Raw genomic sequence first — 102,435 nt, 5'->3', positions numbered from 1 at the left:
TGTGTGTGTGTGTGTGAGATCGGGGATTGAACTCAGGGCCGTTCTACCTCTGAGCTACACCCTCCAACCCTATTTTATTTTTTATTTTGAAACAGGGTCTCACTAAGTTGCTGAGGCTGGCCTCAAACCTTTGATCCTCCTGTCTCAACCTCCCAAATCGCGGGATTACAGGCATGCGCCACCCCACGCCCAGCCAGGATGAGCGTCAGGAACCGGAAGAGAGACAGGCTTCGGAGGCAGCCAGCCAGGGCCTCGTGCGGCCCCCTGGGTCTGCCCGTCACTGCCTGGGCCTTGTTGTTTGTGGCTGGGCCCTGGCCCACTGTGGTTGGCCCTCCCCAGGGAGGCAGCCTGTCCTCCAAGAGAGAAAAACCTCTGTGGTCTGGGCGCTCTCAAAAGGCAGGAAGTTGAATCATCAGCTCCGGTAACGTCTCCGCGGCCTGTGGGTCGGCAGGGCTTGGGGCTCCAGGCCCAGGGGGTTGGCTGTGGCTGGTTGCTGCTCTCTCTGAGCAGGAAAGACTTGGAGCGCAGCTTCTGAAGGAGCCGAGCTGTGGAGCCCTGTGGGGAGAGGGCCCGGACCACAGGTGGCCGGCTCTAGTCTCTGCTCTGTGGCCTCTGAGGACTCCCTGGCCCTCTGTGTTTCCTGACTTTGACTTCTAGCACAGAAATGCTGATTCCTGAAATCCCCTAGCATAAAGAGTGGTGGGCAGGCCGGGCGTGGGGCCACATGCCTGTCATCCCAGGACTGGAGAGGTCGAGACAGGGCGATGGCCGGTTCCTGGCCAGCCTCGGCAACCTAGCGAGACCAGGTTTAAAAATAAAAAATAAAATGAGGCTGGGAAATACCTCTGAGGTAAAGTCCCTGGGTTCAGTTCCCAGTACCCAAAACAGAAAGCGTGGTCAAAGCCAGAGTGCAGGTCTGGAGGCTCCTCCGTACCGGATGCTCAGATGCACATCGTTGCCTGCTGGTCCCCCCGGACCTGACCAGCCACCCAGCTAGGACTGAGACAAGTCTGGAGGCAGGGGATGGAGGAGAGGGCAGGAGGACCAGATTCAAGCCAGCTACCCACAAATACCAGTGCTAATCACGCCAGCGCTCCCTATGTGCTCGCCGGGATCTGACCCTCACAACTCTTGAAGGTAAGAATTATCATGGCTTCCATGTTATAAGTAAGTTAAATGAGGCCCAGAGAGGCCACATACCTTGCCCACGGTAACACAGCTACCAAACACCGAATACCGGCAACGCATGACCCCCGTGCTGGACCGTAGCTTTGGGGGCCTCAGGAAGCGCACAGGTAGCGGGTAGGCGGGGACAAGGGCTCCCTAGAGCCGCGCAGGGGAGGGTTGGGAGAAGATGCTTCTCATTCCTCTTGCTGCCCAAGGACACTGAGTGTCCCAAGTCTGGATTTGCTGGGCTTAGGGACCGCGCCCCAGACAGGAGGCCATGCCCGGCCGATCTCCAGATGGGCTCCAGGGCCTCCTCAGGACAGGGCACACGGCAGGATCCTGGTGCCCAGCGCAAGCAGACGTTGGCTTTTGAGCAGAGGTGACCAGCCCCCTCCTCCAGGGCATCAGGTGTCTGTACCTCCATCCCCACTTGGCGCGGGAGCCCTGCTCGCGCTCCACAGCGTGGGCCAAAGCCCCGTTGGCCTCCCTCCCCTCTGAGGGGACCATGGGGGCTCAGCCAGATATGAGCAGCTCAGCAGAGGGTGGGGCCAAGGGTCACCAGGTGCACCCCGGGGCGCGCTGCCGGCCTCGGTGGCAAGCCCGCAGGCTGGCCTCAGCGAGGCAGCTGGCAGGTGAGCCTAAGAGGAGGCCGAGCCAGCGGCCCGGGCCAGGAACTGGACCCCAGTAGAGGCTCAGGCCAAGCCTGGAGGAGTCCTGACCTCCGAGCAATGGGCTCAAAGCCAGGCTTAGCCAAACCCCTGGCTTCTCCCTACTCCTCTGGCGCGTGATAAAATCTCCGCAAAGCCCTTACTCGAGGAGCCTCTCTCCGTGTCTGCTCGTGGGCCCGCACTGGGACTGGTGAGGGCGGGTCTGCAGGCTGCGTCAGCCCGGGCAGTTGCGAGGGGCCAGGCCTGGACGGCGCTCCAGGATGGAGTAGGGGCTGGAAGTCAGGTCCAGGGCTGGAGGCCCGCCGCCCGATCCCTGCCGGGGACTGCCCTGGCCCCTTGGCCTCGCAGACGCTTGGCTCCCATGATCAGGCTATCTGGGGCCACCTGGAGCTAGACTTGATTACTGCCAACCCCAAATAGCTCCTTCTTAGACATGGCTGGCTCCCCCTCCTGCACCCGTCTTCTGGGTCCCTGGAGGTCTGGGGTGGGCACACCTCCCCAGGCTGCTCTCCAGCCCCTCGGGCAGGAAAGGAGGAGCACTCTGGGGCCTCCACCCCGGCACACCCCAGTGGGCACTCGCGGGGCCCAGAGCCGGCCAGGCCATCCCCCAGGGAGAGGGCAGGATGGGGCTGTCTGGGTGAGGGCCCTGCGTGTGAGCCCGCCCGCCGGCTGGGAGTTAGCGGTCTGGCCTCTCCCCGCTCCCTGGAGGCCCAGCTTTCTCAGTCCAAAGGCCGCCAACAGCCATGGATGCCAGTGCTCGGAGGAGCTGGAGGAGCCGTGCCGCCTGGAGGAACAGGGTGATCGAGGGTGGGCGGGAGAGGAAGAGGCAGAGGCCGCTGCACATGCAGGGCTGCCTGTTTCCCCTCACCCCGTGGCCTGCAGCCTCACAGTACAGCCCCATAGAATAGCTCCTCCTGGGCCTGGGTGACAGGTCTCCTGAAGGAGTGTATGTGTGTGAGTGTGTGTGTACGTATATACCCATGCATGCATCGGGGATTGAACAGGGGACTTCTATCTCTGAGCAACACCCCAGGCTTTTTTAAATTTATTTATTCATTTATTTATTTATTTATTTTTGCAGTAGTGGGGATGGAACCCACGGGCATTCTACCTTCAAGCTACATCCCCAGCCCATACATACATACATATGTGTGTGTGTGTGTGTGTGTGTGTGTGTGTGTGTGTGTGTGTGTGTGTGTTGGCACTAGGGGTGGAACCCAGAAGCTTTCTACCTCCGGGCTATAAGTAGCTGAGAGCCTCATTAAGTAGCTGAGGCTGGCTTTGAACCCGTGCGATCCTCCTGTCTCAGCCTCCCAAGCGCGGGGATGACAAGTGTGCGCCACCACGCCCGGCTTATTTTTTAAAATTTTGAAACAGGGTCTCACTGAGTTGCAAAGGGCTATAAACCGCGATCCTCCTGTCTCAGTCTCCCAAATGCTGGGATTACAAGCGTGTGCCACCACGCCCAGCTTTATTCATTTATTTATTAATTGTGGTACTGAGAATTGAACCCGGGGCATTCCATCTCTAAGCTACACCGCTCAGCCCTATTTTTTATGTTTTATTTTTAAATAGGGCCTCACTAAGTTATCTGGTGTTGTCCTCAAACCTGTGATCCTCCTGTCTCCGCCTCCCAAGGACCAGGAGGACAGGCACGCGCCGCCCACCACCCGGCTCTGTAGGACTTGCCGAGATGCCGCCAGGCTCCTGGCAGCAAGTCCCTGCCCACCACCGTCCTCCTGGCAGAGTCCCGGGGACAGGGGCAAGCACTGCTGAACTCACTAAAGGCGGGGTTTCTGCCACCGGAAGGCGGGTAAGGCAGAGGTTGGGTCAGGGTTCTTTGCTGCTCTCTCAAGGGGTGCAGGGGGCCAAGGGGCAGAGGGAGGCCCAGAGCAAGGAAGACCGCCCCTCGGTGGGGCTGCTCATGTCCAGTGCCCCCAAGACCCTGTCATGGGGGCACCCAAGCTCAGCTGAGGCTCCTGGCAGGGTTGCGGAGGGGTCCTGCTTCTAGCTGGGACACCGGAGGCTGGGAGAGGTTCTCCCCCGAAGGCTTTGGAGGGAGGTGGCCTCATCGGCGCCTTGATTTCAGACTTCCGACCCCCAGGACTTGAGAGCAAGCTTCCACTGCAAGCCGTCCTGTGTGTGACGCGTTGCTGCAGCAGTCCTGGAGCCCGAGCACGCAGGTGGCCCAGACGGCCCACCCCACCCTGCTTAAACAGGAGGTCTGCCACATTTGCTGGCCAGACGGACTCCCTGACCAGCACACAGGCTCCGAGGGCAGGGCCTGGCCTGCAGTCGGGGCGGGCACACAGTAGTGCTCCTTAAATGTGGAGGGAGGCTGGGGCCGAGGCCGGGGGCCGCCCGGCTGGGGACACAGCGGTCCTCAGAGCTCCTAGCATCGGTCCGCAGGCCGCCCTCCGCGCCGCCACAATCCAGGTCCCGCCCTGTGAGGCTCTGGAGAGCTTGGGGAAATTCCTATCCCTCCCTCTCAGCGGGGCCTTGGCCCTGGGGTCAGCCACAGCACCACTACTCGGGCCCCTCCGACAAGGGCTGTTGCGCCTGCGGCCCGATGACTCACGCGCGCCACCCCATCCCGCAGCCCCGGGCGGGACTTGGGACGGGGTTGTGCCAGCCGGCTCAGGCTAGGCTCTTGCGCATCCTGTTGCCCCAGCCCGGTCCCCAGGGACCTCGTGTACTCAGAGCTTCAGGACAAGAACCCTGGAAGCTGGGAGGCAGCTCTTGCTTGACAGATCTGACCGGCAAAAGGGAGCCCACTGAGAGCGAGTACCAGGTCCCTGGGGGGTGCTGGCGCCACCCAGCACGGAAGCGAAGGTGGCAGAGACCGGGGCCAACGGTGAGGCAAACCGGGAGAGCCGCGCCCTGCCGGCCCTTGGTGCATCCGCCGTGAGGGCGCAGCCGCAGCTCCGGGAGCACCCGCAGACCTTCTCTCCTCCCGACCCTCCAGCTCTAGTGCCCGACTCGGGTCTCTACCTACCCAGCTCTTCGGGTCTGACCGCGACCTGTGGGCCTGTCACCCGTCACCTGGCCGCGATTCTCCGCTCGTCCTAATCCTTTATCAGGTATCAGCAAGCCATTTATCAGTCATCCCTCCGTGGCTTTGACTTTTCTATATGATAATTGCATCATATATGGTAACCCCTCAGCATCTCATAAGCTCGTGTGTGTGTGTGTGTGTGTGTGTTTTGCTAGGGGCAGAATTTAGATCTTCATACGTGCTAGGCAAGCACTCTACCACTGAGACACATCCCCAGGCCTTAATGAACAGGCTTTTATGTCTCTCTGTAATAATAATAATAATAATAATAATAATAATAATAATAATAATAAAGTAGGAGGAGGAGGAGGAAGAGGAGGAGGAGAAGGGGTACTGGGGATTGAACCCGGGGACATTCGACCTCCCAGCTACACCCCCAGGCCTTTTTATTTTTTATTTTGAAGCAGGGTCTCATTAAATTGCGGGGCTGTCCTCGAAGTCGTGCGCCTCCTGTTTCAGCTTCCCAGGTGCTGGCGCACAGGCATACAGTTAGGGGCGTGCACCATCGCACCTGGCGGCTCAGCTGCGATCGGCCTGCGGCTCCGTTGCACTCTCCGAGGCGAGCTCTGCCGTCTCACAGGTCAGCTTCCTTTCCTGTCACTCAGTGACAGTTCACCGGGCTGCCCAGTGCCGCCCTGTCGTGGCTGCGCCCACAGGGGCTGCACCCCGGCATCCACAGACGGTCTCGTCATCACTCATCGCCACCAAAGCCGCTTTCGCCAGCCCATTGTCTACTGTGTCGCCCACATAGGGACCTTTGTGTGTGTGCGCGTGCACGCGTGTGTACTGAACTTGGGTGTTCTACCTCTGAGCTACACTCTCAGTCCTTTTTTTTTTTTTTTTGCAGTACTGGGGATGGAACCCAGGTGGATTCTACCTCCAAGCTACACCCCAGCCCTATTTTTTATTCCTTATTTTGAAAAAGGGTCTCACTGAGTTGCAGAGGGCCTCACTAAGTAATAGCTGAAGCTCTGTGAACCGCGATCCTCCTGTCTCAGCCTCCCAAATGCTGAGATTACAAGCGTGCCACCACGCCCGGCCCCAGCCTATTTTTGTTTTGAGACAGGGCGGCCCTAAGCGGCTGAGGTCTCACTGCGTTGCAGAGGCTGCCTCGAAGCTGCCCTCTTCCCATCTCCGCCTCCTAAGGCTGGGCTCACGGTGTGCGCCACCTCGCCCAGGGGACCGCTCTTCTGTAGACTTTCCGGCCGAGTGGAGGTGGCTCCTGTCTCTTTTGGTCACTGTACCGTGTGTGCATAGCAATGCCGACTCATTCCCACTTGATGTTGGTCCTAGATGAAGTGGGGGTAGCTGCTGGGCAGCGTCCTATCCATCAAAAAACAGAACCTGGCATGAAGTGGAAGTTACTCTTAGGTTGTCTGGGCAAATAGCACAGAAGATGGGCGCTCCTGAGAGGCGGCCCAGGCCTGGGTGGGCATCCGACACACGGTGGGCACACACGGCCCACGCGCCTGTGCACCCTGCCCCTTCCTCCGGCACCCCTCCTCGCACCACGGCAGGCACGTCAGGACTGAAGTCTCTACCTAAGAATGTCGCCTCCCCCTGGCTGTGACGTCGCCTGGGGTCAGGGTGGTGCCAGCCAGAGGACTGGCCACCCCACGGCAGGGGCCTCTCCTTGGGCTCCGTGGGCAGCTAGGGTCACAGCGGTGGGAGGCCCCCCGGCCCCACAGTCCCTCTGCCTTGCCACGGGCCAGCCGCCCTGCCAACCTCCTCACCACTGCAACACAGGCCTGTCTTTCTGCAGAACTTGCAGGTATTCTGCCTGGAGCAGGCCGAGCTGGAGGGCAGTCCCCAAAGAGCCCCCTTGTCTCCAAGCACACTGGGGTGCCAGCACACGGGATCGAGTCAAGTCCAGGGCTCTCCCTGGCCCCGGCTGCAGACCAAGCATCCTGCAGGCCCCTCGCCATCTCTAGACCTGTGGGTCCAGATGTCCAGTAGCCGCAGCACCCAGGACCACCCTGTCACAAGTACTTCACTGGGGCCCGGAGAGGGTCCCAAGATGGCCACCTTGCTGCGGGAGGCTTCCTAGGCCAGGACACCATTAATAAAACCCGGATTGGGGTACTGGCGTGTGACTCAATGGCGGAGCTCCTGTGTAGCAAGCATTAGACCCTGGGTTCCATCCCTGGCACAAAAGGGGGACTGCCATTTTAGTGTGTGTGTGTGTGTGTGTGTGTGTGTGTGTATGTATTTGGGTACTGAGGATTGAATCCAAGGGCATTCTACCTCCGAGCTACACCCCCATCCTATTTTTATTCTTTATTTTGATAGGGCCTCACTGAGTTGCAAAAGGCCTCACTAAGTAGCTGAGGCTGTCCAGGAACCCAGATCCTCCTGTTTCAGACTCCCAAGTACTGGGACCACAAGCGCGCCCACCACGCCCGGCTCCTATTTAAGTTTTTGAAGCAGGGTCTTACTGAGTTGCTGAGTGTCCTGCTGAGTGGCCGAGGCTGGCCTTGATCCTGTGATCCTCCTGTCTCAGCCTCCCAAGAACAAGAGTCCTCCTTTTAATTAGGTACAACCGTGGGACCTCCTCTTTACCTCTGGTGGCTCCTGATGGACGGACATTCCTCACAAAGGGCAGGTCCTTCCTGCGGAGGCCTCCAGGGCTTCACACACGCCATTCTGTACCCGCGCCACGGTGAGCCAGGCAGACGACACTCCTCTCTCTGGAACCCACAGGACATGTTTTTGTTTGTTTGTTTGTGGGATGGAACCCAGGGGCATTCGACCTCCCAGCTACACCCCCGCCCTATTTTTATTCTTTATTTTGATAGGGTCTCACTGAGTTGCAGAGGCCTCGCTGAGTTGCTGAGCCTGGCTGCGACCTTGGGATCCTACAGGAATGGATCATCACACCAGCTTCTCTCTTTTTGAGAACTCTCTTCAGGAGATGCATTACCGGCACACGGCGGGACCCCGTGCCCTGAGGGTCTCTTACCAGGCCCCATCTCTTGAAGGGTCCGTCACCCCCACATCAAAACATGTCCTATGAGCCGGGAATGGTGGCGCCCGCTTGTGATCCCAGCACTCGGAAGGCTGAGACAGGAGGATGGCGGTTCATGGCCAGCCTCAGCTACTTAGTGAGGCCCTCCGCAACTTAATGAGACCCTGTTTCAAAATAAAGAATAAAAAATAGGGTAGAGGGTGTAGCTTGGTAGCTCGGAGGTCAAATGCTCCTGGGTTCCATCCCCAGATCTACAAAAAAAAAAAAAAAAGAATAAAAAATTGGGAGGGGGTGTTCCATCCCCAGACCTACCAAAAAAAAATTTTTTTTTAAATAAAATCAGGCTGGGAGTAGAGCTTAGAGAGAATGTCCCTGGGTTCAATCTCAACACTCCAAACAAAACAAAAGTGAGGGTGTGTGTCTTCACAAAAGCTTGATCTAGACCTCAAATTGCTTCTGGCTGCCCCTCCTGCCCTCCTCCCAGCACTGGCCGTTGAACCTAGGATCTTACAGATGCCGGACACCTCCTCTCTCACGGAGCTACTGCCCCACCCTTTATTTATTTATTTTATTTATTTATTTATTTATTTATTTATTTATTTATTGGTGGTACTGGAGATGGAACCCTTCTACCTACGGGCTACACTCCCAGACCTATTTTATATTTTATTTGGAAACGGGGTCTCTTAAGCCAGCTGAGGCTGGCTTCGAACCTGCGCGATCCTCCTGTCTCCGCCTCCCAAGCACGGGGATTACAAGCGTTGCCCATCACACCCAGCTTATTCTTTATTTTGAGACAGGGTCTTGCTAGGCTAACCTCAAACGTTCCCGCCTCCCACCTCATCCTCCCCGGGGTAGCTGGGATTACGGGGTGCGCCCCCACCCAGCTGGCCTCCCACCTGGAGATGTGACTCCCCCTCCTACCACAGGGCCTCCACCCACCACTTAGGTCCTCACCAGAGCTGAGCTCACGCTGGGGCCCTGCACTCAAGCCTTCAACAGTGTAAGTTAAAGGAACCTCCTTTCTTCATAAAGGTATCTGGCCTGGGGTATTTTGGTATAGTAATGAAAGTCGGATAAATAATATACCATCTGCATGGCACAGGTCCATCTCCAGGGCTTTCTCAAGAAACTTTCTCCGCCATTTTAACTCCTAAAACAGCTTGTTCTACCTCAGCAACCGTACATATACTTAAAGACTTTTCTTCCTAATCTAGGACTATACCCTACCCTTTTGAAATTTTTGAAACAGGGTCTCACTAAATTGCTCAGTGTCTCGCTAAGTGGCTGAGGCTGGCCTCGAGCCTGTGATCCCTGCACATGCCGGACAAGTGCTCTGCCACTGACCTACACCCTCAGCCCTGTTTATTTTTTATTTTGAGACAAGGTCTTGCTAAGTTCTGCTTAAATCCCAAGCTCACCGTCCTGGTCCGTGGCGCATTGGTCCCGGAGTGTTTGTGAATGTGTGTCTAGGAAGGCCGCATTGCCTCCAGGAGATACATAAAAGGCGTCTTTGTAAGGCTGCCAGATGGGGGAGGTCTGCTCTGACTTATCAGAATCCGCGGGAAGGTGAGAGGTTATGCTTACACAGTTCAACTTGACGGTGAGCCAAGGCCTGGGGCTCTGGGTGGCGCTCCGACCGGGCTGGGCCCTCGGCGCGGAGTGGGCCGTCTCGCACTTTGCCTCGGTCGGGCAGGGCTTGGCTGGACTTCCTGGCCGCTGCGTTTCTGGGGAGGCATCTGCGGACCCCAGGGATCTAGCCGTCCAGCCTCCTGCCATCTGCGGTCCACGGGCAGCTCTGAAAGTCCAAGGAGGGACAGGTGTCCTGGCTGGCACATTTTCCCGTGTCTCCCGGGACTAGTCAGTACCATCTCTGAGCTGGCTGGCGAGGGCTCCAGAAGGGCCTCTCCTGAGCACGGTGGCACACCGAGTTGGAGCCACGTCCGGCTGCTGCCCGGGAGAGCGAACCACACACGGCTCGGGCAGCTTTGCCCTCGGCCCCGGGCCCAGCTGCAGTTTCTACCTGGAACCCAGGAGGCAGAGGCTGCTGGGTTTTGTTTGACCTCTCCTGAATGCCAAAATTAGGTGTTCTGCACAGGTCTTGGCACAAGTAGCCACTCAGGAAAATATACCAGACGGCCAATGGGACGTTCCCCCTCCCTTGAATGAGGCCCTGCATGCGGCCCAGCACGAGGGGAAGGGCTGGGCTCCAGAAACAGCGGACACGGAGGGTGTGTAAGCTAAACTCACCCGCACGTGCTTTAGCCAGGCTTCCCAGGGCCCCTTTATTTATTTATTTATCTTTCATACTGGGGATTGAAATTAGGGAATTCTATCTGAGCCACATCCCCAGCCCTTATTTGTTTTTAAATCTGTGTGTGTGTCCTTATTTGTTTTTAAATCTGTGTGTGTGTGTGTGTGTGTGTGTGTGTGTGTGTGTGTGAATTGAACCCAGGAGTGTTCTACCTCTGAGCTACACCCTCAGCCCTATATTTTTTTCTTTTTTGGGGGTACTGGGGATGGATCCCTGGGGCATTCTACCTTTGAGCTACACCCTTGCTCTATTTTTTATTCTTTATTTTGAAACAGAGTCTCACTGAGTTTCAAAGGGCCTCACTAAGTAGTAGCCGAGGCTGTCCTCGAACTGTGATCCTCCCGTCTCAGCCTTCCAAATATTGGAATTCCTATTTTTTATTCTTTATTTTGAAACAGGGTCTCACTGAGTTGCTGAGGGCCCCACTAAGTAGCTGAGGCTGGCTGAAAACCCAGATCCTCCTGTCTCAACCTCCCAAGTGCTGGGATTACAAGCATGCGCCAACATGCCCAGCTTATTTTTTATCTTGAAACAGGGTCTTGCTAAGTTGCTGAGGCTGGCCTCAAACCTGCAATCCAAGGCCTGAGATTCCAGGCATGGGCCACCACGCCTGGCTCCCAGTTTCCATTTCTTTCCTTCAGGTTCCCAAGAATTTTCCAGGAGCCCTAGGGTTGAGGGCAGGCATTTCGATTCCGTTTCCTAACCTGTAAACCCATGCTACTTCAAGTGTGGCCCGTGGGCCGGCAGCGTGAGCAGCAGCAGGGGGCTGGACAGGTGCAGTCGTGAGCCCCACCTGCACCTCCTGCATCGCTCTGTCCTCCCACTGGATCCCGCGACCCGTCATTGGACCAGTGAGTGGATGTCGCCCTGAGCCCACACGCGGCCTTCTGGCCTGGCTGAGCACATCTGGGCTTCTGCCCAGCTCCATGCAGCCGCATTATGGAGTCAGACATTCCCGGTCTCTCAGCCCTGGAAGACCGCCTGGCATGTAGCAGACACTCAGTTAATAGTCAACGCGTGAATGCTGAACAAATCTTGGGAGAGTGTTTCAATTAAATTGCTTAAGGTATGCTGGGCTTCTACTTCTGGACATCAATTGAAAAATCTTTAAAAGGCTTTTTTGTTCCCAAGAAGACCTCCTAGAAAAACAGGTATTGTCTAATAAGCAATATTTTGGGGGGGCGGGTCTGGGGATGGAACCCAGAGGCATTTGACCTCCGAGCTACACTCCCTGCCCTGTTTTTTTTTTTTTTTTTTAATTCTTTATTTGAAACAGGGTCTCACTAAGTTGCAGGGAGCCTCACTAAGTAGCTGAGGCTGTCCACAAACCACGATCCTCCGGTCTCAACCTCCCGAATGCTGGGATGACAAGCGTGCCCACCACGCCTGGCTGATGAGCAGGGTTTTGTGTGTGTGCACTGGGGATCGAAGCCGGGGCTCCTACCTCTGAGGCACACCTCCGGCTCTATTTTCCTTTTTTGTTTTTCCAGTTTGAAACAGGGTCTCACTAGTTTCTGGGACTGGCCTCTTGTCGCAGCTTCTCAAGTACGGGATCGCGGCGAGGGCTGCCACGGCTGGGTCTCAGGAACAGCCCCTGAGTGCCAGCAGCGCTTGGAACCATGTGCATCCTGCCTATTGGGAACCTGCGGGATAAGGCCCAGAGTTTTGCTTGTGTGTGTGTGTGTGTGTGTGTGTGTGTGTGTGTGTGGTGCTGGGGATGGAACCCAGGGGCTTTCTTCCTCCAGGCTACACTCCCAGACCTGTTTTATATCTTATTTGGAAACAGGTGTCATAAGTTACCGAGAGCCTCACTAAACTGCTGAGGCTGGCTTCGAACCTGTGCGATCCTCCTGACTCAGCCTCCCGAGTGCTGGGATTCCAAGCGTGCGCCAGCACGCCCGGCTAGAAATTTGCACTTTCAACAAGTACCTCAGGCACGTTGCCCTTTGAACATAATTGGGTTCCTCGTTTACAGGGAGGAAAGAGGCTAACCGACATGTGCAGTCGTAGAGCTGATGACTGGAGCTGATAAAAGAACTCACGCAGGACTGCTGGCTCAGGAATCCCGAGGGGGGTGTGTGCGTGCGTGCGTGTGCGTGCGTGTGTGTGTGTGTGTGGTACTGGGATTGAACTCAAGGGCATCCTACCTCCAAGCTACATCTCTCCCCGACTTTATTTTTATTTTGAAACAGGGTCTCACTCAGTTGCTGAGAGTACTGCTAAGTCGCTGAGGCCGGCCTTGAGCCTGCGATCCTCCTGTCTCAGCCTCCCAAGACTGGGAGCACAGGTGTGCACCATCACGCCTGGTAGAACCACAGTTCTAATCAGAGTGTGTATTATACTAGCGAAATCGATGTAGGGGCTCTATGTATTTAGCCAGATATGCGGCTTAATGTATATTTCATTTGTCAACAACGTTTCCTAGACTTGGCAGCCAGTCCGTGTGTTTTCTTTCTTCGAGTATCTGTAGCACTTTTCACCATGCTTAACACGGTGAAGATCCTAAACAAAAGTTGTTTAAGTTGAATTTCTGCAGCTAGGCAGATATACAGACGTCTCATTTTTATGACGGTCTTGGAGCAAGTTGCAGCAACTATAAAGTTTAACACTATTTATTTATTTTATTTTTGTACTGGGGATTGAAACCAGGGACACTTTACCTTCAAGCTCCCCCACCCACCAAGCCCTTGATATTTTGTATTTTCAAATAGGATTTTGCTACATTGCTGAGGCTGGCCTTGAACCTGCCATCCTCCTGTCTCGGCCTCCCAAATGCTGGGATTACAAGTGTGCACCACCACGCCCGGCCTCTTCCACCCCTCTTACCGTGCAGCACCTGAGGGCTCCATCCATGACTCTTTCTCCTATACTTGGTCCTTTGCTGATCTCACACAGCCCCACGCCTTTAAACAGTACCCATCTAGCCAGGCATGGTGGCGCAGCCTTGTAATACCTAGTACTTGGAGGCTGAAATGGGAAGATCGCAGGCTCAAGGCCAGCCTCAGCTACTTAGCGAGGCTCTCTGCAACCTAGTGAGACCCAGTTTCAAAATAAAATAATAAAGACGCCGGGCGTGGTGGCGCATGCTTGTAATCCCAGCATTTGGGAGGCTGAGTCCAGAGGATCGCGGTTCGCGGACAGCCTCAGCTACTTAGTGAGGCCCTCTGCAACTCTGTGAGACCCGGTTTCAAAATAAAGAATAAAAAAATAGGGCAGGGGCTGTAGCTCGGAGGTAGAATGCCCCTGGGTTCCTTCCCTAGACCCGCAAAAAAAAAAAAATAATAATAATAATAATAAAGCCAGGTGTGGTGGGGCATGCTTGTTATCCCAGTACTTAGGAGGCTGAGACAGGAGGATCGCAGTTCACGGACAGCCTCAGCTACTTAGTGAGGCCCTCCACAACTTACTGAGACCTTGTTTCAAAATAAAGAATAAAATAGGACAGAGGGTATAGCTCAGAGGTAGAATGTCCCTGGGCTCAATCCCCAGTACCCAAAATAAATAATGAATAAAGAAATAAATAAATGAATACCACTCATCTGCTGATAATTCTCGAGTAATAGCTCGCGTAGCCGAGTGGCAGCTGCCTCCGGGGTGGCAAAGAGGCGCCTCAAGGCTGGCGTGTCTCCTAGGCAGCCCCGGTGCTCCCGGACCTGCTCCTCCTGGCCCCTCAGGCAGCGGACGCTCGGTTAGTTGTCCTGGGGCTTCCTTCTCCCGCCCTCCACCAGCAAGTGTGTCAACACGCCTACCACCGGCCACGCTCAGCTGCCACCACCGGGCCCGGGCAAGAGCACTCACCGCCTGTCTACTATTGCATCTACCCACACTCTTCCCTCCTGCCTTGGCCCCTACCCCCGCGGTCTGTTCTTTTTTTGTGGGTACTAAGGATGGAACCTGGGGCATTCTACCTTCAAGCTCTACCCCCAAGCCTGAATTTTTATTCTTTTTTTATTTTTTGCGGGTCTGAGGATGGAACCCAGGGGCATTCAACCTCTGAGATACACCCCCAGCCCTATTTTTTATTCTTTAATTTGAAACAGGGTCTCACTAAGTTGTCGAGGGCCTCACTAAGTAGCTGAGGCTGTCCATGAACCGCGATCCTCAGGTCTCAGCCTCCCGAATGCTGGGACTACAAGCGTGTGCCACCCTGCCCGGCTCTGATTTTTTATTCTTTATTTTGAAATAGGGTCTCACCAAGTTGTAAAGGGCCTCACTAAGCAGCTGAGACTGGCCATGAACTGCGATCCTCCTGTCTCAGCCTCCCACATGCTGGGATTACAAGCATGTGCCCCCACACCCAGCCCCAGGCCTATTTTTTTTAAATTATTATTCTTTATTTTGAAACTGGGTCTCACAGAGTTGCAGAAAGCCTCATTAAGCAGCTGAGGCTGTCCGTGAACTTGTGATCCTCCTGTCTCAGCCTCCCAAATGCTGGGATTACAAGTGTGCACTACCACGCCCAGTTCAGTCTGTTCTTGATGGCCAGTGGCCTTCACACCAGGTGACCACCCCCCTGCTCAAATCACCCTGTGCCACCCTGCCCAAAGCCAGGTCCCCAGCACTGCCCGCTTGGCTTCTCCCGTGGACACAGCAGGCTCGCTCCTGCCTCTGGTGTGGGCCTGCTGGTGTGTGCAGAGACAGAGTGCTAGCCTTGTGTGTGTGCCATGGATTCTCAGGGAAGCCTGTGAGGCCATCGGCCTCCTGCGTGTGAGATCTTTACATCCTTAAAAGTTGTGTTGAGCTGGGCGTGGTGGGCACGCTTGTAATCCCAGTGTTCAGGAGGCTGAGACAGGAGGATCTCGGTTCTTGAACAGCCTCAGCTACTTAGTGAGGTCCTTTGCAACTCAGTGAGACCTTGTTTCAAAATAAAGAATAAAAAGTAGGACTGAGGGTGTAGCTCAGAAGATTGGCCCCTGGGTTTCATCCCACTACCAAAAGAAAGAAAGAAAGAAAAAGAAGTTGCTTAGCTGGCCGTGGTGCCATGTGCCTGTGATCCCAGCGTCTGGGAGGATAAGACAGAAGGATTGCAGGTTCGAGGTCAGCCTCAGCAACTTAGGGCAGCCTGTGAGCAATGTAGCAAGACCCTGTTTCAAAATAAAAAAATAAAATAGGTCTGGGAGTGTAGTTCAGAGGTAGAATGCCCTAGGTTCAATTTCCAGTACCACTAACACACACACACACACACACACACACACCTACAGTATATGCCCCCGTCCCTACTCAATTTTCCTCTACCATACTTACCTTTAAATATCTTTCTCATGTTTACACACATGATTTATTTTAACTGGTATACCTTCTACTAGAAAGTGAGTTCCATGAGATTAGGCATGTGAATGTTTCATTTGTCATGTGCCAAACAATGGCGCTTCCTCTCTTTCTCTCTCGTTTTTGGTGGCACTGGGGTTCCTGGAAGCCCTTCTACCTCCGGGCTACACTCCCAGACCTATTTTATACTTTTATTTGGGAACAGGGTCTCTTAAGCCAGCGCGGCTGGCTTCGAACCTGCGCGGTCCTCCTGTCTCCGCCCCCCAGGCGCGGGGATGACAAGCGTGCCCACCACGCCGGCTTTCTCTCTCTCTTTTGTAGTACGAGGATTGAACCTGGGGCATTCTACCTCTGATCTACACCTCCAGCCCTATTTTATTTTTTATTTGGAAACAGGGCCTAAGTAGTTGAGGCTATCTTCAAACCTTGCAATCCTCCTGTCTCAGCCTCCCAAATACTGGAATTACAGGCACATGCCACCATGCCTGGCTACAGGGACACATTTTTATTTTTTACTTTTTTGGTGGTACTGGGGGTGGAACCCAGAGGCTTTCTACCTCTGAGCTATACTCCCAGACCCATTTATATTTTATTTGGAAACAGGGTCTCACTGAGTTGCTGAGAGCCTCACTCAGTAGCTGAGGCTGGCTTGGAACCTGTGCGATCCTCCTGTCTCAGCCTCCCAAGCGCGGGGATGACAAGCGTGCCCACCACGCCCGGCTCAGGGACACATTTTTAGAATGGTGCCTGGCATACAGAAGTCACTCAATAAGTATTCCTTGAAAATGAATGCTTACATCTCCACAAACTGTTTCTTCTCATTTTTTCCTGCAAATAGTCAATGATTTGTGAGACTTTTAATAAAGGAGTTATAATTATCTTTATAGTTATCATTTTATTAACAATTGTAAGATTAAAACCAGGTATGGTGATACATTCCTGCAATCCCAATATTTGGGAGACCAAGACAGGAGGGTCTCAGGTTTGACCTCAGCAAGTCTTTTCTTTCTTACGTGTGTGTGTGTGTGTGTGTGTGTGTGTGTGTGTGTGTGTGTTACTGGGATTGAGCCTAGTACCATCCAGTACTGAGATTACAAACATGCACCCCCTACACCTGGCTAACCTCAGCAACTTTTGAGATCCTGTTTCAGAGTAAAAGAGAGAGCAGAGCAGGTATGGTGATTGCACCTGTAATCCCAGTACGTGGGAGGCTGGGACAGGAGGCTCGCAGGTTAGAAACCAGCCTCAATAACTGAGTGAGACTCTCGACATCCTAGACAGATCCTGTTTCAAGATAAAAATAAATACAATAAGGCTGGGGGGTATAGCTCACCCCCAGTGTTCTAACCAGAACACCCCAGATTCAATCCTTGGTAACACACATTAAATAAATAAATAATTAACTTTTTAAAAGTAGCCGAGAGTTTCAGGGTGCTGTGGGTTCTGAAGGGGCTTTGAGACGCAAGTAAGTGTTGTCCAAGAACACTATGGGGCCTGGGGCAGGGAACCACAGGAGGCAGAGGGCCACCCATAAAACCCTGTCTTTCTTGTGGAGAGCTGCTGCCCCTCTCCCGGCCCCAATGAAATCAATCCTAATTCCTTATTTCTGGCAGTGTGGTACAATGGAAGCCCCACAGGTCTCGAGGCCAGCTGGACTCGGGCCGTTCCGCCACCACCTCTGAGCTGCACCACTGTGGGCAAGCCCCCAGCTCTTTCTGCAGGGGTGGCTGGGGTCTCTGAGGACAGAATGGAGTGGCGCGGGGCCGCGGCACTGCCCTGCAGGCCACTGTGTAACCACTTGTCAAAGCAGTGACCACGCCACCTCAGGGGCTCCTGACGGCTGGGGAGGGGCTGGTCCTGTCCTCTTGGGCCCTCAGCCCCTGCCATGGGACCAAGCAGAGCGCTCCCTCACACCCGCCTCAGAAAGCGGTGGCCTTGTCAGGCCTGTCGTAGGCTCGAGACCAGTCTCAGCAACTTAGTGGGGCTCCCAGCAACTAGTGAGACCCTGCTTCCAAATAAAAATAGGGCTGGGTGTAGCTTGGGCGAAGAATGCCCCTGGGTTTAATCCCCTGTACAGAAGGAGAGGAGGAGAAGAGGGGGAGGAGGAGGAGGAGGAGGAGGAGGAGGAGGAGGAGGAGGAGGAGGAGAGCAATAACAAGAAGAGAAGGAAGAAGGTAAGAAAAAAAAAAGCATGGGTGCCCTGCTCCAACTCCAGCTGCCCTGCCGAGCGTGGCCTTGGCCGTGCAGCTGTGCACTCACGGTTCGGGACGCTCCTTCTCCTGGGCTTGCCCTGCCGCCCTGGGAGCTCCTGCACCGTCCCCACGAGGACAAGCTGAAGCGAGCACTGCGCAGCTCTCAAGTTGAGCGCTTTCAGGTGGGACTTTCGCCTCCCCCAGAAAAAGCAGGCACGAAGGCAGGGGTGCCAGCTCAGTGGCAGCGCTGCCATAGCGCGCGAGGCCCTGGATCGCAGCACCAAAAACAGCTCGAGAGGGGGCAGGCAAAGCCCTCCCGGCGCTGGGGTCTGGCCGGCCTCCCTGTCGCCCAGGCGCACGTTTGCATCCCCACAGAGGCCGGCCTGGGAATCTTCCCACCGCCCATCCTACGGCCGGGAGTGCAGAGCCCCTCACGGCGCAGGCTGGCGCTCCCGCCGCACCTGCTTTGGGCCCTGACCAGGCGGCCCAGCCAGGTCCAGCTCCCTGACCAGGCGGCCCAGCCAGGTCCAGCTCCCAGGCCGGCGGCCCAGCCAGGTCCAGCTCCCTGACCAGGCGGCCCAGCCAGGTCCAGCTCCCAGGCCGGCGGCCCCAGCTCGCACTTTGTGAATGAAAGCGGAGGACCGCGGTCCACAATGACTCCCTCTGAGCTCATATTTCTTCCTCGTTGCAAAAAGTGCTTATTTAGCAGCCGTCAGCTCACTCTTTGTTGTGCAGACAGTCCGCCCGGGCGGAGGATTTGCGCTGTTGTTATGAGTTTGTTGGTTATTCGATTTATTTCTCCTATAAGCAAATGTGTTCACAACATTCCATCGGGGAATCTTCTTAATTGTCACATAAATGTCATCTCGTGTGCACGGAATATTTATCTTTCCGGGGAGGGGGTGGCGGGGACAGGAAGGATGAGCCACCTTCAGTCCTGGAGAGGGCAGGGATGCTCAGCCCGCCACGTGCCTCCCGCACCGCCCGGAGGTGCGCGGGCGAGGCCGGCCCCGCGGGGCAGGCGGTGGGTGCTGGCCCGGCCCGCCCCGGCGGGGGCGCCCAGGAGGCGGACGGCGCCCGCGCCTCCCCGCCCGCCCGGCCGGCCGGCTCCCGCGGGCGAGAAGGTGAGCGCGGCGGGCGCGGCGGCCGGGTGGGTGTGGTCCTCCCGGCTCGGGAGCCGGCCCAGGCCCCGCCATCGCCGCCGCCAGCGAGCCGCCCGCAGCCGCCGCGGGAGCCCGGCGCCGCGCAAGGTCAGGGCGGGGCGCGGTGGGGAGGGGGCGCCGGCCGGCCGGCCTCGGCGCCGGGCGCTCGGGCGGGGGGCTCGGGGCGGCGGGGGCCGGCGCGGGGGGGACCCGCAGACCCGCGGGGCGCCGGCCGGAGCGCGGGACCCCCGCCCCCGCCCCCCGCCCCCCGCACGCCGCGGGCCGGGCGGCGCGAGGGTCCGGGCGGGGGGCGCCGGGCCGCGCCGGGCTCCAGGCTGCTGCGGGCGAGGAGCGTCTTTTTGACGCAGGGAGAAATGGCAAATTTTAAGTACGTCATTAATATGGCGCCAAAAGATTTTTTTAAGTGTAAGCTGGCTTTTCCTCCAGGTGGCGGGGCGGGCGGGGCGCGGGTGCGCGGCCGGCGGGTGCGAGCGTGGGCCCCGGCCCCGACCCCGGCCCCGGCCCCGGCCCCCGGCCCCGGCCCCGGCCCCGACCCCGGCCCCCGCGCCTCCTTCCTGGGGATCACACGCAAGTCTCGGCTTAGAAACAGAAGCACGCGCGGCCGGCGGCCGGGGGGTCGGGGACGCGGCGACCCCCGCCGCCCAGCCCGCGCCGCCGGTGCGGGGCCGCGCCCGCAACTTTTGCGAGGTGAGCGCGGGCTGCGGGCGCGGGTGCGGGCTGCGGGGCGGGCGCGGGGCGGGCGCGGGGCGGGCTGCGGGAGCCGGGCGAGGGCCGGTGCAGACCCGCGCCGCTCACGTGCAGCCTCGGGCGCGGGCTCGGCTCGGCTCGGCTCGGTCGCGCACGCCGGCGGGCGCGGGGGGGCAGTGGAAATGTACCGGCGGCCGGGCGGGGGCGCGGGCCGGGGGCGTGGCCTGTGCCCGCGCCGACTGCCGGTTCGCGCCCGCGCGGCTCCGACCCCGGCGGCCGGGCCTGCGGCGACCCCGGCCCGCGCCCCCGCCCGCCGCCCCCCGCGCCCGGCTCCTCCTCCGCCCCCGCGGCCCCGCGCCGGCGCCGGGCTGCGCTCCCGCGGGCCGCCGGCAGGGGCAGGCCGGAGGGGCCCTCGCCGCCGCACTCCGCCGCCGGCGCGGGGCTCGCGCGGGCCCGGGGCGGGCAGGGGTCTCCTGGCCTCGCCTCTGCGCCAGCACCCTGACTCCTCGTGTGCGGGGCGCAGAGGCCCAAAGTTTTTATCCGGGGCAGGACTGGCAGGGCCGTGAGTAGGGGGCGTCGCGGGGGCACCGGGCCTGGGGCTGCGGAGCGCCTTTGCGGCGAGGAGGACGATGCCCCCGGACACTGCCGTCGGCCCCCGGGGCCGGAGCCTGGCAGGCCCCTCCCGGCCCCTCCTCCCGGGCGGCTCCGTCCTCCTCGCCCTGGTCAAATTCCCAGTAGGACACTGGGCACCAGGGCCCGGCCGGGAGCTGCCCGCCGGGCCTGCCCGTTTCCTGGGCCCCGGGGTGTCGAGTGCGCCCCTACCCGGACTTCCTCTCGCGCCCCAGGGCCCCAGAGGAGCGCGCCCTCCCGCCGGTCCCGGCTCCCTCTGGCGGGTCGGGACTCGCAGAGCGACCTAGCAGGCCGAGGAGGAAGATAACAACAGAATAACTGTTAGGGGAAGCAGTGAGCCACCAGCCGACCCGGGCCGAGGGGGGCTTTCACGTTTAAGCGAGGCTATTTGCTTTTTAGGTCGCAGGCTGCGAAAACAGGCTTTGATCCGAAGTGGGCGAATAATTTACTGAGAAAGTTTGCATGGGAGAGGGAAAGAGAGGGGGGAGGATGTTTGTTTGATCTGGAGCCCTGTCAGTCGTCCCCAGAGCGGCTGGCTGTTGTTTGGAGTGGGAAGGCATTTGGCTCCCAGCACACGCCTCTCGGAGGGCAGTCCTGGTCCCAGCAGCGGGTCGTGGAGTGAATGTTGGTCTTGAGAGTGTTTGGCCAAGGGTCTCCCCAGCACTCTTGGAGATGAAGTGTCTAAGGACAGTTGTTTGGGCTCTGGATGCAGCATGTCTCCAGCCTGTGTTCCCACCCAGCACGCTTTAACTTTTCTTAAATTCCCTGGCAAAGCGGTCAGTAGCATGGATCCAAGAGGCGGTCAGAATCTCCACTGCATTCAGTGACAGGTGAGGTGAGGGGACTGCTGCTCCCAGACCCAGCGGCCCCGGGCCCAGACCCTGGCTCCTGCACCTCCGAGGGTGGGAAGCGATTGTAATAATGTGGTTGCTGCCCACAGGGGAATGGTTGGTCGTCTTGCGTTCGGGTCCCAGTGCAGAGACTTCCTTGTAGCAAGCAGGCAAGGCTGTTTGGGGACCTCCCAGGTGTGTGTGTGTGTGTGTGTGTGTGTGTGTGTGTGTGTGTGTGTGTAACCGGGGACACGGACATTCTACTTCTGAGTCACACCCCCTTGGCCCCCATTGAGCTCTTTTTATTATTTATTTATTTATTTTTACAGTACTGGGGATTAAACCCAGGAGCATTCTACCTCCAAGCTCCACCCACAGCCCTATTTTTTATTCTTTATTTTGAAACAGGTCTCACTACTTTGTAGAGGGCCTCACTAAGCAGCTGAGGCTCCTGTCTCAGCTTCCCAAGTGTTGGGATTACAAGTGTGCACCATGCTCAGCTGCTATTTTTTTTTTTTTTTTTTTTTTTTTTTGGTACTGGGGTTCCTGGAAGCCCTTCTACCTCTGGGCTACACTCCCAGACCTATTTTTACATTTTTATTTGGAAACAGGGTCTCCTAAGTCAGCGCGCGTGGCTGGCTTTGAACCTGCGTGATCCTCCTGCCTCTGCCTCCCAAGCATGGGATTTGCACCACCACTCCGGGCTCAGCTGCTATTTTTTATTTTGAAAGAGTGTTACTAAGTTGCTGAGGCTAGCCTTGAACCTGTGATCATCCTGTCCCTGGCCTCCTGAAGCACTGGGATGACAGGCTTGTACTGTCATGCCCAGCTCTACAGTTCCTGCTGGATGTGAGGGGCCAGGTCAGAGTTGGGGAGGGGAGAGTTCTGACTTGCCACGGCCCCCCATAAGGACCTGACCCTGTGGCGCACAAGCTTAGGATCGCAGGTCCCAGCCAAACACTCGCAGACCTGGGGAACGCTGTTCTTAGAGCCTGAGTTCTAGCGCTTCTCAGACAGGAATTCCAAACTCCTCGCCACTCTGAAATCGCAGGCCGTAGTATACTTTAGCTCTTTGGGGGTGGAGCACACCCTCTGGGGTCCAACAGCTTAGGGCTGAATCCTCACTAGGTACCACCGTCTGTGGTGATCACTGTGGGCCTCAGTTTCCTTCTCTGCCAGTGGGGTTCATAATAGTTGAGAACTGTATTAATAAAGATCACACCAGGGCCAGGGATGGAGCTGAGTGGTAGAGCACTTCCCTTGCAGGTGTAAGGCCCAGCCATCTGTCCCCAGCTCTGGTAAGAACCCAAAGCACAAGCCCCACACTGGGCACAGGTGAGCACTTGGTGGGCGCTGGCCCTTCTGACGTGCTCACCTGGGGAGGGCAGAGCAGCTTTGACCTCGCTCTCCCACTCGCAGGCCAGGTCACAGCCAGCTCCATCAGCAGGATCGCACACAAGCCGGCAGCCAGCCAGCTGAGGGGGCTGGCGGGCCAAGCCCCACCCTCTCTAGTAGAGTTGGTGAGGGCTTGTAATGCCAGCATTCGGGAGGCTGAGACCATAGGAATGTGGTTCGCAGCCAGCCTCAGCTACTTAGTGAGGCCCTCTGCAACTCAGTGAGACCCTGTTTCAAAATAAAGAATAAAACAATAGGGCAGGGGTGTAGCTCGGAGGTAGAATGGCCCTGGGTTCCATCCCCAGTGCCAAAAACAAAAAAGAGGCGGTGCAGTGAGGCGCAAGTGGACAGAGCCGCCGAGGTCTCTCTGGACCCCTCCTGTGCCCCAGAGCTGGCCTTGGGTGGGGGCCGAGTGCCGGGTGCCTGGTCCCCTGCCACACCTGACCACTCAGGTGAGTGGTGGTGGTGCTGGAAGGGCCCGGCCTCCCTGGGCTTGGAGGAGCGGCCCTCCACCCTGTGTGCACACAGTCATGTTTTGCAGCTGCAGTGACCATCCCCAAGAAGGCATTAAAGCTAATGAGAGATAGGAAAGCGCGGGGCCGCGACCCCGGTTTCAAGTGGCTTACAAGTGTGCGGTGCTTGTTTTCCCAAAGTCTAGCCCTCCCCACACAAGGAGGCTCTGAGGACAGGTTTCCAGCCGAAATATCATTAAATTGTATTAGCATCTTATTACGCTCACGCCGTAGCGGGCTGCCTCAGACAGGGAGAGTTTTTGTTTCTCTTTCAAAGATTGTGTCTGGAATGGTAAATTGCCTGCTTGAGAGCCCCTTCCCCCCCTTTTTTTAAGGAGGACGACCAAATCCTGCTGTGTGTGGTGGCAGGCAGGCCAGACCTGGTGGCCCCTGGGGAGGAGAGGCCAGAGGCCAGGTTGGGGTGTTTAACTACCCAGGGAGGGGCTGCAGTAGCAGGTCTGAAAGGCCCACTGTTCCTGGGTCAGCTGGCAGGGCGTTAATGGAGGCCCAGAGTGTTTATTTGAGTCTGTTTGCAGAGAGGTCTTTAAAGGGGGCTGGCATCGGCAGTGGTGTTCCGAGGCCAGCCTCAAGGCCCCCACGAAGACTGGTGGCCAGGACTGCCAAGGAAACATCTGCCACCAAATTGCTGCCCTATTACCAAGTTGACATGGTCCCCAGCCAGAAGCCCAACCAAATAAAGCCTCGTGGAAGACGTGTGAGGTCAAGACAGGCTGTGAAAACAGGCCGGGGTCTCGGCTGGGCGTCTGTTCCTGCGAGCCCCGGGCAGGCCGGCTGGGCTGTGTGGTCCCCACGCTTCTGGGTGAAGGGACAAGAGCGCATTTGATGCCCCTGTCCTGTTCTGTTCTAAGTGCATGCAGCGGTGGCTGGGCCCCTGCAGGGATCTAGACAGACCCTCTCTGAGCTCCCAGGGAGGAGGCAACAGAGAACCCGGTAACGGATCCAGGATTGGCGTGACAGGGTGACTCTAAGCCCAGACCCAAGGGATGAAGAATCAGATACCCACAGACCACATAGAACATTCCAGGCAGCGGCAGGGCCTGGACCCGGCCTTGAAGTCTTCTGTTGCTGGAGGAAATGAGAAGAGGCCTGTGGGGCTGTCAGGTGATGGGGAAGGGAATCGTGGTCAGCGCAAACTTGTCTGAGCGGGCAGGGGCCGGATCGTGTCGGTTCCTGTGGTCAGGGACTTGCGAGGCAGGAAGCCTTTGAGAGATTGTCAGTGGGAGCACGCAGTGAGCTGATTTATGCTTTTCTAGAGTGCTGCGGCTGCCTCGAGGATCCTGGATTAAGGGAGAGGGCCGGTGACCAAGGAATGGAGAGAGGGCCCTCCGGAGGGTCTGTGGGTGCTACTTCCCTAAGAGCACTCTGGGACACCCACAGAGCCAAGGACAGCTTCCTACCGTCTCCAGGCGGCAGGTGGGATGGGAGGCACAGAGGGGCTGGGCAAGCGGCAGGGACAGGCGAGCCCCTTCCCTAGAATCTCCCGTATGGACAGGGCTACAGAAACACTTGCCCCCGATTCTGGGGATTTCCCAGAGCAGCCCTTGTCTTGGGAGATCCTGGTGGGGAGGGAAATCCAGAGGCCAAGGTGAAGCCGGCATCTCCACCCCCGCCCACGTTTTCCCCCTTGGAGTTGAGCTGTGGTAAAGGACACCCCCCTCTTGTTGGGGGGTGTTGTGGGGCCAGGCGGCCTCATGGGGGAGGGACAGGCCTCATTTGGGGCTTCCTTAGCCACGGTGACTGGGGACTCGCTTGAAGGGCTGGGAAGCCTTTGGAGTGGACTTAGTTCAAAGGAAAGAAGCGCCTTCACACACAGGAGTAAGCCTTGTTACTCTTCCTAGTAAACCACCACAGGGTCTGCCGTCATGACGGCCTCCAGCGGCCGCGTGGCCTTAGGGGGATGGCTCCTGGGCCCCTTGGGTGACTCGCAGCCTGGTGGAGGTCTGTGCTGGCAGGCCCCATTGGCTCTGGGCAGTAGGCGCCGAGGGTGGAGCCGGGAGTCGAGTCCGTTCCGGGACTCCTTCCTGCCCAGGTCGCTGCCCACCCTGGCCCCGGCCGCCGTGCCGTACGGTGCTCTGGCCGCCGTGCCATGGCCGTTCACTGCTCTCATCTGGTCTCCCTGGCGGATTCTGGCCCACAGATATGTTTCCTTTGGCCCGCGCAACGTGTTTTAAAAATTCTGACTCAGTTGCCAACATTGTAAGTTCACGGGAGATTTATGTAAAAATCCAGATCCGGTTTACATCCTCGGAGGCAGGTCTTTGCCAAGGTGTCCCCAGTGTAGTGAGTGGTAGGGCTAGGATTTGAACACAGCACCCCTGAATCCACAGCTCGCTTTCCTCATGGGGTGGCGCTTGGACGCCGGGCCTTGCACAAGCTAAGCACTGCGCTCTGAGCCCCTGCTTGGAGGTGCCCTCTTGGCTGAGAATATAGTTCCTACCCAGGATCACGGGGATGTCGCGGGTGGCGGGTTGACGGCGCCTCTCCCCCACCCGCTGGTGACGGCCTGCTGGGCAGGGTGGGCACTGTGTGGACAGTGCTGGTGGCCAGCCCTTCTCACCCTCTTGCCCTCACACCCAGGGGTGCAGGAATCGCGGCACCTGTGTGGCCAGGCTGCCAGGAGGGCTGAGGTCAGCAGCCGGGTCCCTGAGTCAGGACACCAGCATGTGGCTGTGAGCGAGGTGCTTGCCTCTGAGGCTTGGCTTCCTCGCACTGACAGAGAGGCGGCCAGCATTTCCACCTGCACCCAGGGGCTTTTCTGGAGCTCGGGAGCATCCCCTCCCGCCCGCCACAGGGATGCCCCTGCCTCCCGGGCATCTGCGCGCACCGCCCGGCGTCCCGTCCCTCACCCTCTGGCCAGTGCCTTGCACAGTTGGAGTGGGGCAGCTGCAGCCCCACGCAGCCTTCCTGCGGGGCCCTGGGGTGGAGAGGCATTCCTTGCTGAGGTCAGTGTGAGGCAGAGGGTCATCCTGGTCCCCTCAGAGACCCCGGTAGTCACGCCCACCTCCCCAGCCAATGATCCCTGTCTCAGCCCAATGGCACCCCAGGGCTGGGCAGGATCATACCAGGGAAGTGGCCACGGTCAGAGAAAGCGGATAGGACCCCATCTGCACTGGGGAGGCTAAGTGGCCCACAGGCAGACAGGGTGGCGGGCCACTACTCTCCCTAAGGACAAGGCCCCTCCCTGTGCTCGGCTGTGGCCGTTCGGGACCAGCGGGGACATGGTGGGGAGCGCCCTGGGCCTTTGCTTGGGCTGGGGCCACAGACCGGCTGTGGGACCCTGAGTGGGGTGTCAGGCCATCAAGCACCGTCCCCCAGGGGGATGGGAGCTGGCCCTGCCGCCCAGAAGTCCGCAGGCTCAGCGGAAGGGTGGTGGGGAAAGGTTTCCAGCAGGCTGAGGGCTGAGGGCTCCGACCTGAGTCCAAAGTGCAGTTCAGTCAGTTCCCAGAGGGCACCGCGCAGAGCCCCGCCGTCAGGAACGCAGGTCCCCAGGACCCCGGGTGAAGGAGGGCTCGGTGTGAGGTCGGCTCGGGAGAGCCTGCCCCGCTTGACAGAAGGTTGGCTTGCTCTTTAATCTGAGGACCGCTGTCCTCAGTGAGGGGCCCAGCCCGCTGCCCCGCCCTGCTGGCCACCATTTTCAGGGTGGTCCCTGCCCTCCGCCAGCACTGTCCTGAAGGGCCAGGCCCTTTCCCTGGCCTCCTCACCCCACGGGCACTCGGCCGCGGTCTGCAGTGGCAAAGGCTCTCTGGGGCACCTGAGCTGCCTGGAGCAGACGGGGACTGGCAGGTTGTGGCCACTGTTCAGGTCGGGGCTGCTGACCCCCGACGTGCTCGCTGTCCCTTGGGCCGACTCTCAGGCTGGCTAGGGGAGGGTCTTGGGGAGGTGGGTGATGGCGGGGAGCTCCGGGAGCGAAGGGTCCCCAGCGTCCGTGCGTGACCACCTGCCCGCCCGCCTCTTGTTGCAGATGGAAGAGAAGAGGAGAAAGTACTCCGTCAGCAGCGACAACTCCGACACCAGTGACTGTGAGTCCTTCCACTTGGGCTTCCAGCTGCGGAGGGCACCGCGGCTGCCTGGGGCCCTGCGCCTTAGCGCCGCTGTCCCCGCTTCTGCCCTGGCCTTCCCGTCGCCTCTGGGGCCTTTTCAAAGCCTGTGCCTGGCAGAGACAAAGCCAGCGCTGCTCCCATTGCTCTGGTGCCTCCGTAGCGCCACTGCCCAGCTGGTGGGAGTGGTAAGAGGACGCATACCCATCACTGCAGGCAGGCAGCAGGTGCTCAGTGAATGTTGGGTGAAGAAGCCCAGCCTTCACTGGCCATTGGCAGGGCCTCAGGCTGACCTGTTTGTGGGGCGTCATGTGCAGGGGAAATGGGGTTTAGAGGGCCTCCTGAGAACGTTTGGAGCCGAGAAAGGAGGGAGGTTGGTGCGTGCCTCCGTCTGCGGCGTGAGGCCACCGGGCAGCTCGTCCCAGATGGCCCAGGAAGCCAGGCCTGCCCGTGTCTGTTGAAGTAAGGAGACGCAGCTACCTTGTAGCCGCCAGGAGGATCCCACCCGCAGCGCTTGCTTTGCGGGAGGCCCAGCCGAGGAAGAGGCCGTTCTGCCAGGGCGCCGGGCCTGCACTGCTAGACCTGTGCATTCATGCATGTGGTGAACGAGTGGGCTTAGTGGGCTCTGCCAGGCCCCTCCTAGTTCCAAAAGCGCCACAGTCCCCCAAGAGCCCACGGAGTGATGCCTTAGGATGGTCAGTCAGGTCCCAGCCCCTCCACCTCCAGGCCTCACTGGCCTTCGGGCCTGGCTCTGTGACAGGAGGTCACAGCATCGGGCCTTCCACGGTGCCACACACGGCGCCACACACCGCGCGACCTGGCTCAGTAGAAACCAGAGCCACGTCCTCTGCTTCTAACGTTACTGTAGGCAGAGGAGCCCTTGGAGAGGGCCGGCACTGGCCAGGAAGGGTGTCCTGTGGCTGCATCAGGGAGGGACTGGGCCAGCCCTGTCGCTGTGCCCAGCCGTGACCACTGCTCCGTTTTGGCCAAAGCCTCGGGTCTCCCCATGGCCTTTCTTCCAGTTTCTTTGACACATAGGACAGAGGTCACAGTGCTGTAGTGCTGTGGTCTAGCAAGAGCCCTGGATCCTAGCAGTACAAGCTAGTGTTTCTGAGGACTCGCTGTATGTGGGGCCTTCACTCACAGACATTATAGCATTCCGTCAACCCTTGGAAGACAGTTTACCTCTGCCCCTGTGTTAGCTTCACGGGACTGTAACAAAGCACGTGAGGTAATTAGCTTTTAAGACGGAAGGTTTATTACAGGAGCTTTCAGTTCTTGATTGACTGGCCCCAGTGACCTAAAGACCTACTGGGAGGCTCCATCTCTTTACAGGCTACGGCGCCTCTCACAGGTCCCACCCTGGGGACCTTGGCGTTTGCAGTGGTGACAAGCTGGTCAAGAGTCTGGGATAGGTTTCAAGCCTGGTGGCCTCTGAGTCCACGTCAGGGCAACACTCCCTCCTGTCCTCTCTCTGAGCACTCCCTGGGTGCCATCGCGGAGTGTCACGAAGCCTGTAACTTGGGACAGGCTGGAGAGAGGCGGGAAGGACATGACCAAGGCAGAGAGTCCCAGAGAGGGCCGTAAGGGGTCGCGGGACCTGGCAGCCACCAGAGAGGAGGGGGCCTTGTGCCCACTGCTCAGTGGAGAAGCCGAGCTCTGGGCAGGGACAGCTGGTGCCCGAGGTCCGGAAGGCAGAGCCCCCCGGCCCGCAGGGCCTCTCACTGCCTCTTCTCTCCACAGGCCCCGCCACGTCCACGCCGGCGGCGCGATGCTCCAAACTGCCCGGCAACATCAAGCCGGGCTGGCCCCGGCAGAACGAGAAGAAGCCCTCCGAGGTGGGTGGTGGTGCGGTGGGCGGGCGTGGCGAGGGGCCTTGGCCGGAGGAGCCTGGTCACTTCCCTGCCCCTCCTCCCGCGACCTCAAGCTGTCGGCGTTGATCTGCGAGGGGAGCTTTCTAGGATCTTAAACAGGATAATGACACGGGCCGATGTTTTAATAAAAGGCCCCACCAGCTGCTGCTGTATGAGAGGGGGCTATTTGCAGTTCTTCCCAAGCAAAGGGGACTTCGGTGGCTTAGGGCTGGGTGGTAGCAGGGGAAGGCAGGAGGATCTGGGGGGAGTGGTGTGTGTTCCTGGAGATTGAGCCCTGTGGGATGCTCCCTCTGAGCTGCATCCCAGCCATATTTTATTTTTTATTTTGAAATGGTTTCACTAAGTTGCCTAGGGCCTTGCAGAGTTGTTGAGGCTGGCTTCAAACCTGCACTCCTGTCTCAGCCTCCCAAGTGCTGGGGGATGGCAGGTGTGTGCCGCTGTGCGCTGCCGGATTGGGGGTATTTTGGAGCCGGGATGTGCTGTGTTGAGCTGGAGTCGGGCTCCTCAGGTCGTGCGAGGAGTTTCTTAGCCATTGGTTGACAAGTCCCTGCACGTCTGGCCTTCCTGGCTCTGCCGCAAGTAGAGATGTGTGTTGGCCTCAGCATCTGTGGCATCAAGTCCTGTTGCTGCAGCCCCCGAGAAGGCCCGCTGTGGGTCCCCACCGCCTTGGGTCTTCACTGTTGGTGCCACTGGGCACGGATGGGCAGGGAGAACCTTGCGAGGTGGGCACTTCAGACCTGGCTCTTCCCCCAGCCTTTGGTGCTGGGAATGGAACCCAAGGGTGTTCTACCACTGAGCTACACCACCAGCCCTTTTTATTTTATTTATTTATTTGTGGTACTGGGGTTCCTGGAAACCCTTCTACTTCCAGGCTGCACTCCCAGGCCTATTTTTATACTTTTTTATTTGGAAACAGGGTCTCTTAAGCCAGCGCAGTCGGCTTCGAACCTGCGCGATCCTCCTGTTTCCACCTCCCAAGCGCGGGGATTACAAGCTTGCACCACCACACCCGGCTTATTTTTTTATTTTGAAACAGGGTCTAAGTTACCATGTGTGGACCTCAAACCCAAATCCAAATCCTCCCAATTAACAAAGCCAGGTGTGGTGGAGCACACCTGTAATCTGAGGACTTGGGAAACTGAGACAAGACCTTCATAGGTTCGAGGCTAGCCTCAGCAAGGTAGGAGACCTTGTTGCAAAATAAAAATAAAATAGGGGTGAGGTTGTAGCTCAGAGTTAGAATGCCCCTGGGTTCCATCCCCAGCACCCCAGATGCACATTTGCAAAAAGCACTTTTTATCATTAACACTGGCCCTGGATTCTCGGGACTTCTGAGAGCGCGGTCTCAGCCCTCTGTCGTAGGGTAGAGGAGGCTGAGCTTCCACAGCCGGACCACGTGTTTGCGGCTGGAGACCCCAGGGCGGGGTGCCCAGGCGAGAAGGGCCTTGGCCTGGGTGGGGGAGGACGTCCTTCCCAGCCCATCCCCCTTGCCTCCTGCCCCTCCCTACAGGGGCTGTCCCCTGGGGGGTCTTCCGCAGTGGCTTGCATTTGAAAAAGTACCCCGCCTCCAGGAGCTGCCTGGCATAGAACTCTCCTTGGGAGGTGGGGTGAGATCTTCCTAGACCTGAGGCCCCATCCCCCACCCGTGTCCTTGTGAGGCCCACCCTGGTGGGGGTGGGTAAGGATGGGCGGAGTTGTCTCTGGGAGTGCTCTCAGTGAGGAGGTGGGTAGGTTAATGCAGTTTAGTGCCTGGGGGGACCCTGGCCTCTGGGGTGTGTGGTCTCCCCAGCTGGAGACCCAGGGCCCCAGCTGCTGCGGCTGAGTTAGGACTAGGACGGCTGAAGCCGCCTTCACCACCCTTTAGTCTGGGGAGGCAGGCGCCCTGAGGCCGATCGATTGGGTCAGGCGGGTAAGCCAGGTGAGCTGGGGAGCGCTCAGGGCTGGCTCTTTCCCCTGCAGGCAGGGTGAGCCCACGCCCTGCTCCTCTGCAGCCCAGGCGGCCGTCCCTGGGTGGGAGGAGGGCCAGTTCCTGGGGCCCGGCTGCCATCTACACCAGGATCTGGCACAGCTGGGGAGAAACAGGTGTCCCGCCAAGGCTGAGAAGAAGGCGATTTGCATGGGGCAGAAAATTCCCCTGCCTCTTGGGTTTCCCAGCCCAGAGCCTTTGTGCTGGGGCCTGGCTGCTTGGGCGGGCCCAGACCTGGAGCCTCTGCAGGGGGCGTGCAGCGACACCTCCCCCTCCAGCCCTTGGGCAGCAGGAGGCCGCCTGGCCAGGCCACGCCTCCACCCACAGCTGGCTGGAGCTCTCGAGGTCTCCTCTCCCCCAAGTGAGGAGGTTGAGCCATGGCCGGCATAAATCCCCAGTTATCGCGGGGCAGAGAAAGAGCCGTCAATGAAAGCTTCCAAGTCATTTGGCTCAGGAGAGGGCAGAGAGGAATGCGAGGACTTGGCTGCGAGCGCCTTTCCACTAAATTGCACTAAATCTGCTCGCTGGACTGCTCTTTTTTTCTTAATGGGCTGCGAGGGGAGGGCCTTTATGGGCTTCCCGGCGTGGGGCCGAGGGCTTTGGGCACGCTGGTAGAAAGCACAGTGCCCCTGGGGCAGCCATCGGGCTGGTCCCTGGTGGGAGGCTTGCAGAGCCCCGCGTGCTGCAGAGCCCCAGGGCCATGGCGCACTTGGGCTCCTCGCTAAGTGTGGACCGTGATGGGCAGGATTGGAGGCCGCCGTCTTAAACCCATCACTGGGTCGTGACTGGGGTTGGGCTTCACAAGACACACAGGGCACCCTGAGCTGCCATCAACGGTGCCCTTACCAGTGCTCCCTGGGTGCCCATCAGGGAGTCTCCTGAGCACCCTGTGAGGTACCCCAGGGCCGAAGAGTGCTGGCCGGGAGTCAGGACCCTGGACAGGGCTGTGATCTGAGGGCCCAGCATCCCCTCTGGCCTTACTCAGCCCCTGCCTCAGCCCAGGAAGCTGAGCTCAGGACTGAAACCTGCCCCTGACCCTGGGACAGGACCCCCTGGCCTCGTGAAAGGTGAGGTGAGCCGTGCCAGGGCTGCCTTCCTCTCTTTCCTCTGCTGCTTCTGGGGTCCCTACAAAGCTGAGATAGGAAGGAAGTGCAGGGTCGTGGCCCGAGGAGCTGGCTTTAGTGTGTAAGTTCTGCTAGCGGCTTGGGTCTCTGGCCTGGCCGCTCTTACAAAATAATAAAGTAGCCATTGACTCTTCAACCAGGTGAGATCCCGTTTCAGAATAGGGCTGGAGATGTAGAATGCTGCTGGGCTCCATTTCCAATACCAAAAAAGTAAACAATAGGGCTGAGAGTATAGCTTAGAGGTAGAATGTCCCTGCTCCCTGGGTTCAACCTCCAATATCACAAAAATAAATAGAGGATACCACCAACACTGGGCCTTACCGATCCCACCATGAGATAATCTGGGAGTGTGGCCCAGGCACCTGTACTTTGCCAACACGGCTGGGGGTCTGGGTTCCCGCCATCTGCCTTAGGTCATCGTTGCTGGCTTGAGGTTCCCTTCAGGAAGTTGGCTGAGTCTGTGACCTCAGCAGAGGCAGCCAGCGTGGGCACCCTGCCCTTCTTGTAGGTGCTAGGCGCTTGGGGGTTCTGCCCAGCCCGGCGAGGCCTGCAGCAGTGTTTGGGAAGAGGAAGCCAGCCTCAGTCTGTTGGAGGCTGTGTCTCCCTCAGGCCTGGGCAGAGAAGCTGCTGGAGGACAGGCCAGCAGGGGGCTCCCCGTAGGCCCCTGGAGAGGGAGGGCTGCGTGTTCAGGAAGTCAGCCTCCCCAGAAGTCATAGTGGGCAGAGACGTGCCAATGCTGAGATCCTCCAGCATTTGCGAATGCCCAAGAGGCCGAGCTTAGCGCCCCAGCCCATGCCCTGCCCGGCCGCGTCCTGGAAAGCTCAGGCCTTGCCACCGTGGGGCTCTGTGCGCCTTGGCAAGTGACCGTCATTGTAGACACTCCTGGGCCCTGCCACGGAACTTCTGCTCTGCAGATGTGACCATCCCTTCTGGGACCACCCTGAGGGGGAGCCCTGGCTGACCCCGGAGCAGGCAGGGTGGAAGTCGGGGTCCAGCTGTTGGGGCCCTGGTGACAAATTGGTATGTCCCTCTGGAGGGGATACGTGGGTTCTTTGCATGTCCCTCTAGGGCCTTGCCAGATGCCCAGCTCCTTGTCCTCAGGGACAGGGACTGGGGGAAAGGTGGCAGCAGCCTCAGCTGCCAGCGCAAGGGTGTCCCCAGACCCAGCGTCCTCCCGCACTTCTGATACAGATGTCCCTCCAAAATTGGCAGTGACTCCTGGCAAGACCCAGGCTATTTATTTATTTATTTATTTATTTATTTATTTATTTATTTTGGTACTGGGGCCCCAGGGACATTCTACTTGCCCAGCCATATTTTTTAATCTTTATTTATTTATTTATTTGGTTCTGGAGATGGGACTCAGGGATGTTGTACCTCCGAGCTACACCCCCAGCCCTATTTTTTTAGTCTTCTTTTAATTTTTGAAACAGGGTCTCACTAAGTTGAGAAGGGCCTTGCTAAGAAGCTGAGGTGCCCGAGAACTGTGATCCTCCATTCTCAGCCTCCCCATGCTTTCTTTTTATTTATTCATTTATTCATTTATTCATTTATTCTTGCAGTACTTGGGATTAAACCCAGAGGCATTCTGCCTCCAAGCCATACCCCCAGCCTGATATTTTATTCTTTATTTTCACTAAGTTACAGAGGGCCTCACTAAGCAGGTGAGGCGTCCAGCGAAGCTGCAGTCCTTTCTGTCTCAGCCTCCCCGTACTGGATTTATAGGCGTGTGCCTCCACGTTTTAAATCTGAGCCCTTCCACCCTGGGAGGAGGGGAAGGCAGAGCCTGGCTGGCTTGTATTGGGCTCAGAACCACAGGATAAAATAGGAGGCGTTCCGGGAAGGTTGGAGGTGTCACCCAGAGGTTTGGGACAACAGGTCCGTATTAAAACAGTGCTGGGTATGTTGCAGTGATGTGCAAGGTACTCCGAAACTTGGGAGAGAACTCGGGGGCCTCCCCAGGCAGGTGCTGCACCTCCGCGGCCTGACCTCCAGCCGCTGGGGGAGGGTGCCTCTGGGGGCAGCGCCTCTGCTCTGAGCCGGCCGCGTGGGGGCAGAAGCCACCTCAGCGGCTCGCAGCTGCGCCCGCTGGCTGGAAAGGACGCCCAGCCTCTGGGACTTGTCTTGCAAAAGAAATGTGTGTAATAAGTTCTCTTTAAGAGCAGGAGGTGCTGTTCTCCTCATGAAAATAAAAGAAAGCAAAGTTGAGTGGGGTTTTTCTTTTTCTTTTTAAGAATCTGACCAACTAGCCTAGTGGGAGCGTGAAACGGCACCGGCGTCTGCGCCCAGGGCCCTCCTCTGCCATTCCAGATCTGGTTTTAACTACAGGTCTGCTCTTGGCTCAGACGTTCTTTATCATGTTGCAGCCCAGAGAAGCTTATTTAAAAGATTGATATGTGGCTGGTTTGCAGAGAAGAGCTGCTGTGGTTAAGAACAGGACACCTCGGACCAGTGCTTTAACCTCTTTGAGTTTCAGTCTCTACATCTGAACGCCGAGGGCAGCACCAGTCGGGGAGACTGTACAAAAGGCACCCAGCAGCCGGGCATGGTGGCACACACCCGTAACCTCGACCTGGAAGACTGAGGCAGGAGGATGGCAGATTCTACCACTGAGCTACACCTCCAGCCCTTGTTTATCTTTTTTGTAGTTTTGAAACAAGGTCTCACTGAGTTGGTGAAGAGCTTGCTAAGTTGTTGAGGCTGATCCTCCTGTCTCAGCCTCCCAAGTCCTGGAATTAGGATTTCCCAAGTTGCCCGAGATGGCCCAGAATTTGCAGTCCTCCTGGCCCTCCGGAGTAGCTGGGATTGCAGGCGCCACCGTGTGTGCGTTACGCAGTGCCCCAGCTGGGCGCTGTATGGACGGTAGAGACGTGTAAGATATGTAGTGTCGGTCTTTGTGCAGCTTATTAGAGGAGATGGACATTAAGCAGAGTCACAGCCATGATCAGATCGTGACTGGGATGAGGGCCTGGGCCTTTCCTTCAACAACCCAGCTTCCTCTTGGTGCCTGTCAGTCAGGGCTCTGAGCAAAGGCAGCCGAGATCACTCAGGTTCCCAGATGAGGTGCCCAAGCAGCAGCCGCCGGCCACAGCGTCACGTGCTGACCCTCCACCCGCTGCCCGCCTGGCCACGAGGTGCAGCCACACGGGGAATCGCCTCTTGTCGTCACCAGCTTTTGGAGAGCACGGGGTCCATGACTACTTTCTTTTTTCTCTTTTCTCTTTTCCCTTTTTTTTTTTCTTTTTTTTTGTGGTACTTGGGGTGGAACCCAGGGGCATTCTACCGCCAAGCCACACCCCCCAGCCCTATATTTTTTTCTTTATTTTGAAACAGGGTCTCACTGAGTTGCAAAGGGCCTCACTAAATATCTGAGGCTGTCCGCAAACCACGATCCTCCCGTCTCAGCCTCCCAAGTGCTGGAATTACAAGCGTGCACCACCACGCCAGGCTCATGACTACTTTCTTACAGAGCCTGTTTTCAGTTCTTCTTGGGGAGATAGGCGTAGAAAGCTAGACTTGTGGATGGTGGAAGTCTTCCATCTTGGGAGAAACAGCTGCAGGCCAACCCAGATGTGTCCCGGGATATCCCTGCCTCTGGGCTGAGCCGGCCCTCAGCCTTTTCAAGCCTGTGCCAGCCTCCCTGGCACTCAGGCTAGTTATCCAATTAGTTTGTGGCCTTTAAACATCCTTCTTACTGTTGGGAGAAGTTACAATTAATATCTCCCAAGTAGCTCAACAGAACTTGGTTGCTAGGCAGCGGACCTTTAAAGACAATTTGTCGATTTCTGCCAAAAGAGAGAGGAGTAGTAAACATTCGCGCTCTAAGGAAACGGCCTGTTTTCCAGCTCCTTGCTCGCCTGCCACGGCACGAATCCCATTCACCAGTGTCCATTTTATTCTCTATTTAGTTCTCATAAATCATTCAGAGGAGTTTTAGGAGAATCATGAAGTCTTTTCCAAACCTAATCCCCGGCCATTCAAAACGAAGAGATGTTTAGGTTACAAATGGACTGACTGCCCTATAAGCGGTCAGGTTTTATATCAGTGCACAGAGACTGCCTTGGGAAGGTACCAGTGCCCAGCTGCTGTGCCATGGGGCAGACAGGTACCACAAGGGGACCTGGCTGATGTGTGGGGACATCTTGAGTCAGTCTGGCAGGCACAGTGGGGCACGCCTGGAATTGTAGTACTTGGGAGGCTGAGATGGGAGGATTGCAGGTTCGAGGACAGCCTCAGCAACTTAGTGAGGCCCTGTTTCAAAACAGAAAGTAAAACAGGGCTGGGGGTGTAGCTCAGGTAGAACACCCCCAAGGTTTCATCCCCAGAAACCCCCACACACATACACACTCTAGAGCTCGAGTCCGGCAACACGTTAGTACCAAGCCTGTGCGTACTGTTGGGCCCCACCACGGCCTCCCCAAGTGGCAGTCCTCGCTCTCCGCTGAGAAGGACACAGCAGGAGTCCAGGCCAGAGGCGGAGGCTTGGTCAAGGCTTCCTGGAGCAGGCACAGGCAGGACTGAGACTTAAAGGCCCCCTCAGGTGAGGGGGAAGGCCCCAGGCAGGGTCTTCTACCCGTGTGCGCAGTGCCTGGAGACCGCGGGGCTCACACCGCGCAGCGGGCCCTGGACTTCAGCTGCGAGCTCTGGAGAGGCATGCAGCTTGCCAAGGCGCTTCAGATTTGCAGGTTCCCCTTGGGGACGCCACCTGACTGGCTGCAGACTGGTTGTAGGGCACCGGGCCACAGCCCAGGGCCCAAGGGAGGCCAGGGGAGGCACCTGCTGGGGCCAGGGCACCTTTGGCCTGCACTCTTACCACTTCCGACCTGGAGACCTGGTGTGCCGTCACGAATCCCAGTTCTAGGTTTCTCAGCTCTGAATGAGAGTGGAGATAGTATCTACCGCCCAGAGTCAGTGTAGCGACTAATAAGTTAATTTTAAGAACAACTCTTAAGTCAGGCATGGTGGCGCATGCCTGTAGTCCCAGTACTTAGGTGGCTGGGACAGGAGGATCCCAGCTTTCAGGAACAGCTTCTGCAAGTTAGCAAGACCCTGTTTAAAAGTAAAATAGGGCAGGGCGTGGTGGGCACGCTTGTAATCCCCGCGCTTGGGAGGCGGAGACAGGAGGATCGCGCAGGTTCGAAGCCAGCCTCACTGGCTTAAGAGACCCTGTTTCCAAATAAAAAATATAAAATAGGTCTGGGAGTGTAGCCCAGAGGTAGAAGGGTTCCATTTCCAGTACCACCAATAGATAAATAGATAAATAGATAAAATAAAATAGGACTGGGCATGGCAGCACACACTTGTCATCCCAGCATTTGGGAGGCTGAAACGGAAGGATCATGGTTCGCAGAGACTCAGCTACTTACGAGGCCCTTTGCAACTCAGGGAGACCCTGTTTCAAAATAAAGAATAAAAAATCAGGCTGGGGGTGTAGCTCAGAGGTAGAATGCCCCTGGGTTCCATCCCCAATGCCACAATAAATAAATAAATAAATAAATAAATAAATAAATAAATAAAGTAAAACTAAAGTAGGGCTGGGGGTGTGGCTCTAGGTAGATGCCTCTGGGTTCAATTCTCAGTACCCTCCCTCCACAGAGGACAGTTCTGACACTCTTGGCCACTCCGTGGTCTCCGACAACTGGTGCCACACCGCTACCCTCCGTGGGCTTGTGAGGCTCCTCCCTGAAGGCCATTAGGGTGCAGTCACCTGTGCCCCAAGTGACCCAGGACAAAACTTGGGCCGCTCTTAGAACCAGACTCTTGTCTCTCCCAAGTCTCCCCGGCTCCAGGCCACTCTGGGGGCCCCTCACCGGGGCCCGGTCCTTTTGCGGGGCCCGTAGAGTAATAACTCAGCCCCTGTCCTGCTGGGCCTCACAGTCTCCAGCGGCCACAGCAGGGTGAGGCTCCCCCAGCAAGAGGGGGTTGCCGAAGGGAACCCCCACGGCGCCTGCGCCTGACACGAACTCTAGATGAGCTCTTACCGCTTGCTAATAAGATATGCAAATTATCAGGGCTGTGAAGTCTCAGCCACCTTCCATCTTCTGTTTAATTAGCATTTAATCGTAATCTGATTTTAATTTTTTTCACACTGGCACCCTAATTAAATGTTAGGGTGTTAGTCTTAACAATTAAATTATATTGGCAAATAGAGTCTTCGAGAAACTTGACCTTTTCCAAGCCGGGGCCTCTTGCTGGATGCCGCCGTTAATTAGATTCGGCGGGATGCTCGGAGGCCCGTGGGCGCTCCACTCACTCGGTTAGTCCTAAATTCCAGAGGCGCACGGGGCGGGTCCGCGGACGCTGGCTAGCAGGAGCTCGGGATGGGATGATGGGCGCAGCCTGCTGTACCCGGCACAGGGCAGCCCTGCCGACCTCAGGCAGGAGCGGGAGCTGGAGGTCTCCTGGCGTGCTCCTGGAAGGGGCTGCTCTGGTTCGCTTGTGTGAGTTCTTCCTTGGCGTGGTGCTCTGGGGAGGCGGCCCCCGGGTGCGGCGTCTCATGGGCCGCCCTCAGGGCCGGCCGCGGAGGCGGGAGGCATGGCCGGTGCCTGCTGGCAATGGCTTTGGAGATGGTTCTGGGTGAAGTGGCGCCAGACTGAACAGGGAGAGAAGCGGCTGCCCCCGAGTGAGCAGGGACCCGGGAGCCCGTCGGGGTAGCCTGGTGGCTGGCTCCACCGAGAGGGCTCCCCTCCGCCCCTCGCACTCCAACGGCTGTAGCGCAGGGTCCTGCCCAGTGGGGCGTGGGGTTCCGGCCCTCCAGGGACTTGGGGGGCCTGCCCCGCGGGAAGCCGCTCTCGAGGGGTTGGTACCTTATGCTCTTTTATACCTCCTTGCGCTCCCGGCTGCCGGTCTTTGTTTGTTTTGGTACTGGAGATTGAACCCAGAGCCGTTCTACCTCTCAGCCACACTCCCTGCCTTCTTTTATTTTGAAACAAGGTCTCACTAAGTTGCTGAGGCTGGCGTGGCACCTGTGCGCCTCCTGTCTCTGCCTCCCAAGGACTGGGGTTCCAAGCATGCGCCACGGCGCCCTGCTGGCCTGTGTCTTTCTGTAGGCCAGGCCAGGGCAAACTCAGCGCCTCAGCTCCCTGGACCGACGTGTGTGGCGTGCACAACGTGTGCGGTGTCCAGATGTGCTGTCCTTCGTGGCCTTGTGTCGGTCCCTCCGTCCTGTTCCTCAGTGAGCCTGCAGAAGGGCCGCTCGGGGCACAGTTCCTCCCCTCCTCCCCTCCCGGCCGAGAGCAGACGCCCAGGCAATCCGGACCAGTCCCCCCTCTCGCCCCTGGCAGGTGTTCCGGACAGACTTGATCACGGCCATGAAGATTCCGGACTCATACCAGCTCAGCCCGGAGGACTACTACATCCTGGCGGACCCGTGGCGACAGGAATGGGAGAAAGGCGTGCAGGTGCCGGCCGGGGCCGAGGCCATCCCAGAGCCCGTGGTGAGGTGAGCTAGGCGGCCGCTCCCGGGGAGGGGCCTGCAGTCTGGGTTCCGTCCGCCTGCCTGTCGCGTGCTCAGTTCTCTTGCCGAGCAGACCATTGAGTGCTCTAGAGGTGCGGCCGCTCAGCTGTGAGGCTCTGGGCCGGCATCACCCTGTCCATTGTGACCTTGGGGCGGAAGTGCAGTATCTGGGCCTCTGTTTCCTGGTCTTTGAAACGGGAATGGCACCCATGGTACCTGCCTCGAGTGGTCGTGGGGAGGGCGTAGGGAGACGAGGCCTGGCGCCGCGGGTATGAGAGCGGCCTCTAGGCTGCAGCCCCCGCCAGCTCCTCGCGGGAGACTGACGCAGTCCAGCAGAGGCAGGCTCCGGACCGTCACTGCCCCTGAGCCTGGGGTGCGGATGCCCGCCCTTCTCTCCTTCCTTTCTTCTTTGGTTTGGCCTTTCTCTGTAGGTCTTTCCTCTACTCGCCTAGGGCCATGCCCATCTCCCACTTAAACTCCATCTGTTTTTAGATAGTTTGTTTGTTTATTTATTTATTTATTTATTGGTGCTGGAGATTGAACCTAGGAACATTCTCTGAGCTACACACCAGCCCTATTTTTATTTTTTTATTTTGAAACAGGGCTTTTCTAAGTTTCAGGGAGCCTCACTGAATTGCTGAGGCTAGCACAAACCTGCCACCCTCCTGTCTCAGCCTCCCAAGGTCTGGGATGACAGGTGTCACGCCCGGCGGCGGCGGCAACAACAGCGGCTGAGCTGAGGATGCAACCCGGGGCACTCCACTCGAAGCCACGCCACCAGCCCTGTTTTTTCAAGTTGAAATGGGCTCACTGAGCTGCTGAGGTTGGCCTCCGGCCCATGCTCCTCCTGTCTCAGCCTCCCCAGGCTTCTTTTAATGAACTCTTACTCTTTTTCTTTTTTGCGGTACTAGGAATTGAACCCAGGGGCATTCTACATCTGAGCTACCTATCGTTTATTCTTTATTTTGAAACAGGATCTCACTAAGTTACAGAGAGCTTCCCTAAGTAGCTGAGGCTGGCAGTGAACCTGTGGTCCTCCTGTCTCAGCCTCCCAAGTACCAGGATTACAGGCGTGTCCACCACGCCCGGCTTGAGCTCTATGGGGAGAGTTGGCGGCCCCGCACGGTTGGTTCTCAGGAAGCAGCTGTCCCCAGCCCGAGGAGGCTGCTCTGCCAGTGCCCGTGCTGGAAGGAGTCCATGCCGGGCTTCACAACCTTCTGGTCTCGTGGAGCAGAGACACCCCTGGGTGCTCCTATTAGGACATGGCCCTGCCGTAGGCATCTTCCCTCCACTGCAGACTTCCAGGCCTTTTGCACCGTGGAGGCCCCTCAGGGCAGGGGCCTGGCCCTGGGCCCCTGCCCTCCACCTTGGGTTATCGGCCGCTCCTTTCTGGCCGGGCCTCCCCTTGCTGCTGCTGTGCACTATGCAGGCCAGGCTTGGGGCAAAGGTCACAGCTGTCCCCTCTCGACACTTGCCACCGCACCTGAGCCCTGGCACGGACACCAGGAGCCTGCCTCACGCCAGCCCTGTGCTGGCCAAGGGCTCCCGGCCGAGGTGGGCTTGGCCCTGTCTCACTCTGGGCACTGGACGTAGGGGTGGGCCCTGCGTCCTGCTGTGGCTCCAGAGGGCTGTAGTGGGGCTCTCTGAGAATCAGGGTTGCCCTGAGCCTTTCTGGGATGCCCGGCCCCACTGGGCGTGTGTGCCTGATGCCTGAGCCAGCTGGAGGCTGGATTGGCTATTCTCCACACCCCGCGCGGGGCCAGCGACATGGCTGAGACTCTGGCCACTTTCACACCCTCGCCGAGGCAGACTGAAATCCCCTCCTGGACCATCTGGGCTGGGTCCCTCCTCCATGAAGCCGGGCAACACCAGCGCCTGCCCCGAGGTGCGGTGGTGAGGACTAAAGGATAATACATACCCCACGTTGTCGCCACTGGCGCCAGGACCCAGGCAGCGGGAAGGAGCGGGCCACTGCTGGACCAAGAGGACTGTCCTTCTCCGGCCTGGCCCGGCAGCCTGTCCTCTGCACTTGGAGTCAATGTCAGGTGGTTCCAGAAACTTCCGCGAGCCTGGGTTATTAACTGCGGATGTCCCCGCACCAGGAGCGTGGCTGCAGACGGCCCATGCTGCGCGCTCTGTTGACTACCATGGCCTCCCGAGCCACATTCTCAGCTCACGTGTGGCTGTGCAGGGTGACCCAAGCCAGGCACTCCGGCCTGGCTGTGGTTGGAGAGGCTATGCCGGGGTGGGGAAGGGCATTTTCTTTTTTTCTTTTACTTTTTCTTTCTTTTTTTTTTGGGGGGGGTGGGGGGCTGTATTGGGGATTAGTAGCTGAGGTTGGCCTCGAACCTGGGATTCTCCTGTGTCAGCCTCCCAAGTACTGGGATTACAGGTGTGTGCCACCATGCCCTACTGGGAGGGGCGTTTCCTAGCCCAGCTCCCTGTGCCCCTCCTCTGGCCCTGGTTGTCTCCCACAGTCTCGAGCTCTGCGGCAGCCCCTCGCCTTGGCCCTAGGGTTTCTGCGTGAGCCGCAGACATTCGCCTGCTCATGTTTTAGTCTCACAGAGCGCGGCCCCCGTTTCACAGAGGAGGAAGTTGGGAAATTCTGGGGCATTTCCTGCAGGGCCCCTGGGGCCTGGTGGGCCAGGCCCAGACATCGCAGGCCCTGGGCTGCCCCTGAGTGAGGGATATCCCTCGGCCCTCCCCCACCTACGGTTCCAGTGCCCTCTGCTGCTCCCTCCCGGCCTGTGGTGCCAGTCTCTGGGCGAGGACCTGTGCTGCACCCTGGCATAGCATGGAGGGCCGAGCCCTTCCTCCCCAGTGGGTCTCAGCCCAGCTGTTCCCCTCCCAGCTGCTGCAGCTGTGTCTGTGGCTCCAGCTGTAAGGTCAGTCCACGCCTGGCAAGAGAACTCCCCCATTGTGAGCCAGGGAAAAGCTGTTGGCCCCGGACACGCCCCGGCTCCCGGAGGGAGGGCCGTGCTCAGCCCCAAAGGTCTGGCGGGCAGGCAGGTGTGGGTGGTGTTGTGCAGAGCGGCCAGACCCCGGCGCAGCGTATGCTTAGGGCACAAACAGAGCTGGATCGTGACAAAGTGACAGGCTGCGCTCGGAAAGGAGGTGGAATGCGAGTGGCAGCCCCTGGGGCGAGGCAGCGTGTTGACGGAATCGGGGTGAGTGCTGCTTACCCGGGGCTGCGGGCCCCTGGTCAGGGACCGGTGCCAGCCCTGCGCCACCTCGGGCCCTGCCCTCCTCCGCAGAGCCCGCGCTGAGTCATGGCCCCTGGCAGGCCTGCCTCCGACCCCAGGAGGCCTCCCGGGCAAGTGAGGGGCCTCTCGGCCTGGCAGGGCTGGCCAGATGGAGGCCAGGCTCCCTGGCGGTAACCATGACAACCGGCGGGGGTGGGAGCTGGCATTTTGGTAGGTGGTGTTTTTTTTCTTTCTTCTTTCTGGTGCTGAGGATCAAACCCAGCGCCCCTGCGCGTTAGGCAGGCCCACCTCAGAGCGACCCCCGGGCCTTTGCATTTTATCTTGGGACAAAGTCTCTTGAAGCTGCCGAGGCTGGTCTCAAACATGAGCTCCTTCCGCCTCAGCCTCCCAAGTATTTGGCATCTGGGCAAGTTGGCGTCTCACCACGCCTGGCTGAGAGCTGGTGTTTTGAATGGGCACCAGGATCCGAGAGGCTCTGGGTAGCTGAGCTGGGCGGATGCCGCCCCCTCTGAGGCAAGACTGCCCCTTAGGTTCCATTTCAGGAATAGAGAGGTGACATCCAGGGTCTACATACACACACACGCACACACACACTGCTCACCATGTGCCAGGTGCTTCTCTGAGCTCGCACACAGTGGTCCTTGGGGGTCCTCTCACTAGCCCTATAGACTAGGTACTGTTGTTGTTAGCCCGTAGAGGGAACATTTTGGTGGCGGGCTGGGCCATGTCTGCACCTGCAGCCAGGACCCCTGCAGGCTGCTCAGAGGCAGGGCCAGGGCCCCCAGGGAAGGGAGCTGGGGGCGCTCCTACTACCATAGCAGGTGTATCTTCGCGTACTGGGGATGCAGCCCCTGGTGTTGGGGGTCAGGCATGTAACACCAGTGAGATGCTTGCAGTCCCCGTGTACTGTACCCGGGGAGGGGCAGGCACGCGGGCAGTTCCGGTGGCAGTGGCCTTTTGTCTGGGACGCGTTGCCCTGGCTGAAGCCTTGGAACTGGCTAGGGCTCCTATTTCCGCAGGCTCAGCTCTCCGCAGGCTGTTGGGTCAGGGATTCTGAAGGTGTGTCCATCCCTGGCTCCTCCCCAGCCAGGAGGGTGATTTTATGTTGACGGACACAGAATGCAGCGGGCTCTGTCCCACTTATCCCCAAGTGGCTGGCACAGGGCATTGCCCAGGACAGCACTCCAGGCACCTCCTGCTGGCTCAGGCAGGACGCACCCACCCAGGGAGCTTTAGCTGCTGCGGCCCAGATGCCCTCGTGGGAGGGCCGTGGGGGTGCCAGGTGGCCAGGGTGGGTGTGTGCAGTGAGCCTGGGCAGTCTGCCCCAGAGCCCTCCGTGTCTCTGCAGGGTTGGCAAGTAGATGGAGGAGGTGGGCCCTGCGGGGCTTCAAAGCGTCACACCGCACACTCAGCCACCGGCAGCTCCGCCGCTCGGTCGCCCCTCCCTGGGGCCTCCCTGGGGCCTCCCTTCACGACACCCCTCTTGGTCCCCTAGGCTCCTCCCGCCGCCGGAAGGCCCCATGCCACAGGCGTACAGCCCTGCCCCGGGTGAGGGCTCGCAGCCTGAGTGGCCAGAGGGCAGCCGCTACGACCTGGACGAGATTGACGCCTGCTGGCTGGAGCTGATCAACGTGGAGCTCAGGGAGATGGGTAGGTAGCAGGGCGCCTGGACGCGCCCCCGGCGGAGAGGGCGGCTCCGTCCTCGGCCCAGCGCACTCACCAGCAGCCCGTAGGCAGCAGGGCGCCCGGACGTGCCCCGGCGGAGAGGGCAGCTCCGTCCTCGGCCCAGCGCGCTCACCACCAGCCCGCAGGGCAGCCGGGAGGATGGGTATAACTGCATCCTGGGCTTCTGCAGCCGGCAGGTGGGGCAGTATAGCATGGGGCCCGCGGGTTCCTGGGAGAGGTGTTGGGGTGCCAGCGCCGTAAGAATAAGCGAGTGCACCGGGGGCCTTGCTAATGCCCAGGAAGGACCAGCGTCCGAGGCCCCGCATAGCACGAGCAGCGGATCCTCCACGGAGCTGGCTGTGTCTCCAGGGTGCCCCGTGTCACGTACGCAGACACACCTGTACTGTGCGCACAGGCCCCCGTCTACAGTGAGACCCCATGCCCATTCGGTCCTCACAGCATGGAGCCCGGGCCCAAGGGAAGTGTGCTGTTCCCCAGGCGCACAGTGGCTGAGCAGACCCCGCAGAGCCCTGCCCTGGCTTCCTGCGCCGGCCTGTGACGCTGTGCCCCGCGCTTCTCTGCACAGAGAGGCCTGAGCTGGACGAGCTGACCTTAGAGCGGGTGCTGGAGGAGCTGGAGACTTTGTGCAACCAGAATATGACACGGGCCATCGAGACGCAGGAGGGGCTGGGCATTGAGTACGACGAGGACGTGGTCTGTGACGTCTGCCGCTCCCCCGAGGGCGAGGACGGCAACGAGATGGTCTTCTGCGACAAGTGCGACGTGTGTGTGCACCAGGTGGGCAGCGCCGCAGGCCGGGCCACCGCAGGGAGGGAGCGATGGCCGGCGCCTCGCAGTGCCAGGGACACGGGGCCCCCTGGCTCAGCCCTGCCAGCCAGGCTTGAGCAAATGCCACCGGCTTTGGTACTGGGAATTGAACCCTGAGGCATTCTGCCTCCAGCTGCACCCAGCCGGTTCTGTTTTTCTTTTTTTTTCTTTAGGTGGTAATGATGCCCAGGGGCATTCTAACACCAAACTACCTCCACAGCCCTACTTTATTGGATTTGAAACAGGATATCACTAGTTTGATGAGTCTTGCTACTTGCCCAGGCTGGACTCGAACCTGCAGTCCTCCCAAGTACTGGGGTTACAAGTGTGCGCCACCCTGCCTAGATCTGTTTTTCGTTTGGAAAGGGGGTTGCCACAAGTTGCTGAGGTCCTCACAGTTGTTGAAGCTGACCTCAAACCTGCGGTCCTCCTGTCCAGTCTCTCAAGGCCTGGGATCACAGGCTTGCGCTGCCGAGCAGAGGCTGAGCGAAGGCCTGTTAAAAGTCTTTCTGTCCTTTCCTCAGACCCCGCCCCTTGAGGACCACGCCCTCCCCATGGAGCCTCGGTGCCATACTGGCTGAGGGCCAAGCCTGGAGCCAGGCTGCTTGCTTTCAAAGCAGGGTTCAGTCCTTCACAAGTTGCAGAATTTGGGGCAAATTTATTCATCTCTCTTGGTCTCTCTTTTTCTTTAATTATAAGTAAAAGTGAAGCCAGGCGTGGTGGCGCACGCATGTAATCCCAGCATTCGGGAGGCTGAGACCGGAGGATCACGGTTCGCGGCCAGCCTCAGCTACTTAGTGAGGCCTCTGCAATTCAGTGAGAACGGGTTTCAAAATTAGGAATAAAAAATAGGACTGGGTTGTCACTTGGAAGTAGAATGCCCCTGGGCTCCATATCCAATATGCAAAAAAAAAGTGAAAGTGAGTTGAGCCAGGCGTGGTGGCACACGCTTGTAATCCCCGTGCTTAGGAGGCTGAGACAGGAGGATCACACGGGTTCGAAGCCAGCCTCAGCTAGTCAGTGAGGCTCTCGGCAACTTAGTGAGACCCTGTTTCCAAATAAAGTATAAAATAGGTCTGGGAGTGTAGCCTGGAGGTAGAAAGCCTCTGGGTTCCACCCCAGTACCACCACCAAAAAAAAGGGGGGGAAAGTGAGTTGTGGGGCAGGGCGTGCAGCTCACCGTTAGAGCGCTAGCAGAGCCTACCTGAGGCCCTGGGCTCCATCCCCAGCACTGGGGAGGCGAGGAAGTTGTTGAAAGGATTGATTGTTTATTAAAGTTATTTGCCGTGTACAGTGTATAAGCACTAGAAGTACTTGTTACCATTACTGGGATCCCGCTCTCTCTTCTCTTGGCCCCCGAGGCTCTCGGCCTTGGGCAGCCCGGAGCCTCATTTCCACATACCTGTCTGGGGCTGCTGCACCCACTCTGGCCCTGCTTTGAGGCCACCTGTGCCCACTGTGGCTGGACTAGACCCCGGGCACGCAGAGGCCGGGCTTGCTGGCTGGCAGGTGGGTAGGCGGTGCGTTCCTCTTGCATCCACATCCCTTACACCGGCAGCTGCTGGCGCCAGCACTCCTCAGCCCTAGGCATGAGCAGCAGGAGGCCCGCTACGGATTCCTACGTATAGAGAGTGAAAGCTCTGGCCCCCACGCCTAGGAAGTATAGAAGCAATTGTGTGTTCCACACTAGAGGGCATGCTTAAGGCCTCCCTCCCCCGGCGGCCCATGCTGGTTAGAGACCTCCAGCTAGAGGGGCTTCCCAGCAGAGCGCAGGCCTGAGCGCCAAAGAGGCCGGGAAATGTGCCTGGAAGAGCCGCCAGGTGCCTGTGCTGTGAACCCTCGGCAGTCCCCTCAAGGAGGCCGGCAGCTCGGGACTTTGGCAGCTGACTGCGGCCTGGGTGCAGATGGACAGTGCCTCTGACCCACGACCACCCCGCTTTCTCCCCAGGCCTGCTACGGGATCCTCAAGGTGCCTACGGGCAGCTGGCTGTGCCGGACATGCGCCCTGGGAGTCCAGCCCAAGTGCCTGCTCTGCCCCAAGCGAGGAGGGGCCTTGAAGCCTACCCGGAGTGGGACCAAGTGGGTGCACGTCAGCTGCGCCCTGTGGATCCCTGAGGTGGGCAGTAGTGGGGTGCGGCGGCCTGCAGCAGCTCAGCACTTGGGCCCGGGTGGAACTTGGGTAGATCCTAGCAGAACTCTGGGTAAGAAGGGGCTGGGAGGGCTCGAGGCATGTGACGGGAGGCTCTCGGGCGACAGGCCTCTGAGGGGCCGAGGCAGCAGCCCGTGGGGACTGCATGTGGGCACGCAGGGTCAGGGTAGGAACCTGGGGTCATGGGTCAAGGCCGCCACAGAAGTCAGGCACCCACCTCCAGGGGAAGCAGGCGTGGGTCTGTCGGACCCCAACGCACAGCGTCCCCCAGAGGCAGCCTGCATGCTTACAACAGGCTCTCTCTCCAGCCACCTGGGCTGCGGCTGCGATGGAGGGCTGGTCCCTGGCTGGTGCCCGCTGGGAAGGCCTGGGCAGCAGGCTGGGTCTACAGCATGAGCAGAGGCCCCAGGCTCCTGCAGGGCCACTGCTTTTTGTTAAAATACAGACATTCCCTTACGTTTCCATGTCAGCACGCAGCCCTTCCCTTCCTGGGTGCACAGACTAAAGGCCCCGCACTGCAGGCTTCTGGGAGGGCGGTCCTGTGTGTCAGCCAGTCACCGGCTCTCAGATCAGCAGCAGAAGGCTGGGATACCTCTTGATGTCCCCTGGGCTGGGCACAGCAGAGTCACCAATAAGGACCCACCACGGGAGCCCCTTGGTGAGAGGCCCTCATCCCACCCTGAGGATGAGTCCTCCCTCCTGGGCTGATGGCCAGTTGCGTCAGACGGGCAGGGTTTGGGGCCTGTCTCTGTAGGAGGGGCCTAGCAAAGCTACTTCCCCTGTGGCTAGAAGAGGCCTTGAGACCCCAGGAGGAGACGCCATGAGGCCTGTTCTCGGTGCCCAGGAAAAATAACAAAGAGAAATCACATTGTCACAAGAATTCTGCAGGTGCTATTTGGACAAAGGTCTGAGGCACAGAAGGGAAGGGGACCGAGTGCTCGTTTCTGTCTGTCAAGGCCTACACGGTGTCAGGCGTGCACAGTGGTCCAGCGCCCTCCACTCCACGGTCTGGGCCTCGCTGTGAGCGCATGTTGGCCCAGCTGCAGGGAGCTCCAGGGGGACCCGGAGATTGAGCAGTACCGAGGGAGGGAGTTGGGGTTTGGGGGCTCCGCCAGGGCTCTGGGTGCCCACTGCCTGGCTCTGACAGATATCCCCCACTTGGGGGTCCCTGGAGGCAGACTGGGAATGACGCAGGCCCCTGTGTCCTGCCCAGGTCAGCATTGGCTGCCCAGAGAAGATGGAGCCCATCACCAAGATCTCGCACATTCCAGCCAGCCGCTGGGCTCTGTCCTGCAGCCTCTGCAAGGAATGCACGGGCACCTGCATCCAGGTGTGTGGGGCTGGGGCCGCCTGGGAGGGGACGGGCTGAGGGAGCTGTGGCGCCGGGCTTTCCCTGAGAGCGGGCGTCTTGCAGCTTCACGGGTACATAGACTCGACCTGCGGGAGGGGCGGGGCTCCATGTCCTTCCACTGCGCCCCGGCAGGACAGCGGTGCCCAGAAGGTGGCGTGCACTAGAGCCCAGGAGGGCGTGGTGCACACTGGCCGGCCTGCTCCCTGGGCACGATGGAGGGCTGCAGTGGAGCTGGGGACTGGCCTTTCTAGCTGCTGGATTTTTGTTTGTACTCGGGATCGAACCCAGTGGTGTTCTACCCCTCACTACACCCCCATTTTTATATTTTTTTTACTTTTTGTGGTACTGAGGGTCGAACCCAGGGGTTTTCTATCTCTAGGCCACACTCCCAGACCTATTTTGTATTTTATTTGGAAACGGTCTCATTAAGTTACTGAGAGCCTCACTAAGCTGCTGAGGCTGGCTTCGAACCTGTGCGATTCTCCTGTCTCAGCCTCCTGAGTGCTGGGGTCACAGGCGTGCCCCACCACGCCTGGCTTGAGAGTCTCTGGGGGTGAGGGTCACCCTCTCATCTCTCCAGTTGTCCCTGCAAACACGACATGTGCGCTCGTTTGTAAGACCTTCGGAGAGGTGTGTGGGTGCAGCGCCAGTGGTTCCCAGCAGCTGGGCGCATTATTGCTGAACTGGCTGTGGTTGCCCGTGGTCCTCATCCCAGGCTGCGAGGGAGGCTCGGGCCTTGAGCTGCCTGGGCAGAAGGAAGGGGACTGCCCGCAGCCCCTCCTCCCAGGGGCCGCTCGCTCGGAGATCCCGCAGTCGCTAACGTGGCCGAGCAGAGGGGCGGTGACCTATCAGCAGGCAACCTTTTTTCTGAGGCCTTGTAATTCCAAAGTCAGTCTGTCCACAAAATGCAGCTTGTCTTCAGAGGGGCTGCACGGGCAGATTCCGACTGCCGGCTCCCCGGGTGCGTGGTGCGGACCCGCCACCCTGCCGGGCGCCCCAGCGCTCCTCACGGGCTGCTAGGAGCCCGTCCAGCATCCTGTGTCCTCTGTGGAGCCCTGGGGAGCCCGGTCCTTCCTGGCCCCGGCACCTCTCACGGCTGACTGCTCTCGCTCCTCCCGCCAGTGCTCCACGCCGGCCTGCGTCACCGCGTTCCACGTCACGTGCGCCTTCGACCACGGCCTGGAGATGCGGACGATCTTAGCCGACAACGACGAGGTCAAGTTCAAGTCCTTCTGCCAGGAGCACAGCGACGGGGGCCCGCGCTGCGAGCCCACCCCCGAGTCCGCGGAGCCCGGCCAGGCGGGCGAGGACGCGGAGAAGGTGACCCTGCGCAAGCAGCGCCTGCAGCAGCTGGAGGAGGACTTCTACGAGCTGGTGGAGCCGGCCGAGGTGGCCGAGCGGCTGGACCTGGCCGAGGCGCCGGTCGACTTCATCTACCAGTACTGGAAGCTGAAGAGGAAAGCCAACGCCAACCAGCCGCTGCTGGCGCCCAAGACGGACGAGGTGGACGACCTGGCCCAGCAGGAGCAGGACGTCCTGTACCGCCGCCTCAGGCTCTTCACTCACCTGCGCCAGGACCTGGAGCGGGTGAGTAGCGCCGGCCCGCGGCCACCGGACACGCAGCACTGCCGCCCTGAGCTCCGGCCTCCGGAACCGCCAGGGGCCCGGGGCTTCCGGGGCTTGCACAGCGTGGCAACTGGTACTTTACAGGGCGGCGGAGGGTCAGCCTCGCCTCCTGGAGCCCTCGAGCGGAGTTGGGGCAGGGACCCCGGCTTCCGACACCACCGTGGGCCCCACTGGTCGGAGCATGGGAGCTTCTGGCTAGCCTGAGGCAGAGGAGGGCTGGTGCTTCCCTGGCTGCCGCCATCCTGGGCGGGGCAGCACCGGGTAGACAGGTGTGGACGTGGCTCCCATGGGTGCCTGGCATGCAGAGATGCGGAGCAGTCATGGGGCCGGGTGCTGAGGCTCCGCAGAGGCTGCATAGGGTGAAGACGGAGGCTGGTGCGGCCGGGGGTCATGAGAGGCGGGCTGGCCAGCCATGGTGTGTGTGGCGCCGCGGAGACCGTTTACACAAGGACTGTTGGGGCCCTGGGACTTCCACACCCTCCCCGCGGAGTTACAGGACTGGCAAGGGAGAGTGGGCTGGTGTGAGCTGGAAACAGTCCAGGTGGAAGCCCCAGGAGCTGTGCGTGACCGGAGGCAGCTGCTTTTCTTTCTTTTCCCTCTTTATCTTTTCTTTCTTCTTTTCTTGTGGACCTGGTGATCGCTGTACCCACAGACACTCGCCTCCTTTTATTAATTTCTTTTTTTCTGCAGTATTAGGGATGGAACCCAGGGGCATTCTACCTCCGAGCTACACCCCCAGCCCTATTTTTTATTCTTTGTTATGGAACAGGGTCTCACTGAGTTGCAAAGGGCCTCACTAAGTAGCTGAGGCTGTCCTTGAACCGTGATCCTCTGGTCTCAGCCTCCCAAATCCTGGGTTTATAAGCACGCACCACTACGCCCAGCATCTAAATTTTGAAACAGGCTCAGCCAAGTTGCTGAGGCTGTCCTCAAACCTGTGGTCCTCTGGTCTTGGCCTCCCAAGCACCGGGCTTCCAGGCCTGCACCGCTGCTCACAGCTTGCTTTTCTCCACTCTGCCTCTGTGAGCAGGTGCGTAAAGTAGGGCAAGCCTCCGAGGAGAGGGTGTCCAGAGGGTGACAGTACCCACTTCCCGTTCCCTTTCTTCCTTCTCATCTCCCCACGGCCTGGGTGAGGGGAGTGACCCTCAGGGCCTGGAAGGTGCTCGCTGCCCGGCAGCTGCCAGCTGGCACCAAGTCAGAAGGAAGAGTGGGTGGGAAGGAATGATCACATGACCCCACGCCAGCCGGGGCAGAGGCCGAGACACCTGCCCTCAGCCCCCGCCTCCTGGGCGGCCAGCCTCTGCTCACGTGGCCAGGGTCATAAGGTCCAAGTCCTCCATAGCTGTCCCGAGGCCACCCCGAGTCCCTGCCCCAGGGTCTCCGGCGCTTGGCTCCGGCTGTCCCCGGCCTGCGCTGCGAGGCCAGCCCTTGCGTCTGGCCCTGGCCGGGCTGCTGGGGGACTGTCTCACCAAAAAGGAGACGGGAGGATGGTCCTCCAGCGTCCTGAGTAGGTGAAGGAGCCAGCTCAGGGAGGCCACACGGCTGCCTTCCCTCGGGAAGGGCTGGATACGCAGCTGAAGCATGGAGGCCGGGGTGGGACAGGGTGTCGGCTCATCTCTGTTCTGTCCGTTTCCCTGGTGGTGTTCCCCCTTCCTCCCCCGGCCCCGTGCCGGCTGGCACAGGAGCAGCAGGCCTGAGGCTGCTGGGCCGAGATGCCCCACACGGCTGGGCGGGCCCCAGGGTCCAGGGAGGCGGCTCTCAGGCGAGCGCCCCGGCCAGGCCCTCCAGGAAGCGGAGTCAGGCCAACTCTGCAGGCTGTGCAGCGCCCCCTCAGACACCTCGGCCACGCCTAGGTGACCCCAGCATAGGGGCAGCACTGAGCCCTCTGCCGCCGGGAGGCTTTCAGCAAAACCCAGTGCTGAGGTGGCCTGGCCAGCGGGCCCAGCCCCTGACCACGGCCCAGGAGCACTGAGTGCCCACCTGGGCCTGGGCACCGGCCAGCGCAGGCCAGGACAGCGGGGCGGTGCAGGCGAGGCTGCCCACGAGGCCGGGCTGGGTTGCTCTGGCCCCAGCACTCCCAGCTCTGTGCTGTCTTCATCTCATTCTCCACCTGAGTTTCAGTGTCCTGGATTCTACAACAGAAATAATAGCTAGGTGAGCAGGATCGGCGGCCTGCCTGGCATCTCAGTACTCAGGAGGCTGAGACAGGGGGATTGTAGGTTGGAGGCCAGCCTCAGCAACTTAGCAAGTCCTGTTTCAAAGTAAAGAATAAAGCATGGCGCTGGGGTGTAGTTCAGAGGGCGAATGCCCCTGGGTTCCATGTCTAATACCGCAAAATAAATAAAATTAAAGAAAAGGATGGGGTTGTAGCTAGGAGTTAGGGTGCCTGTGAATTCAATCCTCAGTACCAAAAAGATAAATAAAAAATAAATAAGCAGAGTATGGTGGTGTGTGCCTGTGATCCCAGGACTTGGGAGGCTGAGGTGAATTGTAGGTTCAAGGCCACCTCAGCAGCTAGTGAGGCCTTGTCTCAAAATTAAAAGCCAGGTGTGGTGGGCATGCTTGTGACCCCTGTACTTGAGAGGCTGAGACAGGAGGATCGCAGGTTCCCAGCCAGCCTCACCTACTTAGTGAGGTCCTCTGCAACTTAGACCCTGTTTCAAAAATAAAGATTTAAAAATAGGACTGGAAGTATATACGCAGAGGTAGAGTGCCCCTGGGTTCAATCCCTGGTACCACAATAAATAAAAATAAATAAAGTCAGGCGCAGCGACATATACTTGTAATCTCAGCACTTGGGAGGCTGAGACAGGAGGATCACACAAGTTCGAAGCCAGCCTCAGCTACTTAGTGAAGTCCTCTGCAACTCAGTGAGATCTTGTTTCAAAAATAAAGAGTAAGCCGGGCGTGGTGGCGCACGCTTGTAATCCCAGCATTCAGGAGGCTGAGACCGGAGGATCGTGGTTCGCAGACAGCCTCAGCTACTTAGTGAGGCCCTCTGATACTCAGTGAGACCCGGTTTCAAAATAAAGAATAAAAGCCGGGTGTGGTGGCGCACGCTTGTAATCCCCGTGCTTGGGAGTCAGAGACAGGAGGATCGCACTGGTTCGGAGCCAGCCTTGATGGCTTAAGAGACCCTGTTTCCACATAAAGTTAAAAAATAGTTCTGGGAGTATAGCCCAAAGGTAGGAACCCCAGTACCACCAATAAAAATAAATAAATAAATAAAAATAAAGAATAAAAAATAGGGCAGGGGTGTAGCTCGGAGGTTAAGTGCCCCTGGGTTCCATCCCCAGACCCGCAAAAAAAAAAAAAAAAAAAAAAAAGGAAAAAAGGAAAAAATAGGCCTGGAGGTGTAACTCAGAGATAGAATGCCCCTGGGTTCAATCTCTGGTACCACAATAAATAAATAAATAAAGCTGGGCGTGGTGGCGCACACTTGTAATCTCAGTACTTGGGAGACTGAAACAGGAGGATCACACAGGTTCGAAGCCAGCCTCAGCTACTTAGGGAGGCTCTCAGCAACTTAGTGAGACCCTGTTTCCAAAGAAAATATAAAATAGGTCTGAGAGTGTAGTTCAGAGAGAAGGCCCCTGGGTTCCACCCCCTGTACCGCAAAAATCAATGATGAATAAATAAATAAATAAATAAATAAATGAAATCTCAGCGGGAGGCCTCGGCCGCCGGGCAGTCAGGAGAGTGTGGCCGCAGCTGCCTCCTGGAGTTCACAAAAGAGAGCCCTGCAGTGCCCACCCTGGGCCCTCGGCCCTTCCCCCCAGCTCCTGACTTCTCCCACCATCGCGCCCCAGCGCCATCCTTGCTTGACCCCCTCTTCTCTCTTGCGCCCCTGGGCATGAGCCTGCTGCCCGTCCGGACCTGTGCCCATCCTGGCATAGCCTTCTGCAGCACAAGCCACCTGGCCCAAGGGCGTGGGGCCCCAGAGCGGTCCCTCGGGAGCCTGGCAGCCATACCCAGGGCCTCCCAGCTCTTGTGCAGCCTGACACTTCCCACTTCCTGCCAGCGCCCCATTGGCTCCCCACCTCGCTGCCCATTTGCCTTTCTCCAACTCCTCCCTGCAGTCACAGGTTCCTCCTGCTCCCTTGCCCCCAGCCGCCACAAGAGCCCAGAGCCCCCAATCACCCCTTCTACCTCCCCCTCGGCCTCATCCCGGGCTCCAAGCCTGCCCTTGGCCTTGACAGTTTTTCCTGGGGTTCTCCAGGGTCCACCTTAATGTCCTGGTCCCTGCTCCCCCTGCAGCTGCTCCTGGCCCCGGAGCCCATTGCCACCCTCTCCTCAGCGCACATTCCACAGCGTGCCCACACCAGGGCGCCCGCTCCAGCCCACATCTTCCTGAGCACCTGATCTGCAGCACCCACCCACCCCCGCCCCTCAGGCAGCTCATGCCTGGCACGCCTGCTTCCCGGCTCCATGAACGGCCACACACCTGGCTAGGAGCCATTCCTGCTCCTCGGCCCTCGTGGCCAGCCTTTCCCTGAGATGTGTTAATAAAATGCCATCAAAATATAAATTCTAGCCCAGCGCAGCGGTACAAGCCTGTAATTCTAGCGACTTTGGAGGTGAAGCCTGCACAGCTTAGCGAGACCTTGCTTCAAAAATAAAATAACGAGTTAAAAATGTAAAACTTTGCTGGGCGTGGTGGTGCACGCTTGTAATCCCAGCATTTGGGAGGCTGAGGCAGGAGGATCACGGTTCAGGGACAACTTTAGCTGCTTAGTGAGGCCCTTTGCAACTCACTGAGACCCTATTTCAAAATAAAGAATAAAAAATAGGGCAAAGGGTGTAACTCGGAGGTAGAATGCCCCTGGGTTCCATCCCTAGGACCGGGGAAAAAAAAGTAAAACCTTGTTGGGTGTGGTGATGCATGGGTCTAGTGGTACACACTTGTAATACTAGTATTTAGGAGGCTGACACCGGAGGATCCCAGGTGTGTGGCCAGCCTCAGCTACTTAGTGAGGCCCTCAGCAACTTAGCAAGACCCTGTTTCAAAATAAAAGATTAGAGCGGGGCGTGGTGGCACATGCTTATAATCCCTGTACTTGGGTGGCTGAGACAGGAGGATCGCACAGGTTCGAAGCCAGCCTCGGCTACTTAGTGAGACCCTGTTTCAATATAAAATAGGTCTGGGAGTATAGCCCGGAGGTAGAAAGCCTCTGGGTTCCACCCCCAGTACCACCAAAAAAAATAAAAAATAAAAATAAGAAATTAGAAAATCAGGCTGGAGGTGTAGTTTGGAGGTAGAATGCCCCTGGGTTCCATCTCCAGTACCGAAAAAAAAAAAAGTGTAAAACCTAGCCAGGTGCTGTGTTGTACACCTGTAATTCTAGTACTTGGGAGTCTGAGACAGGAAGCTGGTAGTATGTGTTAAATAATCCTAGTACTTAGAAGGCTGAGACGAGGATCACAGGTTCGTGGCCAGCCTCAGCAATTTATGAGGCCCTCTGCAACATAGTGAGACCCTGTTCTAAAATAAAGACTAAAGCTGGGCGTGGTGGCGCACAGTTGTCATCCCAGCATTCGGGAGGCTGAGGCTGGAGGATCGGGGTTCACAGCCATCCTCAGCTACTTAGGCCCTCCGCAACTCAGTGAGACCCTGTTTGAAAACAAAGAATAAAAAATAGGGCAGGGGGTGTAGCTCAGAGGTAGAATGCCCTGGGCTCTCTCTCCAGTGCCACCAGGAAATGAGGGGTTTGGGAGAGCTGGAGTGTAGTTCACCGACAGTGTCCCTGGGTTCGATCCCCAGTACCACCAAGGAAAGAAAGCCCAGTGCTGGGAGTGCGGCTCGGTGGTAGTGCACGTTGCTTCGCGCGTGCGGCGCCCTGGGTTTGATCCCAGCACTCGAAAAGAAAAGACCAGTCAAACTCGCGTCTCTTGCCAGGCCCTGCCCTGGTCACCGGGAGCTTTCTTACTCTTCTTCTTGAATAATTTGGGAGTTTTTGTTTGTTGCTGTTGTTAAATAAGAATGTTTTCACTCTACAGTGAGGGAAAGAAATGGCAACGCTAGGAGCCGTTAGTCTGGGTCAGCTTCTGAAGGGGTAGGAGCCCGCCCAGCAGCCTCGGGGCAGAGGAGGTCAGCTCGCCAGTGGTGCAGCGCTGCTAGTCACAAAGCCAGCGTGTGGGCACAGGCTGGGATCCCCGCACTTGGGAGGCAGAGACAGGAGGATCGCGCAGGTTCGAAGCCAGCCACACTGGCTTAAGAGACCCTGTTTCCAAATAAAATATAAAATAGGTCTGGGAGTGTAGCCCGGAGGTAGAAGGGCTTCCAGGAACCCCAGTACCACCAAAATAAATAAATAAATATCAAATAGAGCTGGGATGTATCTCGGAGTTAGAATGCCTCTGGGTTCAATCCCCAGTACCACATATGCAAAAAAAAAAAAAAGGGCAGGCTGGTTCCTTTTGGAGGCTCCAGGGAGGCTCTGCCTCACACCTTCTCCTACCTTCGGGTGGTCCAGAAACTCCTGTGGTTCCTTGTCTTGGGCAAACCGCACTGCAGACAGCCTCTGCCAACACTGAGAGTCTTCTGAATAAATATGCCGTGTCCCTCCCTGTGTCTACTGGCTGCTTTTTTGTTTTTGGTGGTACTGGGGTTCCTGGAAGCCCTTCTACCTCCGGGCTACACTCCCAGACCAATTTTATATTTTTATTTGGAAACAGGGTCTCTTAAGCCAGCGCAGCTGCTTTGAACCTGCATGATCCTCCTGTCTCCGCCTTCCAAGTGCAGGGATTACAAGCGTGCGCCACCACCCGGCTTCTAGTTGGTTTTTATAAGGACACCAGTCACGTAGGATTAAGGGCCCACCCCAATCCAGTGTGGCCCCATTTTTTGTGGTACTGGGGGTGGAACCCAGGGGCTTTTCTACCTCCGGGCTATACCCCAGCCCTATTTTATAATTTATTTGGAAACAGGGTCCCACTGAATTGCTGAGAGCCTCACTCAGTAGCTGAGGCTGGCTTCGAACCTGTGCGATCCTCCTGTCTCAGCCTCCCAAGCACAGGGATTACAAGTGTGGGCTACCACGCCTGGTGGTAGGCCCCATTTTAACTAGGTACAACCACAGAGACCTATGTTCTCTTCTCTTCTTTCTTTCTTTCTTTCTTTCTTTCTTTCTTTCTTTCTTTCTTTTTTTGTGGTGCTGGGGATTAAGCCAGGGGCATTCTACCTCTGAGCCACACCCCACCCCGATTTTATTCTTTAGTTGGAACAGGGTCTTGCTAGGTTGCAGAGGCTGGCTTCGTACCTGCGGTCCTGTCTCAGCCTCCCAAGTACCAGGATTACAGGTGTGCATTACCACGCCTGACGGAGACCCTATTTCTATACAAGGGCTCATTCTGAGAGTCCCAGGAGACATGAATTGGTTGGGGGGCGGCGTTCATCCCAGTGTAAGAGCCCTGGGAGGTCGTCAGGGCTGAGGGAAGGGTCTGGTTTGTGTTTCAGGGTCGCTGTGGGGTAGCAGTTGAGACTGATGGCTTCCAGTCTGTGTGAGAGTAAATGAGGGTGCAGGTCGGGAGCTGGAGGAAGGACAGACGGGCGACAACCGTGGGGCAGCTGTGGGAGCACGGGGAGAGGCCGTTGCGCCCCAGCGCCCTTGGCCTGGCCTGGCTCTGCTACGCCCTCACCGCGCTCCGTCCCGAGTGTGCTGAGCTGCTCCGTGGCCTAGTCCAGGCAGTCCTGCTTCCTCCTCTAGGTCTGGGTCTGGGTTGCCCAGTCCTAAGAGCAATCGGCCAGTGTCCATCTGCCTTGCGGTGCCAGGCCCTAAGAAAGGGGCCCTGCTGGCGTCCGTTACTATAAACGCAGGCTCCTACACAACGCCAGAGCACTGAGCGCAGCGGTTCTTAGGGGCTGGGGAGGAGGCTGGTGCTGAGGAGGCCCTGGGTGAGAGGAAGGTAGGCTGGGGAGGAGGCTGGTGCTGAGGAGACCCGGGGTTTGAGAGGAAGGTAGGCTGTGGCGCCGGTCGAGGCCCTGGCTGGGGGCGCCACACCTGCACACAGCGCCAGGAATCGGTGCCCGGCACATCCTGCCGAGGCTGGAGACGGCAGTGGCCTTCTTCTAGGATCTCCTTGGCAACGAGGCGCCAACAGAGAGGTCCGGTCACGGCCAGCTGGGGTCAGGGGAAGTGGTGGCCCTGCCGTGTAGTAAGGGTTCAGCACCAGGGGTCACCCCAGGTGGCTTAAGGATGGGGAGACTGAATTTGGCTTTGCAGACGTCGAAGCTGGCCCGATGGGGCTGGTCTCCTCTGGGCGGGCCCGGGTCCCAGGATTCCAGCCAAGCTGCTTTGGCCTCTGGAAGCTCCGTTCTGAGCTGAAGAGGACCCCAGACCAAGGGAGGGCCTACTCTCTACCCCAGGCAGCGTGGGAGCGGGCCGTCTGAGAGGGAGCCAGGCCGTGACATCGCCCAGCCACAGCCACGGGCGCTCCAGCCATGGAGCCCAGGGGTGGCCCCAGCCCCACAGGCTGAGCGGGAAGACCGTGGCTCGGGGGGCCAGAGAGGCCTCTGCACTCTGCTGAGGCGCTGTCCTCAGCTGAGCGCGGGGCAGCCTGGCCGGCCGCGGGGACCTGGCCCGGGACCCAGTGCTGCAGGTGGACATGGGCAGCCATAGGCCGGGCACCAGTGGCCTGGGACAGTGCGTCTGCTCAGAGCCCTTCTGCCCATCGCTCTATCTCCGTCGGAGCCACGTGTGCCTTGGGACAGGCGTTGGTGTCCGCCATGATTTCTGTCTTTGGTTTTCCTTGCTAGGACAGGCGGCAGAGAGCTTAGAGCCTTGGGGAGGGAGGGCAGCCATGTTGGTTAGCCAGCCAGGCTGCTCAAGGTGGGGCCAGAGGAGGAAGGCTGAGTTGCCAATCTAAGCTAACCGCTGCCCGATCGGGCTCCGCTGGGGGCCCCGAGCCGGACGCAGCCCCTCGTTCCAGATACCAGCAGCACAGGGCCAGCACAGGGCCAGCCCAGGACGCGTGGCCTGCAGTCAGCTTGCAGATATGCTGGCTTGCAGATGTGCCGGCAGGGTGGGTAGGCAGGCGGGCGTCCGTGGCAGCCTCTGCCCCTGGAGAGCCTCGTTCTCCGGCAGCCCGGCGCAGCTGCCCAGGGGTGAAGTGGGCAATCTCTCTTGTGTCTCCTCAGGTTAGAAACCTGTGCTACATGGTGACCAGGCGGGAGAGGACGAAACACAGTATCTGCAAGCTCCAGGAGCAGGTGTTCCACCTGCAGATGAAACTAATTGAACAGGATCTGTGTCGAGGTAGGCGCCTCTGCCCTCGCGAGCCGGGCGGGCCCCGAGGAGGTGTCTTCTGCGGTGGGCCCGAGCCCTCAGCCCTGCCCGTCTCCGCCATCCAGTCACTCGGGGCAGATGGGTGCCTGCCAAGGTCTTGGTTGCTTGGTAGATAAGTAGCAGAGTTTGGGTGCGGCCTGCCCTCAGGGGGCTGATGGTCCTGCTGGGCCACCCGGGTTGGGCTTGTGAACAGGCGCAGATCTGCAGTGCTGTGCTCCGGGCCGGGGCTGAGGCAGGACAGGCAGAAGCCACTGCGCCGCCCCACACCCCAGTGCGCCTGGGAGTTCATTGTGCAGAAGGCAGCTGCCGCAGAGACGGGCCAGGGCCTTCTGCACCCACGGGCGGGTTGGCCCTGGGCCAGCAGCGCTTGTTCTCTGTTGTTGTTGATTGAGCGACTGATTGATTTTTTTGTGGTACCGAGGATTGAACCGGGAGGCATTCCACCTCCAAGCTACACCCCCAGCCGTTTGTATTTTTGTTTTTGAAATAGGGTCCCGCTGGGTTGCTAAGTCTCGCTACATTTGCTGCGGCTGTCCTTGAACCTGTGACCCTCCTGTCAGAGCCTCCCGCGCTGTGGGCCAGCACGCCCAGCTGTGACTTTCTCACTCTCTTGCCATCACTGCTTGAGCAGATCGGGGTCAGAGGCCCCAGAAGCTCTTACCTTGGTTGGTCGTGGGCATTGTCAGGCCCTTCTTAGAGGGTGGGCGTGTGAAGAAGTGGAATGCTTAACCCCAAATCGCTCTAAACGTCACAGTTACAGGCTGTGGAAACAGCTGGACACAAAGATTTTGAGCCAAAGGCTACCACCGCCAGCTCAGCCTGAGCCCGGCGAGCGGAGGGGAGGACTGCTGGGCACCCTGGCAGCAAGTGCTGGGCACTGGGCACTCCCCATCCCGGCCAAAAGCCGAGCTGCCACGATCGTGCTTTGGGATCCATGCACACTCTGGCTCGAGATACTAACACTGCCGGGGCAGGGACTGGGCAGGGATGGTGATGGCCATGCTGAGCTCGGAGCCTCCTAGGCCCCAGCCTCCTTCTGTTGCAGTGATGAGCAGGCTTGGAGGCGGCCCCGGGAGCTCACCACCAGAGCAGGGAGAGCAGTGCGCTGGAGCTTGCAGCCCGGGCGGTGCGGGGTCAGAGGTGTCGGGTGGTGCTGGAGCGACATCTCAGGAGCCACACGCCCAGCCGCAGAAGCCCACCGTCCAGGAGGGTCTCCATGGCCATGGGGCGGCTGGGGACGTTTGGCAGCTCCGTGTCCCGAGCTGCAGTGGCAGGCGACTCTGTCCTCAGCATGCGGGCATCTGGACTGAAGGCCAGTTTGTCCCTGTCCAGAACGGGTCCCACTGTCACGATGGCCCCGGGCTGGGAAGTGGGCTGCGAGCCTGTCTGGCTTGATCTGAACCGGGAGAAGGAAGAGAGGAGGACACCATGCATTTGGAGGCCTAGAGGCCAGAGCATGTCCCGGCAGAGAAACTGGACAGATGCTGGCGTGTCTAGCCCAGGAAGACACCCAGAATAAGGCTGTGGGGTGGCCAGGGTGGGACATGCACGGGCTTGTGGCCAGGAGAAGGAGTCCAGGCCGTCCAAGGGCAGTGCGGAGCCCCTCTAAAGTAGCAGGCCTGGGTCCTATGTTAGCGAAGAGAGGGAGGCCCAGTCTGAACCAGCTGGAACTAGCGGGAGGGCAGGAGCCGCCTCCTTCGACTCTTGACCTGCTCCCTAGACCTGCGGATGATCCTGGACAGGAGGCCAGGTGTGCGGCCTGAACCTCCCAGCTCAGGTGCAGACAGGGCCCGAGGCGGAGGCGTTCTCTAGCGGGCTGACTGCAGTGTCAGGGCCGGACCCCACGCCTCTTGCGTGCTTTCTTTGCACCCTCGGGTCCATCTCCTTGGCCTGGAATCCCAGCCCCCACCTCCAGCCTTCCTTCCCACCAACCAGGACTCTCCCGAGGCCCGTCGGTTGTTTGGGTCACACCGAAGCTCGCGTTCCACATGAGCCTGTCCTCGGGACCCTGTGTCCACCCCGAGACCCCCAAGGGCAGCCATGGGCAGTTACCCCCCACTCACACCAGCTACGCCCTGACCTCCTGGGGGTGAGCACCGGCGGATGGAGACTCAGGCCTGGGCGCCACTCGGGGCCTTGATCCTGACCGAGGCCGCCTGGAGTGACAGACCTCTTCGTCTCCCCTGCTGCAGAGCGGTCTGGGAGGAGAGCCAAGGGCAAGAAGAGCGACTCCAAGAAGAAGGGCCGTGAAGACCCCGAGGGCAGCAGTCCCGAGAAGAAAGAGAAGGAGAAAGCGAAGGCGGGGCCCGACTCGGTCCTGGGGCAGCTGGGTGAGTGCGGCTGGCCGCACGGGCCAGCTGCAGAGTGAGGGACTGCGCCCAGGGTCACCACTGTCACCCCTCAGCCCCACTGCCACCCAAGACTCTGTCCGTGGGGATAGGGGATTGCCCGGCACCCTCGTCCCTGTCCCAGCTTGCCCACATCCCCGCAAATGGGCGCCTCCCTTGGCCCTGGCAAGCCGCTGCCTGCCAGAGCAGCCCTCCGGGGCCCGGACTTGGGCTCCCATCCCATGCTGTTACCCGCCGCACACCTCCTCCAGGGCTCTTTTTTTTTTTTTTTTTTCTTTTTTGTGTGTGTTACGGGGTGACTGACCTTAGGAGCATTGTACTTCTGGGCTACGTCCCCAGCCCCTTTTATTTTATTTTATTTTATTTTATTTTATTTTCTGCAGTACTGGAGATGGAACCCAGGGGCATTCTACCTCTGAGCTATTATACCCCCAGCCCTATTTTTTATTCTTTATTTTTTGAAACAGGGACTCACTGAGTTGCAAAGAGCCTCACTAAGTAGTAGCTGAGGCTGGCTGCGAACTGCCATCCTCCTGTCTCAGCCTCCCAATGCTGGGATTACAAAGTGTGTGCCACCATGCCAAACTTCCCTTTAGTTTTTGAGACAGGGTCTCAATAAGGTGCTAAGGCTAGCTGCAAACCTGCGATCCTAGCCGGGCGTGGTGGGCACGCTTGTAATCCCCGCACTTGGGAGGCTGAGACAGGAGGATCGCGCAGGTTCGAAGCCAGCCTCAGCTACTTAGTGAGGCTCTCAGCAACTTAGTGAGACCCTGTTTCCAAATAAAATATAAAATGGGTCTGGGAGTATAGCCCGGAAGTAGAAAGCCTCTGGGTTCCACCCCAGTACCACCAATTAAAAAAAAAAAAAAACAACCTGCGATCCTCCTGTCTCAGCCTTCCAAGTACTGGGATGACAAGTATGTCTGCCAGGCCTCCCCTTGGTATCTTTTATGCCCCTCAGTGTCAAGAAAGGGACAATTCAGTGTCTAAAGGGAGGTCCTGCGCACTCCTTGCTTACCCCTAAGCCTGGCCAGCCCCTGCCTGTGTCCAGGCGCTGGCTGCAGGCTCTGGGAGGGCGTGCACACAGCGCCCCCTGGCGGCCGAGGGCGCTCCTCCGCCTCCTGAGCTTGCAACCTGAGTGGCTCCTGCCCTTAGTCATACTAATTAGTCACACTCGAGCAAATACCTTTTGTGTGTGGTCACTCCACAAATTATGAAGCCGGTTCAAGGGGCCAGGACATCCTTCTGGGCAAGGGGATGACGTGGCCCCGCTCTTTGGTGGTGCCAGCTGGGGGCTGGACGGAGCGGGACCAGGTGCCCAGCTGTGCCTGGAGGCCAGCGAGGGTGTGGGAGGGCGGACGCACACCTACCAGTTTCTCACCTGTCGCTTCTCCCTTCCCAGGCCTCTCCACCTCGTTCCCCATCGACGGCACCTTCTTCAACAGCTGGCTGGCACAGTCTGTGCAGATCACGGCAGAGGACATGGCCAGGAGCGAGTGGTCACTCAACAACGGGCACCGTGAGGACCCTGTGCCCGGGCTGCTGTCGGAAGAGCTGCTGCAGGACGAGGAGACGCTGCTCAGCTTCATGCGGGACCCCTCGCTGCGGCCCGGGGACCCTGCCAGGAAGGCACGGGGCCGCACTCGCCTGCCGGCCAAGAAGCCACCGCCACCACCGGATGCCCGGGGTGGCCCGGACAGAGCCTCCAAGAAACCCTGGGGCCAGGACACCGGCAGCGGCCAGGGCGCACACGGGCCCCCCGCCAGGAAGCCCCCGCGGCGGACGTCTTCCCACTTGCCATCCAGCCCGACTGCTGGGGACTGCCCCGTCCCCGCAGCACCCAAGAGCTCCCCGCCGCTGGCTCCCGAGAGCCCGGGCGAGGCCTCCCCGATGGCCGCAGACACACACGCGCAAGTGCCTGGCACTGCAGTGAGCCCCAAGCCCTCGGGCCGGCTGCGGCCACCCCGGGAGAGCAAGGTCGCCCGGAGGCCGCCAGGGGCCAGGCCCGATGGCGGGACAGGACAGCCTTCCACCACCGCCGCTGCTGAGAGGCCCAAGGTCAGCCTCCACTTCGACACCGAGACCGATGGCTACTTCTCGGACGGAGAGATGAGCGACTCGGACGTCGAGGCCGAGGACAGCAGGGTGCAGCGGGGCTCCCGGGAGGCAGGGGCCGAGGAGGTGGTCCGCATGGGGGTCCTGGCCTCCTAACTCACCTGCCGGTTCTCAGCCCCGTCACAACTGCCGTTTCCAGTCTGCTGAGTGTCCCAGACCCGCGAGGCTCCACTCTGGTTTGTTTCTCCTAGAGAGAGTGTTTGAACTCCACACCGTCGTCCTCCCTCCGTGCTGGCCTAGGACTCAGGATCCCTCCCGTGACGCGGGCCGCAGGGACCGCCCCGGGCCCAGCCCGCTGCCACTGGGTGGCAGACGTCGTTTGGGCATTATTTCCTGGCAGGTGGGCCGCCCAGGGCGTGCCCCGCCTTGCCACCAATTGCACTGGGTCCCGGGGGTCCTGCTGCACCCCACTGGTCCCCATGAAGTGTCACACGCGATAGGTACCAGCCAGCCTGCTCACTGTCACAAGCACAACGGGTTTCCATGAGAGCACTGAGGGGCCCGGGCCAGGCTCCTGGCCGACCGCCCACCTGAGGCCCCGCCGCCACCCTGCCCTCCCGGGCTGCTCCGCCCCGGCCACGCCCAGCCCGCGCTGGGGGCTCCTCAGAATTCTTCCTGAGCTCTGCCGACTACTCAGGGGACTCCCAGCTGCCCTTGCGGGCACAGGGCTGCAGGGGAGGCCAGTCCTGGCGGCCGGGCGTGGAGCGCAGACTGCCCGCTGCAGAGGATGGCCCTCGGGCTCCAGCTTCCTTCCTCGGGCCAGCCGGGCCAGACCGTTTGCCTTTTTATGTTCCCTCGGCCCCTAGAAGACGAGCTGCTTCCTCGGTTTCCTTTTGGAAACCAGTCCTTCCAATAAGCAGTGGGGTCCCGGGGCCCAGGGTGGGCCGAGTTGGCCTGTTGGGGCCGGTTGGTGTCTTGTTGGACGTGCCCCCCTTCCTCTGTCCCTGGAGCCTTAAGCCCTGTTCCCGACCACGCCCCTGCTCCCCACTGCCCTGTCGCGCCCACCCCCAGGCCCTCTAAACCCCAGGTAGTTGCTCTGAAGAGTTTCAGTGGAGTGGCCCCAGGGTGTCAGCTCAGGGAACCAAAAAACATAAAAAGAAATTCTGTGAAGATGGGTTTTTTTTCTTCTTTTATGACTTCCTCCTGGGTGACTTCCGCCACTGGTAAAGCCAGAACTTCTCCACCAAGAACCTTGCAAAGAGTCCAGCGAATCCGTCGAATCACTCTGTGGATGCCAAAGAATATTTTGACCCTCAGCACAGTCTGAACCTGACAACTCGACACTGGGACTTTTCTTTTTAAATGGAGTTCTTCAGCAACAAAGTACAGAAGCACCGCCGCCGGCCGCCACGGAGCCGGGCCCGCTCTGCTCCGTGCCCGGGTGTTGGGCTTCAGCCCTGGGCTGGGCCACTGTGAGCGTCCCTCATCTCTGCGACCCGGGGGGATCCTGACTCAGACCAGCGCGGACACCGTCTTTACCATGTGGTCCCCTCCCCGTGTCCTGTGAAAGCGGGGCGGGGGCGACTTGACCTCCACCCCCACTCCAAAACATATCAAGGTACGACCGAGCAGTTGTCCTGACACTCACTCGGTCTCATGTGAATCTTAGCAAAACCAGAAACAAAGATACTGACTTCAGCGGACCGGACGCTTCGTCCAGTCCCGTGGACTCCGGGGCGTGGGGCGGCGAGGGGTGGCTGGGGGAGCGCCTCCACAGCACAGCATCCCCGCCCCGTGTTTACTGCCTTTGAGCACACCCCCTCCCTGCCCCGTCCTTCGGGGCACAACCTTCTCTGCTGGACTTGACCCTGCAGTGGGCAAAGGGAGGGGTGAGCTGAGAGAAACCAGGCCCACCCTTGCCTGGCCCTTCCGCCATCCTGGGCGGGGCCTGGGCTCCGGGAGCGTGCCCTGGGTGGTGGGGCCTGGGCTCACCTGGTCCTAGGCTCCAGCACCTCCTCTCTGTTGGCTCTTGTTTTGGACTGGCCCCTCGGTGGGGCCCAGGTGTCAGCCCCTGCTCCCAGGCTGGCCCTGGGCCGACTTGGGCAGCTGCCTCCACCCTTGGGATGTCCAGCAGGGTGAAGATGCGGGTCTCCCCACCCAAGGTCCCCTGGGCCGCCACCCACCCTCCACCGAGAGGCCTCTGGCCCTTGCCAGGCCAGGGGCGGACCTTTTGTTGACCACATCTGCCCACCTTCACTGCCCCCCGCGGGGGCGCAGAAGCTGCTCCGTAACCCATCCGGCCCCCCGCCCCGTCCTCGGCCGTCCAGGCTGCCCCCACCCCCGCTCATCACGTGACACAGGATAATGTGTGAAGAGAGTATTTTTATGTATCATAAATGTATTTTGGAACAGATAAGGAGAAGAAAGGTAGACTGCTCGTTGCCTGATGGAATGAGCCCTGGTTTCTTGACGGTTGGTGAATGTTTGAAATGGCCGGGCCTCTGCCTCCTGGGGGGAGACCCCAGGTTCCGGCGCAGGGCCATGGCTGTGTGTGCCCAGGCACGCCATCTGTGTCTCTGCGTACACACCGGGAGACTGGCGCCGGGCAGCTCCTAGAGTCTCGACTGCCCGGTCCTAACAGACGCGGGCAGCAGCCATGATGGCGCCTCTGTGCTCACTGCCAGACGTGGCCAGCTCGGCCGTGCCCCAGCCCTGCTGCGAGGCCCTGGCGCCCCGCTCCCGCATCCTCGGCCCAGCTGGCCACAGTGGCCAGAGAGCCAGGGCTGGAGCGGGGCCCTCGGTGGCTTGGATACTTCCTTCCGCTGTCCCCAGACGCACAGCCTGTGCTCCAGATCTTGGGGGCGGCACTGGGGGTGATATGAATGTCACAGGAGGAGACCCCTTCTGTCTTTGTTTCAAAGAAAGTGATGTGCCATTTGTTACTATACAAGAGAAATATTGAAAATATATTGAAAAGAGCAATTTTAAATTATTTTTGGCTTATGTTGCAATATTTATTTTCTTGTATTAGAAAAGATTCCTTTGTAGAGAAAAATGTATTTTTCATTACCGCAAAGACCTATCTCTCCGTTTTGTACATTGTCCACGTTCGCAGCCCTTAACGAGCAATAGAATGTACGGCCCCGTGGCCCCGCCCGCCGCGCCCGCATGCGCTGTGCTGCAGCTCAGCCCGGCCGCCCTCCCCTCACTCCGGCTCCGCCGTGTGTCCGAGCCCTCTGCACTCCTCGTGTGTTGGCAAACGCAGTTAATAAAACAGTGTTTTCTGTGCTGGCTGGTGTGAGGCTCCGCTGCATTGGGTGGGTGGGGCCGCGGGTCTGGTGGGCTCAGCGGGACTTGCTGTGACTCCTGAGGGACTCAGCGCTGGGCCATCGCGAGGCTACCAGGGCTCATGGGTCAAGGGCAGGACTCCCCATCACAGGGTGGTTCCTGGGAGTCAGAGGGAATGGGAATGCTTCCAAAGTCCCCTCTGGTGAGAACTGAGTCCAGCCTGCCTGCTGGTACACACCTGTCATCCCAGTACACTTGGGAGGCTGAGACAGGAGGATCACAGGTTCGAGGCCAGCCTCAGTAACTTAGTGAGACCCTGTTTCAAAACAAATATTTATAAAAGTGGTGGGAACAGCCAGGCGTGGTGGTGCATGTTTGTATCCCAGTACTTGGGAGGCTGAGACAGGAAGATCGCAGGTTCTCAGCCAGTCTCCACAACTTAGCAAGAACTTATTTTAAAAAAAAGCCAGGCGCGGTGGCGCATGCTTGTCATCCCCGCGCTTGGGAGGCGGAGACAGGAGGATCGTGCAGGTTCGAAGCCAGACACGCTGGCTTAAGAGACCCTGTTTCCAAATAAAAACCATAAAAGTAGGTCTGGGAGTGTAGCCCGGAGGTAGAAGGGTTCCATCCCCACTACCACCAAAAAGAGAAGAAGGAGGAAGAGGAGGAGGAGGAAACGGGTATGGTGGCACACACTTGTAATCCTAGCATTTGGGAGGCTGAGCCCGTAGGATTGCGGTTCACAGACGGCCTCAGCTAGTGAGGCCCTTTGAATAAAATAGGGCTAGGGTGTAGCTGGAGGTAGAATGTCCTGCCCTGGGTTTCACTTCCAGTACCATACAGACACAATCACACACAGATAGATGATAGATAGATAGATAGATAGATAGACAGACGGACGGATGGATGGATACTGAGGATGTAGCTCCAATACCAAAATAAATTAAATAAACAGAGCCGGGCGTGGTGGGCACGCTTGTCATCCCAACATTCAGGAGGCTGAGACTGGAGGATCGCGGTTCGTGGACAGCCTCAGCTACTTGGTGAGGCCCTCTGATACTCAGTGAGACCCGGTTTCAAAATAAAGAATAAAAAGTAGGGGAGGGGTGTAGCTCGGAGGTCGAATGCTCCTGGGTTCCACTCCCAGACCCACACACACAAAAAAAAATAGGCCGGGCGTGGTGGCGCACGCTTGTCATCCCAGCATTCGGGAGGCTGAGACAGGAGGATCGCGGTTTGAGGACAGCCTCAGCTACTTAGTGAGGTCCTCTGCAACTCAGTGAGACCCTGTTTCCAAATAAGGAATAATAATAATAATAATAAATAGGGCAGGGGGTGTGGCACAGAGGTCAAATGCCCCTGGGCTCCAGCCCCAGACCCGCAAAAATAAATATAAATAAATAAAATAATAAAAGGAATAGGGTGTGGCTCGGAGGTAGAATGCCCCTGGGTTCAATACCCCCCAGTACCACTAAGAATAAAATCTTAAAAATGCAGGACTGCAGCTGGGTGTGGTGGCTCACAACTGTGATCCTAGTGGTAATTGGGAGGCTGAGACAGGAGGATTGCAGGTTCAAGACCAGGCAAAGCTCGTGGCTTCTGTAGGCCCTAGGCACGGCTGTCTGCAAAAGAGGTTGAACTGGGACCCCCAGAATCCAGCTCCTGGGGCCCTTTGTCACGTAGACTGCCCCCCTTTCTCTCTGGGTCAGCAGAGGTCCCAGAGGTGCCTCGGACCCGAGGTTCTTTGGGTCTGTGTCACAGAAAGAAGCAAGCGGGGTGGAGCAAGCGCTCTGAGTGCCTGTGGTGGGCCTCCCTCGCCGTGGGCCCCTTGCTCCTGGGTGCAGGGACTGAGTTTTCTCCTGCACCGACTCGGGGCTCCTGGCCACTCACCTGGGTGTGGAAGGACCAGGGTTCCCGGCTGCGGTGCGAGCTGAGGGGGCCAGCCACCCCGCTAAGATGAGGGTTGGCAGTCCCACGGACCAGCTGGCATGGGCAGGCACCCTCCCTGGCCTCCCCCTCCTCCTACAGCATCCCAAAACAAGGCCCAGTGTGGGAGCCCTTGGCTACAGTGACCCAGGAGGACCATGCGGGAGCCTGCTCCAGGCCCTGAGCTCAGAGTGGACCCAGCTGCTGAAGGTGGCGGCAGGCCATGCTGCTCAGCTGCAATAGGATGGGCCCAGACGCGGTGCTGCATGCCTGACAACTATCGCGTGGAAGGCCAGCCTCAGCAACTTACTGAGACGCTCAGCAAACTAGGGGGACCCCACTTCAAAATAAAAGGGCCGGGGATATAGCATGGAGATAGAATGCCCTGGGTCTGATCTCCAACACCAAAACAAATAATAAATAAATAAATAAAATATTGTGAGTCACAGTTATTCTAGTAGCCACATTTAAAAATGTTAAAAAATAGCCGGGCGTGGAGGCGCACGCTTGTAATCCCCACGCTCGGGAGGCGGAGACAGGAGGATCACGCAGGTTCGCAGCCAGCCTCAGCTACTTAGTGAGGCTCTCAGCAACTTAGTGAGGCCCTGTTTCCAAATAAAACTGAAGATAGGTCTGGGAGTATAGCCCGGAGGTAGAAAGCCTCTGGGTTCCACCCCCAGTACCACCAAAAAAATAAAATAAAATAAAAAATAAATAAAAATAAAAATGTTAAAAATAAATAAGTAAATAAATAATAAGTAAATAAAATGAAGCCGGGTGTGGTGGCACACGCTTGTAATCCCAGCACTCTGTAGGCTGAGACAGGAGGCTCCTGGTTCACAGACAGCCTCAACTACTTAGTGAGGCCCTTTGCAACTCAGTGAGACCCTGTCTCAAAATAAAGAATCAAAAATAGGGCTAGGGCCTGGCGTAGTGGCACACGCTTGTAATCCCCACACTTGGGAGGCGGAGACAGGAGGATCACAGTTTCGAAGCCAGCGCGCTGGCTTAAGAGACCCTGTTTCCAATTTTTTTTTTTTTTTGGTGGTACTGGGGTTCCTGGAAGCCCTTCTACCTCCGGGCTACACTCCCAGACCTCTTTTTACATTTTATATCTGGAAACAGGGTCTCCTAAGCCAGCGTGGGCGGCTGGCTTCGAACCTGCGCGATCCTCCTGTCTCTGCCTCCCAAGCGTGGGGATTACAAGCGTGCGCCACTACGCCCGGCTCCAAATTTTAAAAGGTATAAAAATAGGTCTGGGAGTGTAGCCCGGAGGTAGAAGGGTTTCCAGGAACCCCAGTACCACCAAAAACAAACAAAAAAAAATAGGGCTAGGGGTATGGCTTGGAGATGGAATGCCCCTGGGTTCCATCCACAGTACCACAAAAACAAAACAAAACAAAAACAAAAACAAAAACCCAAATCATGCAGGATTCCACTTATAGTTCGGATGTTCTGTCCCCAAAGCCCCATGTGTTAGAGGTTCGGTCACAGCCTGAGGTGCTCTAGGGAGGAGGTGGGCTCTTTAAGAGGTGGAACTGGCGGAAGGAAGTTAGGTCATGGGGGTGTGCTCCTGAGAGGGATGTTGGGGCCCAGCCCCTTCCTGTCTCGAGCAAGCTGCGCTCCCACGTGCTCCCGCCACGAGGGTCTGTCTTTCTACAGGGTCCAAGCAGTGGAGCCAGCCGCCCCTGCCGAACCCTGACAACGTGAGCTCTCGCGTTACTTTTCTCCTTAGAATTTATTTCAAGTGTTCTGATAAATGGCGTACTTATTGGCCTTTTGAAACAGCTCTTAGTCTGCTGCCCAGCTACCTTCAATATCAAACTTCCCCCACTCTGTCCTGAGTTACCGGGATGGGGCGCGCGGTCGGGCCTCGCTCCTATGTGGTACTTACGGTAGTCGGCATCCTCGGGACCGAAGGTGAACAGCGATTTCCGGGAGCTGGAGGAGGAGGAGGCCAAGGGGCCTTGTTCCTTGGGAAGTGGTAGGATGCGGGGTGGTTCTGGGAACCTCCAACCATGTACATGTGGTTGACTTTATTGTACTGTACCTTGGAAATTGTTGAGTAAATTATTTATTTAAGTTTGTTTTCAATGCCAGGTGTGGTAGGCTGGGCGTGGTGGCGCACGCTTGTAATCCCCGCGCTTGGGAGGCTGAGACAGGAGGATCGCGCAAGTTCGAAGCCAGCCTCAGCTACTTAGTGTGGCTCTCAGCAACTTAGTGAGACCCTGTTTCCAAATAAAAATATAAAATAGGCCTTGGAGTGTAGCCCGGAGGTAGAAAAGCCCCTGTGTTCCATCCCCAGTACCAGGGGAAAAAAAATCAAGCTGGGCGTGGGGATGCACGCTTATAATCCCAGTACTTGGGAGGCTGAAATAGGAGGCTTGCAGGTTCACAACTAGCCTCAGCTACTTAGTGAGATCCTGTTTCAAAATAAAGAATAAAAATAGGGCTGGGGGTGTAGTTCAGAAGTAGAATGCCTCTGGGTTTAATCTCCAGTACCAAAGGGAAAAGAAAAAAAGAAAGAAAGAAAAAGGCCTGAGGGTATAACTCAGAGATAGAATGCCCTTAGGTTCAATTTTTAAAACACACAAAAAGTTTTTTAAGAATCAAACTCAGGACTTCATGCATGGCGTGCAAACGCTCTACCTCTGAGCTACACCCAGCCCTTTTAATTTTGAGACAGGCCCTCACTAAAGAGCGGAGGCTGGCCTGGATCCTGCGAGTCTCTTGTCTCAGCCTCCCAAGCCCTGGGATGACAGGCCCACTGCCAGGCCCTGCCCAGGTGAGCGCTTTTCAGGGCCTGCAACTGAGGCCAGCCGGGCTGCGGGAGCCTCCAGATGAGACTGGGGCAGAGGGAGAGGCGGGGCTCATCCACCGGCCGGGGCCTTGGCATCAGAACATGGATGCCACCATGTGACGGGCGCCGCGAGTGAGGGCTGCTGGCACATCGGCTTCGCGCTGGGTGGAGTCACAGGCTGACCTGGCGGGCCTGGGCTTGGGCACGTAGCTTGGGGCAGAGCTCGGGCAGAGCACTTGCCTAACAGGTGTGAGGCCCTGGGTGTGTGTTAGGAGTCTCACTGACACGGTGGCGAGAATGGCGGGTCACACTCAATGTCTCTCACGAATACTCGGTTTATTTGACAGTGCTCATAACACGCCCATCTTCTCTAACTAAGCCACTGGCCAGATAGCATTTGGTTGCCTGAGGCAGACGGGTCTCCGCGGGCAACCTGGGCTCAGGATGGCTGTCACAGCCGTCGTCGATGGCCGCGGTGCAGATGCTCCGTGTCCGGGGAGTCAGACGGGGACGAGCCCGGCTGTCATTTAGAGGAATCGTCCGGCAGCTGCCAGAGGGATGTTTCTTCTGGCCGGGCTAACTTCCAGCCTCTTCCACGGTTGGCTGGAGCCGCCGATCTAGCCCTTTGCTAGGTCTTATATCCCCTAATCTGATGTCACTAGTTGTGTCGGCTCATTGCTCGACCGCCATCTTGCTTTCTCAGCTGTGTCATCCTATGGACGTATGTCGGGGTGTGTGTCTGTTACTTCGTCCTTACCTTGTCTTCCAGTCGCCTCGGCCTGCGGATGCGCGCCGGGGAGCATGTCCATTCATCATCGTGGCCTGTCGGTTGCATCCTTCTTCTGCCCCATCTTCTTTGCATATCCGGCCAGTCCACTGTCCCTACGCTATACCTATATCCTGATTATTTCATATACTCAGAACATTTTTGACATATATTTTGTGTGCTCACAACAGTGTGATCCAGAGTACAACACACACACACACACACACACACACACACACACACAATGAAAAGAAAAGAAGGGAGCCGGGCGTGGTGGGCACGCTTGTCATCCCAGCATTCGGGAGGCTGAGGCCGGAGGATCGCGGTTCACGGTCTCAGCTACTTAGTGAGGCCTCTGCAACTCAGTGAGACCTGTTTCAAAATAAAGAATAAAAAATAGGGTGGGGGGTGTAGCTTGGAGGTAGAAGCCCCTGGGTTCCATCCCCAGTACTGAAGAAAAAAAGAAGTCTAGGGATAAGGGTGTATCTCAGAAGTAGAATGCTCCTGGGTTTAATCCCCAGTACCACTAAGTTAATTAATTCATTAATAATAAAATAGGGCTGGGGGTGTAGCTCAAAAGTAAAATGCTGCTGAGTTCAATTCAGCGCTACAAAAAGAGAAAGCAAGAGAGGGAGGGAGGGAGGGAGAGGGGAGAGAAAGGAAGCCGGCGAGGAGAGCCAGGCGCGGGGCGGCGGGTGGTGCTGGCCAGGCCCACGGGGCCTGCCAGGCTCGGGCGGCGGCCTGCAGCCTCTGGAAGGTCTGGGGCTGCGCTGTGCACCCATCCCTCCTCCCACCCCAGGTGGGTGCAGAGCTTCGCGTCCGTGGCTGGGCCCCCCACTCTGCCCCACTCCCCCAGCTGACGCCCAGCGGCACCTGGCCCTGGCTCAGAGAGTTCAGCCGGAGCGCAGCGTGGAGGAGGAGGTGGGGCGGGATTCATGGGGAACGGGGACCTGGTTCTTTGTGGGCTTGTTTCCTGGTTTGTAAAATGGGGCGAGAGCCCTGCCCGGCCCACCACGCGGGGTGACTGGGAGGCTTGCCGAGCCACCGCGGCATGGGGAGGGCGGACACGCTGACCAGGCAGGGTGGCCAGAGGCTTTGTTCCTGGCATCTGAACGGTCAGCCCGGTTGTTTACGAGCACTCGCAGGCTTCCCTGAGTTCAACCTGGACGAGCCATGGCGGTCTGAGGTCAGGGCTGTTCAGCCAGCTGCCTAGGTCCACAAACTCCAGCTGCCGGCACCCTCCCCGCGGCGTGGTCACCCCGCACCTGTAGATGGACACCCTCACCCCCCTCCCTTTCTGGAAGAAGCAGCGTTCCATCACTGGAGATCGGATGCCGCGGTCAACCTGAGGCCTGGAAGGAGAGCAAAGGGCCTCCAGGAGCGCGGGGGCCGGCTCGGCCAAAGCGGCCTTCGCGCAGCGCCAAGGGCTCCTCCAGGCTGCGGCCCGGGCCAGGCTCGGTGGGCTGGGTGAGACTGCTTCTTAGAGCAGAGTCCTGGGAGGCTCGGCAAAGAGGGCTGAAGGGAGGGCCTGGCCTCTACCACGTCCAGCCCAGCGGGCACGGGGGGGCCAGTGCTGGGGGTGCAGCGTGCCTCACACAGGCGCCAGGAATTGGAGAGGTGAGCCTTCGGGAGACCTCTTGCCCCTTGGGCCACTTCCGTCTAGTCAAGAAAGGGTATGGAGCTGGTCGTGGTGGAGGACACCAGTAATCCCCAGCACCTGGGAGGCTGAGACAGGAGGATCGTAGGCTGGAGGACAGCCTCAACAACTTAGGGAGGCCTTCTGCTACTTAGTGAGACCCTGTTTCAAAATAAAGAATAAAAAATAAGGCTAGCTGGGCCGCACTTGGGAGGCGGAGACAGGAGGATCACAGAGGTTCAAAGCCAGCCACGCTGGCTTAAGAGACCCTTGTTTCCAAATATAAAAAGCATAAAAATAGGTCTGGGAGTGTAGCCTGAAATAGAAGGATTTCCAGGAACCCCAGTACCACAAAAAAATAAAAAGGAAGAAAGTAAGGCTGGGGGTGTAGCTCGGAGGTAGAACGCCCCGGGGTCAGTCCTGATTAAAACAAAAACAAGAGGAAAAAGAAAGGGAGGGGAGGGGCTCGTGCAAGGCCTCATGTGCAGAGCCTCGGCGGGGAGAGGGCCTCCGACAGCTCTGTCCTCACCGTCCTGAGCCTCCCTGCCCCAGGAGTCGCCATGCGAATCCCAGGCCGGTCCTTCGCCGCGCGAGCCACAGCCGGACAGCTGAGTTGCAGCGCGTCCTTAAACTCGGCCGCCACGGGCTCAGATCACGTCCAGCCGGTTCCCCGGGCGGCCGCCAGCCTGCGCCCCGACAGCTGCGTCCGCTGCCACCCGGTTTCCCAAGGGCACGCCACGCCCAGCACACCTTCGCCGCATGGACGGACCCACGTGCGTTTCAGTTTGACTTCACTCCAGAATCTTCGCCGTGGCCATCCCCGCGCGTGGCTGTGCGCGGGCTTCACGGCCAGGCCGTGGGCCGGCCCGAGCTGGCCGTCCCGGCGGCCACCCGCCTGTCTCGTCTTAGAAAACGTGGGAGTCAGGGTGCACAAAGTATTTGTTGGACCAGGATGTAACAATGTGGAGAAAGAACTTGCCATGCCAAGTGAAAGACAGGTTGGAGACGGGGATGGGTCCTGACCCCGGCCTCCGCCGTAGCTTAGGCCGCAAGCGCTCTGGTCTTACCCTCCACTCCTGGCTACTTCTGGTGTTTCCTTTTTTCTTTTGGTACTGGGGATTGAACCCAAAGGCATTCTACCTTCAACTACACCCCTAGCCTATTTGGTTTGGGTTTTGAAACAGGATCTTGCCAAGAAGCTGAAGGTATCTCTAAGTCGCTGAGGCTAGCCTCGCACCTGAGATCCTCCAGTCTCAGCCTCCCAAGTACTGGGATTACAGGTGTGCGCCACCACGCCCGACTTGCCTCCTGCCAATGTTCTCAACTCGGTACATCTCAGGCACTGAGCCCCGCCAGCCCGCACATCGGTGTGACCTCTCCTGCCCCCACGCCTGTGTCTTGCTGGTCCCTCTGCCTGGGATGTCCTCTCCCTCCTCCCCGTGAGCAGTTTGTATTCTTCAAGACTCCGCTCTGGTGCCTTTTCTAGAAGCTTCCACAGTGTTTGAGAACCTTCTCCTTTTGCCGTACAGTGCCCTGGCAGATCCCTGCCCACTTCTCCTTATGCTGTGGGGCCCCACATGGCAGGCAGGTGTTCAGAAAATGCCTTCCCAGGGCCTGCCCAGGGGAGGCAGACAGAAGAGGCCAAGCACCAGGCTGAACCCAGCACCCAGCACCCACTCGAGCAGTGCCTAGGGTAAGGAGCGTTTTCCCTATGTAAGGTTCTGTGTGTGAGACAGAAAGGAGCTGAGTAGGGCCCTGCTGCCCGGTCTGCCCAGCCCCAGGACGCCACAAGGAATGGGGTGCCCAGAGGCTGCCCAGTCACTGGCGAATTGGGAAGGTCCAAGCACAGCTCATCCAAGGGGACAGCCGGACCGAGGCCTGGCAGGCCCAAGAGCCGCTCCGTAGCTTCCAGACTGCCAAAGGCCGCAGAGGCCTGAGGCTTCTGAGCCTGGCCCAAGTAGAAACCGGGCTCTCTGAGTAGCTTGTGCCCATGGTGGGCGCCTGCGAGCCATCTCCTCTGGAGGCACAGGTGGGGATCCCTGGATCCCAGCCTGGGCAACATAGCGACACCCCGTCTCAGAGCACAAGCAGAAACCCCAGGGCGAGGGGCCACGAATGCTTGTTGCTGGGTGATACCTCCGTCCTCTTAGGCTTCTGAGATGTCACTATTCCTGAAACTGTAAGACGGATTCCACTGACTTGCAAAGAAACTCTAGCTCAAGAAAGCAGTCCCTAAAATAAAATAAAGCAAGAAAACTCTTCAGTCTGTCTGTCTGTCTGTCTGTCTGGATACTGGGGTGAAGCGGGCCTCACCCATGCCGGGCATGCCCTCTGTCCCCAAGCCACACCCCCAGGCCCTTGGGTTCCTCTTTTCCATAATGACTCAAAACTAAATATCCACATTCCAAGCCCTCTTGAATGCTGGGATTACAAGTGTGGGCCACCACGCCCGGCTTTATTCTGTATTTTGAAACAGGGTCTCACTAAGTTGCAGAGGGCCTCACTAAGTAGCTGTGGCTGTCCGCGGACCGCGATCCTTGTCTCAGCCTCCCAAGTACTGGGATTAGCCCAGTTTAGATTGTATTTTGAAGTGTGGTCAAAGTCGCTGCAGCCAACCCCTGGCACTGGACATCCTCGCTACTTACGGTTCCACATGATGAGGGCCAGTCCATAGTGTCAGACCTGCACCCTCCGCGGGCTGCAGACCCCTCGCACTGGGATCTCTTGAGGCCGGGTGCGGAGTGGGACGTGTGCGGGCGTGGTTACGGGCTGGAAGCGTGGTCGTAACGGAACCCCGACCACGTCACACGGAGCCAGGAGCTTGTTCTCTTTTGTTGTTCAGAAGCGCTAACTTGAATTCCCAAGAGAAGAATGGAATGAGATGTGCTGTTACGCAGTTTTGGTAACTTGGTCCCAGTGAAGCGCACGTCTCAATTCCACTTATGGCAAAACCTCTAGTTTTGTTGTTTTTGTGGTCCTGGGGATGGAACCCAGGGGCCTTCTACCTCCAGGCTACACTCCCAGACCTATTTTATACTTTTTTATTTGGAAACAGGGTCTCTTAAGCCAGCGCGGCCGGCTCCGCCTCCCAAGCGCGGGGATGACAAGTGCGGCCACCACGCCCGGCTAGTCTTATTTTTTGAAACAGGGTCTCAGTGTGTTGCTGAGAGCCTCACTAAGCTGCTGAGGCTGACTTCCAACCTCCGACTGTCCCATCTCAGCCTCCCAAGTACTGAGATTACAAGCGCGCACCGACGCGCCCGGCTTCTAGTTCCTGATACTGACACAAACTCCTTTTATTCTCCATTAATTGCATTAAAGAATTCATATTTGCCAATCTTTATTCTATTCATGCTCTATGATTTCTTGAAGCATCGCCAACTTTTCACCTATGTCTAGAATGACCAAACAACACATTCTCCACAAGATAAGCAGGGATTTTAGAAGAATATCTAGTATTCTCAGTGAGCTTTGGTCAAATTTTACTTGGCAATAAATCCTCGTGAGGCTGGGAACGTAGCCTGAGAGTAGAGAACCAACCACACATACCAAGTACAGGGTTTCAGAAAATATAAATCCCCTGAAATAACTAAAAGTAAGTGTGTGTGTGTGTGTGTGTGTGTGTGTGTGTGGTAGTGGTGGTGGTGGTGGTGGTGGTGCTAGGGATGAAATCCAGGGGCATTTTACTTCTGAGCTACAACTCCAGCCCGATTTTTTATTCTTTATTTGGAAACAAGGTCTCACAAGGTTGTGGAGGGCTTCACTAAGTAGCTGAGGCTGGCCTCGAACCGGAGCCTCCTGTCTCAGCCTCCCAAGTACTGGGATTACAAGCGTGCGCCACCACGCCCAGCTCACGTTAATGTTTTACAGTGGTGGGCAGAGTGGATCCACGGCCCGTGTCCAGGGCAACACTCTGCAGGGCACACGCCCCGTGCACAGCCGCCTTGCCGCCTGCTCTGGAGCGGAGCTGGGGCTCTCCCAGCTGGACAGGTCCCCGCAGGCGCTCTGCCCAGGCGCAGGACGGGAAGCCGGCTGCTGCCAGCGCACGGTCACTTCTAGCCACTCAGGCCTGAGGTGCTGCCCACTGGGAAACGCCCGCCAGTGGGCTGGGACTTGGATCCCGTGCCTGAGGTGGAGTGATGGTTCCACCGCACGCCTTGCTCCTGTTGCGAGCCCAGCAGGCCTCTTCCTTTATTCCAGCTCAGGAGACAGTACGTCGTGTCCTATGGGCTCCTCTGGAGGCCTGAGGAAAGGCCCGCCTGAGGGCATTGGGCACAGAAGCCGCGGAGGCTGGGCTTGTGGGCAGGACGCCCGAGGCAGCAGGCCGCCGAGGGCGGAGAGCGGCTCCCATGCCCCTGGCCCGAGGTGGTGCCGAAGGCCGCTCACTACCAGCAAGTGCAAGGGCGGCGGCTCCGCCAGCCTCCAGCACCTCCTCAGGCGGCATGTGCTTCAGGGTCGCTGTCGATGGCGAGGGGACCGCGCCAGCTCTGCCTGGGCAGCGCGAGGGGAGCGCCGGCCCGCACGTGGACGGGCGCTCCGTGGCCTGGCGGCGTCCTCGAGCAGCTTGCTCGGTGAGAGGGAGGCCTGAAGCCTGACAATTAGCAATACAGTTTTGACACTTGCCACTCGTGTTACTCACAGTGGGAGTCTCAGACAAGAAGAGCTCTCTTAGGAAATTATAATGCTTAAAAACACGGCTAAGCAGCGCTAGCAAGTCTAACTGCGGCGCAGACCCTGTCAGAGCGAGCCTCACGCCTCCCTCAGCCTCAAACAAAAGCCTCTGTGCGGAGGGGTAAGAGCTGGGAGCAGCTGAGAAATGGAAACTTAGACGCGCGTCCACTTTCGTCCCACTGGGCTCTGAAATATGGCAAGGAGCCAGCAGAGCGGCAGGATGGTGGAGCCGTGCAGAGCGACCTCCCTTGCCTCGGACGCACAGCTCTCCACGCCACTGCCTGCGCCCGCCCGGGAGTGCGCTGAGGACGCTGCGAGGCCCACGGAGGGCCACCGGCAGCCGCTGGCGAGGCACAGGTCCCCGGCTGGGCGCCAATAAGACCGGGCGCTTCCGCAGTGGACCGCTGGGCTCCGCACCGCGCCGCAGGTGCCGAGGGCCTGGGGCGCAGGCCCCGTGCGTGGCCGTGCTGATGGAAGCGTCCATGGCTTGGAGGACGCCGCGATGGCGCTACCAGCTCCCACACTGCGTGGTAAACGCGAGAGCACGAAAGGGTATTAACCGCTGTTCTAAATACTCCAAAGGGACCTCCTTTCCCGACACCCCTCACATACGTAACATTAGGTAGGTACTCAGAATTCAGAGCACACGAGCTAGGTAAGACACAGTCAAATGAGACACTCACCCAGCAAGGACGCCAAACATTAGTCTGCTTTACTGCACGACGTTTGCATAAGAAAAAGTAGTTTTGAAAACTGTAAGGCATCATGCAATCCTTGATAAGCTAATAATTAACTGTACATTTAAGAGAGGTGGACATTTAATCTAAAATTTAAAAACTAGTTCCAAAAAGTACATAAAAATTTAACATGATGAGCTCTTAAATACGGTTTATAGTTGTAGATTCACATTGTTAGAAAGTGCTTCCAATGTAATGCTGCCAAGGTGCTCTAAGACACGGTGCCGGACGTCAGGCCAGACTGTAAACCTGCTCCCGGAGTTAGAAAGCCAGTGCCGGGGCAGTCGAACTTATCTGGATCAGTTTCCCATTCCACTCACACTAATCTGATATATTAATCATCTAAAAACAACTATCTTAAAACCAGCATAAGTCTATTGAATTCAGGCTCGCAGTGGAGCGGTGGCTCTGCACAAGCCTGGAGCGCCGCGCGGCGTCAGTCGATGTACTGCGCCATCCAGCGGAAGCCTTCCCCGTACCCCTGTCTTTTGAGCACGCTGCACATGAAGACCTCTAGAGGTCTGGCATTCAGCTCCTTCAGAGACACGCTGCCCTGGAAGAGAGGAGCGCCGCGAGCTGGAGCCTTCAAACCAGCCGCACTCCCCGCGGCCACTTAGGATTGGGATCTGGAACCCCGCAGGCAGGCGCTCGGGTGGGAGGCCCCGGAGCTGGAGGGGCTGGTAGCTGGCAGAACTTCTGGGGGTGGGGCCCAGTCGGGTGGGTGGGTCACTGGGCTGTGTTCTAAAGGGCAGCCCTGTCCCTGGACCCTTCCCCCCTGCCTGCCTCCCAGCAGCCCTGGTCCAAATAAAGAATTAAAAACAGGGCTGGGGGCCCCTGGGTTCCACCCCCGGTCACACACACACACACACACACACACACACACACACACACACACACACACACGATGCGTTTGTGTAGCTGGACACGGTCACTCAAAGACTTACACGCAGAAGTGGCCGCGCACTCTTCCTACCTTCCCCGTGGTCTGGCCGTATAAAGCAAACGCCTCCCGCAGCCTCTCTTCACTGATGGCCTCGGGCCTGTCGATCTTATTCCCGAGGATCAGGATGGGCACATTGGCGATGGTCTCGTCTGTCAGCAGTGACTGCAGAGAACACAGGCGGCTGCCGTGAGCCGCCCACGGCCGTCCTCTGCCCCGCTGACAGGCAGACCTGGGAGCACAGGGCTTCCGCGGGATGGAGGGGCGGGCCGGCCGCGGCGGGCCGTCGGGCCAGGAGAGCGCAGGCCGGGCTGACCAGCCTCCTGGAGGGCCGCGCTGTACAAGCAAGGTCAGGAGCCCGGCCGCAGAGCCGGCAGGCTTCCGTCAGATCCGGCCCGTCAGCTCGGAGGCCCCAGACCTAGTTAGTTCTGGCCTTGCCTGCTGCTCCCAAGCTGTGTGAGCACCCGACCCAGAGAGGAGAAGAGCGGAGGGGCAGGCGCCCGCTGTGTCTCAAGTGGCGACCGGGTGGCACGGATGCTCTTTCGGGGCTCGGGCCAACTCCTAAAGAGTCAAGCCCAGCCCCGTCCAGGAAGGCGGCAGGCGGCAGGCCAGCCGGCCCAGGAGCGGTGTTGGCCGGGCGCGGCCGCCTCCAGCCTGAGCCTGCACACCAGAGCGGCTGACACCGCACAGTCAGCTGCGAAACTCACGTCAAGCTCTTCTTTGGATTCTAAGAGCCTTTCGTGGTCTGCGCAGTCCACCAGAAACACGATGCCGTTGATAGCAGGAAGGTAGTTTTTCCACACCCTTCGGGCTAACAAAAAGAACCAGGAGTTAGCATTCTGTGCTGGTCACTCCGAGCCGATGGCTTGAAGAGCCAACAACGGACCAAGAGCCACCACCCCTGAGCGCTGCTGCCTCGCCAGCACTCCAGCGAGCCTGAGCCCGGCGGTGCCAGCATCCTTCCAGAACAACAAGAAAGTCCAGGCTTCCCTTGACTGTGGGCAGTTCAAATACTTTTACTCTTCCCCAACTTTCCCAGGTGACCAACAGAATTAATATTTTCTACAAGTGGACAATGATGTATGTTTTTGGAGATTTGCTACTAATTAAACCTAAAATACAGCTGGGTGTGCTGACACACACTTGTATCCCAATACTTGGGAGGCTGAGGTGGAGGATCACAGATTCAAGGACAGCCTTAGCAAGTAGTGAGATTCTCATCAACCTAGAGAGACCTTGTTTCAAGATAAAAAATAAAAATAAAAAACGGGTGGAGGTGTAGCTCAGAAGCAGAATACTCCTAGGTTCAATCCCCAGCACCACCAAAAAAAACCCCAAAAAAAAGCAGCAAAAAATTTTATATATATATATATATATATATATATATACACACACATATGTAAGTTCATGTGTGTATGCATATATGTATGTGTGTATACATGTACACACAGTATTAATTTTCTGACATCTAAAACCAGATGTGGTGACGCATGCTTGTAATCCCAGCATTTGGAAGGCAGAGACAGGAGGATCGCAAGTTTGCGGCGAGGCTCAGCTACTAAGTGAGGCCCTTTGCAACTCAGTGAGATGTTGTTTCAAAAATAAAGAATAAAAAATAGGGCTGAGGGTAGAGCTCAGAGGCAGAATGCCCTTGGGTCCAGTCCTGCAAAAATAAATAATAATAATGATAATGATTAATAATAATAATAAAGCCGGGCGTGGTGGCGCACGCTTGTAATCCCAGCATTCGGGAGGCTGAGACCAGAGGATCGCGGTTCGGGGACAGCCTCAGCTACTTAGTGAGGCCCTCCGCAACTCAGTGGAACCTGGTTTCAAAATAAAGAATAAAAAATAGGGCAGGGGGTGTAGCTCGGAGGTCAAATGCCCCTGGGTTCCACCCCCAGACCCACACACACACACACACACAAAAAAAAAATAATAATAATAATGACATCTCCATTCCACCAGGACTCTGCCAGTGGCAGATCTGAAGTCACTGAAAGAGGGTATTGGTCAATCAATAAAAACAAACTGCTTTACTCAGAACATAAGACAAGCTCAAATGTTAATTAACTAAAATCTATGAAACTTTAAAGGCAATTTCCCCCATGATAGTCTTTTTTATAAGTAGAAAACATTTGTGGGTAACCCAGGGGAAAATAACATTCTTCTGTGATTTATTTTTATTTTTTATTTTTTTGTGGTACTGGAGTTCCTGGAAGCCCTTCTACCTCCGGGCTACACTCCCAGACCTATTTTTACATTTTTATTTGGAAACAGGGTCTCCTAAGCCAGCGCGCGCACGGCTGGCTTCGAACCTGCGCGGTCCTCCTGTCTCTGCCTCCCAAGTGTGGGGATGACAAGCGTGCGCCACCACGCCCGGCTGATTTTTATAATCTATCTCGGTCTCAAACAAACATTAAATTCTAAATCTTGCTAACCTCCATATCCCAGAAGTTAATATATATACATACATACATATATATATATATATATATATATATATATATATATATATATATGTCAAACAACTATAAACTTGTACTAGTCACAAGTGACCAGACAGCTTCAGCTACTTAGTGAAGCCCTTTGCAACTCAGTGAGACCCTGTTTCAAAATAAAAAATAAGCAGGGCATGATGGCACATACTTGTAATCCCAGCATTTGGGAGGCTGAGACAGGAGGATGGCGGGTTGTGGACAGCCTCAACTACTTAGTGAGGCCCTTTGCAACTCAATGAGACCTGGTTTCAAAATAGAGAAATAAAAAATAGGGCTGGGGATACAGCTCAGAGGTAGAATGCCCCTGGGTTCCATGCTCAGTACTTCAAAAAAAAAAAGATAATTAAAAAAAATAGGGCTGGGGGTGTAGCTTGGGAGGTAGAATGCCCCTGGGTTCCAACCCCAGTACCACACACACAAAAATAAATAAATACATAGAAATAAAAATAAATGAGCCGGGCGTGGTGGCGCACGCTTGTAATCCCAGCATTCAGGAGGCTGAGACCAGAGGATCGCTGTTCGCAGACAGACTCAGCTACTTAGTGAGGCCCTTCGCAACTCAGTGAGACCCAGTTTCAAAATAAAGAATAAAAAAAAAATAGGGCAGGGGGTGTAGCTTGGAGGTCGAATACCCCTGGGTTCTATCACCACACTGGGCGTGGTAGCGCACGCTTGTAATCCCTGTGCTTGGAAGGGTGAGACAGGAGGATTGCATAGGTTCGAAGACAGCCGCAGCTACTTAGTGAGGCTCTGAGCAACTTCGTGAGACCCTGTTTCCAAATAAAATATAAAATAGGTCTGGGTGTGTAGCCTGAAGGTAGAAAGCCTCTGGGTTCCATCCCCAGCACCATAAAAAAAGTAATAATAAAAGAATAAAGCCAGGCATGGTGGCACATGCTTGTAATCCTAGCATTTGGGAAGCTGAGACAGGAGGATCACAGTTTGTGGACAACCTCAGTTACTACTTAATGAGGCTCTTTTGAAACCCTGTTTCAAAATAAAAATTAAAAAATAGGGCTGGGGGGTGTAGCTCGGAGGTAGAATGTCCCTGGGTTCCATCTCCAGTACTACAAAAAAAAAAAAAAAAAAAAAAAAATAGGGCTGGGGTGTAGATTGGAGGTAAAATGCTCCTGGGTTCTATCCCCAGTACTGGGGAAAAAAACTGGGGTGGAGGGTAGCTTGGAGACAGAAGGCCCCTAGGTTCAATTCCTAGTACCACTAAACAACACGTTCACGCTGACTGACAGTGACTGGTAGGCCATGGAGAGGGAACAGGAGCCGAGTGCCACTCAGTACTCGAGGATGAGGCGACTCAGCCAAGGAGCAAGCACCATGGAGATCGCCCTCTGCTTGTCCTGTCTGGGGTAACAATCCCCAGACTTAGTTCTCCTCCAGCCTTGCTTGAACAGAATGAGACCATACGCCGGGACACGATGGCTGTTTTTATAAGTTAGACCGTAAGAGGAAAGTGTCTTACCTTGAACATGTCCACCCAGATCAAAAGTTGTAAAAGTCATGCCGGCAATGGTCAGTTCTTCTGAAGCTAAACAAAGAAGTATTTTTATGATATAAAAATCAAAAGCCTGGCCGGGCGCGGTGGCGCACGCTTGTAATCCTCGCACTTGGGAGGCTGAAACAAGAGGATTGCGCAGGTTCAAAGCCAGCCTCAGCTACTTAAGTGAGGCTCTCAGCAACTTAGTGAGACCCTGTTTCCAAATAAAAATATAAAATAGGTCTGGGAGTATAGCCGGAGGTAGAAAGCCTCTGGGTTCCAACCCTAGTACCACAAAAAAAAAAAAAAAAAAAAAAAAAAAAAATCAAAAGCCCATTTAGAGTGTGCATTTAATGTTTGACTTACTTTAATTACAAATAAGATCAGGTCAAACATTTCGGAACTAGTAAAAGAACACCTGATTGTACTCAGATATACTCTAATTCAGACAACAGAACACAAATAACTTTTTTTTTTTTTTTGCGGGCCTGGGGATGGAACCCAGGGACATTCTACCTCTGAGCTACACCCCCTGCCCTATTTTTTATTCTTTATTTTGAAACAGGGTCTCATTGAGTCACAGAGGGCCTCACTAAGTAGCTGAGGCTGTCCGTGAACCGCGATCCTCCGGTCTCAGCCTCCCAAGCACTGGGATGACAAGCGTGCGCCACCACGCCCGGCTTCAGAACACAAATAACTTAGTCAACTCTGACATTCACGACCGACCACAAATACCACTTATTTTTCCTTTTCTAGTCTTCCTGCTGAAAATATTAATCTATTTAATATTAGGAATCCAAATGACTGCTCCAATGTAATAATTTTTCACGTCTTACTCTTTTTTGTTCGTCCTCGTGGCTATCTTTGCTGCTGCGTTGCTGCCGGGGACACACGCCAGGCCTCCGGGGGCTCTACCCCCAGATCATACGCACAAGGTCACAGCACGACTTCTATAAAGTGTGGCCACGCTCCGCAGCGTTTCTCCTGCTCCCTCTCTCTCCTGGACTTCAGGACAGGTTGCTCCGAGTCCTGGCGGTGTCCTCTTCCTTCCTGCCCGGTCCTCTCCGGCTCCATGCTTGCCCCTGCGCTGCCCTGCGGCGCGGGCACTAAGGCGCGCTCAGCCCTGTGGGGCGTCTGCACCTCTCCGGGCCCTGCCCGGCCTCCCGCTCTGGCTGCTCCTGCACTTTTCCTCCTGGTCACGGTCTCACTCTCCTGCTTCTTCACATCAGAGGCTGTGTATTCCTCTGAATTTTGTTCTGGCACAGCGTTCTTTAAGTTGCTAGGGGAATGCGGCACAGCCTTTACCATGGGGCCAATTTAGCCCTTACTAAGGCCCGGCCCTCTGGGTGCTCTACGGAATGGCCCGTGTGGTGGCCAGGTCTGCGTGCGCGCTAGTCAGAAGCTGGCTAACGGCACCCTGTACCTCCTCGGTCCTGGGACTCAGTTCCTCAACTGGCCCGCTAGATTTCACCCTCTGCACGCATGCTCTGCACGCATGCGCACACTGGAGTCCCTCCTCTCCAGCACCACGCTGCCAATTCCGGCCACCTCGGCCCCACCTGGCTGTGTCCTCAGCCCCAGGGACGGCGGGCTGTGTGTGGCCTCCTCCACTCGCGCTACGCCCTGAGAATTACCCCAAGCAAAAAGCCACAATAAAGAGCTGGAGGCGGAGACAGGAGGGTTGTGGTTCACGGCCAGCCTCAGCTACTTCATGAGGCCTGCCGCAACTCAGTGAGACCCTGTTTCAAAATAAAGAATAAAAAATAGAGCTGGGGGTAGAGCTCGGAGATAGTATGCCCCTGGGTTCCATCCCCAGTACGGTGTGCGTGCGCACACAAGTCGGTACGTAGAATATCAAGTGAGTTAAATGTTTAATGCAATCTGTATTCAAAATCACTAGCCATGATAAAAACATAACGGCCACGGCCCCCCTGTGCTCTGTAACCAGGCAGGGTGCCCCAGTGTATTCACTGACATGCAAACCACCACCCCGGGAAAGTCCCTCTTCTCCTTCCCGGCTCATCCCCACATCCCAGAAGCAACTGCGACCCGAGCAGAGTTCCACGAACCCAGAGGCGCTCTACCTCTGAGCTACACTCCCAGCCCAATCTTTTCATTCTTATCTTTTTGAGGCACTAGGGATAGAATTTAGCAGCAACTTAGCCAGACCCTGGTACAAATTTAAAAAAATAAAACAAATGGGCATGGCAGTGCATACCTACAATCTCAGTACATGGGAGTTTGAGACCAGGAGGGTCGCAGGTTCATGGCCAGCCTCAGCAACTTAGCGAGACCCTGTTTCATAACATAAAAAAAAACTTTAAAAAATAGGGTTAGGAAGCCGGGCGTGGTGGCACACACTTGTGATCCCAGGATTCGGGAGGCTGAGCCTGGAGGATCATGGTTTGTGGACAGCTTCAGCTACTTAGTGACGTTCTTTCCAACTCATTGAGACTGTTTCAAAATCAAGAATAAAAAATAGGGCTGGGGGTGTCGCTCAGAGGTAGAAGGCCCTGGGTTGCATCCCAAGTACCCCTCCCAAAATAGGGTTAGGGGTATAGTTCAGAGGTAGAAAACCCCTGGGTTCAACCCCTAGTACCAATAAATAAATAAAACAAAATTAAAAAATAAAGGGGGCTGGGGTATGGCCTGGGTTTAATTTCTTGTGCGATAAAAAATAGAAAATTTGCCGGGCGTGGTGGCGCGCACTTATAATCCCCACGCTTGGGAGGCGGAGACAGGAGGATTGTGCAGGTTCGAAGCCAGGCGCGCTGCCTTAAGAGACCCTGTTTCCAAATAAAATACAAGTCTGGGAGTGCAGCCCAGAGGTAGAAAGCCTCTGGGTTCCACCCCCAGTATCACCAAAAACAAACAAACAAACAGAAAGGGAAGGGTCTGGGAGTGGTAGAACCCTGAGTTTCATCTCCAGCGCGCGTGCGCGCATGCGCGCGCGCGCACACACACGCACACACGTTAGGTTTCTGTTTCTAAATAACTTTGTCACTTTAATGTTATTTTCTGAAACAGGATTCAGTATCTAAAACCTCCTATTTAGGATGGTATGTATTAACTAATTTACAAATTACTACTATTTTTCAGGTGGTTTTTCTAAAAGAAAAGAGCAATTTATTTACTGGCCCTGGGAACTGAACACAGAGCTATTCTGTCTCTGAGCTACACCCTTAGTCCTGTTTTGGTTTTTATTTTGTAACAAGGTTTTGCAAAATTACTGCATGTTGGCCTAGAATTTATTTATTTATTTATTTATTTATTTATTTATTTATTTATTTTGGTGCTACTGGGGTTCCTGGAAGCCCTTCTACCTCGAGGCTACACTCCCAGACCTATTTTTACATTTTCATTTTGGAAACAGGGTCTCCTAAGCCAGCGCACGGCTGGCTTTGAACCTGCGTGATCCTCCTGTCTCCGCCTCCCAAGCACGGGGATGACAAGCATGCGCCACCACGCCCGGCTTTATTTTTAATTTTTTTGTGGTACTGGAGATTAAACCCAGGGATATTTTACCTCCAAAGTACCCCAGCCCTGTTTTTTGTTCTTTATTTTGAAACAGGGTCTGAGTCGCAGAGGCCTCACTAAGCAGCTGAGGGCTGACACAGTGCAGATCCTCCGGTCTCAGCCTCCCGAATGCTGGGATCACAAGCGTGCGCCACCACGCCTGGCTATAATTTACTATGTTATTTTAGACACAGGTCAAACCCCCAAAACAGGACTTGGGGCAGCGCCTGGGCCGGCGCGGAGGGCGGCGCTCACTGGGGTGCAGCGTGGGCACGTGCTGCCCGAGCCTGTCGTCTTTCAGCATGTGCAGCAAGGTCGTCTTCCCCGCGTTGTCCAAGCCAAGGAACACCAGCTTGCCAGACTTCTTATACAGACCTGCAAGGAGAGCGCCGGGCTCAGTGGGGCGACACAGGGGCCTCGGAGACCCTGAGCCTGACCGCAGGGCGCTCACGGCTCTAAACTTACTTTTGTCTTAAAAGAGCTATTTTAAATCTACTTAGGATTTGGGACTTCAAGTAACTAAAATTCTACACTTGGTTTCAGTCAATAAAATACTTGTGTTGCTTAAATATATCTACAATACCAGCCGGGCGCGGTGGGCACGCCTGTCATCCCAGCACTCGGGAGGCTGAGGCCGGAGGATCGCGGTTCACGCACAGCCTCAGCTCCTTAGCGAGGCCCTCCGCGACTCAGTGAGACCCGGTTTCAAAATAAAGAATCCAAAATAGGGCGGGGGGTGGAGCTCGGAGGTCGAATGCCCCGGGTTCCATCCCCAGCGACTGAGTAGGACTGTCGCGTCCTTTCTGGCCTTATGAGGAGGCTCTGCTCCCACAGGAAGCGCACGTACGTGGCCAGGACTAAACGGGACAGCCAGAGACAGGAAGGGCCGCCATACCTAGAAGCTGCAGCACACTGCTGAGGCCGCTGTAAATCCAGTCAAATATGAAGGACATATCCAAATCCCGTGGCCTGGAACACAGAGGTCTGCATTCAGTGCTCAGCAGTACACACCCACGTAGCGCGGACACCAGCACTGCGTGAACAACCCTGCGACCGGGCGGGTGTGCCTGACCGGGCGGGTGTGCCTGGACTCCGAGGACTGGGGAGGCTGAGGAGGGCAGGTCCCAGGTTCAAGGACAGCCTCAGCAGCACAGGAAATACATAAGGAAATACATTAGGGCCGGGTTTGGCTCAAGAGGCAGAATGCCCTGTGGTTCAGTCCTTAGTACCACAAGTACACAGTCCAATACTGTTATCCAGGCCGATATAACTTGATATATACTGACGCATAAAAAGCCAAATGCCAGTAAAACATCAAGTAGAGACTAATTTTTGCCCATCAAAGTAGAAATATAAGCCGGGCGTGGTGGCGCACGATTGTCATCCAGCCTTCGGGAGGCTGAGACCTGGAGGATCGCGGTTCACGGACAGCCTCAGCTACTTAGTGAGGCCCTCCGCGACTTAATGAAACCCTGTTTCAAAATAAAGAATAAATAATAGGGCAGGGGGTGTAGCTCAGAGGTCGAATGCTCCTGGGTTCCATCTCCAGACCCACACACACACAAAAAAAAAAAGAAAGAAAAAAGAATGGCAATAGTAAGAGTAGAAAGGACCTGGCCGCGGCGCAGTGGCACAGTGTAAGGCGGCTGGCGGTATCTTGTTCTCTTCTGTGCGGGGAGGGGGGGCCGCGCTCGGTGCCAGGGCGCCTATGGCTGAACTGCACCTGCAGCACTTTGACCTGTTTTGAGGGGTCTCGGTGGACTGCCAAGGCTGGTCTTGCATCTGCACTCCTCTGCCCAGCCTCCTGGCTGCTGGCTTACAGGGCGCCGCCACTTCTGTTTTAGAACAAATCCTTTTGCGTGTGTGGCGCTGGGGATTGACCCAAGGGTGTCCTACCTCTGAGCTACGCTCCACCCTTTTGGACTTTGAAATAGGGCCTGAGTTACTGAGGCCCCTGCTAAGCTGCTGAGGCTGGCCTTAAACCTGTGACCCTCCTGTCCTCCCAGTCTCCCAACTACTGGGATTACAAGCATGCGCCACAATGCCCAGCAAGTACAAATCTTTTCAGAACCGACTTGGCAATGTATTTGTTGATACCATCTGACTCAGTAACTCTTCTATAAATTGTCCTAAACACAGAGAAGCTTTATGTATAAAATACAGGTCACTAGGGTTACTTAAGAACACACTTGAAGCTGGGCATGTGGCATTTTCCTGTAATCTCAGAAATTTGGGAGGCAGAGATGGGAAGACAGCAAATTCAAGGACAGCCTGGACAATAGAGTGAGGCCCTGTCTCAAAATAAAATTGTATTTTGTCTAGGCACAATGGTACACACCTATAATCCCAATACTTGAGAGGCTGACACAGGAGGATCACAGGTTCCAGGCTATCCTCGGCAATTTAGCAAAACCCTGTTAAAAAAAAAAAGAAGCTGGCGTGATGGCACACTTGTAATCCAGCATGTGGGAGGCTGAAACAGGAGGATTGTGGTTTGCGGACAGCCTTGGCTACTTAGTGAGGCCTTTTGCAACTCAGTGAGACCCTGTTTCAAAATAAAGAATGAAAAACAGGGCTGAGGGTGTAGCTCAGAGGCAAAATGCCCCTGGGTTCCATCCCCAGTACCACAAAAAAAATTAAATAAATAAAATAGGGCTGGAGGTGTAGCTCAGAGGTAGAATGCCTCTGTGTTTAATCCTCAGTAACACACACACACACACACACACACACACACACACACACACACACACGCTGGGTATGGTTGTACACGCTTGTAATCCCAATACTTGGGAGGCTGATATAAGATTGCAGGTTTGAAGCCAGCCTCATCAAGTTAGTAAGGCTCTTAGCAACTTAGTGAAATCCTGTTGCCAGTAAAATATAAAATAGGGTTGGAGGTATCATTCAGAGGTAGAATTCCCCTGGGTTCAATCCCTAGTACAATACATACATATATACATACATACGTAAGTAATACAATAGGGCTGGGAGTCTAGCTCAGAGATGGAATGCCTTTGGGTTGAACCTCTAATGCCCCACAAAAAAGTCTTAAATTATAGATAATAAACCAGGCATGGTGGCACATGCTTCTATGCTCAGTTCTTGGGAGGCTAAAACAGGAAGTACTTAATGAGGCCCTCCACAACTTAGTGAGACCCTGTTTCAAAATAAATTAAAAAATAGGACTGGAGGAGCCGGGCGTGGTGGCGCACGCTTGTAATCCCCACACTTGGGAGGGGGAGACAGGAGGATCGCACAGGTTCGAAGCCGGCCTCAGCTACTTAGGCTCTCAGCAACTTAGTGAGACCCTGTTTCTAAATAAAATATTAAAAAAAAAAAAAAGTCTGGGAGAATAACCCGGAGGTAGAAAGCCTCTGGGTTCCACCCTCAGTACCACAAAAAAAAAAAAAAAAAAAATAGGACTGGAGGTAGAACTTAGAGGTAGAATACCCCTGGGTTCAATCCCTAGTACTGCAAAAGAAATAAGTAAATAAATTATATGTAATATAGTTTCATTCCGCATATACTTAACATGTATGTTGATAACCTAATACATGTAATAGAGAAAAGCCTTTTTTTTTTGCAGTACTGGGGATGGAACCCAGGGGCATTCTACCTCTGAGCTACACCCTCAGCTCTACTTTTTTTAAATTTTATTTATTTATTTACCTATTGGTGGTACTGGGGTTCCTGGAAAACCCTTCTGCCTCCGGGCTACACTCCCAGACCTATTTTATATTTTTTTAAATTTGGAAATAGGGTCTCTTAAACCAGCGAGGCTGGCTTCGAACATGTGCGATCCTCCGGTCTCTACCTCCTGAGCGCGGGGATTACAAGCGTGTGCCACCATGCCCGGCCTACTCTTTATTTTTAAAACAAGGCCTCACTAAGTTGTGGAGAGCCTCACTAAGTAGCTGAGGCCGTCCGCGAACCGCGATCCTCCTGTCTCAGCCTCCCGAATGCTGGGATGACAAGGGTACACCACCACACCGGCTTATTCTTTATTTTCAAACTGAGGAATTGCAAAGGGCCTTTGAGTTTTATTTTGAAACACGGAGTTGCAGAGGGCCTCACCAAGTAGCTGAGGCTGTCCGCGAACCGCGATCCTCCTGTCTCAGCCTCCCGAATGCTGGGATTAAGTACAAGTACGTGCCACCACGCCCGGCTGAGGAAAAGCCTTTTAAGAGAAGAAAGATCACATATATAAAAATCTACCTTCTGGTCAAGTTCATTTTCTAGATAGAAACAAAATAACCCAGGCCTGAAACTTGGGCTAAGTCCAAAGAGTGTGAAGGCCTGTGCTATTCCCGACATGCCTCGGGCCAAGTGTGAGCCGCGCACTGCTTCTGACAATCTCCTCCCATCCGAGCGGGCTGGCGAGCTTGGCGCCGCGTCAGGACCGCCTCGGCGCCTGGTGTGGGAGGCAGGCCCGCTACCCAGAGGCTGAGGCAGGAGGCCGGCAAACCCAAGGCCAGCCGGGCCACTGGGCAAGACCCTGTCTCAATCTAAAGAGCCGGGAGCCTCCGCAACTCAGTGAGACTGTCTCAGAATAAAAGAGTAAAAAGGCAGCCGGGCGTGGTGGGCACGCTGGTCATCCCAGCACTCGGGAGGCTGAGACGGGAGGATCGCGGTTCAGACAGCCTCAGCTTCTTAGTGAGGCCCTCTGCAACTCAGTGAGACCCGGTTTCAAAATAAAGAATAAAAAATAGGGCAGGGGGTGTAGGTCGGAGGTCGAATACCACTGGGTTCTATCCCCAGACCTGCAAAAAAAAAAAATAATAATAATAATAATAAAAAGGGCTGACACTACAGCCCAGAGGTAGAACACACCTGAGTTCAATCCCCAGTACATTCCCCAGAAGAGTCTGAATTTGTTGAAATCGGTCTCTCCCTTGCACTGCTATGGTCAAAGCCAGGGCTTGCCCATGCCAGGCAATGCTTGCCATGCCAGGCAGGGCTTGCCCATGCCAGGCAGTGCTCAACCACTGAGCTACGCCTCCAGCTCTAAGTGCCTTTTCTTTTTTTTTTTTTGTGGAACTAGATATTACACCCAGGGCATTCTACCTCCAAGTGACAAGCCCAGCCCTTTTTGAATTCTTTGCTTTGAAGCAGGGTCTGAGTTGGGAAGGGCCTTACTAACCAGCGGAGGCTGGCGGAGGGCCTGGGATCCTCCTGCCTCAGCCTCCAAGTAGTGGGAGTCCAGGCACGTGCCACCTCGCTGGCTCCTAGTCACCATCTCACCCTCAAAACGTGTCTGTCCTACCCTGCCCGCTGCCTGAGTGCGGCTCGACCACAGCGCTACGGACTTGACGTGCCGCAGGCGGGGTGGCCCAGCTCCCCACTTGCTGGGGACAGCCTCAGCCACCATCACATCCCGTGCGCCATTTAGCACCACGCAAGGGTGAGAGCCAGCGGTGTCTGGCCGAGTGGTTACGACAGACTCCGCATCTGATCTGGGTCCGTGGCGCACACTGTAATTCCTGCCGTTCAGGAGGCCGAGGCAGGAGGCTCACAAGTTCAAGGCCAGCCTGAGCAACTTAGTGAGAACCTGTCGAAAGAAGGAGGGAAAGAGAGAAAAGGAAGGCAGGCAGGCAGAGACAGGCGGGCAGGGAGGGGCGAGCTCAGGAGCAGAGTCCCTGGGTTCAAGCCAGGCTAGCATCCAGGCCTTCCACCTGGCACCCGAGCCCCAACCGAGCTCAACACACAGTGCTCCCCACACAGTCTCCGCTGGGGAGCAGGCACCTGCCACTCACTGCAAGTGACCGTGCCTGGCCACCTGAGCCCCTGGCCGCACTCCCCGCCCACGTCAGGATGTCTTCCCGCCATCTCTGTGATCCTCCCGCCTCCCGGCAGCCGCGTGCTGGGAGAAACCAGTGCCCGCTTGAGATGTCCGACGCGGGGAAGTGGGGCCAGGTAACAGGAGGCTAGGGGAGCTGGAGACACAGTGACGAGACCGGGAGGAGAGGCGGAGACGCTGAACACCCTGCCGGAGGGCCCGCTCTGGTGCAGGAGCCGCCTGCCCTGGAGCACTGGTAGGGAGCACCTGCGGCCACACCAAGCAGGGCAGGACCTAGCCAGGATCCTAGGCCGCACGACCTTGAACAGACATCGAGAGGAGAAGACTAAGGAGTGGCAGCTGCTAGTGAGGACGGAGGCCGCTCACAGGCACAGCAAGTGGGGACCAAGGGAAGAAACTCCTGAAAGAGAGGCTAAAGATACAGAAAAACGCCGGGCGTGGCGGGCACGCTTGTAGTCCCGGCTTGTCAGCCAGCGTGTTCGGGAGGCTGAGACCGGAGGATCGCGGTTCGCGGACAGCCTCAGCTACTTAGTGAGGCCCTTTGCAACTCAGTGAGACCTTGTTTCAAAATAAAGAATAAAAAATAGGGCTGGGGGTGTAGCTCTGAGGTCAAATGCCCCTGGGTTCTATCCCCAGTACCAAAAAAAAAAAAAAGATACAAGAAAAAAATTAACCAACAGGAAGGGGCAAAGTCTGAACAGGCCTGCCAACAGGGCACCTCTCCTCCTGAGCACCAGGAAGGAGGGCGGAAGCCTGGCGTGGCCAGAACCTAACTCTAGAGAGCTGAAGGGTGGCGGCCGGGTGGTACCCCGTACTCCCAGCTCTTGGGAGGCTGAGATGGGAGGATCACAGGCTGGAGGCCGCCTCAGCAGCTTACTGAGACCCTCAGCAATGGAGCAAGACCCTTTCCAAATAAAAAATAACACAGGGTTGGGGACGATCCCGGAGGCAGAATGCCCCTGGGTTCCATGACCAGTCACTCACACACACACACACACACACACACACACACACACACACACTCTCTCTCTCTCTCTCTCTCTCTCTCTCTCAATAGGCATAGAGAGCATCAGCACAGCTCCTGAGCCAGGCAGGCGGTGCACGCTCGTAATCCCAGTGTATGAGAGGCTGAGAAGGAGGATCGCAGGTTTGAGGACAGCCTCGGCAAGTAGTCAGACTCCCAGCAACCTAGCAAGGCCCAGTTTCAAAACAAAAAATAAAACACAGCTCAGATGTAGCTCAGAGGTAGACTGCCCCGGCTCAATGGCAGAGACACACAAAGGGCAGCTCCAGTGCAGAGGGTGGAGTTCAAGGACGCCCACCCCCAGGGGAGACCGCTGAGGCTGGGTGGGAACTGAAGAGCAAACTCCACCTGTGAGCAGCGCGGCCCCGGGCCGATCTGCTCGAGGAACGCGGCGACTGCAGGGGCAGAAGCGGTGTCCCCGGCGATGCCAGGCATGGTGGCAAGTGCCTAGGATCCCAGGACTTGGGAGGTCGAGACAGGAGGATCTCAGGTTTGAGGCCAGCCTCACCAACTTAGCAAGACCCCACTCCCTTTCAAAATAAAAAATAAGCTGGGCGTGGTGGCGCACGCTTGTAATCCCCGCACTTGGGAGGCAGAGACAGGAGGATCGCGCTGGTTCGGAGCCAGCCTTGCTGGCTTAGGAGACCCTGTTTTCAAATAAAAAAATATAAAATAGGCCTGGGAGTGTAGCCTGGAGGTAGAAGGGCTTCCAGGAATCCCAGTACCACCAAAAAATAAATAAATAAAATAAATAAATAAATAAATAAATAAAAATAAAAGGGCTGCAGGTGTAAGTAGCTCAGGGATTCGTAGAATGTCCCTGGGTTCAACCCTCAGCACCAGTAAAAAAATTAAATACTGCCAGGCGTGGTGGGCACGTTTGTAATCCTCGCACTTGGGAGGTGGAGACAGGAGGATCGTGCAGGTTCGAAGCCAGCCGGGCTGGCATAAGAGACCCTGTTTCCAAATAAAAATAGGTCTGGGAGTGTAGCCCGGAGGTAGAAGGGCTTCCAGGAACCCCAGTACCACCAAAAAAAAAAAAAAAAAAATTAAATACTAAAAGTAAGTAACAGAAAGCGCTGGGATGTAGCTCGGTGGTGCGGTGCCCCTGGCTCCATTTCCAGTACTAAGAAAGTTCAAGCGAGTTGAGGCCTGGGTGTGGCGAGGACATGGGACCTGGACGCGAGGGCAGGCTGCCCACGTGCAGGGCGGCGCGGAGGCCAAGTCCTCCTGGAGCCGGCTCCGAGGAGGGAGCAGCGTGCGCCTGAAGGAAGAGGGGCTTGCGGTTGAGTGGTACCATCTGCTGAGTAACATCTGTCCCAAGAGAAATAATCTAAGGCACAGACTCTACTTCACACCACTAGAGGAGTTATACTCTAGAAAGCTGTGATTTCGTGTGTGTGTGTGTGTGTGTGTGTGTGTGTGTGTGTGTGTGTGGTGCTGGGGAGGAGCTCAGGAGCCTGCGACCTGCATTACACCCCAGCCCTGTTTTTTACTCTTTATTTTGAAACAGGGTCTCAACCAAGTTGCTAAGGACCTCACTAAATTGCTGAATCTGGCCTCAAACTGGTCATCCTCTAGTCTCAGCCTCCCAGGTACTGGAATTACAGGCGTGCACTTCCACACCTGGACTTAAAAGTTGTGATTTCTAGAAACCTTAACACTAGGAGTTGTTATGAATGGAATTAACTGCTTGTTGTTGTTGTTTTTAAACCGAATTAAAATCTTTCAAAGCTACACATCTCTTATATTTGATGTTGGCCTCTCCATCTAGTATTTCGGGTGGAATTCCTGCTGTGTCTTTACATTTGAGTAAGGTATGTGCATTTAACTGCCTTCCTAGCTTTCTTTATCCATGATGGCGTTCTCACCACATGGGTCTTGAAAAGCAGAAAAAATTGCTGTCAAAATAGTTCACTTGTAAGTAAGGAGCCTGAAATAACCTATAGTTTTGCATCTAATGCAGGCCCTGATGTACTTGTGTTTCTGTCAGGACCAATTATGAAGCTTAGTGCCCCTCTTTATCATGCCTCTTCCCTTATAGCGGTTGTGTTTAATGCCATTAAAAAGAAATAAAAGTTAAAAAGAGAATTAAAAATCCCCAACTACGTATCAAAGTTTCCCAGCCGGAGCAGACACCTGAGCCCTGAGAACAGGTTACACAACCCATGAGCACACTCCTAAGACAAGCAAAATGCAAAGGTCAGGAACAAGGAAACACATGTGCGTCAGCAGGTCTATTTATTGCACGAACACCAAACAGGGAAAGGCCCGGCGCGTTAACCCGAGCTACTCGAGTAGCGTGGAGCCGGCGCGAAGGTGGAGAAACAGCCTCTCAGCTTGCAAACAGCTTGGGAAAGCCTCACCCCACCCACCTGGGAGCCTCCGCTCAGCACCAGCCACTCCAGCGCTAGCCACACTGGCTTTCTTTTGAGGTCGTGGAAACATTCCAGAATTGTGGAGTGGGACGGTAGCACAACACTGTACTGTATAAAAACACTGACGTGAGCCTGGCATGGCGGCACACGCCTGGAACCCCAGTACTTGGGAGGCTGAGACAGGGAAAGCGCAGGCTGGAGGACAGCCTCCGCAAGTAGTGACACTCTCATCAACCCGGTGAGGCCCTGTTTCAAAATAAAACAAAAAAGGGCTGGGGTATACTTGAGGTAGAATGCCCCCGGGTCCAATCTCCAGTCGCTCCCCACACACTGAATTGGATACTTTGAAAGGGTAAACTTTATGGTGTGACAACCATAGCCCAATAAAGCTATTATAAAAAATCAAAAGGGCTAGGCATGGTGGCGCACGCTTGCGAGACCGAGATAGGACGAGCACAGGAGTTTCGGAGCCAGCCTCTGTGATTTAAGAGAGGCTCTCCGCAACCTAGTGAGACCTTGTTTCCAAATAAGAAATAAAATCGGGCTGGCACACAGGGGGTAGCTGAAGGTGGAATGCCCCTGGGTTCAATCCCCAAGACCAAATAAATAATAAAAGAAAAGCAAAATTTAAAAACTATGAATATTTTGTATTTACAAGTCATTTTTATGAGTAACGAAGCAGAACAGTTTAGACATGAACTTTTTCTTGGCAGTATTAGGGATTGAACCCAGGGACACGCAATTACTGAGCTATATCCCCAGCCCTTTTTACTTTTTAAGATGGGGGTGTGGAAGTCTCCATAAATTGCTCAGGCTAGCTTTTGTACTTGAAGTGCTCCTGCCCCAGCCTCCAAACCCCCTGGGCTAAGCTGGGCGTGGTGGCGCCCGCCTGTTATCCCTGCGCTCGGGAGGCTGAGACAGGAGGATCGCACAGGTTCGAAGCCAGCCTCAGCTACTGAGTGAGGCTCTCAGCAACTTAGTGAAATCCTGTTTCCAAATAAAGTATAAAAATAGGTCTGGGAATATAGCCTGAATATAGGTAGAAAAGCCCCTGAGTTCCACCCCTAGTACCACACACACAAAAAAAATCCCTAGGTTAACGGCCGAGTGCTAGGACTACAGGTGTGCACCCCGTTGCCGGCTTTCTTCCTGGGGCCGGGGAGCCAAGCAGGGCCTCAGCAGCTCAGGCGAGGCCTGTCAGCTACACTCAGGCAGCCATGTGTTGTTTTTAAATGCACATATGATGAAGAAATACAAGCACTTGTATTTCCTCCCAGTAGTACTCAGTCCAAGAGGCAAACGAGACATAAGCGGGTGATTGTAGAATTGATTCACATCCTCAGAATCGATAGCTCTGGGATGAACACGGTAGAGAACAAGTGAAATGCATGAACTATCTGTTCAAGAACAGAGTATTTGCATTTCTTCACTGTGGTGCTGGGGACTGAGCCCAGAAGTGTTCTCCCACTGAGCTATCGCCCCTGAGTTCAAATGGTGCTAGAAATATCAATCGGGCCTGGCCGAGGCAGGAGGGCTGCCCCAGGCCGAGCAACCTGGAAAGGCCCTGTCTCAACTGAAATCATTTTTTTAAAGGAGGGTAGGGTATGCAGCTCTGGCTAGGCACCGTAGCCTGGGGTGTAGCTTCAAGGTAGAATGCCAAGGTTCAGTCTTCAGAACCACATACACAGAAAAAGAGTAAGCCAGCCGGGCGTGGTGGCGCACACTTGTAATCCCAGTACTTGCGAGGTTGAGAGAGGAGGACCGCGGTTCGCGGACAGCCTCAGCTGCTTAGTGAGGCCCTCTGCAACTCAGTGAAACCGGGTTTCAAAATAAAGAATAAAAAATAGGACTGGGTGTGTAGCTCAAGAGGTAGAATGCCCCTGGGTTCCATCCCCAGTACCGTAAAAAAAAAAGAGTAAGTCCCATTGAGCCAGACTTGGTGACTCATGCCTGTAATACTAGTTACTCGGTGGGCTGAGGAAGGAGGATTGCAAGTTTGAGGCCATCCTCAGCAATTTAGTGAAAACCTGTCTAAAAATAAAAAATAAAAAGGGCCGGGCATGGTGGTGCATGCATGTAATACCAGTACTTCGGAGGCTGAGACAGGAGGATCACAGGTTCACAGCCAGTCTCAGCAACTTAGTGAAGCCTTCTGCAACTTAGTGAGACCCTAAAAAATAAAATAGGGCTGGGAAAAGCTGGGCGTGGTGGCGCATGCTCGTAATCCCAGCATTCGGGAGGCTGAGACCGGAGGATCACAGTTCGCAGACAGCCTCAGCTACTCAGTGAGGCCCTCTGCAACTTAGTGAGACCCTGTTTCACAATAAAGAATAAGAAATAGGGTTGGAGGAGTAGCTCAGAGGTCAAATGCCCCTGGGTTCCATCCCCAGAACCGCAAAAAAAATAAAAAAAAAATAAAAAAAAAATAGGGCTGGGAAAACGGGCATGGTGCACACACTTGTAATCTCAGCATTTGGGAGGCTAAGACAAGGATCCCGGTTCACAGACAGCCTCAGCTATTTAGTGAGGCCCTTTGCAACTCAGTGAGACCCCGTTTCAAAAGGAAAAAAAAAAAAATAGCGGAGTGTGGAAGCACAGGCTCGTAATCCCAGTGGTTGGGAGGCTGAGACAGGAGGATCACACAGGTTCAAAGCCAGCCTCGGCTACTTAGTGAGGTTCTCAACAACTTAGTGAGACCCTGTTTCCAAATAAAGTATAAAAGAGGTCTAGGAGTATAGCCCGGAGGTAGAAAAGCCCCTGGGTTTCACCCCCAGTACCACATAAAAATAGGGCTGGGGGGTGTAGCTCAGAGATAGAGTGTCCCTGGGTTCCATCCCCAGTACCATCTAAAAAGAAAAAAAAAAAAAAGTAGTAGAATCCTCTCTATTTTATAAGTGATGAACAAAGGAGTATTTACAGTTTGTCAGTAATTACTGGTGCCCACGCAGCAGAGCAATATCTAGCTACCATCGTATCTTTCTATAGATTTGTATTTGTCCACACAGATATTTCAAGCTTTAAAAAATATAAGACAGCCGGGCGTGGTGGTGCAGACCCCTAGGAACTCAAGAGGCTGGGGAGGGAGGATAACTTGAGCCTGGGATCAACACAATCAGACCCCCACCTCAAGGAGGAAAAAAGCTTTTAAAAAAAATCGAAGACATTCACTGGCATTTTCTAACTTTGCAGAAAAGTGCCATCTTCGTTTCAGTAATGTGAGAGAAGCACTGTAATGAAGACTAGCCATTTAAATAAGGTAAGCTTTAATCCGCTTTTGCCTTATACTATTGTGCCGGAGTAGAAATTCAAGCAAGACTTGCTGCAAAAAATTAGTCTATCAGATCTGAAAGTCACTGTGCCATCCTTCCAGCTCACACACGGGAATTCTATAGAAGTGATTCATCATGACAGGAAGGAGCCACCACACCTGGCTGCCACCGGCTCTTGATGATCTTTTAACACTGAACCTAGGATTCCTTCGGAGCAACGCTGTAACATACCACGATGCGAGAACATACTAGTAAACAACAGTCGCCTTGATTTTTCAAGTTAGAAGGATTTCTAGCCGGGCGTGGTGGGCACGCTTGTCATCCCCGCGCTTGGGAGGCTGAGACAGGAGGATCGCGCAGGTTTGAAGCCAGCCTCAGCTACTTAGTGAGGCTCTCAGCAACTTAGTGAGACCCTGTTTCCAAATAAAATAAATATTAAAAAAAAAAGTCTGGGAGTTTAGCCCGGAGGTAGAAAGTCTCTGGGTTCCACCCCCAGTACCACCAAGTTAAAAGGATTTCTTCGCCTCATTTTGCCCAGTATATCAAGTATCCTAAATTCTTGACTAATTTGGATCTTTCAGCTAGTGATGTCATTGAGTTTTATCTGTTTTTTTTTTAACTGGGGATTGAACCCAGGGGCCATTCTATCTCTAAGCTACACCCCTAGCTCCTTTGTTATTTTGAAACAGGGTCTCTTTAAATTGCTGAGGCTGTCCTGGAGCCTCCTGATCCTCCTGTCTCAGCCTCCCAAGTACCGGGGTTACAGACTTGGGCCAACAAGCCAGGGTGAGTTTCGGCTGATCCTCATTTTAGATGTGTGTGTGCGCGCGTGTGTGTGTGTGTGTGCGCGCGTGTGTGTGTGTGTGTTACTGGGGATGGAACCCAGGGGCCTTCTACCTATGGGCTATACGCCCAGACCTGTTTTATGGCTTATTTGGAAACAGGGTCTCGCTAAGTTACTGAGAGCCTCACTATATTACTCAGGCTGGCTGCGAACCTGCGATCCTCCTGTCTCCACCTCCCAAGTACTAGGATTGCAAGCGCGCGCCACCATGCCCGGCTTTAGCTGCTTTAAAACAAATTTCGGTCTGGGGGTGGCACCCCTTCATCACTTGGAAACCATTCCAGTTTTCCCAACAGTGGCTGTTTCTCTCGTTTAACTGGGGCTTGCGTCAGGGCCAAGCACTACTGTCAGGGGGCCACACGCTCTGATCGCCGAACCCGCCCGGGCGTGCCAGCCTCTCCAGCTGTCGCTGGTCCCGCCGCCTTCGCCTCACTGGGGGAAACTGAGGCCCGGGGCGGGAAAGGCTCCCTCCCGACACAGCAGCGCGTCCTGCCGGGCCAGCGCCCCGCGGCGCCGGCCCTCCCGCCCGGGGCCGCCACTCACCGCGACCGCAGCGAACGCAACCCCCGCTCCGAGCCGGCCGTCCACTCTGACACCGCCGCCCGCTCGGCCAGCCCCTTCCGGCGGCGGTCCGTCCCGGCCGGTCCCCGCCGCGCCGCGCCGCGCACGAGGGTTCCGCCGCGCGAGGGTCCCGCCGCGCACGAGGGTTCCGCCGCACGAGGGTTCCGCCGCGCGCGAGGGTCCCGCCGCACGAGGGTCCCGCCGCGCACGAGGGTTCCGCCGCACGAGGGTTCCGCCGCGCGCGAGGGTTCCGCCGCGCGCGAGGGTCCCGCCGCGCGCGAGGGTTCCGCCGCACGAGGGTCCCGCCGCGCGAGGGTTCCGCCGCGCACGAGGGTTCCGCCGCGCGAGGGTCCCGCCGCGCACGAGGGTTCCGCCGCACGAGGGTTCCGCCGCACGAGGGTTCCGCCGCACGAGGGTTCCGCCGCACGAGGGTTCCGCCGCACGAGGGTTCCGCCG

At 56.7% G+C, this 102,435-nt stretch overlaps 2 protein-coding genes across 5 annotated transcripts; one reads left to right on the top strand and one right to left on the bottom strand.

The window, feature by feature from the left end:
- Positions 1–26,828: 26,828 nt before the first annotated feature.
- JADE2 (jade family PHD finger 2) lies at positions 26,829–63,989 on the top strand (the record flags this gene model as incomplete). 2 transcript variants are annotated; one of them, XM_080699112.1, is made up of 11 exons in its annotated part: positions 26,829–26,886; positions 28,648–28,742; positions 39,152–39,309; positions 44,023–44,177; positions 44,779–44,990; positions 46,969–47,136; positions 48,383–48,499; positions 49,643–50,107; positions 59,283–59,400; positions 61,623–61,760; positions 63,181–63,989. In XM_080699112.1, 11 exons carry the CDS (start codon positions 26,829–26,831, stop codon positions 63,987–63,989), a joined length of 2,493 nt encoding a protein of 830 aa, XP_080555238.1. The 2 variants fall into 2 exon arrangements, with proteins under 2 accessions (XP_080555238.1, XP_080555239.1); XM_080699113.1 differs by lacking the exon at positions 61,623–61,760.
- Positions 63,990–80,093: 16,104 nt separating this feature from the next.
- Positions 80,094–89,059, bottom strand: SAR1B (secretion associated Ras related GTPase 1B; the record flags this gene model as incomplete). Of its 3 annotated transcripts, XM_080698884.1 has the most annotated exons (6): positions 80,094–80,210; positions 80,631–80,762; positions 81,305–81,408; positions 84,576–84,641; positions 88,362–88,481; positions 89,002–89,059. In XM_080698884.1, 6 exons carry the CDS (start codon positions 89,057–89,059, stop codon positions 80,094–80,096), a joined length of 597 nt encoding a protein of 198 aa, XP_080555010.1. The 3 variants fall into 3 exon arrangements, with proteins under 3 accessions (XP_080555010.1, XP_080555012.1, XP_080555011.1); XM_080698886.1 differs by lacking the exon at positions 80,631–80,762; XM_080698885.1 differs by lacking the exon at positions 84,576–84,641.
- Between the last annotated feature and the right edge of the window lie 13,376 nt (positions 89,060–102,435).

This window comes from Muscardinus avellanarius (genome assembly GCF_963383645.1).
Source record: "Muscardinus avellanarius genome assembly, chromosome: 7".
In the NCBI taxonomy this organism is placed as follows: domain Eukaryota; kingdom Metazoa; phylum Chordata; class Mammalia; order Rodentia; family Gliridae; genus Muscardinus; species Muscardinus avellanarius.
This window is presented reverse-complemented; position numbering and strand designations above follow the sequence as displayed.